The sequence below is a fragment of the Lampris incognitus genome, unplaced genomic scaffold, assembly GCF_029633865.1.
Source record: "Lampris incognitus isolate fLamInc1 unplaced genomic scaffold, fLamInc1.hap2 scaffold_58, whole genome shotgun sequence".
Taxonomy (NCBI): domain Eukaryota; kingdom Metazoa; phylum Chordata; class Actinopteri; order Lampriformes; family Lampridae; genus Lampris; species Lampris incognitus.
Window position 1 is genome coordinate 164,638 of NW_026611546.1, and position 144,179 is coordinate 308,816.

A 144,179-nucleotide genomic window follows, 5' to 3' on the forward strand; every position below is an offset into this window, starting at 1 on the left:
CATGTTATGTGTGCTGATTTCCATTATTTCCATGTTACCTATTACTCTTAGTGTTCAATGATGAAGAAAAGGGGGGAATTGTGGAGTACAAAATGTACTCCATGTGCACTCCGTATGTACTCTTTAGTTTTCCGCTTCTCCATGTGTATGAAACTTCTCACTCAATGCAGACACACATACCCATTGTTCTCATGCGTGCCCCCATGGGGTCACATAGCCACTTTATCATGATTGCTTCCCCTTTGCCACATCCCAGACACTGGGACAGCAAAGATAAGAGTAATGGACATACAGACACTCACCAGGCACAGAACATGATTAACTCAGATGGTTTCCTGCATACCTTTGTAAGACGACACCTTAGTTAATGCAGGAAACATAGGGTATGACGCGATGGACTATTCTATAAAATACCACTACCTCCAGCCCAGAGGCAGAGCATATCCACACAGACGAACCTCTGTGTGGCCTTATGTCTCTCCATCTGCAGATGCGTTAAAGATTCTCTGTTTGCTCCAATATTTGTGCGGTGATTATTCTCCCCAGGGGTTGCCGGGACAAGAGCCTGTTTAAGGATAAAGGAAAATCCACAACAGTCTGTGTGCGTGATTTTATGCGTGCATGTCTGTGTGTGCGATTGTGTATGTGCATGTCTGTGTGCGTGTATCTTTGTGTGTGTGCGTGTGTGTGTGCATGTCTGTTTGTATGTGTGTGTGCAAGTCTGTTTTTGTGTGTAAGTGCATGCGTGTGTGTACACTCTCAGAAATAAAGGTACAGTGAGGGTACATTGAAGTTCATTTGGGTACAAATTTAACAAATGTATCATTAAAGGAACAAATATGTTTTCATCGGAGACCAAATGAGTACCTTTATAAGGAAAAGGGTACACATTCGCTTAAGGTACTCATGAGTACCCTTTGAAAAGGTACATGTCATGGATGATAGGTACTAATTCAGTGCTCCAAGGTACAAATTTCACAAATGTACCATCAAAGGTCCTATTGTGGCCCAGGGTAGTATTTCGGTACCCATAGGGTACAAATCCGGTATGGTACCATTATGTGCTTTTTCAAATAAAAGGGTAAATTTCCTGTGGGTACTAAATACGTACCTTTCAAGTAACCTGGGGTACTATTAAGTACCCTTTTCATGTGAAAAGGTACACAATCCACTGGGGTAGGCTCATATGGTACCATTTCTAAGTACTCTCGGGAATAAAGGTACAGTGAGGGTACAATTAAGTTAGTTTTAGGTACAAATTCACAAATGTACCGTTAAAGATACAAACTTGTTCCCAGTGTACAAATGAGTACCTTCTTCAGCGTATGCCGGCCCATACAATTCAAACTTACAGGGAGATACTGGCTACCGTCATCACAAAGGTCCACCCATAATGAGGCTCAGGCAGCCGTTGAGCTACTTTTTGTGTTTGACCGCAGTGTGTTCGTCACTAGTCTGAATTTGGCATAACCTAATCTACACGAGTTTGGCATGTTAATTCAGTAAAAACGTGAAAAATAATTTAGATTTAATTTTGATCGGTGATCATCGTTGCAGTTTAGTAATGAGAGAAAAAGTGCTGATTGGTTAAGAAAAAAAATCACAGACGCATGTAGATTGGCTCTGAACCAGAAAATATGTTATATAGAGCTCAATGGAAAATGTATACACACTATCAGGAAACATGTGGAATGATCCACCACAGCAGTAACGTGTGGTCCACAGCAGTACAGTGCACAATACAGTAAGATACATCACGTACATTCAGTGAGTCCATATCATAAAGAAAAACAAACCAAAAAACATGAAGGATGATCATTCATACAACTTAAGGAGATTCCATTTCTGACATTGTCTAACCCAAAGGAATTGCACTGAGTCCTCCCGTTTCTGTCCCATCCTATAGGGGGCGCTGATTGACGTTGACGCTGTTTTAGTCGATAGATCATTTCCCTCTCAGCTGCCTCTTTATGCATCGTGTCACCAGTCTCCCTCTCATTCTCCGTGAAATGACATTGAGAACTGCCAGTCATGCTTGAACGCAGCAGACCTGCCCTGAGGTGCTGCGTCCTGCAATGGCTCGGTCCCTCGCAACTTTGTCCTCTGATGAGGTAATCCAAAAGGTGATAGAAGGTGGATTAACTATTTCAGACGAAGAAGCGCAAAGATTCAGAGGTGAGTGTTGTTAAACATAGCTAGCTAATGTTAGCTAGCGTGAGCGAATTTGAACGATGGCCCGCTAGCTAACGTTAAGCTAACACTTGTCGTCCGCTAAGCTAGTTAACGTTATTTGGCTACCGGTAGCTAGCTAGCTACCTAGTTAACAAGATAGCTAGTCAGAAAAGCGTTGTCCGGCCTTGGATACAACTATTTAAAGTGCAAAATGCCGGCGCAGTCGTTTATCTGTGTTCACTTGAAGAAAATTACGAGTTTGGATACGTTAGCTAGCTAGCTAACTAAAAGCGACACGCAGCTTGGGCCTAGCTAGCTATAGGCCACCTAGAGGATTGTTAGTTAAGCTAGCTAGTATCTAGCTGTAATATGACAAACATCCACGAAAACCACGCGGGTTAAAATATATTTGATTGAATTGAATGTGCTTTTCTGGCCGTTTTCGCTCATATTTTGTCCGAGCTTTGATACCTGGACGCTAGCTAACTTGAGCTAGCTAGCTTACGTTAGTTAACTGGTTAGCTTACACTAAGGTACTGTGAGGATTCATTATAGCATCTCAGTGTGGGCTAACCACATAATTCTTAAATTCATCTCTTGGTAGTGTTTTCTTAGCTAGCTAGCTAGCTAACTTTACACGTTGTTTTCATTGCAGCTAGTGGGTGCTAGTGCGTGACTCAACAAATTAGTTAGCATGTGCTGATGTTGATGACGTTGATGTCGTGTTCTACGCAGAGCTAAAAAGTTGAGTGAAATTGATGCACACAATTGCCGAAGGTCCACAGATAATAAAACATAGCTAGCGTGAGGTGTAATGTAACGTAAAAAAAAAAACATTTGTATGCTGAAGTTGTTGGACGATGTTCGATTCTATTTGTGCACGTGGGGCTGTGTAAGATTAACGTTATCTAAGATGGCGTCTTTGTCGTGTGGAGTTCCCGCGTTTGGCATGTCGTTCGTGTAGTGCAGGTACAATTCGGATCTCTAAGGTACAAATTTCACAAATGTACCATCAAAGGTCCAACGCTGTTCCCATGGGGTACTCAAAAGTACCTTTTGGGTAGCTACACACCCTGTGAGGTACTGATTATGTACCTTCAAGTAGAAGGGTGCCCATGCCACTGCTTGTGCCTCCTCCCACTGCTCTCTTTGAGCATATTTTAAATGAAAAATCACACCCTGAATATTGTACAGTGCCTCACCTTGATGAGAATAATTAGCTAGCTCACTTTAGGGCCCCATCAGACATGGTGTGTTGTGGGAATTGAACCATTCTGCTCACTACTTTGCATCGCAAGGTGCTTTTCCGTTATCTGTGCGGAGGTGTCAAATTGAGAAACTCAACTTGGGATGTCATGAATACCATATTGTAATTAGTGTATGGTTTAGATGTTGGTCAACCCACCAGGTTATTGGGCGTCTCAAAAGCTGTGTGTGCGTGTGGGAATTTCTGAATTGTAGAGAACAAGTTGTTGTGTATATATAATATTTGTGTGTGAGTAATGATTAAATTCAATATGCTATTTATTCCATAGAAAATGAAGTGGACGGCGAGATGGTGCACCTGGGCTTAACAGACTCCATGCTCAGCCATCTATTTAAAGACTCGTTCAAGAAGCAGGTTAGATTCCTCCAGATACTAAGGCAGTTGCAGGAGCTCGGACATGGAAATGCCTGTCCTACACAACGCAACACAGGAGGTGGGTCTGTTGCACCCACATCTAGCCAGTAGTAGCCACACACAACCAGGTAGCGGGTGTCCTGTAATGGCTACTCACAAGTATAGACAGTGCTAGTGTAAAGTCTGTAGTTGTGTGCTAGCGACTCGATTCAGTGACGACTGCTCAGTAACAATGAAGACATGATACTCATTCTCCTCAGACGTTATATCTACAGTGCCCTCCGAAAGTATGGGACAAAGACGTTCCATTTGAATTGATTGTGTTGACAGAATGAAAACATGTATAGAGCTCTGATAACTCAAAATTGGTTGCTGTCTGACATGATGATTACCCACACACACAGCACTTCAATCATATTGATGGAAGGATGATAGAGAGATTATTTAAGAATGTAATATTATTTAGTCCTACAGAAGAGATTTCCACAGACATCTCCACAAAAGAGATTCCCGCAGAGGAGCTGACCACACTAAAATTCCAAGTGGTGGAATTTGGTGGCGCTACAAGGCAAGCGTTGAGTTTCATTGAACTGTAACATTGCAACACACATGCACTTTTCTTTAGCTCTCACACCTGTTTAACCCAGGCTGAATCCCAGTAAATCCAAGTCTAGCCCAGTCTGATCTAGTTTAAACCAATCTGGTAATGAAATCCAAGAAAATCATTATACTTACAATAATCAACTGACTTTTTTTTTGTAGTTCTTCGGCTGTTGGGAGACTGTCCGATGTCTTTTTCCTCCCCCCATTCCCTAGAGAGCTTCAGAAGAAGCTGGATGCTAAAGAGGAGGTCCAGAGAGTGCCACAATACCGGCACAAAATAATCAGCTCATTGCATGATTGTTTCCATGTACACCATGTAAATACTCCGGGCTGAATTCTTTGTTTTGCGTGTGTGTGTTGTCTTGTTTAACATGATTATAATAATATAATAATAATAATAATTCCATTTATATAGCGCTTTTCCCAATGCTCAAAGCGCTTTACATATGATTAGTCTTAGTCATTCATACACAACCATACCATACTGTGGCGGAAGCGTGGCAACCAAACAGCACCAACTGGCCAGCGGGTCGACCGCAAAGGATTACGGTATATTTTCCTCAGCAGAGCGCACATCATTGCAGACTCGGCCGAAGGGTGCAACAGGGGTGCATACGGAAATGCAGTACCTCCCTGCAACCACGCCTTCTTTTGTAATGTCTTCTCACTTGGTGCTTATTCTATAGTTTATGTATTGTTCCAAGGTTTTTGTGTGGAGAGACAAGGGTCTCTGTATTCTGCATTTCAATTGCTTGTATTCATGATAGCCAACTGCCTCATTAGCGATTCTGCATTTACTTACTTGTTTCTGTTCTGTGATTTATGTATCCAACTCACGCCGAATATGTCAAGGTCGCCCAGGCATTAATCTGGAAATACCCATTCCTGAAGGATGTTCAGGGAAATGGCTATGTAAGTAGCTTTGCTTAACTAACACCACAATATTACATTACTAACCCTAACCCTAAATACCAATAGGTGTGTATTAAAGTGTGAAAAAATAAAAATTCAGCCATTATCTACCTACCCTCATGCCAATTGAAGGCGAGGTAAGATTTTAGAGTCCTCAAAACAGGAATGTAGTTCCAGGTGGATGAAGGTTAGCAAAAAACGCTTCCTAAGGCTAAAAAAAAAAATTAACGGACCGTGAGGTATCGTTGAGGCATGGGGGAGGAGGGGCAAGGGGAGATTGCATGCGTCAAGGACGTTTGTCCATCGAGTTAACCTCAGAAGTTCATGCGACAAACCGGTTATTTTCGACAGAGGGGGCCGGAGCCTCCCTCCCTTTTTGGTGCCAGCCCAGTCCCTCACTTTCAACCGGATGAGAAAATAGGGTCTAGGCTGAAAAATACCGATGTTCCCCTTTTAATATGAGCAATGTGGGCACTCACCTTTTCCTTATACACAGATAAAGGGAGCAAGCCTGGGGCTAGCTTTGTTCATATAAAGTGAGTGCTTTCATGACTAATTTGGATTTTTTTTTGTTTGAATAAGCATACATGGCACATGTCGCTGAAACGCAAGTTCAAGACCGAACGTGCTCCGCTTGTCCAAAGTGATGAAGTGAAACGAATCAAGGAGAAGTGTGGTCATGGAAAGAAGTCCAAGCAACCTGACGCTGCGAGTCCCAACGCCTGTCCGAGAACCAAGCCACGATCGGTTAGTCTCATTCCCACACTTTTCTGCCTTTCATCTCTTTACTTCTGTCCATCCAGCTGGCTCTGTAGAGCTTCCCGCCTCGTCAACTTTTCTCCTGTCTCCCTCTATCTCCTTGTATCCGTGCTTTTCCCCTCTCTCCCATTCATCCACTGTCAGTGACTGTAATTGATCATATTGTCAACTGAGTTTTGTTTTTCTGTTCCATGCTATGTTATGTCATGTTTTGTCAATAGAAACTTGATGTTCTTAGAGAAGATTCAACTTCAATTGCTGGTCATGTGAAGGTTCTACAAACGCAGTACAGCAAGGCACAGCCAGACACAACGATTGTTCACGACCTAATGCAGCGAACCTTCGCGTGGAGGCAAAAGGAGATCGCAGAAGGAATGATCGTTGAGGACACAGTGAAGAAGTATCCCTTCTTAAAGACACCCTCTGGGGTAATTGTTACATGTAATAAGCTAGATGCGCTCCAGTACATCGGTCTGAACAACTAGTCTAAACCTTTTTAAAAACATCAAAAGGGGAAGCTGATTCAACAAACGGTGGAAGAGAGGAGGGCTGGGGATCGACTGAAATTCTATAGAATAGGTGTATGGTTTTAGTTTGCTTCCTTGAAGAAGCTCATGTATGGGTTTCCATTGAAACACATGTAACCAGGTTAAAATTAATGTTTTTATTTTATTTTGTTTGAGTATGAAATATCACCAAATCCTGTCTGTGTGCTGTTATTTGTGTTTACTACATTTTATTTTATGTCATTATTTACTTTTATGTATGTTTTCCAACGACCGTCATATACATGTACTGTCGCTTTAAGAGAGAGGTCTTGTGGGTACACGGAAGAGGGAACGCGGGAGAGGCCATTTTTGTTTTGTGGGAGGAGTCTCAAGCAGCGATCGAGCCGAGCCATGCGTGTTTCTTACCGTAGGACAGTTTTGCTGGTTGAGGAGAACGTAACCTTGAGTATCCCTGTAAGAAGATACTGCAAGCTGTGGGATAAAATACTTGTTTATCCTTTCTTACATCGGAGTCCCGTGGACGGTTTCTCCTTCTAACGCACACGAGTAGAGTCCGGGCAGTGGTTGAACTTCGACCCCCACGTCCGTAAGAAACACCGCTCCCGCTGGAGGACTGGACGTTTGTCGAAGGGTTTGAAACCAAAATAAATGGCAAGGTGAGCCAAATAGAGTCCTGTGTGTCCCCCCTCCTTCCTTGATCATGATGATGATGATGATGATGATGAGAGACTGAGGGCCCCCCACAACACCTGGGACCCCACCGAAAATAGAACACAACGCAGAGCTAATGATGAGAGTGACGGGCGTGCAGCAGGCTGACCAGCAGAGAACAGCATAGGACTGCCCCCGTTACATTGGTGCCGTGACCCTCCTGGATCCTGACAGTGACATCAGTTGCTCGCTGCGGGAGGCTGCTGTCGTCATCAAGCCCCAGACGTCCTCGGGTATTTCTATAGACTGTACGCTCATGTTACAGTGGACTGGAGTTGAGCTGTGTGGACACTGGACAGTCATAGCTGTGGTTACCATGGACTGGGCTTGTGAACAGGACATTTGTATATACTGAAGGAAGAAAAACACACGAAAAAGAAAAAAAAAGGAAAAAAGGTTAATGTTGATGTGATTGAAGGACTCGTGTGAATAATCTATTGATGTAAACTACTGGATATGTGCATATGTGATTAATCTATTGGTGAATTTGTTGATTGTGTGTGATTGTTTCAATCTCTTAGTGATTTCTAGATTCAATTATTTAAATGAATTGAGCTTTTAACTTTTTTATTTTATTTTTTATTTTATCTGAGTGTTAGAGGTAGGAACATGGCAGAGGGTGGTTCGTACATAGGTGGGGGTAACATTGCTGATCAGGATCTTTTGGATCGCCAGTGTGCTATGGAGAGGGGGTACCAGTTAGATGTGGGTGGGGGTTTACGGCTAGGTGTAGGTAGGAGTTTCGGGCAGCTCTTAGAGGGCGGGGAACCAGACACCAGAGCACCAGGACCTAGAGACCTGACCACATTTGGCACTCCTCAGTTCACCTCCACACGTTACGTAGAACGGGCCAGGCCAGGTATCAGCGAAGGGGCTGTGCTAGGTAACAGCGAGCAGCCAGTGGGTGAGTTAGCAATGCTCATTACTCAGTTAGCAGAGAAGATAGGAGAGTCAATCACTGCTAAGCTGCAGGAAACACAAATGCTTAGAAACACACACACAGACAGTGCTAGGTCTGCTGAACAGTGTTCGGAGACAGTGCCTAGTGTTAGAGTAGTAATGCAGACAGATGCTAGGGAGCCTCCTATTTTCAGGGGCGATAGCTCTGATAAGTTTACAGTTCATGAGTGGGAGAGCCTTATGACTTTGTATTTGAGGAAGCGAGCCATTCCAGTTAGTGAGCAGTCACATGAGATTCTAGCTAAGCTTATGGGGAAAGCAAGGGACGTGGTGAGGATAAAGCTGCGCAACACATCTGTCGACCACTTAGCAAACCCCCACATTATTTTTGATGTACTGAAGCAACACTTTAGTGACTTCACATACTCGAGCATGCCCCTGGCGGACTTTTACAGTACGCTGCCCAAGCCAGGTGAGGACGCTATGGAGTATTGGATTAGGCTTAATAAGATAGTGGAGGTGGCTGACGAATGCTTAAAGTGGCAGGGCCGTAGTATTGAAGAGCCAAGCCACGAGGTAAGCATTATGTTTATCAAACACTGTCCAGATCAGTCTCTTGCCAATGTTTTTAAGTTCAAGTCCGCAGGGAAATGGTCTGCTAGCGAGATCCAGGAGAGGCTTGATGAGCACATGCTGGAGAGGAAGTCCCGTGTTGCTGCAGGTGGACAACGTGAAGCAGGCGCGGTAGAGCATAGGTTCCATTCACAGGTTCATGTCCCTGTAGTCGACATGGCTCCCGACTTGAACACGACCGTGCCGGTGGTGCCATCTCCCGTCCCGGCTCATGCGTCATCTCCTATACCATTTTTTGCAAGGTCTCCTACACCGTCTCCCGCACCGTCTCCCGCACCTGTCTCTGGCGGTGATGACTATATGAGGAGTTTGGTGAGCTTGCTAGACCGTTTGGTCACAATGCAGACTCAAGTTCCAGTTAGCGCTGCAGTCCGGACACCGACGCTGACTCAACCGCCAGCTAACGCCGTAGGGCGGGTGCCAGACGCACCACAGAGGTTGTGCAGGATTTGTAAGTCTCCGGATCACTCCACATTTTCCCACTGCAGCCGGGAGAACCGATGTATAAACTGTTTGTCTCCTGGTCATTGGAAGAGGGACTGTCCTCACTCTCAGCCGCCCAACCAGCTCCGTTCTCAGCCTGGTGGAAGAGCTGGTCGTCAGTCTCGTCCGTTAAACTACTAAACCCACACCTAGAGAGGGATGGTGTGGGTAAAGTAGATGTATCCCTCACTGATGTCTCCGACCTGGCTCTCTTGTATGAAGACAAGTGTGCCAAAGCACCTCAGGGTTCGCATATGGTCATTCAGGCGACACAGAGGATTCAGGCTTTCAGTGACTTGTTCTATGCTCCTGTTCTTGTCAACCAGAGTGTGCAGCTTAATGGCATGTTGGATACTGGCTCTATGTCATGCAGTATCAGTGAAAATGCAGTAGAGAAGCTCCGCTCTGGGGGTGTTTTACCTGAGAAGCAGCAGCCTGAAGAGAACATTGTCTTGATTGGCTGCGGTGGTCTGGAGACTAGGCCTGATGGTTTTTATGACCTCAACATGCAGCTTTATGGTGTTTCCTTTGTCATACCCACTCTGGTCGTGCCCGGTCAGCATGATGATCTGATAGTCGGCACAAACGTCATTAAACATGTGGCCCATGTACTCAAGAGTGGTACTGAGTACTGGGACATCGCGTCCGGACAGGAACATCCGTCTTGTCCTGACGTTGAACAGTTCTTGTCCATGTTCACGAATGTAGAGCGCTGGAGGGGTGGTGCAGTTCCTGATAAGATAGATACTGTTAAGCTCACCCAGGCCGTGACACTCTTACCGAGGCACGAGCACTTAGTCTGGGGCAGACTTCCTGCTAAGGTGCCTATGTCAGCTGGAAGCACTGTTGTTGTGGAGCCGACAGACTCCAAGGCCATGCCACGCAGTGTACTCGTAGGTCGACTTGTCACACCGCTCTGGGGTGATAGGTGGGTACCCATGACTGTTGTCAATCCATCTGACAAAGCCATCACGCTGAAAAGGAACTGCAAGTTGGCTGATGTGTTTCCATGCTTGGCGATTGAGGACTTTAATGTTTTCCAGGGACTGCAATCAGTTGCAGGGAGGCATGAGTCCAACGCCACAGATAGTGCCTGTCCACCTGTCCAGCCGGCTAGGAGTTTGTCAGAGCTCGGACTCAGTGACATTGACCTCAGCTCCTGTCAGGTTAGTGAGGCATGCAAGTCCCAGCTCACTCAGCTGCTCACCGAGTACCATGACATCTTCTCCAGGGACTCTCTGGACTGTGGCGAGGTCACAGGATACACACATCGCATCCATCTGGTGGATGAGCGCCCCTTTCGCTTGCCCTACAGGAGGGTTCCCCCAGCCCACTATCAGAAGTTGAGACAGGTTCTCACTGATATGGAGGAGAAAGGGATATCCGGAAGTCCTCGAGCGCATACGCTTCACCGCTGGTTATGGTGTGGAAGAAGGATGGCGGGCTTCGGATCTGCACTGATTTCAGATGGCTGAATGCTCAGACCTTGAAAGACGCTCATCCCTTGCCACTCCAGTCGGACTGTCTTGCCGCGCTGGGTGGTAACTGCCTCTTTAGTACGATGGACCTCACCTCTGGCTTCTTCAACATCCCAATGCATAAAGATGACAAGAAGTACACTGCTTTCACGACTCCCCTTGGGTTGCATGAATACAATCGCATGCCACAGGGCCTTTGTAATAGCCCTGCAGCCTTCATGAGAATGATGATTGGGATCTTTGGGGATCTGAACTTCACGAAGCTTTTGTGCTATCTTGATGATCTTCTTGTCTTCGCGCCGTCAGAGGTTGAGGCTCTGTCGAGGCTCCGCACTGTGTTTCAGAGGTTGAGGGAGAACAACTTGAAACTGGCTCCGAAAAAGTGTCATCTGCTGCAGAAGCGGGTGCGGTTTTTGGGCCACGTGGTTGATGGCGGAGGTGTGTCTGTCGATCCCTCCAAAGTAGAGGTCATCTCCAACATGACAGTGCAGGATCTCATGGAAGGTGATGGGTGCACGCCTTCTGTTCGTAGGATCAAATCTTTCCTTGGTATGGTATTTTACTACCAGCATTTCCTCTCGAACTGCTCCTCCGTGGCTAAGCCCCTGTTGGCCCTTACAGCTGGACAAAAGAGGAGGGGGAGGTCAGCTAAGGATAAGAAGCCCCATGGCAGCTTCCGTAAGCTTACCTCCGCAGACTGGACGGTGGAATGTGGGGAAGCATTTGATCTGTTGAAGACGATGTTACTGGAGTTTGTGGTGCTTGCCCATCCAGACTTTGAGGTGCCTTTCATTTTGTCGGTCGATGCGTCTTTGGACGGACTCGGCGCGGTGCTGTCTCAAGTGCCCCGAGGAGAGTCCAAGGCCAGACCTGTTGGTTTTGCAAGCAAGTCCCTCAGTGCCTCACAGCGGAAGTATCCAGCTCACAGACTGGAGTTCATGGCGCTGAAGTGGAGTGTTTGTGAAAAGTTCAACCACTGGCTGAAGGGTCAAAGCTTCACCGTTTGGACAGATAATAATCCGCTGACTTATCTCCTAACGAAGCCGAAGCTTGACGCGTGTGAGATCCGCTGGGTGTCTAAGTTGGCGTCTTACACTTTCGATCTCAAACACCTGCCAGGGAAGAAAAACGTGGTGGCGGATGCCTTGAGTCGCGACCCTTTTTCCAAGCCCGTCAGTCAGAGGCTACTTAGGGAGCCCTACCCGGCCCTTGTTCAGGAAGCCGACGGGGTTGAGGGGGACTCTGTGCAGGATGTTTTCAGACTCAGTTGCCAGTCCCAAACAGTGAGTAGTGCGCAATCTGGGTTTGCTTGTGATGCAGCTGAGGTCAGGGCTTTTTGTCAAGCCAAATGTGACTGGCCTGATGCATCAGTATTCACAGCACTCAGTTTGGTCCAGCACGTTCAGCATCTGTCGGGTGGTCAGGAGACACTGCCAATGTTATCCACCGAGGAGCTCAGGTTGAGTCAGGAGCAGGACCCCTGCATCTCCAAGGTGTTGCCCTTTGTCGCTGTTCGGAAGCGGCCATCGAGACGTGAGAGGCATGGTGCTGACCAGAAGGTCCTCAGGCTGTTGAAACAGTGGGAGAAGTTGGAAGTCAATGATGGTGTCTTGTACAGGGTGACAAAGGACCCAGTGTCCAAGCAGAGGAGGTCTCAGTATGTTTTACCTCTGAGTCTGAAAGACAAGGCATCCACGATCACGCTGGTCATCAGGGCCAGGACCGTACTCTCTCTCTTGCAAGGCAGCGTTTTTATTGGCCTGACATGGAGAGGGATATCAGAGCATATGTCAGATGCTGTCGGAGATGTGTGTTTGGGAAGACCCCAGAGCCAGCTGCTTGCGCGCCCCTGGAGAGCATTAAAACCTCCGCACCGATGCAGCTTGTGTGTATGGATTTCTGGTCCGCTGAGGACAGTAAGCAGCGGTCGGTCGATGCCCTAGTGGTTACTGACCACTTCACTAAGCTTGCTCACGCGTTCCCCTGCGCCAATCAGACAGCGAAGCAGGTCGCCAAGAAACTCTGGGATCATGTATTCTGTGTTTCCGGGTTTCCGGAGAGAATACATTCTGACCAGGGCACAAACTTTGAGAGCAACCTGATTGCAGAGCTTCTCAGGTTGGCGGGTGTAGCGAAGTCCCACACGACGGCCTACCATCCTATGGGTAATGGCGGGACAGAGCGGTTTAATCGCACGATGGGGAATATGCTCCGTTACCTTCCGCTTCAGCAGAAGCAACAGTGGCCTCAGCAGATCCATTCTCTCATGCTCGCGTACAATGCCACTGTTCACGAGACCACGGGTTATGCACCTTTCTTCCTGATGTATGGGCGTGTCCCAAGACTGCCGGTGGATGTTATGTTCAGGCAGGTTTTGCATGATCCTCACGTTGTTGACTATGACTCTTATGCTCAGTCTCTGCTTTCCTGTCTAAGGAGTGCAATGGAGATCGCTCAGAAGCACTCCACGGCTGAGCAGCAGCATCAGGTGCGACAGTACAACAGACATGCCAAGGGCACTGTCCTGTCTGTCGGGGATCGTGTTTTGGTTGCGAACCAGAGTGAGCGAGGGAAGAGAAAGTTGGCTGACAAATGGGAGAACGGAGTGTACACGGTTGTCGGTGTCAACCCCAATATCCACATCTACAAGATTCAGGATGCAGAGGGGCACACCAGAGTGGTGCACAGGAACCGTTTGATGGAGGTCAACTTCTTGCCCCTTCCTGAGTTAGATCAGGGTGAGGAGTCCAGTACAACCAGTCAGTTGCTTGACTGCGCAGAGTCCGATGAGGAGGACAGTGCAGATGGCCTGACGGTTTCAGGGGATGCAGTGGGGCTAGCAGTCTCATCACTTGGAGACTCGCCTAGACCTGAGTGGGCAGATGCGGAAGAGTTCATTCCGTCTAGTCTGGTAGTCAGTCCTGTGGGGGCCACTGCTCAGACTCCACCCAACACACACGCACCACACAACACACATGCACCACACATAGAGGCATCACACTCACTCGATGTTGGTGTTATGTCTCACACTGATTTGCACACAGAAGCACCACACTCACTCGATACAGATGTTGCAGCTCGCACTGTCTCACGCACACAAGTAGAGAGCGATGGTCGGGTTAGGACACGCACAGGGAAGGTGGTGAGGTCAGTGAACAGGTTAATAGAATCTATGGCTCAGATGCCATTTCTACGGAGTGTGAGGGTTTGAACTTTGATGGAGGTTGGAGTCATTCAAACTAGTTTAATGTGAGTTATTAGGTGTCTATCAGACAGGGATGTTTTGGGCCAAGTGCATGGTGTGGCATATCAGGCGTCACATTGATCTAGGGGAATACTGAGACTTGATCAACCTCATTATTTCCTGAACCTCGTAACCGAGGTAGCTCCTAAGTTGACTGGAGGACTAGGTCCTTCTTTTCACTTGTGCCAGTAGTCAGTGATGGGCTTTTCCTTTCCTCTTTCTCTTTTTATCCTGCTGTCAGGATGTTGGTGAATTTCAGGAGGGGTGAATGTAACCAGGTTAAAATTAATGTTTTTATTTTATTTTGTTTGAGTATGAAATATCACCAAATCCTGTCTGTGTGCTGTTATTTGTGTTTACTACATTTTATTTTATGTCATTATTTACTTTTATGTATGTTTTCCAACGACCGTCATATACATGTACTGTCGCTTTAAGAGAGAGGTCTTGTGGGTACACGGAAGAGGGAACGCGGGAGAGGCCATTTTTGTTTTGTGGGAGGAGTCTCAAGCAGCGATCGAGCCGAGCCACGCGTATTTCTTACCGTAGGACAGTTTTGCTGGTTGAGGAGAACGTAACCTTGAGTATCCCTGTAAGAAGATACTGCAAGCTGTGGGATAAAATACTTGTTTATCCTTTCTTACATCGGAGTCCCGTGGACGGTTTCTCCTTCTAACGCACACGAGTGAAGTCCGGGCAGTGGTTGAACTTCGACCCCCACGTCCGTAAGAAACACCGCTCCCGCTGGAGGACTGGACGTTTGTCGAAGGGTTTGAAACCAAAATAAATGGCAAGGTGAGCCAAATAGAGTCCTGTGTGTCCCCCCTCCTTCCTTGATCTTGATGATGATGATGGTGATGAGAGACTGGGGGCCCCCCACAACACCTGGGACCCCACCGAAAATAGAACACAACGCAGAGCTAATGATGAGAGTTGACGGGCGTGCAGCAGGCTGACCAGCAGAGAACAGCATAGGACTGCCCCCGTTACACACAATTGGATGAAGGGATTAATCAGCTGTGCAGCTTCTCAACTGGATACTCATGCATAAGCTTCCTAAGTAATGGATATGAAATACAACTGTGCACCTAGTCTATTGACAGCTCTGCACATACAGAAGAGAAAGGAGGGCATGAGACACCCTGTTCTCTGTATTATTTCCCTATCCTTGATCCACGTCTTCCATCCCTCTTCTTCTCTCAGCCAACTGCTTATTTGTTGTTCTCTGTCTTTCTGCAGCTGTTGGAGGAAGTGGGTCGTATCCACCCCACAGCAACCTTTAACTTCACCAATGGCTTTGAACAGATCGTTCCCAAAGTGCTTACCCTGGCTCAAGGAAAGTCTCCTCTAGCCAAACAGTACTTGGAGGCCAGAGAAGAAGCCCTCAGCGAGGAACTACCAAATACTTGAAAAGCTTATGAGTGTACTCACACTTTTTCAGCACACGCATGGAAAATCTGTTGACAACAGTCCTTTCTGAGATGATGAGCCAATTTTGATTCTCTAGGAATGGACTTCAGAGCTGCACTCATCCTGCCATCTATTTTCAAGGAGAGTATGGATGTTCACATCACCATGGGAGAGGTATGCATCTCTAGAAACTTAAGCCACTTCATGTTAAAAATAACACAATTACACACATGATAAAGATCCTGGTGTAGAACTTGTGCAAAAACAAGGATAATATACACTACCATTCAAAAGTTTGGGATCACCCAAACAATTTCGTGTTTTCCATGAAAAGTCACACTTATTCACCACCATATGTTGTGAAATGAATAGAAAATAGAGTCAAGACATTGACAAGGTTAGAAATAATGATTTGTATTTGAAATAAGATTTTTTTTACATCAAACTTTGCTTTCGTCAAAGAATCCTCCATTTGCAGCAATTACAGCATTGCAGACCTTTGGCATTCTAGCTGTTAATTTGTTGAGGTAATCTGGAGAAATTGCACCCCACGCTTCCAGAAGCAGCTCCCACAAGTTGGATTGGTTGGATGGGCACTTCTTTGAGCAGATTGAGTTTCTGGAGCATCACATTTGTGGGGTCAATTAAACGCTCAAAATGGCCAGAAAAAGAGAACTTTAATCTGAAACTCGACAGTCTATTCTTGTTCTTAGAAATGAAGGCTATTCCATGCGAGAAATTGCTAAGAAATTGAAGATTTCCTACACCGGTGTGTACTACTCCCTTCAGAGGACAGCACAAACAGGCTCTAACAGGTACTATTTAATGAAGATGCCAGTTGGGGACCTGTGAGGCATCTGTTTCTCAAACTAGAGACTCTAATGTACTTATCTTCTTGCTCAGTTGTGCAACGCGGCCTCCCACTTCTTTTTCTACTCTGGTTAGAGCCTGTTTGTGCTGTCCTCTGAAGGGAGTAGTACACACCGGTGTACAGACCTCAACAAATTAACAGCTAGAATGCCAAAGGTCTGCAATGCTGTAATTGCTGCAAATGGAGGATTCTTTGACGAAAGCAAAGTTTGATGTAAAAAAAATCTTATTTCAAATACAAATCATTATTTCTAACCTTGTCAATGTCTTGACTCTATTTTCTATTCATTTCACAACATATGGTGGTGAATAAGTGTGACTTTTCATGGAAAACACAAAATTGTTTGGGTGATCCCAAACTTTTGAACGGTAGTGTATATATAGCCACAACAAAATCTACAAGAGTGACTGATGGCTCGCCCAAAGTTGTCGTTTGTTTTGAAAACATGTGACGTAGTCCTTCATTCTGTCGACAGAAGAGGAAATATTCTGCTCCCAAGTTGGTTGAGTCTCCGGAGGCCGGAGCAGTAGCCACTAGAATCACGCATCAGCATAGAACGATACTGACCCCTAGTGGTAGAACAGGAACGAGGCAGGGGCATATAAGACAACAGTCATGAAAAAAACACATGGGCTATTTCATTTGAAACTGGTTTCTCGCTGGATATGAGTGCAGTGCAGTGCACATTCACACGTGGGATTGGTAATTTAACATTGCGAAATAATGACAATAATACCACACGCCAACAACCACAATGTGTTATTCAGAACTACCGTCCAAAGAAAATACCTTCCGGGTATACCGTATTACTGTTTTACCGAACATGCCTAATTCTAATGTACTTATGTATTTTTCAGGGTGAACCCACCACCCCATACCCAACTGTCCAAGTAACCAGCCAAGAAGACTGGAAGGCCACGTTTGCCGGGGAAAGTTCCTGTGCACTCAAGGTAGAAGGGGTCACAGTTTGTGAAGGCTTGAAGGTAGAGGAAGCGATGATCGCGTCTTTTTATTCATATTTTGTCTTCTACCTTGAGTACCAACCCAAAAACAAAAACACTCTGACCTTTCTTCAGCGATGTATAGCCAACTTGCACGAGAAGGGTGACCATCCTCTGTCGACGAGTGTTACCAGAGTTATCAACCAGATCTACTGAAATGCCTCGTTTACAGTCTCAGGTCCACCAGTGCCCCAGATGTAAAAAAAAAAGACTTTCACTCTCATTAAGTTGATCCAACATGTGGGTCTTGCTCATGCCCACGAGGCTGGCTTCTCAATCACTTGTGGACTCAATGACTGTCAATCCACTTTTTCTAACTACCCATCTTTCAGATGTCATGTTAATAGAAAACATAGAGCTTGCATTTTACCTCCTGCTAGTGATGGGGCTAGTGAGGAGCCTGGTAGTGATAACTTTGCCTCTGAAGATGATGATGATGATGATATGTCTGATTATAATGCAGATGCAGATGTTCAATCCCCCCCCCCCTAGTATGGAACCCCTGTTATCCAACTTCAAAGCAAATCTTTGTAGCTTCATCCTAAAATGCAGGGAAAAAGACAATTTACCTGAATCTGTTCAAGAGATACTGAATGATGTAAACTTTTTATTTTGTTTCTTTAGGAGAATTACGATGCATTTTTATCTTATCATCTAAAAGAAAATGGCTTTGATGTTGAGGGATGTCCTGAACTTAAGCAGGTTTTGGAGTCGAATTATTTTTTTGAGGAAGCGTCAAAAGAGTTCTCTTCTCACTTCAAATTGAAAGAGTACTGCAAGTCAAGATTAGACTTGACTCAACCAGTTCAATACACTTTTGAGAGGTTCCACAGGTCATAAAATAGGTAGCTTCTCCTATGTTCCCATTTCACAATTCTTAAGAAAATATTGTTCCCATGAGGATGTGTGGGATGACATAGTATCTGAAAAGAGAAAAGATGAACAGGTCTTCACAGACTTTACTGATGGAGTGTACTATAAGGAGCATCCTGTCTTTAGAGATTATCCAAATGCATTGAGACTGCATTTTTATGAGGACGAATTTGAGGTAGTAAACCCTTTGGGTTCAAAAAAGACGAAACACAAACTCTGCGCCTTCTACTATACTGTAGGTAATGTACATGGAAGATATAGGTCTCAAGTGAAGCATATTCATTTAGCATTACTGGTGCGCTATAGCTTCATAAAGCAATGTGGTTTAGAAGTTATCCTCAAGCCACTGCTGGATGACCTCAAAGTACTCTCAACGGATGGATTCAGTCTCACCGTTAGTGGGGTTGAACAGAATGTCCATGTGGCTCTAGCTACCTTTTCTGGGGATAATCTTTCAGCTCACATGATTGGTGGGTTCAGTATGTCATTTAGCTCAGGAAGAGTTTGTAGACACTGTATGGGAACATATACAGATATAAAAGAGAAATTTCAGGAAAACAATTATGTTTTAAGAACATCTGAGGTTCACCAGTATCACCTGGAATGTATCCAGCAAAATCCTGCCAGTAAAGCAACTTATGGGGTAGACTCTAGTTGTCCATTTGATGTGCTTCCCTATTTTGATGTTACTAAGTCCTTTCCTCCAGACGTAATGCATGACATGTTGGAAGGTGTCATACCTTTAGTTTTGAAACTAGTTCTGTGCCAGGCTCATAGAGAGAAACATATTAGCATTCAAGAGGTAAACGAAGAGCTGCAGAGAATAACAATAGGTCAAAATGATAGAGTGAATAAGCCGGTACAGTTGTCTGAAAAACTATTCCAAAAAGAAGCATTGTGGGCTCAGCATCTCAAAAATTGTGTCTTTTTAGAATACTTCCTTTTTTGACCGCACACCGTATTCCTCCAGAGAGTCCATATTGGCATGTGTACCTGTTGTGTAGAGAATTTGTAGGTATTGTTCTTGCTCCAACGGTGAGAAGAGAGAACCTTCCTCTCTTGGATATACTTGTCCAAGACTTTTTGACTCAGTTGAAAGCTGTATTTAGTGATGTTATTACTCCGAAGTGCCATTATCTAATACATTATTCTAGATTAATCTCAATGTTTGGGCCTCTTCGTCCTCTCTGGTGCATGAGATATGAAGGCAAGCACCAATATTTTAAGAATATTGCAAGTAGTTGTCGTAATTTTATCAATATAGCTTCCACACTGAGCAACCGTCACCAGTTAAAGCAATGTTGGGAGTTTTCTGCAAGTATTTTTTTGGATGATTTTGAGAAGGTACCAGGACGCAGTACTAGCACTCCATTTTCTTCCTTACCACGTACTCTTCAGTATGCTCTAGAACAATATTTGACTGATGCTTCTTTTAGTGAAGATAAGCGTCTTCAAAGGGTTTCAGAAGTAACCATTAACAATGTAAAGTATGCTACGCAAGAGGTTTTTATTGTCGATCTCTTACATGGCGAGAGAATCCCTCTTTTTTTCTGATAAAATATATATGCAATGTTGACGCTATGTGGGTGTTGTGCGGGAAACTGCTATTTCCTGAGAACTTCAACCAACACTTTTGTGCATTTTCTGTTAAGTTCGACCAGGACTGGACTGTGTTAAAGCCTGGGGACGAGTTTGATTTTAAAGCCCTTGACATGTATACCGTAGATGGGGATGTATTTGTTGCAATGAGATACTGTGTTTGAAATAACGCTATAAATATTTTCATACTGATTTGACGTTATCTTGAGAGCTATGAGATTTTGTTTCATTTTTTGCTTTTTCCCCTCCCAGGGATCAAAATTAGTAGTGTTATAGTTATCATAGAGTTATCACCTCTTACTCTCCTCCCCTCCTACTCTCTCCTCCCCCTCCTACTCTCTCCTCTCCTCCTCCTACTCTCTCCTCCCCTCTACTCTCCTCCCCCTCCTACTCTCTCCTCCCCTCCTACTCTCTCCTCCTACTCTCTCCTCCCCTCCTACTCTTTCCCCTCTCCTCCTACTCTCTCCTCCCCCTCCTACTCTCTCCTCCCCTTCTACTCGCTCCTCTCCTCCTACTCTCTCCTCCCCCTTCTACTCTCCTCCCCCTCCTCTCTTCTCCCCTCCTTCTCTCTCCTCCCCTCCTACTCTTTCCTCCTCCTCTCTCCTCCCACTCTCCCCTTCCTCTCCTACTCTCCTCCCACTCTCTCCTCTCCTCCCCCTCCTCTCTCCTCCCCTCCTACTCTCTCTTCCCCCCTCCTCTCTTCTCCCCTCCTTCTCTCTCCTCCTCTCCTTGTTCTGTACCCAGCTCATAGAGAGAAACAGAATGGTGCTGTGTTTTGATGTGTATATATATACATTTTTTATCCTTTTCGTATTTGGAGCACTGTTAATTCGGTCCATGCAGCCATGAATCTAAAACCGCCATGAATTTTCATTAAAGTTTGTATTGTAAGTTACGATTGTGGTATGGGGAGTTATTTACTTTCAAGTATTTTAATTTGTACAGTTTAACATGTTTGAATGAAGAATGAAAGCAAAAGGCAATGTTTTTAACAATGACATTTTTGCCACATTATAGGTACAATTGCCTCCTCGCTGGGGTGGTACCCCTAAAGAGAACAAAGTCGTACCATCTAAAGGGGTACCACTTTGTACCAGTGGAGTAACTCTTGAAAAGGTACCATTTCTGTACCCCGAGGGTACCACTCCAGCGACGTGCCATTTGTACCCTTGAAGGTACAAACTGAAGGGGTACTACTTTGTACCTATTAATAAGGTACCAAAATGGTACCCCGAGGGTACCACTCCAGCGACGAGCCATTTGTACCCTTGAAGGTACAAACTGAAGGGATACTACTTTGTACCTATTAATACTACTACTTTCACCGTTAGGGGTCGCCACAGCGGATCATCCGTAATTTATGATCCGCATATTTGATTTGGCAAAGATTTTACGCCGGATGCCCTTCCTGACGCAACCCTCCCCATTTGTCCGGGCTTGGGACCGGCACTAAGGATGGCTTGTGCATCCTCAGTGGCTGGGTTACTTTGTACCTATTAATAAGGTACCAAAATGGTACCCCGAGGGTACCACTCCAGCGACGAGCCATTTGTACCCTTAAAGGTACAAACTGACGGGGTACTTCTTTGTACCTATTTATAAGGTACCAAAATGGTACCCGTATAGGGTACTGCTCCAGCGCCGAGCATTTGTACCTTTTTTCTTTAACTTTTTGGCACCTTTATTTCTGAGAGTGTACGTGTCTGTGTGCGTGTCTGTTTGCACGTGTGTGTGCATGTCTGATTATGTTTTTACACTTGTGTGTGTGCATGCGTGTGTGCATGTCTGCTTGTGTGTGCATGTCTGGTAGTGTGTGCATGTCTTTGTGTTTTTGTGTTTTAGCTCCTGGGGCACTGCGCGGCCCAGCACTAGCTGAATCGGCTCCACCAAATGCGCAGGCAGCTGATCAAAGTTGGAGCCGATTGGCTGCCGGCGCGGGGTGGGCGGGCCATGGCGCGGGTTGAGCCAGCCATAACTTGCTGGTTCTTATTGGGATCTTATTCTAGCTGTAGCTGTCTTATTTTATTTACTTACTTGTCTTATTTACTTATTCTAGCTGTAGCTGTTTTTAACCTAGTGTGCCCTTAAATATTTCTTGTTGCCTAGCTGTTTTGACTTAGTTATCCTTTTAGCTTATAAATATCTTCCTTGGTAACTTGCTGTTTGCAGTTTTAATAGTATTGTGTGAGGTTTGATAGAGTTTTACATGAGTGACCAGTTTCTGGGCAATAGGCATCCTTTCAGTGTACCTATTTGGCCATTTGGGTGTTAGGGGGCCAGGGTGTGGCCTGCACTCATGGCAGACAATTAGCAATCAGTGTTCTTTAAATCACTGCTGCTACTTCCAAGCCTCAGGCAAACAAGCCTTGATTGAACGAAGGCTAGAGTAAACAAACGCAAGCGTCATCTGTACTTTGTGGACCTAGTATAGACTGTGTTTCCTTCACATTCTTGTCCTTTCCTCTTCCCGGGGCCTTTCCTCTTCCCGCTCTATCCCACCTCGCTCCCCTCCCCCCGACGAGGTTCTAAACCTCATCACATCCAGTCGCCCCACCACATGCTGCCTTGACCCGGTCCCCTCCCCTCTTTTTCAGTCTATAGCACCTGAACTCCTTCCCTATCTGACCCACCTCACCAACACCTCCCTCCAGGCAGGATGCTTTCCATCTGCCTTCAAGACTGCTAGAGTCACCCCCCTTCTCAAGAAACCATAACTTAACCTCTCTGATGTCAAAAACTACAGACCAGTGTCCCTTCTACCCTTTTTATCCAAAAATTTCGAACGTGCTGTCTTTAACCAACTTTCTTTGTACGTCCACCAGAACAATCTCCTGGACTCCAACCAGTCTGGGTTCAGGGTGGGTCACTCGACAGAGACGGCCCTCCTTGCAGTGACAGAATGCTGCACTCTGCGAGAGCAAACTCTCTCTCCTCTGTCCTGATACTCCTGGACCTGTCAGCTGCCTTTGACACAGTGAACCAGCAGTTCCTCCTCTCTACCCTCAAGGGGCTGGGTGTCACAGGCTCTGCACTCTCAATGTTTGCAACATACCTGACGGGTCGCTCCTACCAGGTGACATGGAGGGGATCTGTGTCGGAGCCTCGCAGACTGACTACAGGCATTCCACAGAGTTCGGTTCTAGGTCCTCTCCTTTTCTCCCTGTACACAACATCCCTGGGTTCTGTTATTCGCCTGCATGACTTCTCTTACCATTGTTATGCCGATGACACCCAGCTGATCCTGTCCTTTCCTCCCTCTGACACACAAGTAGAGACAGGCATTGCTGCGTGCTTGACTGACATCTCGGAGTGGATGGCGACACACCACCTGAAGCTCAATCTGGACAAGACAGAGCTGATGTTCCTCCTGGGGAAAGGTTGCCCACAAGGAGACCTGGCCATCACCATTGACAACACCGTGGTGACGATCGGTGGTAAGTATGTACCCTTGTGAAAGTAACCACCCCGATTGCGTGACAGTTCTCCGTTGTGGGTATCCACCCCAGTGAAGGTGGCTGAGGTTGGGGCTGAATCAAAAACCCATTGAGGTAAGGTCCTGGCATGTGGAGTTGCGCTCTGAATGACCTGGGTACTCGGCTCCTGTGCGCAGTTTGTGCTGTGATACGCTGAAGGACTAGGAGATATGGATGTGACCTGGGTACCCGGGTCCTGTATACGGTCCATGCTGGGAAAAGTTGAGGGAGCAGGCGGTATACCTGTGTGCTTTCTTGCGAGTTGGTGGTTTATAACCAGTGGTGGCAAGGTATACGCATATATATGAAACTGCTCGGGGGGGGAGGGGGGGTTCTGCAAGGCGGAACCTGGACCTGTTATTCTTTAAGATATCGTGTTTGCTGCGAATCTGAGTGCTCTTCGTCCTCGTCGCTAAAACAGAGGTCGGTTTCGGAGAAGCTGTCGTCATCACTGTTGGCTGCAGTGCCTCTCCTCTGACACCAGTTTACGCCTAATTTAGGAGCCCGACGTGCCTCCAGAGCCGCCACCGCCGCAGCTGTATGGTACGTTGGGTCAGGGCTGAAAGGTCTGCCGGCGCGCTGCAGGGCGCTCCCGGGAGCATGAGAGTGAGGCCTTACAGTTTGTGTCATGTACCTCGGGTCTGGGTTATAAGGTTTGTCAATACGCTGTGGGATGCTCCCGGGAGCAGGAGAGGACGGATTTCTAGGTTGTGAGACATGGCTGAGGTTACCTGTAGCAATAACTTGCTCGAGCTTCCGACCATTCCGCTTAGCCTGGATCAGCCGACCGGTTTTGGTCAGCAAACAAGACAGCAGCGTAAGAGTGAAGTCCTGGGTCATGCTCAGGAACTTGGAGAAAGACATACCTGGAAACGAGACGAAACATCAACAAACAAAAGACACCTCAATGTAAAAACAACAAAGGTAGTAGTGTGGCAGGATGAGGAAAAACACAGGAGACGAAGGCGAGTTTGAACTTTATTCCTCAGCTCCAAAACCAAACTGAAAAAGGAACAACCTTGCACCAGAGAGCCCGGGAATGTAAACCACGCCCCAGCTCACAGCCTTGCTTGGTGTGAGGCATAGCCCCCAGTGGCCGCCACACAGCCTCCCCCCGAACACCCAGAAGGGACTCCTGGAAAGAAAATCAGTTTCTCACTGGAGGCTCAAGCAGCCTGCCATAACGGCTGCACCGTCCCTCAGCTGAAACAGTAGGTGAAACACAGTCCAATGCCGGCTGACAAGCAGAATGCTGAACCCGTGAAGACACTGCCGGGGTCCTGGAAGGAGGGCGACCCCGACGGGGAACGTGGGCCGGAAACACAACTTCGTTTGCCACCCTGTGCGCCGGTTTAAGCCTATCAAGCATGACACGCTCCCTACGCCCACCCATATCAGCATTAAAACCTTAGGACCCGTCTCAAGAACCCGAAATGGGCCATCATATGGGCGTTGGAGGGGCGAGTGGTGAGCAGCATGCCGTACAAAAATAAAACGAGCCGACATGAGCTCCGCAGGCACGAACGACCGCGGAAAACAGTGGTGAACGGGGCCTGGAACCCGAGTGCTGTCGGACAAAAAAGGATAAACGGCCGGACGGGGTCGAGCAGCGGAACTCCCAGGCAAAAATTCCCCAGGGACGCGGAGCGGATGACCGAGCACCAGCTCAGCGGGCGAAGCATCAATGTCCTCCTTAGGAGCCGAACGCAACCCGAGCATAACCCAAGGTAAACGGTCCACCCAGTTACCATCCGAGAGCGCAGCGCTGCCTTGAGCGACCGGTGAAAACGTTCACACAAGCCGTTAGCCTGAGAGTGGTACGCGGTAGTGCCATGTACCTGCAGTGCAGGTAAGCCGTATGAGCCATAGATACGGAGTTAGCTAGGCTAATAACGAATTATTACGAATAGGCCAATAAATAAAATATAATTGCTTAGCTTATTGTTTAGCTACAAATATATAAGCCATAGATACGTAGTTAGCTAGGCTAATAGCCGGGGACACTATAAGTCAGGAGAGATCACGACTCCTGCTGGAGAAGGCAGATATGTTGATTTTTCTGCAGAAGAACTGTTAGGATAATGTTCTAGGTTCTTGTTTGTTTGAACTTCCGTTAGCCTTTTGCTGTAAAAATTTATTTTTAATATATTTTTTTTCTTTATCTTTATCTACTTTTATTTTTATCTTATTTGTTGTTGTTGAATGTTGATTATAAAGTCTATAATTCAGACGCATTTAAAACATTGCTGCTGCTGTTGCTGCTGAATAAATAATATTTGTTTATATTTATATAAAGTTATGTAATAGAATAATAAAGCAATGTCGATTCTGTTCTTAATTGTCTTTTTTCTTGCATAATAATAATAAAGAACCGATAAGAGTATCGATAAAGTACCGAACCGATAAGCAGTACCGATAAGAGTAGTAGTATCGATACAATCCTAACGATACCCATCCCTAACCTTCACACCCAAGGATCTCGCAAGTGCCGACCAAAGCTCTGACACGAACTGGGGGCCCCTGTCTGAGGTGATATCTGACGTAGTGCCGAAACGGGCGACCCAGGAGGAAAGAAACGCGCGTGCAACGTCCGAGGATGTTGTGGATGACAGAGGGACAGCCTTTGGCCACCTGGTGGTCCGATCCACCATTGTGAGCAGGTGCGTAAAAGCCCGTGAAGAAGGTAGAGGGCCCACTAGGTCCACATGCACGTGGTCGAAATGCGTGATTATTTTTCGTACCCGTTTTCCGGGAACTCTGCCTCTGATTGACTAGTACTCGTTGCCGCCGTTGGTTAGGTTGGTTAAGGTTAGGGTTAGGGTGGGGTTAGGGATAGGGTTAGCCAATCAGAGATAGAGTAGGGGCGGGTCTTCCCGGAATCCAGGTGGGAAAAATAATAACGCGAGGCGGAGTTCCCGGAAAACAGGTACGAAAAAAATCACGCGGTCGAAACGTCTTGCCGGGATCGGAAACGGTTCGAGGGGCGACTTAGTGTGCTGGTGGACCTTAGCGCGCTGGCACGCCACACATGCAGCCGCCCACCCCTTGACGTCCTTGCAGAGGCCAGGCCAGACGAACTTGGAACCGACCAACTTCACCGACGCCCAAACTCCAGGGTGCGAGAGGAAGTGAATTGATTCGAAAACTCGACGGCGCCAGGCCACTGGAACAACGGGGCGGGGACGGCCGGTGGAGACATCGCAAAGGAGGGCAGGACTGCCTTCCTGCAACACAGCATTCTCTAGCTTGAGGCTGGTATGCGTTGACCTAAGGGTAAGGACGTCCGGGTCGCTGGGCTGGTCGGCAGCCATAGCGGAGAAATCCACACAGAGGTGCACAATGACAATAAATTGAATTGAATTGAAAAAATTGAATTGAATTGAAGTCACCGACTTCTCTGCACTGAACTTGAAGTAGGTAACGACATAACAGGAGCGAAGCGGACTTTCATCGTGCTGGGATCTGACTTTACTCCAGAGAGAGAGAGAGAGTCACAAGAAGATCTTCGCTAACAAAGGCAGAGGGTTCATCTAGACTTATTTATAATGCCCCAGCAACGGATGTACCCAAGGATTACTGGAATAAAATACACAAACTTTTATTTAATGTTATTTGGGAGAAGAAAGCTCACCTAATGAAACAGAGTGTGTTGATGAATAAACAATGGTCTGGTGGTATCAATGCATTAGATTTCTCTCCTTTAAATGTGACCTTTAAGATAAACTGGATCAAAGCCTATCTCAAATCCATCCTCCATCTTGAATTTTATGCCCTCCTATGTTTTTAATTCTGTTGGTGGTCTACCCTTTTTGTTAAGATGCGACTATGATATTTCCAAGATTCCACTGAAACTTCCAACTTTGCTCTTAATGTATAAGCATAACTTTTCTCCTCATAAATATTTTATATGGAACAATTCGATTTAAGAATAAGACTCTATTCAATAAGAGGTGGTTTGACAGAGGAATATTGTTAGTTAGTCAACTATTCAACTCAGCAGGCCAGCTACTCACATATGAAGGATTCCTTTACATGTATAATGTTCCTGTCAGTCCAAAGGATTATGCTGCTGTGTTTGATGCAATCCCTTCTGCAGCCAACATGTTATTATCATCTGCGCCCAGAGGAGATGTTTATGTGATTCCTTCCTTAGACCCTCGTTAACGTTTATATTGATGCGGAATGTCCTTTACTGAGTGTCAAAGCTACTAACCAGCGCATAAGGAATATTAGAGAAGCAGTAACTACTCCCTCTGCTGTTTTCTTTTGGAATAACATTTGACAACATTCAGTGGAAATGTTCATGGCTTCTCTCAAAAAAAATACTTGTTAACTAACAAAGTTAAGGAAGTGTCGTTCAAAATAATGCACCGTTGCTACCCTGTTAAGACCTGCTTTTCTAGATATATGATGGATACTGGTGTTAGCTGTAGCTTTTGTAGAAATGAGGATGAATCCTTAACTCATCTTTTCTGGGAATGTACATATAGCGGTGTCTCTGGACTGATGTTAATAACTTTATGCACAGGAAAATCACTAACTCCAATATGAAAATGGAGCATGTCTTACTCGGAGTAACTAAAGATGACCTTGATAATGTCCAGTTTTCACATAGGATTAATCTTCTTTTAATGTTTGGTAAATATCATATCCATACCAGCAAATTCTCTGCCCGTAAACCCAACTTCTTTATCTTCAAAGCCATTTTTGACCAATATTTAGATACTCTCAAATGTAGTAAACACAGTAAAGCCATCAAAACTAGAAACATCTGTGAAACTATTTTGTCTTCCTGAAAATACTGTACTAAGCCCCCCAGTTTATACTATTTCATTTTACACAACCTTTGCTTTTTGTTTCTTTCCTTTTTGAGTATGCTTTGTTTTCTTTGTATCCTGCTGTGCATTGTATTATTGTACATATGTTCATTGTACATTGTATTATTTTAGTTGTACTTATTTTGATTAATAAGTACTACTACTACTACTACTTTCGGCTGCTCCCGTTAGGGGTCGCCACAGCGGATCATCCGTTTCCATTTCTTCCTGTCTTCTGCGTCTTCCTCTATCACACCAGCCACCTGCATGTCTTCCCTCACCACATCCATAAACCTCCTCTTTGGCCTTCCTCTTCTCCTCTTCCCTGGCAGCTCCATATTCAGCATCCTTCTCCCAATATACTCAGCATCTCTCCCCCACACATGTCCAAGCCATCTCAATCTTGCCTCTCTTGCTTTGTCTCCAAACCGTCCAACCTGAGCGGTCCCTCTAATATAATCGTGCCTAATCCTGTGCTTCTTCGTCACTCCCAGTGAAAACCTTAGCGTCTTCAACTCTGCCACCTCCAGCTCCGCCTCCTGCTGTCTTTTCGTCAGTGCCACTGTCTCCAAACCATACAACGTAGCTGGTCTCACAACCATCTTGTAAACCTTCCCTTTAACTCTTGCTGGCACCCTTCTGTCGCAAATCACTCCTGACACTCTTCTCTGCCCTACCTGCACTCTCTTCTTCACCTCTCTCCTGCACTCCCCGTTACTTTGGACTGTTGACCCCAAGTATTTAAAGTCATATGCCTTCGTCACCTCCACTCCTGACCATTCCACTGTCTTCCCTCTCTTTCACACACAGGTATTCCGTCTTGCTCCTACTGACTTTCATTCCTCTTCTCTCCAGTGCATACCTCCACATCTCCAGGCTCTCCTCCACCTGCACCCTACTCTCGCTACAGATCACAATGTCATCCGCGAACATCATCGTCCATGGAGACTCCTGCCTGATCTTGTCCGTCAACCTGTCCATCACCATTGCAAACAAGAAAGGGCTCAGAGCCGATCCTTGATGTAATCCCACCTCCACCTTGAACCCATCTGTCATTCCAAGCACGCACCTCACCATTGTCACACTTCCCTCATACGTATCCTGCACCACTCCTACATACTTCTCTGCAACTCCTGACTTCCTCATACAATACCACACCTCCTCTCTCGGCACTCTGTCATAATCTTTCTCTAAATCTACAAAGACACAATGCAACTCTTTCTGGCCTTCTCTATACTTCTCAATCAACATTCTCAAAGCAAACATCGCATCTGTGGTGCTCTTTCGTGGCATGAAACCATACTGCCGCTCGCTGATCATCACCTCTCCTCTTAACCTAGCTTCTATTACTCTTTCCCAAATCTTCATGCTGTGGCTGATCAACTTTATACCTCTGTAGTTGTTACAGTTCTGCACATCGCCCTTGTTCTTGAAAATCGGTACCAGTATGCTTCTTCTCCACTCCTCAGGCATCCTCTCACTTTCCAGGATTGTGTTAAACAATCTAGTTAAAAACTCCACTGCCATCTCCCCTAAACATCTCCATGCCTCCACAGGTATGTCATCAGGACCAACTGCCTTTCCACTCTTCATCCTCTTCATAGCTACCCTCACTTCCTCCTTGTTAATCCACTGAACTTCCTGATTCACTATCCCTACATCATCCAACCTTCTCTCTCTCTCATTTTCTTCATTCATCAGCCCCTCAAAGTATTCCTTCCACCTTCTTAGCACACTCTCCTCGCTTGTCAGCACATTTCCATCTCTATCCTTGATCGCCCTAACTTGCTGCACATCCTTTGCAGCTCGGTCCCTCTGTCTAGCCAATCGGTACAAGTCCTTTTCTCCTTCCTTAGTGTCTAACCTGTCATACAACTCACCATACGCCTTTTCCTTTGCCTTTGCCACCTCTCTCTTTGCTTTACGCTGCATCTCCTTGTACTCCTGTCTACTTTCTTTATCTCTCTTACTATCCCACTTCTTCTTTGCCAACCTTTTCCTCTGTATAATTTGCTGTACTTCCTCATTCCACCACCAAGTCTCCTTGTCTTCCTTCCTCTGTCCTGATGACACACCAAGTACCTTCCTAGCTGTCTCCCTCACTATTTCTGCAGTGGTTGTCCAGCCATCTGGCAACTCTTCATTACCACCCAGTGCCTGTCTTAACTCCTGCCTGAACTCCACACAACAGTCTTCCTTCTTCAACTTCCACCATTTGATCTTCGGCTGTGTCTTCACTCGCTTCCTCTTCTTGGTCTCCAAAGTCATCCTACAGACCACCATCCGATGCTGCCTAGCTACGTTCTCCCCTGTCACCACCTTGCAGTGTCCAATCCCTTTTAGTTGGCGCCTTCTACATTAGATATAGTCCACCTGTGTGCACTTTCCTCCACTCTTGTACGTCACCCTGTGTTCCTCCCTCTTCTTGAAATATGTATTCACCACAGCCATTTCCATCCTTTTCGCAAAATCGACCACCATCTGTCCTTCCACATTTCTCTTCTTGACTCCATACCTTCCCATCACCTCCTCATCACCTCTGTTCCCTTCACCAGCATGTCCATTGAAGTCTGCTCCAATCACCACTCTCTCCTCCTTGGGTACCCTCTCTACCATGTCGTCCAACTCACTCCAGAATTCTTCTTTTTCATCCATCTCACACCCAACTTGCGGGGCATAATGCGCTGATAACATTCAGCAATAAACCTTCAATTTCCAGCTTCATACTCATCACTCTGTCTGACACTCTCTTCACCTCCAGCACGCTCTTGACATACTCTTCCTTCAGAATTACCCCTACCCCATTACTCCTCCCATTCACACCATGGTAGAAGAGTTTGAACCCACCTCCGATACTCCTGGCCTTACTCCCCTTCCACCTGGTCTCTTGCACACACAGTATGCCTACCTTTCTTCTTTCCATCATGTCAGCCAGCTCTCTCCCTTTACCAGTCATAGTGCCAACATTCAAAGTTCCAACTCTCACCTCCACATGCCCACCCTTCCTCCTCTCTAGCTGCCTCTGGACATGCTTTCCCCCTCTCCTTCTCCTTCGCCCAACAGTAGCATAGTTTCCACCGACACCCTGCTGGTTAACAGTACCGGTGGCGGTCGTTGGTAACCCGGGCCTCGACCGATCCGGTATGTAAGTCTTATTTATGATCCGCATATTTGATTTGGCAAAGATTTTACGCCGGATGCCCTTCCTGACGCAACCCTCCCCATTTGTCCGGGCTTGGGACCGGCACTAAGGATGCACTGGCTTGTGCATCCTCAGTGGCTGGGTTACTTATTTTGATTAATAAAAAGTGGAAAAAATAAAAATAAAAATCAGACAACCCGGGAACAGTGATGCCCAATATTTATATACTGGCGCCCTTTAACGGCATCCTATGGGAAGTGTCCAGAGCAGACAAACACAAAATACATCACATCTTCTCCCCACTTATTTAGCTCAGAGTTCCCCGAAAAACCTGGATGCCTATTTATATCTCCTGAATAACACCCGAATATTCCTGCAGAACAACCTGGGATACTGTAAAACAGACAACTTAGCTCAAAACATCCTACTATCCTACTAGCTGTTTACGTTTAGTTTGACATTAGGGACTTATCCTTCAGCAGGGTTGCAGGTGATTAGAGAGCCTGCTAGGTTTAAAGCTAGTGCGGATGTGGAGTCAAGTAGTTTAATTAATATTAGTCAGGGAAGTTATCATAGTTTAGATTATCAGCCTGATAGCTTGGTCTATAACATTGAGACTGTCTCTCTACCCTGCTGTATTGCCCTTAAGCTCTCCTCTCCTAAATGTGTGAATCACAATAATCTAGTAATTATTCCTACCACTGGTAGTGGTGAGATGTGTGACAAAGTACCTAATAATCTACAAAACCAAACAGCTAATGTTATCAAGAATGTGACCACATATCGTCCAAAGCGTTGGTGGCCAAAACTCTCAACAAGGTGTCTAATTCCAATTAATCTTTCACCTATTGGTAGCTCTAAAGCTCTGCCTACTACTGATCACTTCCACAAGATGTTTAAATTTGGTTTCGTAAATATCAGATCACTGTCTACCTAAGCCTTACTAATAAATGATCTGATTCTTGAACATAGTTTTGATATCATTGGGTTATGTGAAACATGGCTTAAACCAAATGTTTTCCTTCCCTTAAATGAAGCTTCCCCACCTGACTATACGTATGCCTATGTAGCTCGGGCAAATAAACAAGGTGGGTGTGTTGCCTTAATAAATAAATCTATTTTCAATCTGACTTCTAGACTTGAATCTAAATTCCAGTCTTTTGAGTCTCTTATTCTTTGTCCATCTCCCTCAGCCATGAACAGACTCGGCTCAGTCCAAATTGTGATACACTATCGGCCTCCTGGCTGTTACTCGTTATTTCTTGAAGAATTTGGAGAATTTGTCTCAGGCCTTGTTACTCACTCTGATGAGATTCTTATTCTAGGTGATTTAAATATTCATCTGAATAAGGCTGCTGATCCTCTAAGTAAAGCCTTTCTTGCACTAGTTGATACTTTTGGGTTCACTCAGTTTGTTCAAGAGTCGACTCATTGCAGTGGTAACAGCCTTGATTTGGTTTTATCTAAAGGAATAGCTGTTTCTGATCTGAATGTCTTACCAACCACATCTGCTGTGTCAGATAATTTTCTCATCAAATTTGAAGCAGTATTGGCCTGTCCAGTTAATGCCAGCACAGATGTAATTGCCACTCGCCATATTGGTCCCTCCAATGTAGCTGCTTTTGGCCAGCAGCTGCATGAAGTCTTGGCTCCTTTCACTGTGGTAAATGACGCTGTTGAAAATTTCACTAGTGACTTCAATGTGGCCCTCTCTAGTCTCCTCGATTCAGTTGCACCTCTCCCTACCAGAGCTAGGCGACTAAAGAGGCCTACACCCTGGTTTAATGATGAGACACGTGCTCTTAAGCGGACCTGCAGGAGACTGGAACGTAAATGGCGAAAATCAAAATTGGAAGTGTTTTACCTATCATGGCACAAGTGTTTATTGAAATACAAGCGTGTTTTATCTACTGCAAAAACATCGTATCTCTCTCACTTAATAAATATTAATAAACATAACCCCAGATTTCTTTTTGACACTGTCTCTAAACTTACTAAAAAGCAGTCATCTATTAGCTGCTCACCATTCACAGCCCATGAATTTTTAGATTTTTTCTGCAATAAGGTTGATGAGATCTTAAACAAAATTAGTTCTTTAACTCCATCTATTCCTGCAGATCCTGTAATACTAAATTCATATCTACACAATGGGTCACTGACAGTTCCAGTTATTACAGTGTTTGAGACTATCTCTCTTGATACTTTGACTAAGTTTGTGTCAGCTTCTAAACCAACTGCTTGCCTACTTGATCCCTTACCAGCAAAACTTTTTAAAGACCTCTGGCCTTTTCTTGGACCTACAATGCTAGACATCGTTAATTTATCTTTTACTACTGGCATTGTTTCCAGCAGTTTTAAGACAGCTGTGGTTAAACCTCTACTTAAAAAACCGCACATTGATCCAGGGTCTCTTAATAATTATCGACTAGTCTCTAATCGTCCATTCTTCTCTAAAGTACTAGAGAGAGTTGTGTATCAACAACTTTCGACCCATATAAAAGAATACCATCTATATGAACCTTTTCAGTCGACTTTCAGGCCCTGTCACTCCACTGAAACTGCTCTGACCAGAGTGGTAAATGATATTTTACTGGCTATCGACTCTGATTCCACTTCTGTGCTTCTACTACTGGACCTCAGTGCAGCCTTTGACACCATTGATCACTGTATACTTTTAGATAGATTAAATTGTAATGTTGGTGTCTCTGGCTTAGCTCTCTCTTGGCTTAAGTTCTACTTATCTGGAAGAACAAATTGTGTCTGCTATAATAAAATTATATCAAAATTTTCTGACGTTAAATATGGTGTGCCTCAGGGCTCAGTTCTTGGCCCTCTACTTTTCTCTCTTTACATTACACCTCTTAGCCAAATTATATGCAGCTATAGAATACATTTCCATTGCTATGCTGGTGATACTCAGTTGTATGTGCCTATAAGGGCTGATGATCATACTCAAATCATTAACTTAGAGGCCTGCTTGGCTACTGTGAAAAACTGGATGTCACTTAACTTTCTGCTTTTAAATTCAGATAAAACCGAGATGCTAGTCATTGGCCCTGCTAGACGCAAACACCAATTTGATCAAGTAACGATAACAATCGACAACTCTGTGGTTTCACAAAATGTGGCAGCCAAAAAGCTTGGTGTTACGTTTGATGCCAGCCTTTCCTTTGATAAGCACATTAAAGAAATCACCAAGACGGCCTTTTTTCACTTACGTAACATAGAGAACATTCGGTCTTTTCTCCATGGCTGACGCAGAGACTCTAATACATGCATTTGTTTGATCCAGACTTGATTACTGTAATGTTCTGTTCTCAGGTCTGCCACATTCTAGTACTAAAAGTCTTCAGATGGTTCAGAATGCTGCTGTTAGAATCCTAACTAAAACTAGGAAATTTGACCATATTACACCAATTCTTGCCTCTCTTCATTGGCTTTCCTATCCATGTTAGATCAGAATACAAGGTGCTTCTGGTGATTTATAAAATCCTAAATGGGCTTGCCCCATCCTACTTGTCTGATCTCTTTAAACCTTACATGCCATCTCGAGCTCTTCGTTCTCAAAATACAGGGCTCCTGTGTGTACCCAAAGTTAAAAAGAAGTCAGCTGGTGGCAGGGCCTTTTCCTATCGGGCTCCATTGTTGTGGACTAACCTGCTGGCTGCCATCAGACAATCAGAGTCTGTTGAGTCCTTTAAATCCAAACTTAAAACTCGTCTTTTTGCCTTAGCTTACAATTAGTTGCCTTTAAGTTGAGTGCTTCACAGCCTGTACTGCATGGCTGTCTCAGTGAATTTACCAACCACTGTTCTGCCGACGAGATTATCGAGTATAGATTACAGAGTATAGATTATGACTAATTGATGACTTAATTGATTATGGCTAATGACTATTGCAAACTGTTCTCTTCTCGAACATGTCTTTTCGCTCTCTCTGAATGATGTCTTCTCCTTTCTCCTCTTCTGTGTTTGAATGGTGTCATGTGAGTCTCTCTTGCGTGCATGTGCAATCGGTTCTCCTCCCAGGTCTCCGTGGTGATGGTGGTCGCCATTTGGATGCTGCCTGCCCTTCCTCTCCTCACATAAGGTTTTCTTTTTTTTACATGATGATGCTGGTCGCGTGGCTTGGGTCCTGTACGGTTCCGTTGGCATGTGGGCACTGCTTGGCATCCTGTGCATCATGTTCTTCATACATTTTATGTCCATTATAATTCTCTTTGTTGTGCATCGGAAAGGAACCAGTGCAGGGGTCCGGCAGGGTCAAGCCCGTAGGCACGTGTATTTATATTCAGGGAAGGGAAAATGCAGGATGTGTATGGTGCAACTAGAGTCCTGGATGTGGGGTGTGTAAAAGATTATGTATTTGGGTGCAGGGCGAGTGTGGCGCGTGTGTGCAGGAATGTAAATGACTGGAGGGTATTTGTGCGTGTGCGTGCTGGTGAAGCGCAAGTCCAGGAGTAGGGGTTCTGCGGGAGGCAGCGTGGGAGCACCAGGGAGGGGTCCGAGGAACACAAGCGACGCGAGGTAGACGGAGCCCGAGAAGCACCGGGGGTTCTGGGAGGACGGAGGAGAAAGACACGGAATTAGACTCAGGAATCACAACGCAGGAATTGCAGGAGAAAAACACAGCCAAAGTGTCTAGCGATCTACTTGGTAACTACCGTACTAGATGGCACAATCAGGCACAGATTGCACGTCAGCGTGTTCTCTTATAGCTGGCTGTATATTGGCTTCAGGTGCGCTGATTTCCGATGAGCCTCTGGTGCGTGGCTGCGCTCTCAACGAGCGCGCTGTTTGAACCCTGCCGGTAGACTCAGGCGGAGACGCGCCTTGCGTCTGGACCACAACACTGTTATCCTCTTTCAATGTTGCATTATGTAAATTGCGTGAACACAACATCCATTGCACGCTGTCCGTCTTGGGAGAGAGATCCCTCCGCTGTTGCGTTCCCTGAGGTTTCTTCCTATTTTTTCTCCCTGTTAAAGTTTTTTTTAGGGAGTTGTTCCTTATCCGATGAGAGGGTCTAAGGACAGGATGTTGTGTTGCTGTTAAGCCCATTGAGGCAAATTGGTAATTTGTGATATTGGGCATTACAAATAAAATTGATTTGATTTGATTTGATCCCTTGCATTAAAAAAACAGGACTTGCGCATGGTACACGCGACCACACTCGCCCTGCACACAAACACATAGTCTTTACACACCCCACATCCAGGACTCTAGTTGCACAATACACATCCCGCATTTCCCTTCCCTGAATATAAATAAACGTGCCTACGGGCTTGACCCTGCCGGATCCCTGCACTGGTTCCTTTCCGACGCACAACAATTTCATCAGAAACGTCAAAAATACATATTGTATGTAAATGGACAGCCTTCTCCAAATTTGTTATGTCCTATTCATGGGGCGGGGTTGGCGCGCCCCGGAAGAGGGTAAACGAAAATTTAAATAGTGACGTCACACGCCAGTTTGCTACAAGTCGCTTGCTAGTCATGCACCGAGCATGTTAGGAAGAGAGCAGAGAAATTCAAAGTAAGTAATTGTTTCTTGTGCTGTTTTTAAGTAATTGGTGTAAGCACAACCTTTATATGAGCGTGTTTTTATTTGTTATTTGTTTCCAACTGTTACCAAGTGCGGTTTGGCCCGAAGTCGGGTACCTGTCGCCGTTGCTTGAGTGAGGCCTGTAAACGTCCAGTCCGTAACGTCCAGTTTGCACCCTTGGTAGGCGGAGAGAGGTATGTGGCATTGTATTAGTGGCGTGTTTTCTTTGTTTTCTTTTGTATTGAATTGCTTTGTGTAACGTGTCGGCCCAGTCGTTGTAACGGTGTGTATGGTTTTAAGCTAATGTGACAAATGTGTGAATCTTTGTGCTTATTTGATGTTATCGTGATACTGTGTTATGTCTTTTATAGTTTCACGGTACTCTGGAAGAAATAAAATCGTACCAGTCGAACTCAACGCTGTGTTTCTTGATGCCAAGGGCCGCTACAGTGAAACTCTACGCTGCATGGGAGTCATTGGCAGCGGCTTCAGCATGATACAACGGCAGTGAGAGACTTTGTAGCTGCGGGGTAAAGTCACTCACAGATACACTGAACTGTTTGAAGTAAATATAAAAAGTTATCTGCTCGCTTTTTCATCACACACAAGACAATGGACATTTATAGATTGAGGGTTGCCATACCTGGGCGGGTGGTTTGATGATTGCCTGCACGGGTGTTTGAAATGCTTGTTGAGGGTTGAACGAGTTCTAAACTCAACATCATAATCATTTTTATTGTTGAAATCGACGGTATTTAATGTTGGGATTTTCCTGAAGGGTAATTTATGAAGATTTATTTTGACTGTGATACCGTTTATTAACTTTGGGAAAAAATGTGTAAATGTCTGATATGAGCGGTGGTTTAAAGTAGTTGCAAAAGTTAAAGGCCACACGTATTTTGAGTTAAGACAAAATACTCAAAGTTTTTCTATAAACAGTCACAAAAAATGTTAACCCCTTCTGAAGAAGAAAAGAATCCCACCGACGTTCAACAAGTGAGATCTAGCTCTTGTGATCGAACCTTAACAGAAAAAGGCAAAGAGCTGCAAGCCCAGGAACTAAAGAAAAGGGAGAAAGCATTCAACAAGACATATGAGACTTGGAAACTAGCGGCTAAAGAAATAAGAGCTAAACTAAAGACTTTCTGTTAACCGGAGGAGCTTGATGAAATTCAAAGGAACATTAAAGCTAAACACGACAAGTTGTGCCAGCATTATGAACCTATTCGACTAAACCATACAAGTGCTCCAGATGTTGTGAAGAAAATGGATGCATGTAGCACCATATCATCTGGGATTTGTGACATTGTTAATAAACGAATGGAGAATACTGATAAAGCTTTCAATGATTGCCTTGAAAAGGAGAGAGTAAGGATGCAGCTAAGTAAAGAGGAGTATGGATCTGTCTTTGGGAGGACCAACACAGAAACAGCTGTTTCACAGTCTCTTAGAGCAGTGTTTCTCAACCGGGGGTCTGCGGACCCCTAGAGGTCCGTGGTGTAATTGCAAGGGGTCCGTGAAAATAAATCTTTTAAAAAAAAAGATCCTATGACATTTATAGAAATAGGATTATTTTACTCAAATGTGACTGAGACCTTTATCTACCTAAACTATAAAGGGTAACAGGACTTTTTTCTCTAATTACATCTGTTTCACAAGTGTAATTTATTGTATTCTTAATAAGAGATCTCACTTCCGTTTGCATTGTTAAAAGTTACTGCATAAAAATTCTGTTGTTACATATATCTGAAAGTTACTGAATACATATTCTGTTTTGTTACATATATCTGAAAGTTACTGCATAAGAATTCTGTTTTGTTAACTATATCTAAATTACAACTGAAAGCTCTTATTTTTGCCCCAAAGAGTGAATAAATGCTATAATGCAACTTAAAATGCAGTTTCTACTGTTTCTATCAAATTGCAACCCCCAAGATCAGGTGGAGGGGTCCTCAGGGTAGATCAAAAATACGCAGGGGGTCCAGGACCCCAAAAAGGTTGAGAACCACTGTCTTAGAGGATCTGATGATCATGTTAGCAGCATCTCCATGGCTTCCAGTAAACGGGCCGATGCAGAGGCAGAGCTTGCAGCCAAGCTAGAGCAAGCAAAGACTGTTCAGATGGTACAAATTCAACAAGCAAAGTTTGAAAAACTGGAGACTGAATGGAAAGTAAAGGACACTCAAATGCTGGCAGAAATTAAAGAAAGGGAGGCTGAAGTAAAATTAAAGCTGGAGGAGGAAAAATAAAGGCTACCACAGCTGAAGGCAGACAGCGAAGTAAAGGTTGCAGAGGCTCGTGTGAGAGCATACAACAACTTCGATATAGACACTGAAAAAACTCCTCTGGACAGCCCAAATGCAGAGTACAAACCTTTCCTTGATCCTCAAGCTACACCTTTTGTGCCATGACACATAGCACCTCAGAATTCAACTCAAGCAGATAGAAGTTTTACTCAGGAAACCACTTTGACTCAAGCAATTGCCAGTTCATTTGCCCTAGGCCGCTTACCCGTCCCAGAACTAACAACCTTCACAGGTGACCCTTTAACGTTCATCGATTGGAAAGTTTTCTTTATGGCCTTGATTGATCAGAAGCCCCTCCCAGTAAGTGAGAAAATGCTGTTATGTATCAGGGGAGGCACGCAGGGCCGTGGAAGGGTTCTTTTACCGGAATTCAGAGGAAGCTTATAAGGGTGCCTGGGCTGTTTTGGAGGACAGATATGGAAGTCCATTTATAGTCCAAAAGGCTTTCCGAGAGAGACTAATGAAATGGCCAAAGATAGCTGCTAATGATCCCAGGTCACTGCGAGAGTTTGCTGATTTTCTGCTAGGGTGTGCTGAAACTATGCCCCATGTTAAAGGCCTGTCCATCCTCAATGACTGTGAAGAAAATCACAAGCTTCTACAGAAACTGCCTGAGTGGTTGGTGTGCAGATGGAATCGAATTGCTGTCAAAGAGTTGGATCGAACTGGTGATTATCCAAGCTTCCAACGTTTCTCAGAGTTCATGCAAAAGGAAGCCCGAATTGCTTGTAATCCCATCGCCTCACCCTTAATGATGAATTTGAAAACAACAGACGAAAGGTTATCAAAGAGAGCGAAGAATTCAACAGAAGCACTCAGTTAAAGGACTCCAACTCAACAACATTAAGAAGCTCAAAGCCAAAGCCACCTTGTTTAGCCTGTGGAGATGAAGCACATGGTGTTGCTAAATGCTCAGCCTTTGTAGCCAAAACTATGGACGAAAAAAGAGCCTTTATTCATGAACATCATTTATGCTTTGGATGCTTGGGAAAGGGCCACTCTGCCAAAGACTGTAAAAGGCGACATACCTGCAACACCTGCGGTGGACGTCATCCCACCCGCTTGCACCAAGAGAATGTAAGACCTGCAGAAATGCCAAGTAATGCTGCCACAGGAGACCGTGTAAACGACAAAGTTCACAAAGTCATGTCCCATGCTTTAACTCAACATGCTTCTGCCACATCCAGCATCGTTCCAGTCCTCGTGTCTTCAACAACAGAGCCCCGGAGGGAAATACTCACCTATGCTCTTCTTGACACTCAGAGTGACTCCACATTTATGCTAGAAGATTTGGCGATGGAGTTAAACGTGAAAACTCGGCCGGTACAGCTTAAAGTAAGCAGCACAATGACAGCCGTGAATACAGTCCTAGCAAGTAAAACTGCCAGCGGTCTTCAGGTGCGGGGGCTTAACTCCGAGGCACATATTCAAATACAGCAGGCTTATGCACGACTTCACACCAGTTGATAAGTCCCATACCCCAACAAAGAATACAGCTCTTAAGTGGCCTCACCTCAACCATCTAACCAACAAGTTGCCTCCACGTCAAGACTGTGAAGTGGGACTCCTCATCGGCTACGACTGCCCTTCAGCTCTAGCTCCCCTAGAGGTCATCATGGGTAGCGAGAATGAACCTTTTGCTCAACGAACTGCACTCGGCTGGAGCATTATAGGGTCGGCCAACCCTCACTTGGATAGGCAGAGCAGCCATAGTTTTGTGCATCGTGTTGCAGTTAGAGTTACCTGTGCCTGCTGCTACAGATGTGTTGAAGGTTTTGGAGTCAGATTTCAATGAAAGGAACTACGAAGGCAAGTATGTGTCTCAGGATGATGTACGCTTTATACAGTTTCTGAGTGATAATATCAAACAAGAAGAAGATGGACACTATCCGATGCCCCTCCCCTTTAAAAATGACACCCCACCATCACTGCCAAACAACAAAAGGCTAGCTACTGTTCGGCTGCAACACCTGAAAAGGAAGTTATCTGCAAATAAACAATATCATGACCAATATACCGCCTTCATGGAAGAGATGATCAGCAAAGGTGATGCAGAGCGAGCCCCTGCAGCTTCAGAGGGAGAAAGTGTCTGGTATATCCCTCACCACGGGTTGTATCACCCAAGGAAGCCAAACAAGCTAAGAGTTGTTTTTGATTGTTCGGCAAGGTTTAATGGTATCTCACTGAATGATACCTTACTTACTGGTCCTGATTTAATTAATTCAATGGTGGGAGTGTTGTGTTGCTTCAGAAGAGAGGAGGTGGCCGTGATCTGTGACATAGAAAAATGCTTTCATCAATTCCGTGTTTCTGTGGGAGGTGTTAAATTAGAAAATGTAAGTATATCAAATGACAGTTCATCTCTTCGGGGCCGCATCCTCACCCGGATGCGCTAACTTTGGTCTGAAGTATCTGGCACAGCAATACAAAGCTATCCATCCCGCAGCATCAGCTTTTGTTGAAAGGAACTTCTATGTCGATGATGGGTTAATCAGTGTGCCAACTGTCCAAGAGGCCAAAGAACTGATTGTTGAGGCACAGGAGCTGTGTGATCGTGCAGGCCTAAGATTACACAAATTCAATTCAAACAACAAAGATGTTCTCTCCTGTGTAGCCCTTTCAGAAAGAGCGGAATCGACGGACCCTTTAAAACTGAATTCTGAGGCAGCATCAGAAGGACACGTACTTGGCATTCAGTGGTCAATGGTGAGCGACTCCTTTAGCTTCAACATCAATGCAAAAGAGCATCGTCCAACTCGTCGTGGTCTCTTGTCTGTTGTGGCCTCTTTGTATGATCCACTTGGGTTCGTGGCTCCTTTCACCCTGAGTGGAAAATGCATTCTACAGGAGCTGTGTCACAAAGGCATCGGATGGGATGATCCAATCCCTGAGCACCTGAGTTCACGGTGGGAGGAATGGAAAAACGGCTTTAAATCACTAAAGGACATTATCATACCCAGATATTGTCACCCTCCAAACTTTGGTAACATTGTAAGCACTGAATTACACCATTTTTCAGATGCCAGTTGTACAGGATATGGTTCGTGCTCCTACCTGCGATACAAAAATGACAGGAATGAGATTCATTGTTGTCTAGTCATGGCCAAAGCAAGGGTCGCACCCTCAAAGATCACAAGCATCCCGAGATTGGAACTCTCAGCTGCAGTAACATCAGCCAGGATGAGCGCCATGTTAAAGGAAGAAATTCAGGTGAAAATAGACAAAGAATGGTTCTGGACTGACTCACAAGTTGTGTTGGCTTACATAAATAATGAGGCACGAAGGTTCCATGTGTTTGTGGCAAATCGAGTTCAACTTATCAGAGAAAAAACTGATCCAAATAACTGGCACTATGTTGACACAACACAAAACTCCGCTGATCTTGCCTCTAGGGGTCTTCGTGCTGCAGACATCCCTTCAGCTGGCTGGTAATCTGGTCCTAAGTTTCTATGGGAACTGGAAGTGCTCCCAACGCCCAAACCCCCTATTGAGCTGCTTGTTGGTGACCCTGAGTTAAAGTCAGTTCATGTGTCTGCAATCAACGTCAGTGAACATGCAGACATTCTGAGTCGACTGGAGAGGTTCTCTACCTGGACTACACTCATTAAGGTGATCGCAAGAATAAAGAGACTCGGGTCAAAGCTCAAGTATGTCGACCTTGTGAATGCAGTGGAACGTAACAGAGCTGCTGAGGACGTTTTTGAGCTACTGCAGCAGCAGGCCTTTCCAAATGAGCTAAAGGTTCTTCAAGGAAAGCCCCAGGGAGCCAGTCTTCCAAAGTCAAGTCCTCTTTTTACTCTCGATCCCGTCCTGGAGGGAGGGCTCCTTCGTGTTGGTGGAAGGCTTAAAGGATCAACCATCCGTGAAGAGCAAAAGCACCCCATTATTCTCCCTAAAGACAGCCACATCACCAAGTTGATCTTGTCCCACTTCCACAGTCAAGTCGGCCACCAAGGTCGAAATCAAACCCTGATGGAGCTCAGAGTCAACGGGTTATGGGTAATGGGTGGGAGCAAAACAGTTGCCAAGTTGATCTACAAGTGTGTGCAGTGCCGTAAGCAAAGGAGACCAGCGGAAGAACAAAAAATGTCCAGTCTCACCGAAGAACGCTGTGAAATCTCAGCTCCATTTACATTCTGTGGAATGGATTGTTTTGGTCCTTTTGTTGTGAAGAATGGTCGTAAGGAGATCAAGAGATACGGGCTGATCATCACATGTCTGTCTTCCCGAGCTGTCCATATCGAGATGCTCGATGACTTGTCCACTGATGCCTTTATCAACGCCTTAAGGTGCTTTATTAGCCTGAGAGGAGCAGTATCTCAACTTCGTTGTGATCAAGGCACGAACTTTGTTGGCGCCAGCAATGAGTTCAAAGAGGCTCTTAACCAATGTGACATCAGAGCACTTGAGGCCTTCCTGGCAGACAAGCCGTGTGAGTTTAAGTTTAATGCTCCTTCAGCCAGTCATGCAGATGGCATTTGGGAGTGGCAAATACGCACCATTCGCAATGTCCTGAATGTTACTATTGCCCAGTGTCCAGGAAGACTTTGTGACGCATCGCTCAGAACCTTGTTTTATGAATCAATGTCTATTGTAAACAGCCGACCTCTCAATGTTGACGGAATCAATGATCCAAAGTCACTCGAGCCTTTAACCCCAAATCATCTCATCTTGATGAAGTCCAAGATCGCTTCTCCACCTCCTGGAAACTTCGTAAAGGAAGATCTGTACGCCAGGAAAAGATGGCGTCGAGTACAGTACTTAACCTAACAATTCTGGAGCAGATGGAAGAAGGAATACCTTCTGAACCTCGCCTTAAGACAAAAGTGACATGTGCCTCGGCGCAACGTGAAGGTGAATGACATTGTCATTATCAAGGAGGATACTCTTCCAAGAAGTCAGTGGCACTTGGGACGAGTGGTTGAAACCATAGAAGGGCCTGATAGATTGGTTCGCCGGGTCAAGGTTCAAGTTGGAGAGCGCAAGGCGGCAACAAATAACTGTCCTTCAAAACCCTTAATTATCGAACGACCCATTCAAAACCTAGTCCTTTTACTTGAAAGTGATTAATCTATCTAATGTGTTTGAAAAGAACCACTCAGATCAGACATGATATAATGATTTAACTGGTTATGTTGATGACCAGCAGAGTTGTGGCCAATTTTAAAATCACGTGTGTAATTTTTGTTTTGTTTGGTTTAAGTTGTTAATTGCAACATGATTTGGTGGGAGTGTAAATGGACAGCTTTCTCCAAATTTGTTATGTCCTGTTCATGGTGCGGGGTTTGGCGCACCCCGGAAAGGGGTAAACGAAAATTTAAATGGTGACGTCACACGCCAGTTTGCTACAAGTCGCTTGCTAGTCATGCACCGAGCATGTTAGGAAGAGAGTAGAGAAATTCAAAGTAAGTAATTGTTTCTTGTGCTGTTTTTAAGTCATTGGTGTAAGCACAACCTTTATATGAGCGTGTTTTTATTTGTTATTTGTTTCCAACTGTTACCAAGTGCGGTTTGGCCCGAAGTCGGGTACCTGTTGCCGTTGCTTGAGTGAGGCCTGTAAACGTCCAGTCCGTAACGTCCAGTTTGCACCCTTGGTAGGCGGAGAGAGGTATGTGGCATTGTATTAGTGGCGTGTTTTCTTTTGTACTGAATTGCTTTGTGTAACATGTTGGCCCAGTCATTTTAACGGTGTGTATGGTTTTAAGCTAATGTGACAAATGTGTGAATCTTTGTGCTTATTTGATGTTATCGTGATACTGTGTTATGTGTTTTATAGTTTCACGGTACTCTGGAAGAAATAAAATCGTACCAGTCGAACTCAACGCTGTGTTTCTTGATGCCAAAGGGCCGTTACATTGTACGTGTCTGAAAACGCACAGAACCTGGAAATAGAGGGTTTCTCACCAAAAAAGACATGGGTGAAATACCTATTTTAAGACTCTTAAGTGTTTGCAGACATGTACAACGAATATTTTTAAACTATAACGTTTTTAATGAAATCATGTTTCTCTTGAGGAGAAAATGCGTTTAAAGCAATAAAACGATTCACTGTGTCTGGCATTTTGACCAAGCTACCAGCAAGCTAAACAATGATCAGAACTAGTGAAATTACACATTGAAATTGGGTGAAAACACGTAAATCTTAAGGATGTGTTTGCAGACTTGTTGAATAGATTCATTTGTGTTTGTTTGTTTGTTTGTTTGAAATTGTGGTTTTCTTGTCGAGAAAATGCGTTTAACGCGATAAAACGATTTAGCGCTTTATGCATATGGACTAGGTTACCAAATGTAAAAAAATTGAAATAATGAAGCCGGGAGTAGTTTTTACTGTGTAAAACACTTTCTCTGCCAGAATATGCGTTTTTTAAAAAAGCCATTTTGACATGGCGAGAGATTCATTTTCTGTGAGAAAATGCATTTAAAAGGAGGGATTTCATCAGAAACGCTAAAAATACATATTGCACGTGTCTGAAAACGCACAGAACCTTGAAATAGAAGGTTTCTCATCAAAAAACACATGGGTAAAGAAACCTATTTTAAGGCTCTGAGTGTTTGCAGACATGTATGTAATATTCTCTAGAATATAATAGCCCGTTTGGCTATAAGGTTGATGTGATACAAGCACTCCTATTGGCTGTTAAGTTAGTTGCAAGCTGATTGGTCCATCTGACGCATGAGGACGCAGGGGAACCACATAATCGTCAGTCTATGTTTAGCACTCAGACGAGTCAGTACTGCTGAGCTAGCTACTGTATGATTGTAACCGTCACCGTTGAAATAAAGACACTGAGCTATAAAGTCGTCGTCGGATCCGTCCGTATAGACAGAAAGTCAGACATGGTGTCAAAGTAAAAGCGTGAAAAGGAGAAGAAAGAAGAAACAGAAAAGTCAGAATGGACGTCCCTGGAGTTCCTGCACCCCGCATGGACTGGGAAGCTAGCAGTCTGCCCGAAGCATGGCGCAAGTTTCAACTGCACGTCGAATTGATGTTTTCTGGACCTTTAAAGAGGAAATCGGAGGAAGAAAAATGCAGCTACCTACTGATTTGGGTAGGAGAAAATGGACGGGACATTTGGAATACATGGACGCTCTCAGAAGCGGAAGGGAAGCTGTTGGAAACATACTACGGTCGTTTTGAACGGTATGTAAAACCCAAAGCAAATGTGATCTTCGCGCGCTATAAGTTCAATGGAAGGGCACAGGCAGCTAGCGAGCCTTTCGAACAGTTTGTGACTGATTTGAGACTGCTTGTGAAGGACTGTAATTATAGAGAGAGTGAAGAGATCAGAGACCGTATCGTTTTCGGAGTTCATTCACCGAGAGTGAGAGAGAGAAACTACTGAACATCGGTTCCGAGCTAACATTGGAAAACGCAATAGACGTTGCTAGGTCTCATGAACTATCACAAGCACAGCTCAAAACCATTGCTAGCACCAGCACGGGCACGCGCGAACAGGCTGTGCATGCAATCGGTCGGGATGCAACAAAGAAGAAGCATTGGAAAAGGCGCGAGGACGACACAAAATGGCGCGCAGCGTCAGACAATGCCTCATGGAGAGGGGGAGACAGCAACCGCAGTAAAGGATGCAAATACTGTGGGAACAAGACTCACAGTGGAAACGAAACCTGCCCAGCAAAAGGCAAGCAATGCAACAGCTGCAGCAAATGGAACCATTTCGCTAAAGTGTGTCTCTCCAGACCAGGACAAGGCGTACACACTGTGGAGGAAAATGAGTCTGACAGATGCTCAGACAATGAAGAACTGTTCATCGACGCATTGACACAAGGTAAAGACAGTAAAAATATGGATCAAGTTTTCGCTGATATGCAAGTAGGTCCAAACAAAAACACAGTCAGTTTTAAAGTAGACACTGGGTCCTCAGCTAATGTCATTCCCACACAAGCTTTCAGAAGACTGGGAATACAGAGTGCATTGCAGCCCTCCACTCGCCCGCTATATGGCTATGGTGGTGAGCGGCTCGTCGTTCAAGGTAAATGTGATCTGAAATGCCAGTACAAAGGCACTCAGTCAATGTTGAAGTTCTACGTTGTTGACACACAGGCACCACCTGTGCTAGGATTAAAAGCATCCCTAGACTTTGGACTGATCAAGCTCATACTGTCTGTATCCAACACGTCCGAGGTATCACTCATTGAGGAATACTCAGATGTTTTCAAAGGAATAGGACTGTTTCCTGGTGAATGCATAATCCACGTTGACCCAAATGTAACACCTGTGGTCCACCCACCGAGGCGCGTTCCAGTAGCCTTACACGGCCGTCTCAAAGAGGAGCTACAGAACATGGAGAAGCAGGGCTCGAGAGTGCGCCCAAAATTTTTAAGAGTGCGACTGAAAAAAATTCTAGGTCGCACTGGTGCACCCGATGCTGCTCGGGTGAACACTGAAATCTCTTTCGCAAGCGCAGCATCTCTCTGTGTTCTCCTGATGGTATCTTGGTCTAAACCAATAAGAGACAGAGCTCGGGCGGGTCCTTGTCTCTGATTGGCTGTGGTCCTTTTCACTGCTCTAAGTAGTGTCAGTTCAAAAAATGCGAGCGACCTGAGCAGGCTGAGCGCCAGAGAACTTGAACGGGAAAATAATAGCCTATAGGTCTACGCGACAAAACGAGTGAAAATGAAGAGAGGTAGAGCCATTGAAAGTTTTTTCATTAAAAAACGAAACCTGAGTCTGCGGTGGTGTAGCGGTCTAAGCATCGGCTTTGTGTCGATGCAGTTGCCCACTGGGGACTAGGGTTCGCGCCCCATTCTAGTCAGATCCGACTATGGCCGGACTCGATGAAGCAGCAATCATTGGCAACGCTGTCTTCGGGAGGGGGGAGGAGTCGGCTTGTGTTCGTCACGTGAATGCGTCTCTGTGTGTGTCAGAAAAAACAGTGATTCGGCCTGGAGTCGTCTTGTCACGAAAATGGGGAGGCGGTCTCCTTCGAGACTGCCGGCCGGAGAGATGCAGTTGGCGAACGCATGCAGTACGAGGGTGGGTGTTTGAATTAAAACAGGGATCGATTGGCCACTAAATTGGGAGAAAAAACGGAAAAATCAGAAATTTTTTTTAAAAAACGAAACCTACTCCTTTAACCAGCCCTACTGTCACTCCACCCATCTCATCTACCGAGAGTGGGCCTACATCCAGCCAAGACACGGAGCCCTCGGCCTTGGGTGACGGTCCCTGGGAGAATGCCAAGCCCCGGTCCTTCTGTGATAACATCAGACTCGGAACCAGAGGAGACAATCGAGTCTGAGATAGAGCCCGGCCCCGAGAGTCAAATCAAAAAGCCCAAAATATATTCTTTCAGGCGTGACTGGTTAAAATAATTTCCCTGGCTGAGGTATGACAAAGAACGGAACGCAATGCACTGCGTTTACTGTCGGGAGTGTGGTCAGAGTATGGCCGGTAATAGTGCATTCGTCGGAGAGTCGACAACGTTTCGGATCGAGAGATTAAAAAAGCATAACTTGTCCAAAAAGCATACTACATGCCGTGACAAGTGTATAAATACAGTGGCCCCTCTCCCAGCTGCATTTCAGCGTCAGGCTGTATTGATCAGGTCCTCGGAGGAATCAGAAATGATCATAAAATTCAATGTCGCACACAACATCGCGAAGGAGGAAATGCCGTTCACAAAATTTAAGTCAGAGATTATTCTAATGAAGAAAAACTGCTTAAATGTCAACCCAACCTACAGCAATGACAAGGCATGCGCGCAATTTATTGGTGTAATAGCCGACACATTGAAAAATAAGACAGCTGCGGACGTTGGAAACGCCACGTATACGTCATTTATGATTGACGGCGACACAGACGTCTCTACAAAGGAGTGCGTGATTATCTACAGCCGCATTTTGCGGAAAGGGAGGCCGGTCAACATATTAATTGGACATGTCGAGGTGGCGCACGGACATGCACAAGGTAAGTTTGAAGGCCCAGAGCCACATTACAGCATGAGACATAACGAAATAGAAATCTTAAGAAAATTGTATAGTATTCCTAAATATTATTAAAAATGTACAGACAGAAGTAGGCTAAGATCACAAAGTTTTCCATTTGCAGTCTATAGGCTAGTGACCAAAATGATCTTTTTATTCTTTCGGAATAAATGCTGCCACAAAGCAAGCATTTGCTGCGCTTGGGCATCAGTGTGCAGATTGGCTGGGGAAAACGGTTGCTCTGGGTGCTGATGGTGCTGCAGTTAACCTAGGCCACAAGGGGGGCGTCATAGCCCTTTTACAAAGAGATGCTGGAGATTTAATTGTGCCCTTTCACTGTATGCCTCACAGGTAGGCCTAATTACGTATATAGGCTTTTGTGCATGTTCTCATATCAATGTATCTATTGATATCTACACTCACTGGCCACTTTATTAGGTACACCTTGCTAGTACCGGGTTAGACCCCCTTTTGCCTTCAGAACTGCCTTAATCCTTCGTGGCATAGATTCAACAAGGTACTGGAAACATTCCTCAGAGAGTTTGGTCCATATTGACATAATAGCATCACGCAGTTGCTGCAGATTTGTCGGCTGCACATCCATGATGCGAATCTCCCGGTCCACCACATCCCAAAGGTGCTCTATTGGATTGAGATCTGGTGACTGTGGAGGCCATTTGAGTACAGTGAACTCATTGTCATGTTCAAGAAACCAGTCTGAGATGACTCGAGCTTTATGACATGGCGCGTTATCCTGCTGGAAGTAGCCATCAGAAGATGGGAACACTGTGGTCATAAAGGGATGGACATGGTCAGCAACAATACTCAGGTAGGCTGTAGCGTTGACACGATGCTCAATTGGTACTAAGGGGCCCAAAGTGTGCCAAGAAAATATCCCCCACACCAATTACACCACCACCACCAGCCTGAAGCGTTGATACAAGGCAGGATGGATCCATGCTTTCATGTTGTTGACGCCAAATTCTGACCCTACCATCCGAATGTCGCAGCAGAAATTGAGACTCATCAGACCAGGCAACGTTTTTCCAATCTTCTATTGACCAATTTTGGTGAGCCTGTGCGAATTGTAGCCTCAGTTTCCTGTTCTTAGCTGACAGGAGTGGCACCCGGTGTGTGTGGTGTATTGGATCGAGCACTCGGTGCTCGATTGTGTTGGACTGTCACCACTACTGAGTTCTGTAATACACTGGTCGAGCCTAGTAGTGTGTGATGTCTCCGTCAGTAAAGATCAGACTTGTGCCGCATCCTCGTCTCTGTGTACTTATATATATTAGTGATTAAGTTAATAACCCACGGATAGTAACACTACAATAGTGTACATAAGAGAAGTCACAACATGGTGTCAGAAGACGGAGTTACGGTATAATTCGAGGGCGGTACTTCGAGTTCGCTGGTAGCTGAGGCAGCTAGCTAACAAGTGCTAGCCTGCGCACAAATATGGAACAGTTCAAGCCGCCACCACCGCTGATACTTACCGGGAATGTCGCAGAAAACTGGAGAAGATGGGAACAGCGTTTCCAGCTGTACATGACCGCTTCAGGTGCGTTGGATAAGGAAGAGACGGTTAAAATAGCCATTCTGCTTCACACCATCGGCGAGGAGGCGCTAGAAGTGTATGACACACTCACCATCATCCCAGAAGGAGACGACGAATCGATGGAGGACGTTCTGAAAGCCTTCAAGGACTACTGCAGCCCTCTGAAGAACGTCGTGTTCGAACGCCATCAATTCTGGTCGCACACGATGTCAGCAGGAATATCGGTGGACAGATTCATCACAGAGCTGCGCCAGAAGAGCAAAGACTGTGAGTTTGGCAGACATGAAGATGACATGATAAGGGATAAATTAGTGTTCAGCATAAATGATGCCCGTTTGAAAGAAAGACTGTTACGTGATAATGAGCTTACTTTGCGCAGGGCCGTAGCGATCTGTAGATCAGCCGAGCTCGCTAAGTCACAAATACAAGCGATGCAGACGTCACATGTTGTCCAAGACGCCTCAGTGGAGGCATTGAAAAAAGCAACAGGGCAAACGCGCACGGGCAGCTGGAACAAGAACAAAACGAGCAGCAAGAGGCATGTAGCAACAACTCTCTGCCACAAGTGTGGAAATAAACATGAGCCCCGTCAATGCTCAGTTTATGGTGCAGTGTGCCACAAATGTGGTAAGAACAATTATTTTTCCAAAGTGTGTAAATCAAGCACTGAAAAAAGCGGCAATTACAAGACAAAGACAGTGCATAATCTAGAAAGTGAAATTGATTCCTTATATATAGGCATGATTGGAAAATACAAAAACAAAGCAGCCCACCAAGCTAAAGGCACTGTATGGCGTGAAACAGCCACGGTCAGAGGCATAGCAATTAACTTCAAGTTGGACACAGGCGCCGATGCAAATGTGCTTCCTATGCGCGTATTCCGGCAGCTACCAGGTCCCGTTCAGTTACGGCCCACAAAGACTGTGCTGATTGCTTTTGGTGGTGCACGACTACCCTCAGATGGTGTTGCATCTCTAGATTGCCGCACGTCTAAGCATACGGCTATATTGGACTTCCATGTGTCTAGCCGAGCTGGCAAGCCAATCCTGGGTGGAGATGCGTGTGAAGAGCTGCAGCTGGTGAGAAGAGTCGAGGCGCTTGCAGTGGAGTCCCCACAACCAGCAAAACCTCCGGCCACCAAAGAGGAGCTGCTGCAGAGGTATGCGGAGGTCTTCACAGGATTAGGCGAATTTCCTGGAGTTCATCACATACACATTGACCCCAGCGTCACGCCTGTGATTCACGCGTGCAGGAACGTACCACTCTCCATCATGGACTCACTAAGAGAAACACTCACAGACTTGCAGAACAGGAAAGTCATAACTCCTGTCAATGAACCTACAGAATGGGTGAACAGTCTTGTTGCCACAAAGAAAAAAAATGGTGCGTTAAGGGTATGTTTGGATCCTTGCAACCTGAATGAGGCAGTCAAGCGTCAACACTACTCCATTCCTACACCGGAAGACGTGCGCAGCAGGCTAACAGGAAAATCCATCTTCTCCGTCCTAGATGAAAAGGATGGATACTGGCAGATCAAGCTAGATGAGCCGTCGTCTAAGCTATGCACCTTCAACACGCCGTGGGGCCGATTCTGCTTCCTCAAACTCCCATTCGGGATCAAATCGGCCAGCGAAGTGTTTCAACAAAAGAACTGCGAGACCTTCGGCGATATCCCAGGTGTGTACATTATAGCAGACGACATGATCATCGCAGCGTCATCAGAGCGGGAACACGATGAAATCCTGCAAAAAGTAATGGAGAGAGCCAAGACCGCACATGTGAAATTTAACAGGGACAAGATCCAGTTTAAAGTTGATGCTGTAAAGTGCATGGGACACGTCATCACGGCAGCAGGACAGAGAGCTGACGACACAAAGATCAAAGCGATTGTCGACATGCCAACCCCGGAAGACAAACAAAGTCTCCAACGTCTGCTGGGAATGACAAAATTCCTAGCGCAATACATACCAAACGAAGCCTCACTCACGGCACCCCTCCGACAGCTGCTCAAGAAGGATGTAGCGTGGCAATGGTGCCCGCACCACAGCTCAGCGCTAAAGGCACTAAAGACCACCCTCACACAAGCTCCTGTGCTGAGATACTACGATCACAAGCAGCCTCTCACTCTACAAGCAGACTCCTCAAAGGATGGACTGGGAGCCTGTCTGATGCAGGACGACCGCCCAGTGTGCTATGCCTCACGAGTGCTCACCGACACAGAAAAGAGGTACGCACAGATAGAGTTGCTCGCTATAGTGTTTGCTGCTAAGAGATTCCACCAGTATGTCTACGGCAGACCAGTAACTGTCCAGTCCGATCATAAGCCTCTGGAGGTCATCATGCGCAAGCCACTGAGCAAAGCACCTGCGCGGCTGCAAGGTATGCTTTTACAACTGCAGAGGTATGATCTGAGTGTAACATACACACCAGGCAAGCACATGTACATTGCCGACACACTCTCGCGCTACAGCTAGCAGAGAAGGTGACCATATTGATGAAAACCCTTGTGATGAGAGAGTTGTGTATGCCTTGGATGCCACAGATGCCTTGAGCGAGGAAACACTCGGCCAATTAAAGAAAGCAACGGCAGCAGATAGCGTGCTGCAAGCTGTGTGTGAGAAACACAAGAAAGGCTGGCCCATGAAAAAGAAAAGTTTGGACAGAAAACTACACGCCTATTGGGCAGTAAAGGACATTATAAGCATGGAAGATGACATTGTCTTGGTCGGAGACAAAATCATCATACCCCAGAGCTTCAGGAGCACGATTTTGGAGAAGCTGCATCTTGCACACCAAGGAGTGCAGCGCACAAAAGCCAGAGCAAGAAAGTCTCTCTACTGGCCTGGCATAGCACGAGATATAGAGGCAATGGTGGAAAAGTGCGTGCAATGCCAGCAGCTACACCCCAAACAGCAGGCTGAGCCACTTATGCCGCATCAGGTCCCAGAACTGCCATGGATGAAAGTCGGAGCGGACATCTTCGAGCTACATGGTCAGTCATACCTGTTGTTAGTTGATTACCTAACCAAATATCCTGAAGTGCTCAACATATCTGACAAAACAGCATACACAGTAATCCAGAAGATGAAGTCTGTGTTTGCCAGACACGGGATTCCTAGGGAGATAGTGAGTGACCATGTCCCATTTGCCAGCTATGAGATGAAGTCATTTGAAGCTTCATGGGAGTTCAAGCTCACACACTCCAGCCCAGGTTTTCCCTCTTCAAATGGCATGGCTGAGAGAGCCATAAAGACAGTGAAACATGCACTGAAGAAGGCAATGCAGACCGGCACTGACCCACATCTGGTGCTGCTGTCACTGAGGAACACACCGGTGACAGGACTGGACGTATCACCTGCACAAATGTTGATGGGGAGAGTTCTACGAAGCACACTTCTGTGCTCCAGTGCTGTGCTGACACAATCAGTCCCACAGCACATTCGCAGCAAGATCCGGAACCTGCAGTTCCGCCAAAAACAACATTACGACCAGTGTGCAAAGCCCCTGCCAGTGTTGACCCCAGGAGACACCGTACACATGCAAACACGGCACGGCTGGGAGCCTGCCATTGTCATCTGACAGCGAGATGAACCACGGTCCTACACTGTGCAGACACCAGCTGGGAGGATGCAAAGAAGGAACAGGCGACATCTGAGGAAGATACATCCGAGCCTATTCAGAGACACGGACAGTGATGAACATTTTGACTCAGAGGTACAACCCTCACAAGCGCCTGTGCCAGTCGACTCACCACCACATGACCTGCCACCACACGACCCTCCTCCGGTGACTACAGGCAGTACACCCACATGCTACACAAAGTGCGGCAGAGCAGTTAGGTGCCCTGCCAGATACAATGACTAACCTCAGGGTTCTTTTGTGTGATCATTCAAGTGTTTAGTAAGAAAAAAAAAAAGAAAAAAAGGTGAAACAAAGAGTACAAGGTGTGTTTAACCTGAAATGTTGCAAGATTGCTGAATGATCAAAATGTTTACATGCTAACCACCAGAATGTGAAAAGGAAATGGTTTATGTTGTTTAATGAGAGTCATCTGTCATTTAAAAAAAACTTGCTGTATTAATCATTGAAGTATGCAAGTAGAAAAGACTTGTTCAGTGTTAATGCCATAGTGTTAATGGTTCGGTAACGGGTCTACTGTTGAAGCAACTGATGAGTAGGCCACATCTCAGTTGGAAAAGAGGGATGTGGTGTATTGGATCGAGCACTCGGTGCTCGATTGTGTTGGACTGTCACCACTACTGAGTTCTGTAATACACTGGTCGAGCCTAGTAGTGTGTGATGTCTCCGTCAGTAAAGATCAGACTTGTGCCACATCCTCGTCTCTGTGTACTTATATATATTGGTGATTAAGTTAGTAACCCATGAATAGTAACACTACAATAGTGTACATAAGAGAAGTCACAACAGTGTGGTTTTCTGCTGCTGTAGCCCATCTGCCTCAAGGTTCGACGTGTTGTGCGTTCAGAGATGCTCTTCTGCATACCTCGGTTGTAATGAGTGGTTATTTGAGTTACTGTTGCCTTTCTATCAGCTCGAACCAATCTGGCCATTCTCCTCTGATCTCTGGCATCAACAAGGCAGTGTATTTGGACAGTGAGTGTATTTGTTAATTGTGATGTATCTTTACAGATTGGAATTGGCTATGTTGTCAGTTCAGAGGGACAGTGCTATGATTGGTCAAGTATATGATCTGCTACATTTGGTATGGAAGACCTACCATTTTAGTCCAAAATCAACAAGGGAGCTGAAGGCCATTGCAGCAGACCTGGGAGTGAATGCCCTAGTCCCCGGAGGGGTTAAAGGAACACGATGGCTTCCACATGTCTCCAGGGCCCTGGAGACATTCCTCAGACCTGGACAGAATGGCCATGGCTAGTTCACTGCAGTCTACTGTCATATGGACCATTTGGCAGGGTCCTTTGCCAATGCAGATATTGCAGGCCGAGCCAGAAAGGTCAGTGGATTTCCACTGGAAATGTACTAAATTAGTGCCATTTTAACTTCAGTAATTTTCCCTGCCCAGAAGGTTGTATATTCATGTTGAAGACTATATGAATATACAGTATGCTCTGTATGATACAGGTCAATAAATCAATGGAAGATGGCACTTTTGTGGCTTTTTGTCACTTTCTGGCTGATGTTTTTGCTGGAATAACCAAGTTTTTAGTCTCCTACTTCAGAAAAATGAGACCATCCTACCACAGGTAAGGGAGATGAAATGGGATTTAATTTTTGATTATGTTTGTTAATAGCTTCAGCTGTATTTATTAAAGTGCTTGATATGTCTATACAGGCTGTTTGTGCTCTTGAAAATCTGCTGGTGACCACAGAGGTGATGGCTACAAGACCTGAGCCTGGGGGCAGACTGTCACAGTTCAATGGCTGACTTTAGGCTTCAGAGGGGGCAGCAGGAGGATATGCCACTCTACAAATTCCAGGTACATTTGTGGGTTTGTTTCTTATATAAGAATATATATATATATATATATATATATATATATATATATATATTTAAAATATCTAACTCACAATTTGTGTTTATGCTTTACGTCCCACACAGACAGTTGCACTCAGTGGGGAAGTCTCTAAGCTGGCAGGGGATGGTGGTGCTGCTATCACCAAATTACAAAGAGCAATGGAGGCAACAATCAAATCTAAAGTCAAACACTTGAAAGCAAAAATTCTGTAGCCTCCTAGGCAAGTGTACTCCCGTGTCTTATGAACACATTGATAGATTAGAAATGTATGTTAATCATTTTTATTAAAATGTATTTATCATTCCAATAGGAGAGGATGCTACCCAATCTGCTGCAAGCAAGGCTGTCAAATGCTTCAATATATTTAATCACGATAGCTGGCCAGAAGACCAAGAGGAGTTAGTGGACCATGGTGCTGATGACCTTGAATTCCTCTTGGATCACTTCTCCCCTGTTCTCACAAGGTAGCATAATGGACCACTACCCAAGGGTATGTAGTAGTGCTGATAGCAATCATGTTAATTTAAACACTGATTGGCTGTTTATTCCATATCAGTTTAAGAAATGGTGTTAACACTGAGTTGGCAATGAGGAGTTTGTGGGCCTGAAGCTGTTGATTGCCAGGATGTCCAAGGACAAGACCTACCTCAGCCTTTGGGAGCTAATGTTAACTAGAGAGCCATACTGTTCAGAGTACAAGGTTTTACTCTTTTTCTTTTTAATAACATTTTGATATCAATATGTTAACTTTGACATCAAAACCAAATTTAACAGCTTGTACAGCCCTATGAGAATGTTTGAATGTGTTTTGTATATTTTTCAGAATATACTGAACCTCGTCCACATTCTGCTCGTCCTCCCAGTGTCATCTGCTGTGTGTGAGAGAGGATTCTCTTCACAGAAGAGAATCAAATCAGATGTTAGAGCATCACTCCACATAGACACAGTGGAAGACCTGATACGAATCAGTTTAGAGGGGCCCAGTTTGGAGGATTTTGATGCTAGGGAGAGTGTGGCTAGTTGGTTTAGCCAAGGACAAAGGGCTAGAAGGCCAAATTACAGGTGTTGGCCATCTGAGGGACACGTGGCAGCAAGCGGAGACCTTCTATAAGACTTTGGAGGACTTGAGCACTTTTTATTTTAACATGTTTTATTTTACTTGAAATGTTTAAATCTAACGTTCAATTTCAGTTCATTGAAGCACTTTAAGCACAAACACTTTTATTTGGAAATGTTTAAATGTTTTAAATGTTCAATTTAAGCTCAGTGTAGCACTTTAAACACTTTATTTTCTTTATATATTCTTCATATATATATATGTATATTCTTTATAGTGTTTAAAATAAAGACAAGCTTTTTCTACACCTTATCGTTTTAAAAAATTATTCACATTATATGACAGAAGAGTGATAAAAAGGAGACATTTTGGTGTTAAAGGCGACGCAATGAAAAATGTGGGTGCACCTAAATTTTGTGCTGGTGCGCCTAAAAAAAAAAGTTAGGCGCACCAGTGCAACCAGTGCAAAAAGTTAGTGTAGAGCCCTGAGAAGCAACAGATTATTGTGAAAGTCACCGAACCGACTGAATGGGTCAACTCAATGGTGGCAGCAGAAAAGCCACGCACAGGAAAGTTCAGAGTGTGCCTCGACCCGAAGGACCTGAACAAGGCTGTGAAACGACCTCATTATCCTCTACCTACCCTTGACGACATCACCTCCAAACTGGCAGGGGCCTGCTATTTCAGTGTCACGGATGCTCGCTCAGGGTACTGGGCGATAAAACTCGCAGAAGAGTCGTCCAAGTTGACAACATTCAACACGGTTTTCGGAAGATACCGTTTCCTTCGTCTACCTTTTGGGTTGATCTCCGCCCAGGACGAGTTTCAACGGAAGGTTGATGAGACCTATGAAGGTCTACAAGAAGTCACAGCCATAGTGGATGATGTCCTCGTATATGGAAAGAGCAAGGAGGAGCACGACAGCAACCTCCGAGCCATGTTGCAGCGCTCCAGAGAGCGAGGAGTGAAACTCAACCCGGAGAAGAGCACAATCTGCACCACCGAGGTCAGCTATTTCGGGCATCGCATCACAAAGGATGGAGTCAAGCCTGACCCAGCCAAGATTGCAGCTGTGAGAGACATGGAGTCACCCAAGGACAAGGGTGAGTTGGAGACAATCTTCGGTATGGTTAACTATCTGTCCAAGTTTGCCCCGATACTCTCAGACATCAACGCACCCATGCGTCACCTGCTGAAGGAGTCAAGTGAATTCAGATGGGATGCGCAACATGACGAAGCTTTCAGGAAGATGAAAGAAGTGATCACATGCGAACCAGGACCAGTCTTAGCCTACTATGACCCTGGTAAAGAGCTCAGACTACAAGTCGACGCATCGAAGCCCATCGGATATGCATCCAAATCGCTAAATGACAGTGAAGTCAATTACGCACAAATAGAGAAAGAGCTATATGCTATTCCGTTCGGATGCAAGCATTTTCACCAATGCATCTATGGTCGTCATGTCATCGTGGAGAGTGACCACAAACCGCTTGACTCCATTATGAGAAAACCACTCGCAGCAGCGCCTCCGAGACTACAGCGGATGATCCTTCAGCTACAGCGGTATGACTTCACCATCCTGCACAGACCAGGCAAGGAGATCCCCGTGGCAGACACGCTGTCCCGCAAGTCGCTCACAGACCAGGATGACAGCCTCAGAGAAGGCATGGACATGCAGGTACATACAGTGTACAGTGGCCTGCCGGTCAGTGACACGAAACTGACAGAAATCAGAGCTGCGACTGCCGCAGACACACAGCTCAAAATGCAAGCAGAGAGCCTGTGACAGTGTTCTGGCCTGGGATGAACAAGCGGATCGAGGAGATGGTTGGACAGTGCCCCACCTGTCTCACCTACAGACCGTCAAACACTAAAGAGCCCATGATCAGCCACAAGATCCCGGACAGGCCATGGCAAGTAGTCGCTACTGACTTGTTCACCTGGAATCAGGACAATTACATCGTCACAGTGGACTATTACAGCAGATACTTCGAACTCGACAAGCTACACAGCACAACATCCTCAGCTGTGATACGCAAGCTGAAGGCAACCTTCGCCAGACACAGCGTACCTGAGACTGTTATTTTGGATAATGGACCTCAGTACTCAAGTATGGAGTTTGAGACCTTCGCGAAGACTTGGGAGTTCACCCACACGACTACCAGTCCGCATTATCCCCAAAGCAACGGCCTCGCCGAAAAAGCTGTACACATCGCCAAGTTGCTGATGGAAAAGGCCAAGGCGGACCAGAGAGACCCCTACCTGAGTCTGCTTGAGTATCGGAACACACCTGTCGACAGCTTCAGATCACCAGCCCAGCTGCTCATGAGTCGTCGTCTACGCTCAATTCTACCCAACACACACCAGCAGCTTCAGCCCAAGGTCGTCAGTCACAGAGACACGCACGCCAGGAGAGTCCAACGTCAGCTGCAGCAGAAAAGGTACTACGACAGGTCAGCGAAGTCGATGTCACAGCTGCACGAAGGACAACATATCAGATTCCAGGAGCACGGCTGTTGGAAACCAGCAGTTGTCATCCAGCCAGCGGATACCAACAGATCCTACCACGTCCGCACAGCTGAAGGACAGGAGTACAGAAGAAACAGACGTCCCCTCCTGGACACAAAAGAAACACACACTGACACTCACACCAACACAGGAACTGACGAGAACCACGGTCAACTCACAATTCACAACACACCACACGTCTCACATGCAGTGGCTGAGACAGCCTCAGAGACTGTCCCCTACCAGACAAGGTATGGACGAGCAGTGAAGCCCAGAGAGGTTCTGGACATGTAATGTACAAGGGTGTAGGCGGATTGCTGCCCTTATCTAAAAAAAAAAATATTGTAAAATGTTCTTGTGATTTGTAGTACCTCTTAAGTGTTTGATTACTTACCGTAGTTTAATATGCATACAGTAATATTGAATGAATATTACCTGTTTTATTAAGAGTATTGACTCTCAGTGATTACTATAAAATGTGTTTTCTTTCGTCCTGATTGTTCATATGTTTGATATAGGACATGTGCTACTAATGTTGGGAGTCTAATGTTTGATTTCAATTTCTTAAGAAGGGGGATGTAATATTCTCTAGAATATAATAGCCCGTTTGGCTATAAGGTTGATGTGATACAAGCACTCCTATTGGCTGTTAAGTTAACTGCAAGCTGATTGGTCCATCTGACGCATGAGGACGCAGGGGAACCACATAATCGTCAGTCAATGTTTAGCACTCAGACGAGTCACTACTGCAGAGCTAGCTACTATATGATTGTGACCGTCACCGTTGAAATAAAGACACTGAACTACAAAGTCGTCGTCGGATCCCTCCATATAGACAGAAAGTCAGACAATGTACATCAGGTATTTTTAAACTATAACGTTTTTAATGAAATCATGATTCTCTTGAGGAGAAAATGCGTTTAAAGCAATAAAAAGGATTCACTGTGTCTGGCATTTTGACCAAGCTACCAACAAGCTAAACAATGATCAGAACTGGTGAAATTACACATTGAAATTGGGTGAAAACACGTAACTCTTAAGGATGTGTTGCTGACTTGTTGAATAGATTCATTTTTGTTTGTTTGTTTGTTTTTTGATGAAATTGTGGTTTTCTTGTCGAGAAAATGCGTTTAACGCCATAAAACGATTTAGTGTTTTACGCATATGGACTAGGTTATCAAATGTAAATAATAAAGCCTGTGTATTGACGAGGCTTGCACACCGGAGTCTTGATTTAGTGTTTTTATTCGTCACTCTTTCCACATATAAAACTAGGATGGCACGACAACCTTACGCTACTGCCACCTACTGGTGCAGCGGTATAACATCATGAACTGATACTGCATATACTTGTCATATCAATACATCTTCCCTTTTTTTAAAGAAAATAAAAACATAACATGCTATGAACCATAGCGCTGTCTTTTTTAATTAACCCAAAACTTCTGCTTTTACACTGCAAAAGTATAACATGAATTCCTTGAGCAACTCACTCAATTATAAACAAAACATTTTACTGTAGGCCCATGTATACACATTTCTCATTTCTTTGTCAAGCTCTTTACAATCTTTTTTTTCCACATTTTTTCAATCAGTCTTTTTGGTTTCTCTATCGGCCTCTTAGGGCGTTCTCTCAGTGTAGTATCACTGCTCTTGGTTTCTTTCATTCCTGTTTCCTAAGGCAGGATTGTCACATCCGGTTGTTTTGTCACATTCGGTTGTTTTGTCACATTTGGTTGTTTTGTCATGTTCGGTTGTTCGCGTTGTCCTTGAGCTGCCATGTCCTTGGTGTTATTATCCATAATGAAATTGTGCTTTTCTCGTCTAGAAAAGGCGTTTAACGCGATAAAAAGGTTTAGTGCGTTATGAATACGGGCTAGCTTACCAAAAGTACAAATGTGAACTAAATAAGGCCGGGAGTCGTTTTTATTGTTTAAAACACGATTTCTCGACCAGAATATGCTTTTTCAAAAAAGCCATGTTCCCATGGCGAGAGACTCGTTTTCTGTGAGAAAATGCATTAAAAGGAGGGATTTCATCAGAAACACTATAAATACATATTGTACTTGTCTGAAAACGCACAGAACCTTGAAATAGAAGGTTTCTCACCAAAAAACACATTGGTGAAACCCCTATCTTAAGGCTCTGAGTGTTTGCGCACATGTACAACAGGCATGTTTAAACTATAACGTTTTTAGTGAAATCATGTTTCTCTCGAGGAGAAAACGCGTTTAAAGCCATAAAAAGATTTCACTGTGTTTTGACATTGGACCAAGCTACCAACAACCTAAAAAATGATCAGAACTGGAGAAATTACACATTGACATTGGGTGAAATCATGTACCTCTTAAGGACGTGTTGTAGACTTGTTGAATAGATTCATTTTTCTTGTTTTGTTTGTTTTTGATGAAATTGTGCTTTTCTCGTCGAGAAAAGGCGTTTAACGTGATAAAAAGGTTTAGTGCGCTATGAATACGGGCTAGCTTACCAAAAGTACAAATGTGAACTAAATAAGGCCGGGAGTCGTTTTTATTGTTTAAAACACGATTTCTCGACCAGAATATGCTTTTTCAAAAAAGCCATGTTCCCATGGCGAGAGACTCGTTTCCTGTGAGAAAATGCATTAAAAGGAGGGATTTCATCAGAAACACTATAAATACATATTGCACTTGTCTGAAAACGCACAGAACCTTGAAATAGAAGGTTTCTCACCAAAAAACACATTGGTGAAACCCCTATCTTAAGGCTCTGAGTGTTTGCGCACATGTACAACAGGCATGTTTAAACTATAACGTTTTTAGTGAAATCATGTTTCTCTCGAGGAGAAAACGCGTTTAAAGCCATAAAAAGATTTCACTGTGTTTTGACATTGGACCAAGCTACCAACAACCTAAAAAATGATCAGAACTGGAGAAATTACACATTGACATTGGGTGAAATCATGTAACTCTTAAGGACGTGTTGTAGATGTAGCACACTTGATAAGAATGACACTTACAAGGGCTGGTGTTTTTGTTGTTTTACTCCATCTGTCAAATAGACATTACAGAGGACACGTTTTCAGAGCATGGCTCACTATACGAACGGCCACACTCATCTCCAATTTATACACAATAAGAGCACCAAATATATTCTTCCATAAATTCACATTAGTCTAGCCTACCGCGAGCAAAGCTAAACAGTATATAACGTTACGGAACATGGGGGGATCAAAATAGCAACACACATAGGCCTACCTTCATATTTACACAGTGTGGAGACACTAAACATAGTAAAGGGACAGACTAATCACACCTACAGACAATGTCAAAGCCAAGCTACAGAACAATGGGTTCAGACCGCGGGAGCTATGGCTATGCTAACGTTAGCAACTCGCTAGCAATCTAGCTAACGTTAGCCAGTGATATGACGTTATCAAAATAAATATGAAAGTCCCTTCGTGGGTATTTCTAATAGGCATCCATATCCCACCTACACATCATATTTAATCACCATCCTAATTCCATATGTCTAACTAGTCTGCTTACCTGTCAAATAGACATTACAGAGGACACGTTTTCAGAGCATGGCTCACTATACGAACGGCCACACTCATCTGACGACTCTATGTCCCAGAGTGCACGGCGAGAGCCAGCACTACGTCACACAGGCTAGAAGCAATTAACCTGCAGTGCCCTCCTGTGGCGAGAACCGGCTATCACAACAACACAGCAGACAATTCTCCTCTTTACTATTAGTGAGTGGTCAATGAAGGTAAGTATATAAAATAAAAAATAGATGGGGGGCTACTAAATCCCAAGTACCCCACACTCTCCCCTCAAAAAGATAATGGCGTCCCGACATAACAAATCTACCAGTCCACATTGCATAACTTTTCATTGAAAAGATAGGTTATTACTAAGCAGGAGTCAATCTGGATACTGTACTGTAATCAGTCATAACATATAACACACATCTCCTATTAATGGTATATGTTTGCAGTAAATAATGTGCACTTGAATCCACTGCTTCGTCCGTCTTGAGGCCGGGGAGCTATAGTATCTGACTAAAAGCAAATAACTTTGTAATAGTAATATCCCTGGTGGTAACAGGTGTGTTCTAAAACCCCAATGCTACAGTAACTCTGTGTCTGGTGATCACAGGACAACTAAAATCACATAGCTATAACAATTGTAACATGTCAAAAGTTTTTTTGTTTTTTTTGTTTTTTTGTTTTTTTGTTTTTTTTTGTTTTTTTTTCATTTATTTATTTATACTGAGTTGTCTGATTTGCTTATCTACCAGACACACTAGGCTGCCCTAGTCTGTGATAAGTAAACACTGGTGTAGGTTTTCTATTTCTCAAAGGATATGCTTTTTCTCTGGCAGGCTGCACAGCTTCCCCTGGAGGAGGCTGCAAGGCATCTTCTGGTGGAGGCTGCAAGGCATCTTCCAGGCTCTTGTCGTCATCGGGCTCATCCTCTTCTTCAGCTCCAGATGTCTCGCCATTCTCTGACACTGTCCCATTGTCCTCTATTGTTGCAGGCTGCTCCGCAAAATCCTCTTCATCTTGACCGTCTCTTTCCTCCGGATAGAACTCCAAGGCATCTGGGCTCAGCTGACTCTGGATCCGCTCACTGGCTCTGACTGTTGGTCGTCCCACGATGCATCTCCAGTTATCCTCATCATCTGAGTCACTGTCCTGTTCCTGGTTCCACTGCATTTGTCTGTCTGTCTTCTTTCTCTCCCGTCTAGGTTTCACAGGTAAGTCCTCTTCTCTTGGTTCCACCGGCAGGAAGTCGCATGGCAGAAGAAGGTTCCTATGCATGATTCTGGTTCGTCCTTTTCCATTCTCCGGCTTCAGCTCATACACAGGGCTGTCGGCGTGCTTCCTCTGTGTTACTACATGCACCTGGTCCTCCCAGAATGGTCTTAATTTCCCCGGTCCTCCTTTCTCGTTCAGGTTGCGGATGAGAACCCTGCATCCGGGATACAGCTCTGTCCCGTGGGCCTTTTTGTCGTATAGTGTTTTGTTTCTGGCCCCCTCCTTCCGTGCTGTCTCTGATGCTAGGCGATAGGCGTCATTCATGCGGGCCTTCCACTTCTCTGCATATTCTTGAGGGGATAGTGCCTGGTCCTTTGCTCTAAGGCCAAACATCAGGTCAATGGGAAGTCTTGGATTTCTGCCGAACAACAGATAGTAAGGTGCAAATCCGGTCGCTTCATTTCGGGTGCAGTTGTATGCATGTATCACCTTTGGGAGTGACGCTTTCCAATCCGTTTTCGCAACCGCTGGCAGGTTTCTCAGCATCGCCAGAACCGTTCTGTTGAAACGCTCGACCTGACCATTTCCTTGCGGGTGATACGGTGTTGTGTGAGAACCCCTGACTCCACTGTACTCCTGCAGCTGGGCGAAGAGCTTATTGTCAAACTCCTTCCCTTGGTCATGGTGCAGCGTCGCCGGGAAACCAAATCTCAGCACAAAGTCCCCGAATACCTTCTCTGCGGCGGTCTTGGCAGCTTTGTTTCTGCATGCATAGGCTTGAACAAAACGGGTAAAGTGGTCCATAACCACCAGTATATACTCGTACCCTCCCTTACACTTCTCTAAGTGTAAGAAGTCAATGGAGACCATCTCAAATGGGTGTGTGGTCACGATGTTGGTGAGAGGGGCTCTGGTTGGTTTGTTGGGGCGCTTGGTCTTCAGGCAGCTACACACCTGTGTGATGTAATGTTCCACATCTTTCTGCATGTGAGGCCAATAGAAACGGTCCCTCAACAGGTGCAACACCCTCTCCACGCCTAGATGGCCCAGGTCTCTGTGCAGTTCTTTATATACCAGCTCATGGAACTTTTTCGGCAGGACTAGCTGAGTTCGGGTAGCTGTTTTCCGGCGCAGGATGCCATCATCATCAAGGCACAGCCGATGCTTCTCTCTCATGAGTGTCGCAACACCCCTGCTCGCACACTGTGTTTTTCCCCGAGGCCACTGATTGGAGGTTATGTACTTCAGCACCTCTCCAATGACAGCATCCTCCCTCTGGGCGTCTCTCACCGTCTGACTGGGTATCTCTGCCACAGGTGATGTATGTTCCTTCTCAAACTCGGCTAGTGCTGTGGCTATGGTTACCGGACACATCCAAGGCTCAGCTCTCTCCAGCTGTACTGAGAGCGCCTGGGTCACACTGTTCATGACCTCGGGGTGTACTTCTTGTGAACAGGTCTGCATGTACTGCTCCATCGGCATGCGTGAGAGGCCATCTGCGTCCCCATTGGCTCGTCCAGGCCGGTACTTGATAGAGAACTGGAAATCGGCTAACTCTGCTACCCACCTGTGGGTGGTCGCATTCAGTTTGGCTGTCGTGAGCACATAGGTGAGGGGATTATTGTCTGTGTAGACAGTGAATGATGGAGCGTGGTAGAGGTAATCTCTAAATCTCTCACATATGGCCCATTTCATCGCGAGGAACTCCAACTTCCCTGAGTGGAGATGGTAGTTCTTCTCAGGAGTTGTCAGTGTCCTAGACCCATACGCGATGACTGCCAGCCCACCCTGTGACTGTCTTTGATACAATACTGCCCCGAGGCCCTCTCGTGACGCGTCGCAGTGAAGGATAAAGGGCTGTTCAAAGTCTGGGTAGCCCAACACTGGTGGCTGGATGAGGAATTCAATCAACTGACAGAGGACCTGTTGGTGTTCAGCTGTCCACTTAACTGGGTGAGAGGAGGGCAGATGGTCTCGGGAGCCCTTCCTCCCCTTGTCCTTTCTCTTTTGTTTGAGCTTCCCCGCTGCTGTCTTCTCTGGGGTGAGGAGGTCATAGAGAGGCCTTGCGATTCGGGAGAAGTTAGGTATGTAGGGCCGGTAATACGAGATGAATCCCAGCATCTTCCTGAGCTCTCCGATGGTCGTAGGTTCTCTCTCCTTCAGTGCCTGGACCGGGGCCACATCAGCGGGGTCCATTGTGTATCCATCCTTGGTCACAAGCCTTCCCAGGAACCTTACTTGGTTTTTGAAGAGTTCACATTTTCTTGCCGTCAGCTTGATTCCATGGCTTCTGTAGCGGTGCAGTACTCTTCTCAGGTGCTGGAGGTGTTCGTCGAATGTGGTTGAGTGGACCAGGTTGTCATCTAAATACGGCTGACAAATGTTGTCCCTCAGCCCAATCAAACATTCCTCCATGGACCTCTGGAACTCTGCTGGTGCTGAGGACAGTCCGAAGGGAATTCTCACCCATTCATATAATCCCCACGGGGTGATGAATGCAGTCAGTGGACGGCTGGACTCCTCAAGAAACCCCTGGTGATATGCCTTCCCCTGATCCAAGACAGAAAACCAGGCACTCCCCTTCAGGCTGTCGAGCATATCCTGGATGCGTGGTATTGGATGGCGGTCTGGGATGGACCTCTTGTTCAACTCACGGTAGTCACAGCAGAGGCGGAGGCTCCCATCCTTTTTCCGCACACACACGATTGGGCTTGAGTAGGGTGATTTTGACTTAGTTATCCAGCCTCTGTTCAGTAAATCCTCGAGGTATTCCTTCACTTCTTTATGAAGAGGCTTTGGGACTGATGTGTATGTCCGCTTCACCGGTGTGGTGTCACTCAGGCGGATCTTGAGCTGGAGTGATGGAATAGTCCCCACATCATGGTCATCGCGTGCGAACACACTACTCTCCTCCCGCAGTAGCTCTCTCACCTGCAGTTGTTGTTCAGGTGTCAGGTGGTTCAGAGGGACAGGCGGGTCCCATAGATCTTCCTCCTGGTGTTCCGTCTTGACATCACCTGGCCCTTTCAGCTTTGTTGTGTCTCTAATCACAGGTCTTCGTTCTGTACCTGTTGTGGAGGTCCCTGGGATGACTGGGTTCACTGTACTAGTCCCATCCACATCCAACGGCTTCACGGCGGCAGGGTAGATGGCTCTAGTTCTTTGGGTCTGCCCCAGGGGAGTCCGTGGCGGCAGTGTGATGTCATGAGCTGTGACGTTAGTCACTGGGACAGCGATGCGTGACCAGGTTCCCTTCTGTAAACATACAATGTTTTCATCCACCTTCAGGCCCTCTGGCCACTTTGGGTTCACATTAGGCTCAAAGAGGACGTTCTGGTCTGCTTGGAGGGGCCCTGCTCTAACACCACACTTAACAATCTTTGTCTGGCCCGCCGGAATAGTCATGCTTTCTCGGCCCACTTTAACCATCCCCTCACCTTCCATATCATCTTGGCTGTTTATCAGCTTCACGAGGACTTCAGCCTTCTTGTAGTCAACCGCGAACGCAATGCTTAGTGCCTTTGTGATTACACTTGATGGCTGTCCAGCTCCAGACTCTAACAGGTGTTCAATTACATTGTAACCGATGATCGGTTCTTCTGCGGTGCCCTGGTGTGTGGTTACTAGTATTGGCACAGTGAGTTCCATTGGTGGAGTCTGAGTGGTGCTATTCGGTGCTAACTGGACAGTCACTTCCACCCATCCAGAGAAAGGAATGGTTGTCTGGTTTGCTGCTTTACCAGTCAGGGTGCCAGGGCCAAGGATCTCTTCTGTGCTTCTCACCTTGGTGTGTGGGAGATGTTTTCTCCTCCATTCTTCACTGATTAGGCAGACCTGCGACCCGGTATCCCACAATGCCTGTGTGGCTACACCATCAATGTAACAGTTTATCATGTATTTCTTTCCAATTAGGTTCAGCAGCTGTGACTGGCGTTTTGAGGAGATATGACTCACTGTGGGTGCTTGCTGTTCCCGCCCTGCCTCGTCTCGCTGTCGGGCAGACACTCTGGCTTCTAGTAGCTGAATACTGTCGTCGATGAGCTTGCTGGTGACAGTACAGCTAGACGTGTCTACCTGCTCCGATTTTTCAGGCCTCTGAGCTCTACACCCTCTTGAAAGATGGCCACTCTGTCCGCATTTGAAACAGTGGTTGCACTGGTCGCCCCTTTCACTGTCTTGACAGGCTTTGCATCCGCGCTTCCTCACAGGCTGCTGCTGACGAGAAGGTCTTTGGCCAGAGGAGTGGTTCATGGCTTTTCTCATCTGTTCCATTTCTCCTTTCAGCTGTTGGATTATCTCGTAGAACGCAGACTCCTTTTGGTTCCCTGCCTGTGTCTTAAGGGCATTCACACTCGCGGATGTTGATGGCGACGACTCCTGACCCCCGACCACTGCAGCTTCCGCTCCTCGATACTGATGTGCCTCAGCTCGCACTTCCCGCACTCTGGTTTCCTTACTGTGGGAGCTCTTCTTGAATTTCCGCTGTCTCTCTGACTCGAAACTTGCGGCCTCTATCATCTTAACAATGAGAACATCATCAGTAGTTGCTTGATCATCGAGATAGCTCTTGAGCTGATATTTTACCTGGTCACTCACTAGCCCAGTTCCCACAGCTCTTAGGAACTTCTTCTGTATCAGTTCAGGGCTGTATTGTTCATCAGAGCCAGGCTCTCTCGCTGCTGCTAAGAGTCTCTCTTTACATGCTATGGCTCGGAACAGGAAGTTCTGTGGTGACTCCTGACTGTCCTGTGTGATGTTGATTAGTCGGTGATATAGGTCCACAGAGCTATCCTCTTTGAAATGGCCGTTCAGAATGGTCCTCAGCTGAGGGAGGGTGAGTTCGGTTTTGATCTCTAACAAGTCACGGAGAGTCAGCCCAGGGCTGATGGCTCGGATTACAGCCTCTATTATCTCCAACTCGCTGTGGCCTTTTCTCACCCCCATATCAATCTGATGCGTAAGATTTATATAAGACAACTTGTCTATCTGCCCCCGTTCTCCTATTTGGCCATTTATCTTAAAGTCTCTGCGTATGGTCACTTCAGGGGGTTGGATTACTGACGGGATTGGGTTTGAAGGTTGACTAGGTCTACTGGGTTCTTTAAGACTTAGTTTCTCACTGAGGCGTGATATCTCTTCCTCAAGCGCTTTTGTGGATGCAGTAAAGCTGGACTGTAAGGCCTGATATTGTTCATGTAAGCTTGCCAATTCAGCAGCATCCTTGTTAGTACTGTCTGCACCTGCACCAGTATGTGACTCCGCCCCTCTCTGCTTCATTTCACTAGAGAGGTCCACTAGTCTGGACAGAAACTGACGTGCTACCTCTTCATCCTCCTTCTCAATTGCTTCATCCACAGTTTCACTAATAAGTCTGATCAGCGCATGCCTCTTTGTCTGGTTTTCAGTGGGGACTTTAGCAATAACACACACCTCTTTTAACTGGTCCAGCCCTAACTGCAGGAGGGTCTCACTCAGCCTGTCTTGCAGTTGCTCAAGCTCCAGTTCCATTGTTGGTCACGTGTTCTCACTCCGCTCCCCACTTCTTCTCCTGACAATGGTGGCAATGGCGCTGATCCCGGGTTTCGGCACCAATATTTGTAGCACACTTGATAAGAATGACACTTACAAGGGCTGGTGTTTTTGTTGTTTTACTCCATCTGTCAAATAGACATTACAGAGGACACGTTTTCAGAGCATGGCTCACTATACGAACGGCCACACTCATCTGACGACTCTATGTCCCAGAGTGCACGGCGAGAGCCAGCACTACGTCACACAGGCTAGAAGCAATTAACCTGCAGTGCCCTCCTGTGGCGAGAACCGGCTATCACAACAACACAGCAGACAATTCTCCTCTTTACTATTAGTGAGTGGTCAATGAAGGTAAGTATATAAAATAAAAAATAGATGGGGGGCTACTAAATCCCAAGTACCCCACATAGACTTGTTGAATACATTCATTTTTCTTGTTTTGTTTGTTTTTGATGAAATTGTGCTTTTCTCGTCGAGAAAAGGCGTTTAACGCGATAAAAAGGTTTAGTGCGTTATGAATACGGGCTAGCTTACCAAAAGTACAAATGTGAACTAAATAAGGCCGGGAGTCGTTTTTATTGTTTAAAACACGATTTCTCGACGAGAATAATGCTTTTTTTAAAAAGCCATGTTCCCATGGCGAGAGACTCGTTTTCTGTGAGAAAATGCATTAAAAGGAGGGATTTCATCAGAAACACTATAAATACATATTGTACTTTTCTGAAAACGCACAGAACCTTGAAATAGAAGGTTTCTCACCAAAAAACACATTGGTGAAACCCCTATCTTAAGGCTCTGAGTGTTTGCGCACATGTACAACAGGCATGTTTAAACTATAACGTTTTTAGTGAAATCATGTTTCTCTCGAGGAGAAAACGCGTTTAAAGCCATAAAAAGATCTCACTGTGTTTTGGCATTGACCAAGCTACCAACAACCTAAAAAATGATCAGAACTGGAGAAATTACACATTGACATTGGGTGAAATCATGTAACTCTTAAGGACGTGTTGTAGACTTGTTGAATACATTCATTTTTCTTGTTTTGTTTGTTTTTGATGAAATTGTGCTTTTCTCGTCGATAAAAGGCGTTTAACGCGATAAAAAGCTTTAGTGCGTTATGAATACGGGCTAGCTTACCAAAAGTACAAACGTGAACTAAATAAGGCCGGGAGTCGTTTTTATTGTTTAAAACCCGATTTCTTGACCAGAATATGCTTTTTCAAAAAAGCCATGTTCGCATGGCGAGAGACTCGTTTAATGTGAGAAAATGCATTAAAAGGAGGGATTTCATCAGAAACACTATAAATACATATTGTACTTGTCATAAAAAGGCACAGAACCTTGAAATAGAAGGTTTCTCACCAAAAAACACATTGGTGAAACCCCTATCTTAAGGCTCTGAGTGTTTGCGCACATGTACAACAGGCATGTTTAAACTATAACGTTTTTAGTGAAATCATGTTTCTCTCGAGGAGAAAACGCGTTTAAAGCCATAAAAAGATTTCACTGTGTTTTGACATTGGACCAAGCTACCAACAACCTAAAAAATGATCAGAACTGGAGAAATTACACATTGACATTGGGTGAAATCATGTAACTCTTAAGGACGTGTTGTAGACTTGTTGAATACATTCATTTTTCTTGTTTTGTTTGTTTTTGATAAAATTGTGCTTTTCTCGTCGAGAAAAGGCGTTTAACGCGATAAAAAGGTTTAGTGCGTTATGAATACGGGTTAGCTTACCAAAAGTACAAATGTGAACTAAATAAGGCCGGGAGTCGTTTTTATTGTTTAAAACACGATTTCTCGACGAGAATATGCTTTTTCAAAAAAGCCATGTTCCCATGGCGAGAGACTCGTTTTCTGTGAGAAAATGCATTAAAAGGAGGGATTTCATCAGAACCACTATAAATACATATTGTACTTGTCTGAAAACGCACAGAACCTTGAAATAGAAGGTGTCTCACCAAAAAACACATTGGTGAAACCCCTATCTTAAGGCTCTGAGTGTTTGCGCACATGTACAACAGGCATGTTTAAACTATAACGTTTTTAGTGAAATCATGTTTCTCTCGAGGAGAAAACGCGTTTAAAGCCATAAAAAGATTTCACTGTGTTTTGACATTGGACCAAGCTACCAACAACCTAAAAAATGATCAGAACTGGAGAAATTACACATTGACATTGGGTGAAATCATGTAACTCTTAAGGACGTGTTGTAGACTTGTTGAATACATTTATTTTTCTTGTTTTGTTTGTTTTTGATGAAATTGTGCTTTTCTCGTCGAGAAAAGGCGTTTAACGTGATAAAAAGGTTTAGTGCGCTATGAATACGGGCTAGCTTGCCAAAAGTACAAATGTGAACTAAATAAGGCCGGGAGTCGTTTTTATTGTTTAAAACACGATTTCTCGACCAGAATATGCTTTTTCAAAAAAGCCATGTTCCCATGGCGAGAGACTCGTTTTCTGTGAGAAAATGCATTAAAAGGAGGGATTTCATCAGAACCACTATAAATACATATTGTACTTGTCTGAAAACGCACAGAACCTTGAAATAGGTGTCTCACCAAAAAACACATTGGTGAAACCCCTATCTTAAGGCTCTGAGTGTTTGCGCACATGTACAACAGGCATGTTTAAACTATAACGTTTTTAGTGAAATCATGTTTCTCTCGAGGAGAAAACGCGTTTAAAGCCATAAAAAGATTTCACTGTGTTTTGACATTGGACCAAGCTACCAACAACCTAAAAAATGATCAGAACTGGAGAAATTACACATTGACATTGGGTGAAATCATCTAACTCTTAAGGACGTGTTGTAGACTTGTTGAATAGATTCATTTTTCTTGTTTTGTTTGTTTTTGATGAAATTGTGCTTTTCTCGTCGAGAAAAGGCGTTTAACGCGATAAAAAGGTTTAGTGCGTTATGAATACGGGCTAGCTTACCAAAAGTACAAATGTGAACTAAATAAGGCCGGGAGTCGTTTTTATTGTTTAAAACACGATTTCTCGACGAGAATATGCTTTTTCAAAAAAGCCATGTTCCCATGGCGAGAGACTCGTTTTCTGTGAGAAAATGCATTAAAAGGAGGGATTTCATCAGAAACACTATAAATACATATTGTACTTGTCTGAAAACGCACAGAACCTTGAAATAGAAGGTTTCTCACCAAAAAACACATTGGTGAAACCCCTATCTTAAGGCTCTGAGTGTTTGCGCACATGTACAACAGGCATGTTTAAACTATAACGTTTTTAGTGAAATCATGTTTCTCTCGAGGAGAAAACGCGTTTAAAGCCATAAAAAGATTTCACTGTGTTTTGACATTGGACCAAGCTACCAACAACCTAAAAAAATGATCAGAACTGGAGAAATTACACATTGACATTGGGTGAAATCATGTAACTCTTAAGGACGTGTTGTAGACTTGTTGAATACATTCATTTTTCTTGTTTTGTTTGTTTTTGATGAAATTGTGCTTTTCTCGTCGAGAAAAGGCGTTTAACGCGATAAAAAGGTTTAGTGCGCTATGAATACGGGCTAGCTTACCAAAAGTACAAATATGAACTAAATAAGGCCGGGAGTCGTTTTTATTGTTTAAAACACGATTTCTCGACGAGAATATGCTTTTTCAAAAAAGCCATGTTCCCATGGCTAGAGACTCGTTTTCTGTGAGAAAATGCATTAAAAGGAGGGATTTAATCAGAAACACTATAAATACATATTGTACTTGTCTGAAAACGCACAGAACCTTGAAATAGAAGGTTTCTCACCAAAAAACACATTGGTGAAACCCCTATCTTAAGGCTCTGAGTGTTTGCGCACATGTACAACAGGCATGTTTAAACTATAACGTTTTTAGTGAAATCATGTTTCTCTCGAGGAGAAAACGCGTTTAAAGCCATAAAAAGATTTCACTGTGTTTTGACATTGGACCAAGCTACCAACAACCTAAAAAATGATCAGAACTGGAGAAATTACACATTGACATTGGGTGAAATCATGTAACTCTTAAGGACGTGTTGTAGACTTGTTGAATACATTCATTTTTCTTGTTTTGTTTGTTTTTGATGAAATTGTGCTTTTCTCGTCGAGAAAAGGCGTTTAACGTGATAAAAAGGTTTAGTGCGCTATGAATACGGGCTAGCTTGCCAAAAGTACAAATGTGAACTAAATAAGGCCGGGAGTCGTTTTTATTGTTTAAAACACGATTTCTCGACCAGAATATGCTTTTTCAAAAAAGCCATGTTCCCATGGCGAGAGACTCGTTTTCTGTGAGAAAATGCATTAAAAGGAGGGATTTCATCAGAAACACTATAAATACATATTGTACTTGTCTGAAAACGCACAGAACCTTGAAATAGAAGGTGTCTCACCAAAAAACACATTGGTGAAACCCCTATCTTAAGGCTCTGAGTGTTTGCGCACATGTACAACAGGCATGTTTAAACTATAACGTTTTTAGTGAAATCATGTTTCTCTCGAGGAGAAAACGCGTTTAAAGCCATAAAAAGATTTCACTGTGTTTTGACATTGGACCAAGCTACCAACAACCTAAAAAATGATCAGAACTGGAGAAATTACACATTGACATTGGGTGAAATCATCTAACTCTTAAGGACGTGTTGTAGACTTGTTGAATAGATTCATTTTTCTTGTTTTGTTTGTTTTTGATGAAAATGTGCTTTTCTCGTCGAGAAAAGGCGTTTAACGCGATAAAAAGGTTTAGTGCGTTATGAATACGGGCTAGCTTACCAAAAGTACAAATGTGAACTAAATAAGGCCGGGAGTCGTTTTTATTGTTTAAAACACGATTTCTCGACGAGAATATGCTTTTTCAAAAAAGCCATGTTCCCATGGCGAGAGACTCGTTTTCTGTGAGAAAATGCATTAAAAGGAGGGATTTCATCAGAAACACTATAAATACATATTGTACTTGTCTGAAAACGCACAGAACCTTGAAATAGAAGGTTTCTCACCAAAAAACACATTGGTGAAACCCCTATCTTAAGGCTCTGAGTGTTTGCGCACATGTACAACAGGCATGTTTAAACTATAACGTTTTTAGTGAAATCATGTTTCTCTCGAGGAGAAAACGCGTTTAAAGCCATAAAAAGATTTCACTGTGTTTTGACATTGGACCAAGCTACCAACAACCTAAAAAATGATCAGAACTGGACAATTACACATTGACATTGGGTGAAATCATGTAACTCTTAAGGACGTGTTGTAGACTTGTTGAATACATTCATTTTTCTTGTTTTGTTTGTTTTTGATGAAATTGTGCTTTTCTCGTCGAGAAAAGGCGTTTAACGTGATAAAAAGGTTTAGTGCGCTATGAATACGGGCTAGCTTGCCAAAAGTACAAATGTGAACTAAATAAGGCCGGGAGTCGTTTTTATTGTTTAAAACACGATTTCTCGACCAGAATATGCTTTTTCAAAAAAGCCATGTTCCCATGGCGAGAGACTCGTTTTCTGTGAGAAAATGCATTAAAAGGAGGGATTTCATCAGAAACACTATAAATACATATTGTACTTGTCTGAAAACGCACAGAACCTTGAAATAGAAGGTGTCTCACCAAAAAACACATTGGTGAAACCCCTATCTTAAGGCTCTGAGTGTTTGCGCACATGTACAACAGGCATGTTTAAACTATAACGTTTTTAGTGAAATCATGTTTCTCTCGAGGAGAAAACGCGTTTAAAGCCATAAAAAGATTTCACTGTGTTTTGACATTGGACCAAGCTACCAACAACCTAAAAAATGATCAGAACTGGAGAAATTACACATTGACATTGGGTGAAATCATGTAACTCTTAAGGACGTGTTGTAGACTTGTTGAATACATTTATTTTTCTTGTTTTGTTTGTTTTTGATGAAATTGTGCTTTTCTCGTCGAGAAAAGGCGTTTAACGTGATAAAAAGGTTTAGTGCGCTATGAATACGGGCTAGCTTGCCAAAAGTACAAATGTGAACTAAATAAGGCCGGGAGTCGTTTTTATTGTTTAAAACACGATTTCTCGACCAGAATATGCTTTTTCAAAAAAGCCATGTTCCCATGGCGAGAGACTCGTTTTCTGTGAGAAAATGCATTAAAAGGAGGGATTTCATCAGAACCACTATAAATACATATTGTACTTGTCTGAAAACGCACAGAACCTTGAAATAGGTGTCTCACCAAAAAACACATTGGTGAAACCCCTATCTTAAGGCTCTGAGTGTTTGCGCACATGTACAACAGGCATGTTTAAACTATAACGTTTTTAGTGAAATCATGTTTCTCTCGAGGAGAAAACGCGTTTAAAGCCATAAAAAGATTTCACTGTGTTTTGACATTGGACCAAGCTACCAACAACCTAAAAAATGATCAGAACTGGAGAAATTACACATTGACATTGGGTGAAATCATCTAACTCTTAAGGACGTGTTGTAGACTTGTTGAATAGATTCATTTTTCTTGTTTTGTTTGTTTTTGATGAAATTGTGCTTTTCTCGTCGAGAAAAGGCGTTTAACGCGATAAAAAGGTTTAGTGCGTTATGAATACGGGCTAGCTTACCAAAAGTACAAATTTGAACTAAATAAGGCCGGGAGTCGTTTTTATTGTTTAAAACACGATTTCTCGACGAGAATATGCTTTTTCAAAAAAGCCATGTTCCCATGGCGAGAGACTCGTTTTCTGTGAGAAAATGCATTAAAAGGAGGGATTTCATCAGAAACACTATAAATACATATTGTACTTGTCTGAAAACGCACAGAACCTTGAAATAGAAGGTTTCTCACCAAAAAACACATTGGTGAAACCCCTATCTTAAGGCTCTGAGTGTTTGCGCACATGTACAACAGGCATGTTTAAACTATAACGTTTTTAGTGAAATCATGTTTCTCTCGAGGAGAAAACGCGTTTAAAGCCATAAAAAGATTTCACTGTGTTTTGACATTGGACCAAGCTACCAACAACCTAAAAAAATGATCAGAACTGGAGAAATTACACATTGACATTGGGTGAAATCATGTAACTCTTAAGGACGTGTTGTAGACTTGTTGAATACATTCATTTTTCTTGTTTTGTTTGTTTTTGATGAAATTGTGCTTTTCTCGTCGAGAAAAGGCGTTTAACGCGATAAAAAGGTTTAGTGCGCTATGAATACGGGCTAGCTTGCCAAAAGTACAAATGTGAACTAAATAAGGCCGGGAGTCGTTTTTATTGTTTAAAACACGATTTCTCGACCAGAATATGCTTTTTCAAAAAAGCCATGTTCCCATGGCGAGAGACTCGTTTTCTGTGAGAAAATGCATTAAAAGGAGGGATTTCATCAGAAACACTATAAATACATATTGTACTTGTCTGAAAACGCACAGAACCTTGAAATAGAAGGTGTCTCACCAAAAAACACATTGGTGAAACCCCTATCTTAAGGCTCTGAGTGTTTGCGCACATGTACAACAGGCATGTTTAAACTATAACGTTTTTAGTGAAATCATGTTTCTCTCGAGGAGAAAACGCGTTTAAAGCCATAAAAAGATTTCACTGTGTTTTGACATTGGACCAAGCTACCAACAACCTAAAAAATGATCAGAACTGGAGAAATTACACATTGACATTGGGTGAAATCATGTAACTCTTAAGGACGTGTTGTAGACTTGTTGAATACATTTATTTTTCTTGTTTTGTTTGTTTTTGATGAAATTGTGCTTTTCTCGTCGAGAAAAGGCGTTTAACGTGATAAAAAGGTTTAGTGCGCTATGAATACGGGCTAGCTTGCCAAAAGTACAAATGTGAACTAAATAAGGCCGGGAGTCGTTTTTATTGTTTAAAACACGATTTCTCGACCAGAATATGCTTTTTCAAAAAAGCCATGTTCCCATGGCGAGAGACTCGTTTTCTGTGAGAAAATGCATTAAAAGGAGGGATTTCATCAGAACCACTATAAATACATATTGTACTTGTCTGAAAACGCACAGAACCTTGAAATAGGTGTCTCACCAAAAAACACATTGGTGAAACCCCTATCTTAAGGCTCTGAGTTTTTGCGCACATGTACAACAGGCATGTTTAAACTATAACGTTTTTAGTGAAATCATGTTTCTCTCGAGGAGAAAACGCGTTTAAAGCCATAAAAAGATTTCACTGTGTTTTGACATTGGACCAAGCTACCAACAACCTAAAAAATGATCAGAACTGGAGAAATTACACATTGACATTGGGTGAAATCATCTAACTCTTAAGGACGTGTTGTAGACTTGTTGAATAGATTCATTTTTCTTGTTTTGTTTGTTTTTGATGAAATTGTGCTTTTCTCGTCGAGAAAAGGCGTTTAACGCGATAAAAAGCTTTAGTGCGTTATGAATACGGGCTAGCTTACCAAAAGTACAAATGTGAACTAAATAAGGCCGGGAGTCGTTTTTATTGCTTAAAACACGATTTCTCGACGAGAATATGCTTTTTCAAAAAAGCCATGTTCCCATGGCGAGAGACTCGTTTTCTGTGAGAAAATGCATTAAAAGGAGGGATTTCATCAGAAACACTATAAATACATATTGTACTTGTCGGAAAACGCACAGAACCTTGAAATAGAAGGTTTCTCACCAAAAAACACATTGGTGAAACCCCTATCTTAAGGCTCTGAGTGTTTGCGCACATGTACAACAGGCATGTTTAAACTATAACGTTTTTAGTGAAATCATGTTTCTCTCGAGGAGAAAACGCGTTTAAAGCCATAAAAAGATTTCACTGTGTTTTGACATTGGACCAAGCTACCAACAACCTAAAAAATGATCAGAACTGGAGAAATTACACATTGACATTGGGTGAAATCATCTAACTCTTAAGGACGTGTTGTAGACTTGTTGAATACATTCATTTTTCTTGTTTTGTTTGTGTTTGATGAAATTGTGCTTTTCTCGTCGAGAAAAGGCGTTAACGTGATAAAAAGGTTTAGTGCGTTATGAATACGGGCTAGCTTACCAAAAGTACAAATGTGAACTAAATAAGGCCGGGAATCGTTTTTATTGTTTAAAACACGATTTCTCGACGAGAATATGCTTTTTCAAAAAAGCCATGTTCCCATGGCGAGAGACTCGTTTTCTGTGAGAAAATGCATTAAAAGGAGGGATTTCATCAGAAACACTATAAATACATATTGTACTTGTCTGAAAACGCACAGAACCTTGAAATAGAAGGTTTCTCACCAAAAAACACATTGGTGAAACCCCTATCTTAAGGCTCTGAGTGTTTGCGCACATGTACAACAGGCATGTTTAAACTATAACGTTTTTAGTGAAATCATGTTTCTCTCGAGGAGAAAACGCGTTTAAAGCCATAAAAAGATTTCACTGTGTTTTGACATTGGACCAAGCTACCAACAACCTAAAAAATGATCAGAACTGGAGAAATTACACATTGACATTGGGTGAAATCATGTAACTCTTAAGGACGTGTTGTAGACTTGTTGAATACATTCATTTTTCTTGTTTTGTTTGTTTTTGATGAAATTGTGCTTTTCTCGTCGAGAAAAGGCGTTTAACGTGATAAAAAGGTTTAGTGCGCTATGAATACGGGCTAGCTTGCCAAAAGTACAAATGTGAACTAAATAAGGCCGGGAGTCGTTTTTATTGTTTAAAACACGATTTCTCGACCAGAATATGCTTTTTCAAAAAAGCCATGTTCCCATGGCGAGAGACTCGTTTTCTGTGAGAAAATGCATTAAAAGGAGGGATTTCATCAGAAACACTATAAATACATATTGTACTTGTCTGAAAACGCACAGAACCTTGAAATAGAAGGTGTCTCACCAAAAAACACATTGGTGAAACCCCTATCTTAAGGCTCTGAGTGTTTGCGCACATGTACAACAGGCATGTTTAAACTATAACGTTTTTAGTGAAATCATGTTTCTCTCGAGGAGAAAACGCGTTTAAAGCCATAAAAAGATTTCACTGTGTTTTGACATTGGACCAAGCTACCAACAACCTAAAAAATGATCAGAACTGGAGAAATTACACATTGACATTGGGTGAAATCATCTAACTCTTAAGGACGTGTTGTAGACTTGTTGAATAGATTCATTTTTCTTGTTTTGTTTGTTTTTGATGAAATTGTGCTTTTCTCGTCGAGAAAAGGCGTTTAACGCGATAAAAAGCTTTAGTGCGTTATGAATACGGGCTAGCTTACCAAAAGTACAAATGTGAACTAAATAAGGCCGGGAGTCGTTTTTATTGCTTAAAACACGATTTCTCGACGAGAATATGCTTTTTCAAAAAAGCCATGTTCCCATGGCGAGAGACTCGTTTTCTGTGAGAAAATGCATTAAAAGGAGGGATTTCATCAGAAACACTATAAATACATATTGTACTTGTCGGAAAACGCACAGAACCTTGAAATAGAAGGTTTCTCACCAAAAAACACATTGGTGAAACCCCTATCTTAAGGCTCTGAGTGTTTGCGCACATGTACAACAGGCATGTTTAAACTATAACGTTTTTAGTGAAATCATGTTTCTCTCGAGGAGAAAACGCGTTTAAAGCCATAAAAAGATTTCACTGTGTTTTGACATTGGACCAAGCTACCAACAACCTAAAAAATGATCAGAACTGGAGAAATTACACATTGACATTGGGTGAAATCATCTAACTCTTAAGGACGTGTTGTAGACTTGTTGAATACATTCATTTTTCTTGTTTTGTTTGTGTTTGATGAAATTGTGCTTTTCTCGTCGAGAAAAGGCGTTAACGTGATAAAAAGGTTTAGTGCGTTATGAATACGGGCTAGCTTACCAAAAGTACAAATGTGAACTAAATAAGGCCGGGAATCGTTTTTATTGTTTAAAACACGATTTCTCGACGAGAATATGCTTTTTCAAAAAAGCCATGTTCCCATGGCGAGAGACTCGTTTTCTGTGAGAAAATGCATTAAAAGGAGGGATTTCATCAGAAACACTATAAATACATATTGTACTTGTCTGAAAACGCACAGAACCTTGAAATAGAAGGTTTCTCACCAAAAACACATTGGTGAAACCCCTATCTTAAGGCTCTGAGTGTTTGCGCACATGTACAACAGGCATGTTTAAACTATAACGTTTTTAGTGAAATCATGTTTCTCTCGAGGAGAAAACGCGTTTAAAGCCATAAAAAGATTTCACTGTGTTTTGACATTGGACCAAGCTACCAACAACCTAAAAAATGATCAGAACTGGAGAAATTACACATTGACATTGGGTGAAATCATGTAACTCTTAAGGACGTGTTGTAGACTTGTTGAATACATTCATTTTTCTTGTTTTGTTTGTTTTTGATGAAATTGTGCTTTTCTCGTCGAGAAAAGGCGTTTAACGTGATAAAAAGGTTTAGTGCGCTATGAATACGGGCTAGCTTGCCAAAAGTACAAATGTGAACTAAATAAGGCCGGGAGTCGTTTTTATTGTTTAAAACACGATTTCTCGACCAGAATATGCTTTTTCAAAAAAGCCATGTTCCCATGGCGAGAGACTCGTTTTCTGTGAGAAAATGCATTAAAAGGAGGGATTTCATCAGAAACACTATAAATACATATTGTACTTGTCTGAAAACGCACAGAACCTTGAAATAGAAGGTGTCTCACCAAAAAACACATTGGTGAAACCCCTATCTTAAGGCTCTGAGTGTTTGCGCACATGTACAACAGGCATGTTTAAACTATAACGTTTTTAGTGAAATCATGTTTCTCTCGAGGAGAAAACGCGTTTAAAGCCATAAAAAGATTTCACTGTGTTTTGACATTGGACCAAGCTACCAACAACCTAAAAAATGATCAGAACTGGAGAAATTACACATTGACATTGGGTGAAATCATCTAACTCTTAAGGACGTGTTGTAGACTTGTTGAATAGATTCATTTTTCTTGTTTTGTTTGTTTTTGATGAAAATGTGCTTTTCTCGTCGAGAAAAGGCGTTTAACGCGATAAAAAGGTTTAGTGCGTTATGAATACGGGCTAGCTTACCAAAAGTACAAATGTGAACTAAATAAGGCCGGGAGTCGTTTTTATTGTTTAAAACACGATTTCTCGACGAGAATATGCTTTTTCAAAAAAGCCATGTTCCCATGGCGAGAGACTCGTTTTCTGTGAGAAAATGCATTAAAAGGAGGGATTTCATCAGAAACACTATAAATACATATTGTACTTGTCTGAAAACGCACAGAACCTTGAAATAGAAGGTTTCTCACCAAAAAACACATTGGTGAAACCCCTATCTTAAGGCTCTGAGTGTTTGCGCACATGTACAACAGGCATGTTTAAACTATAACGTTTTTAGTGAAATCATGTTTCTCTCGAGGAGAAAACGCGTTTAAAGCCATAAAAAGATTTCACTGTGTTTTGACATTGGACCAAGCTACCAACAACCTAAAAAATGATCAGAACTGGACAATTACACATTGACATTGGGTGAAATCATGTAACTCTTAAGGACGTGTTGTAGACTTGTTGAATACATTCATTTTTCTTGTTTTGTTTGTTTTTGATGAAATTGTGCTTTTCTCGTCGAGAAAAGGCGTTTAACGTGATAAAAAGGTTTAGTGCGCTATGAATACGGGCTAGCTTGCCAAAAGTACAAATGTGAACTAAATAAGGCCGGGAGTCGTTTTTATTGTTTAAAACACGATTTCTCGACCAGAATATGCTTTTTCAAAAAAGCCATGTTCCCATGGCGAGAGACTCGTTTTCTGTGAGAAAATGCATTAAAAGGAGGGATTTCATCAGAAACACTATAAATACATATTGTACTTGTCTGAAAACGCACAGAACCTTGAAATAGAAGGTGTCTCACCAAAAAACACATTGGTGAAACCCCTATCTTAAGGCTCTGAGTGTTTGCGCACATGTACAACAGGCATGTTTAAACTATAACGTTTTTAGTGAAATCATGTTTCTCTCGAGGAGAAAACGCGTTTAAAGCCATAAAAAGATTTCACTGTGTTTTGACATTGGACCAAGCTACCAACAACCTAAAAAATGATCAGAACTGGAGAAATTACACATTGACATTGGGTGAAATCATGTAACTCTTAAGGACGTGTTGTAGACTTGTTGAATACATTTATTTTTCTTGTTTTGTTTGTTTTTGATGAAATTGTGCTTTTGTCGTCGAGAAAAGGCGTTTAACGTGATAAAAAGGTTTAGTGCGCTATGAATACGGGCTAGCTTGCCAAAAGTACAAATGTGAACTAAATAAGGCCGGGAGTCGTTTTTATTGTTTAAAACACGATTTCTCGACCAGAATATGCTTTTTCAAAAAAGCCATGTTCCCATGGCGAGAGACTCGTTTTCTGTGAGAAAATGCATTAAAAGGAGGGATTTCATCAGAACCACTATAAATACATATTGTACTTGTCTGAAAACGCACAGAACCTTGAAATAGGTGTCTCACCAAAAAACACATTGGTGAAACCCCTATCTTAAGGCTCTGAGTTTTTGCGCACATGTACAACAGGCATGTTTAAACTATAACGTTTTTAGTGAAATCATGTTTCTCTCGAGGAGAAAACGCGTTTAAAGCCATAAAAAGATTTCACTGTGTTTTGACATTGGACCAAGCTACCAACAACCTAAAAAATGATCAGAACTGGAGAAATTACACATTGACATTGGGTGAAATCATCTAACTCTTAAGGACGTGTTGTAGACTTGTTGAATAGATTCATTTTTCTTGTTTTGTTTGTTTTTGATGAAATTGTGCTTTTCTCGTCGAGAAAAGGCGTTTAACGCGATAAAAAGCTTTAGTGCGTTATGAATACGGGCTAGCTTACCAAAAGTACAAATGTGAACTAAATAAGGCCGGGAGTCGTTTTTATTGCTTAAAACACGATTTCTCGACGAGAATATGCTTTTTCAAAAAAGCCATGTTCCCATGGCGAGAGACTCGTTTTCTGTGAGAAAATGCATTAAAAGGAGGGATTTCATCAGAAACACTATAAATACATATTGTACTTGTCGGAAAACGCACAGAACCTTGAAATAGAAGGTTTCTCACCAAAAAACACATTGGTGAAACCCCTATCTTAAGGCTCTGAGTGTTTGCGCACATGTACAACAGGCATGTTTAAACTATAACGTTTTTAGTGAAATCATGTTTCTCTCGAGGAGAAAACGCGTTTAAAGCCATAAAAAGATTTCACTGTGTTTTGACATTGGACCAAGCTACCAACAACCTAAAAAATGATCAGAACTGGAGAAATTACACATTGACATTGGGTGAAATCATCTAACTCTTAAGGACGTGTTGTAGACTTGTTGAATACATTCATTTTTCTTGTTTTGTTTGTGTTTGATGAAATTGTGCTTTTCTCGTCGAGAAAAGGCGTTAACGTGATAAAAAGGTTTAGTGCGTTATGAATACGGGCTAGCTTACCAAAAGTACAAATGTGAACTAAATAAGGCCGGGAATCGTTTTTATTGTTTAAAACACGATTTCTCGACGAGAATATGCTTTTTCAAAAAAGCCATGTTCCCATGGCGAGAGACTCGTTTTCTGTGAGAAAATGCATTAAAAGGAGGGATTTCATCAGAAACACTATAAATACATATTGTACTTGTCTGAAAACGCACAGAACCTTGAAATAGAAGGTTTCTCACCAAAAAACACATTGGTGAAAGCCCTATCTTAAGGCTCTGAGTGTTTGCGCACATGTACAACAGGCATGTTTAAACTATAACGTTTTTAGTGAAATCATGTTTCTCTCGAGGAGAAAACGCGTTTAAAGCCATAAAAAGATTTCACTGTGTTTTGACATTGGACCAAGCTACCAACAACCTAAAAAATGATCAGAACTGGAGAAATTACACATTGACATTGGGTGAAATCATGTAACTCTTAAGGACGTGTTGTAGACTTGTTGAATACATTCATTTTTCTTGTTTTGTTTGTTTTTGATGAAATTGTGCTTTTCTCGTCGAGAAAAGGCGTTTAACGTGATAAAAAGGTTTAGTGCGCTATGAATACGGGCTAGCTTGCCAAAAGTACAAATGTGAACTAAATAAGGCCGGGAGTCGTTTTTATTGTTTAAAACACGATTTCTCGACCAGAATATGCTTTTTCAAAAAAGCCATGTTCCCATGGCGAGAGACTCGTTTTCTGTGAGAAAATGCATTAAAAGGAGGGATTTCATCAGAAACACTATAAATACATATTGTACTTGTCTGAAAACGCACAGAACCTTGAAATAGAAGGTGTCTCACCAAAAAACACATTGGTGAAACCCCTATCTTAAGGCTCCGAGTGTTTGCGCACATGTACAACAGGCATGTTTAAACTATAACGTTTTTAGTGAAATCATGTTTCTCTCGAGGAGAAAACGCGTTTAAAGCCATAAAAAGATTTCACTGTGTTTTGACATTGGACCAAGCTACCAACAACCTAAAAAATGATCAGAACTGGAGAAATTACACATTGACATTGGGTGAAATCATCTAACTCTTAAGGACGTGTTGTAGACTTGTTGAATAGATTCATTTTTCTTGTTTTGTTTGTTTTTGATGAAATTGTGCTTTTCTCGTCGAGAAAAGGCGTTTAACGCGATAAAAAGGTTTAGTGCGTTATGAATACGGGCTAGCTTACCAAAAGTACAAATGTGAACTAAATAAGGCCGGGAGTCGTTTTTATTGTTTAAAACACGATTTCTCGACGAGAATATGCTTTTTCAAAAAAGCCATGTTCCCATGGCGAGAGACTCGTTTTCTGTGAGAAAATGCATTAAAAGGAGGGATTTCATCAGAAACACTATAAATACATATTGTACTTGTCTGAAAACGCACAGAACCTTGAAATAGAAGGTTTCTCACCAAAAAACACATTGGTGAAACCCCTATCTTAAGGCTCTGAGTGTTTGCGCACATGTACAACAGGCATGTTTAAACTATAACGTTTTTAGTGAAATCATGTTTCTCTCGAGGAGAAAACGCGTTTAAAGCCATAAAAAGATTTCACTGTGTTTTGACATTGGACCAAGCTACCAACAACCTAAAAAATGATCAGAACTGGACAATTACACATTGACATTGGGTGAAATCATGTAACTCTTAAGGACGTGTTGTAGACTTGTTGAATACATTCATTTTTCTTGTTTTGTTTGTTTTTGATGAAATTGTGCTTTTCTCGTCGAGAAAAGGCGTTTAACGTGATAAAAAGGTTTAGTGCGCTATGAATACGGGCTAGCTTGCCAAAAGTACAAATGTGAACTAAATAAGGCCGGGAGTCGTCTTTATTGTTTAAAACACGATTTCTCGACCAGAATATGCTTTTTCAAAAAAGCCATGTTCCCATGGCGAGAGACTCGTTTTCTGTGAGAAAATGCATTAAAAGGAGGGATTTCATCAGAAACACTATAAATACATATTGTACTTGTCTGAAAACGCACAGAACCTTGAAATAGAAGGTGTCTCACCAAAAAACACATTGGTGAAACCCCTATCTTAAGGCTCTGAGTGTTTGCGCACATGTACAACAGGCATGTTTAAACTATAACGTTTTTAGTGAAATCATGTTTCTCTCGAGGAGAAAACGCGTTTAAAGCCATAAAAAGATTTCACTGTGTTTTGACATTGGACCAAGCTACCAACAACCTAAAAAATGATCAGAACTGGAGAAATTACACATTGACATTGGGTGAAATCATCTAACTCTTAAGGACGTGTTGTAGACTTGTTGAATAGATTCATTTTTCTTGTTTTGTTTGTTTTTGATGAAATTGTGCTTTTCTCGTCGAGAAAAGGCGTTTAACGCGATAAAAAGGTTTAGTGCGTTATGAATACGGGCTAGCTTACCAAAAGTACAAATGTGAACTAAATAAGGCCGGGAGTCGTTTTTATTGTTTAAAACACGATTTCTCGACGAGAATATGCTTTTTCAAAAAAGCCATGTTCCCATGGCGAGAGACTCGTTTTCTGTGAGAAAATGCATTAAAAGGAGGGATTTCATCAGAAACACTATAAATACATATTGTACTTGTCTGAAAACGCACAGAACCTTGAAATAGAAGGTTTCTCACCAAAAAACACATTGGTGAAACCCCTATCTTAAGGCTCTGAGTGTTTGCGCACATGTACAACAGGCATGTTTAAACTATAACGTTTTTAGTGAAATCATGTTTCTCTCGAGGAGAAAACGCGTTTAAAGCCATAAAAAGATTTCACTGTGTTTTGACATTGGACCAAGCTACCAACAACCTAAAAAATGATCAGAACTGGACAATTACACATTGACATTGGGTGAAATCATGTAACTCTTAAGGACGTGTTGTAGACTTGTTGAATACATTCATTTTTCTTGTTTTGTTTGTTTTTGATGAAATTGTGCTTTTCTCGTCGAGAAAAGGCGTTTAACGTGATAAAAAGGTTTAGTGCGCTATGAATACGGGCTAGCTTGCCAAAAGTACAAATGTGAACTAAATAAGGCCGGGAGTCGTTTTTATTGTTTAAAACACGATTTCTCGACCAGAATATGCTTTTTCAAAAAAGCCATGTTCCCATGGCGAGAGATTCGTTTTCTGTGAGAAAATGCATTAAAAGGAGGGATTTCATCAGAAACACTATAAATACATATTGTACTTGTCTGAAAACGCACAGAACCTTGAAATAGAAGGTTTCTCACCAAAAAACACATTGGTGAAAGCCCTATCTTAAGGCTCTGAGTGTTTGCGCACATGTACAACAGGCATGTTTAAACTATAACGTTTTTAGTGAAATCATGTTTCTCTCGAGGAGAAAACGCGTTTAAAGCCATAAAAAGATTTCACTGTGTTTTGACATTGGACCAAGCTACCAACAACCTAAAAAATGATCAGAACTGGAGAAATTACACATTGACATTGGGTGAAATCGTGTAACTCTTAAGGACGTGTTGTAGACTTGTTGAATAGATTCATTTTTCTTGTTTTGTTTGTTTTTGATGAAATTGTGCTTTTCTCGTCGAGAAAAGGCGTTTAACGCGATAAAAAGGTTTAGTGCGTTATGAATACGGGCTAGCTTACCAAAAGTACAAATGTGAACTAAATAATGCCGGGAGTCGTTTTTATTGTTTAAAAGACGATTTCTCGACGAGAATATGCTTTTTCAAAAAAGCCATGTTCCCATGGCGAGAGACTCGTTTTCTGAGAAAATGCATTAAAAGGAGGGATTTCATCAGAAACACTATAAATACATATTGTACTTGTCTGAAAACGCACAGAACCTTGAAATAGAAGGTTTCTCACCAAAAAACACATTGGTGAAAGCCCTATCTTAAGGCTCCGAGTGTTTGCGCACATGTACAACAGGCATGTTTAAACTATAACGTTTTTAGTGAAATCATGTTTCTCTCGAGGAGAAAACGCGTTTAAAGCCATAAAAAGATTTCACTGTGTTTTGACATTGGACCAAGCTACCAACAACCTAAAAAATGATCAGAACTGGAGAAATTACACATTGACATTGGGTGAAATCATGTAACTCTTAAGGACGTGTTGTAGACTTGTTGAATACATTCATTTTTCTTGTTTTGTTTGTTTTTGATGAAATTGTGCTTTTCTCGTCGAGAAAAGGCGTTTAACGCGATAAAAAGGTTTAGTGCGTTATGAATACGGGCTAGTTTACCAAAAGTACAAATATGAACTAAATAAGGCCGGGAGTCGTTTTTATTGTTTAAAACACGATTTCTCGACGAGAATATGCTTTTTCAAAAAAGCCATGTTCCCATGGCGAGAGACTCGTTTTCTGTGAGAAAATGCATTAAAAGGAGGGATTTCATCAGAAACACTATAAATACATATTGTACTTGTCTGAAAACGCACAGAACCTTGAAATAGAAGGTTTCTCACCAAAAAACACATTGGTGAAACCCCTATCTTAAGGCTCTGAGTGTTTGAGCACATGTACAACAGGCATGTTTAAACTATAACGTTTTTAGTGAAATCATGTTTCTCTCGAGGAGAAAACGCGTTTAAAGCCATAAAAAGATTTCACTGTGTTTTGACATTGGACCAAGCTACCAACAACCTAAAAAATGATCAGAACTGGACAAATTACACATTGACATTGGGTGAAATCATGTAACTCTTAAGGACGTGTTGTAGACTTGTTGAATACATTCATTTTTCTTGTTTTGTTTGTTTTTGATGAAATTGTGCTTTTCTCGTCGAGAAAAGGCGTTTAACGCGATAAAAAGGTTTAGTGCGTTATGAATACGGGCTAGCTTACCAAAAGTACAAATGTGAACTAAATAAGGCCGGGAGTCGTTTTTATTGTTTAAAACACGATTTCTCGACGAGAATATGCTTTTTTTAAAAAGCCATGTTCCCATGGCGAGAGACTCGTTTTCTGTGAGAAAATGCATTAAAAGGAGGGATTTCATCAGAAACACTATAAATACATATTGTACTTGTCGGAAAACGCACAGAACCTTGAAATAGAAGGTTTCTCACCAAAAAACACATTGGTGAAACCCCTATCTTAAGGCTCTGAGTGTTTGAGCACATGTACAACAGGCATGTTTAAACTATAACGTTTTTAGTGAAATCATGTTTCTCTCGAGGAGAAAACGCGTTTAAAGCCATAAAACGATTTCACTGTGTTTTGACATTGGACCAAGCTACCAACAACCTAAAAAACGATCAGAACTGGAGAAATTACACATTGACATTGGGTGAAATCATGTAACTCTTAAGGACGTGTTGTAGACTTGTTGAATACATTCATTTTTCTTGTTTTGTTTGTTTTTGATAAAATTGTGCTTTTCTCGTCGAGAAAAGGCGTTTAACGCGATAAAAAGATTTAGTGCGTTATGAATACGGGTTAGCTTACCAAAAGCACAAATGTGAACTAAATAAGGCCGGGAGTCGTTTTTATTGTTTAAGACACGATTTCTCGACGAGAATATGCTTTTTCAAAAAAGCCATGTTCCCATGGCGAGAGACTCGTTTTCTGTGAGAAAATGCATTAAAAGGAGGGATTTCATCAGAAACACTATAAATACATATTGTACTTGTCTGAAAACGCACAGAACCTTGAAATAGAAGGTTTCTCACCAAAAAACACATTGGTGAAAGCCCTATCTTAAGGCTCTGAGTGTTTGCGCACATGTACAACAGGCATGTTTAAACTATAACGTTTTTAGTGAAATCATGTTTCTCTCGAGGAGAAAACGCGTTTAAAGCCATAAAAAGATTTCACTGTGTTTTGACATTGGACCAAGCTACCAACAACCTAAAAAATGATCAGAACTGGACAAATTACACATTGACATTGGGTGAAATCATCTAACTCTTAAGGACGTGTTGTAGACTTGTTGAATACATTCATTTTTCTTGTTTTGTTTGTTTTTGATGAAATTGTGCTTTTCTCGTCGAGAAAAGGCGTTTAACGCGATAAAAAGGTTTAGTGCGCTATGAATACGGGCTAGCTTACCAAAAGTACAAATATGAACTAAATAAGGCCGGGAGTCGTTTTTATTGTTTAAAACACGATTTCTCGACGAGAATATGCTTTTTCAAAAAAGCCATGTTCCCATGGCGAGAGACTCGTTTTCTGTGAGAAAATGCATTAAAAGGAGGGATTTCATCAGAACCACTATAAATACATATTGTACTTGTCTGAAAACGCACAGAACCTTGAAATAGAAGGTGTCTCACCAAAAAACACATTGGTGAAACCCCTATCTTAAGGCTCTGAGTGTTTGCGCACATGTACAACAGGCATGTTTAAACTATAACGTTTTTAGTGAAATCATGTTTCTCTCGAGGAGAAAACGCGTTTAAAGCCATAAAAAGATTTCACTGTGTTTTGACATTGGACCAAGCTACCAACAACCTAAAAAATGATCAGAACTGGAGAAATTACACATTGACATTGGGTGAAATCATGTAACTCTTAAGGACGTGTTGTAGACTTGTTGAATACATTTATTTTTCGTGTTTTGTTTGTTTTTGATGAAATTGTGCTTTTCTCGTCGAGAAAAGGCGTTTAACGTGATAAAAAGGTTTAGTGCGCTATGAATACGGGCTAGCTTGCCAAAAGTACAAATGTGAACTAAATAAGGCCGGGAGTCGTTTTTATTGTTTAAAACACGATTTCTCGACGAGAATATGCTTTTTTTAAAAAGCCATGTTCCCATGGCGAGAGACTCGTTTTCTGTGAGAAAATGCATTAAAAGGAGGGATTTCATCAGAAACACTATAAATACATATTGTACTTGTCGGAAAACGCACAGAACCTTGAAATAGAAGGTTTCTCACCAAAAAACACATTGGTGAAACCCCTATCTTAAGGCTCTGAGTGTTTGAGCACATGTACAACAGGCATGTTTAAACTATAACGTTTTTAGTGAAATCATGTTTCTCTCGAGGAGAAAACGCGTTTAAAGCCATAAAACGATTTCACTGTGTTTTGACATTGGACCAAGCTACCAACAACCTAAAAAACGATCAGAACTGGAGAAATTACACATTGACATTGGGTGAAATCATGTAACTCTTAAGGACGTGTTGTAGACTTGTTGAATACATTCATTTTTCTTGTTTTGTTTGTTTTTGATAAAATTGTGCTTTTCTCGTCGAGAAAAGGCGTTTAACGCGATAAAAAGATTTAGTGCGTTATGAATACGGGTTAGCTTACCAAAAGCACAAATGTGAACTAAATAAGGCCGGGAGTCGTTTTTATTGTTTAAGACACGATTTCTCGACGAGAATATGCTTTTTCAAAAAAGCCATGTTCCCATGGCGAGAGACTCGTTTTCTGTGAGAAAATGCATTAAAAGGAGGGATTTCATCAGAAACACTATAAATACATATTGTACTTGTCTGAAAACGCACAGAACCTTGAAATAGAAGGTTTCTCACCAAAAAACACATTGGTGAAAGCCCTATCTTAAGGCTCTGAGTGTTTGCGCACATGTACAACAGGCATGTTTAAACTATAACGTTTTTAGTGAAATCATGTTTCTCTCGAGGAGAAAACGCGTTTAAAGCCATAAAAAGATTTCACTGTGTTTTGACATTGGACCAAGCTACCAACAACCTAAAAAATGATCAGAACTGGACAAATTACACATTGACATTGGGTGAAATCATCTAACTCTTAAGGACGTGTTGTAGACTTGTTGAATAGATTCATTTTTCTTGTTTTGTTTGTTTTTGATGAAATTGTGCTTTTCTCGTCGAGAAAAGGCGTTTAACGCGATAAAAAGGTTTAGTGCGTTATGAATACGGGCTAGCTTACCAAAAGTACAAATGTGAACTAAATAAGGCCGGGAGTCGTTTTTATTGTTTAAAACACGATTTCTCGACGAGAATATGCTTTTTCAAAAAAGCCATGTTCCCATGGCGAGAGACTCGTTTTCTGTGAGAAAATGCATTAAAAGGAGGGATTTCATCAGAAACACTATAAATACATATTGTACTTGTCTGAAAACGCACAGAACCTTGAAATAGAAGGTTTCTCACCAAAAAACACATTGGTGAAACCCCTATCTTAAGGCTCTGAGTGTTTGCGCACATGTACAACAGGCATGTTTAAACTATAACGTTTTTAGTGAAATCATGTTTCTCTCGAGGAGAAAACGCGTTTAAAGCCATAAAAAGATTTCACTGTGTTTTGACATTGGACCAAGCTACCAACAACCTAAAAAATGATCAGAACTGGAGAAATTACACATTGACATTGGGTGAAATCATGTAACTCTTAAGGACGTGTTGTAGACTTGTTGAATACATTCATTTTTCTTGTTTTGTTTGTTTTTGATGAAATTGTGCTTTTCTCGTCGAGAAAAGGCGTTTAACGCGATAAAAAGGTTTAGTGCGCTATGAATACGGGCTAGCTTACCAAAAGTACAAATATGAACTAAATAAGGCCGGGAGTCGTTTTTATTGTTTAAAACACGATTTCTCGACGAGAATATGCTTTTTCAAAAAAGCCATGTTCCCATGGCGAGAGACTCGTTTTCTGTGAGAAAATGCATTAAAAGGAGGGATTTCATCAGAAACACTATAAATACATATTGTACTTGTCGGAAAACGCACAGAACCTTGAAATAGAAGGTGTCTCACCAAAAAACACATTGGTGAAACCCCTATCTTAAGGCTCTGAGTGTTTGCGCACATGTACAACAGGCATGTTTAAACTATAACGTTTTTAGTGAAATCATGTTTCTCTCGAGGAGAAAACGCGTTTAAAGCCATAAAAAGATTTCACTGTGTTTTGACATTGGACCAAGCTACCAACAACCTAAAAAATGATCAGAACTGGACAAATTACACATTGACATTGGGTGAAATCATGTAACTCTTAAGGACGTGTTGTAGACTTGTTGAATACATTCATTTTTCTTGTTTTGTTTGTTTTTGATGAAATTGTGCTTTTCTCGTCGAGAAAAGGCGTTTAACGCGATAAAAAGGTTTAGTGCGTTATGAATACGGGCTAGCTTACCAAAAGTACAAATGTGAACTAAATAAGGCCGGGAGTCGTTTTTATTGTTTAAAACACGATTTCTCGACGAGAATATGCTTTTTTTAAAAAGCCATGTTCCCATGGCGAGAGACTCGTTTTCTGTGAGAAAATGCATTAAAAGGAGGGATTTCATCAGAAACACTATAAATACATATTGTACTTGTCGGAAAACGCACAGAACCTTGAAATAGAAGGTTTCTCACCAAAAAACACATTGGTGAAACCCCTATCTTAAGGCTCTGAGTGTTTGAGCACATGTACAACAGGCATGTTTAAACTATAACGTTTTTAGTGAAATCATGTTTCTCTCGAGGAGAAAACGCGTTTAAAGCCATAAAACGATTTCACTGTGTTTTGACATTGGACCAAGCTACCAACAACCTAAAAAACGATCAGAACTGGAGAAATTACACATTGACATTGGGTGAAATCGTGTAACTCTTAAGGACGTGTTGTAGACTTGTTGAATACATTCATTTTTCTTGTTTTGTTTGTTTTTGATAAAATTGTGCTTTTCTCGTCGAGAAAAGGCGTATAACGCGATAAAAAGGTTTAGTGCGTTATGAATACGGGTTAGCTTACCAAAAGCACAAATGTGAACTAAATAAGGCCGGGAGTCGTTTTTATTGTTTAAGACACGATTTCTCGACGAGAATATGCTTTTTCAAAAAAGCCATGTTCCCATGGCGAGAGACTCGTTTTCTGTGAGAAAATGCATTAAAAGGAGGGATTTCATCAGAAACACTATAAATACATATTGTACTTGTCTGAAAACGCACAGAACCTTGAAATAGAAGGTTTCTCACCAAAAAACACATTGGTGAAAGCCCTATCTTAAGGCTCTGAGTGTTTGCGCACATGTACAACAGGCATGTTTAAACTATAACGTTTTTAGTGAAATCATGTTTCTCTCGAGGAGAAAACGCGTTTAAAGCCATAAAAAGATTTCACTGTGTTTTGACATTGGACCAAGCTACCAACAACCTAAAAAATGATCAGAACTGGACAAATTACACATTGACATTGGGTGAAATCATCTAACTCTTAAGGACGTGTTGTAGACTTGTTGAATAGATTCATTTTTCTTGTTTTGTTTGTTTTTGATGAAATTGTGCTTTTCTCGTCGAGAAAAGGCGTTTAACGCGATAAAAAGGTTTAGTGCGTTATGAATACGGGCTAGCTTACCAAAAGTACAAATGTGAACTAAATAAGGCCGGGAGTCGTTTTTATTGTTTAAAACACGATTTCTCGACGAGAATATGCTTTTTCAAAAAAGCCATGTTCCCATGGCGAGAGACTCGTTTTCTGTGAGAAAATGCATTAAAAGGAGGGATTTCATCAGAAACACTATAAATACATATTGTACTTGTCTGAAAACGCACAGAACCTTGAAATAGAAGGTTTCTCACCAAAAAACACATTGGTGAAAGCCCTATCTTAAGGCTCTGAGTGTTTGCGCACATGTACAACAGGCATGTTTAAACTATAACGTTTTTAGTGAAATCATGTTTCTCTCGAGGAGAAAACGCGTTTAAAGCCATAAAAAGATTTCACTGTGTTTTGACATTGGACCAAGCTACCAACAACCTAAAAAATGATCAGAACTGGAGAAATTACACATTGACATTGGGTGAAATCATGTAACTCTTAAGGACGTGTTGTAGACTTGTTGAATACATTCATTTTTCTTGTTTTGTTTGTTTTTGATAAAATTGTGCTTTTCTCGTCGAGAAAAGGCGTTTAACGCGATAAAAAGATTTAGTGCGTTATGAATACGGGTTAGCTTACCAAAAGCACAAATGTGAACTAAATAAGGCCGGGAGTCGTTTTTATTGTTTAAGACACGATTTCTCGACGAGAATATGCTTTTTCAAAAAAGCCATGTTCCCATGGCGAGAGACTCGTTTTCTGTGAGAAAATGCATTAAAAGGAGGGATTTCATCAGAAACACTATAAATACATATTGTACTTGTCTGAAAACGCACAGAACCTTGAAATAGAAGGTTTCTCACCAAAAAACACATTGGTGAAAGCCCTATCTTAAGGCTCTGAGTGTTTGCGCACATGTACAACAGGCATGTTTAAACTATAACGTTTTTAGTGAAATCATGTTTCTCTCGAGGAGAAAACGCGTTTAAAGCCATAAAAAGATTTCACTGTGTTTTGACATTGGACCAAGCTACCAACAACCTAAAAAATGATCAGAACTGGACAAATTACACATTGACATTGGGTGAAATCATCTAACTCTTAAGGACGTGTTGTAGACTTGTTGAATAGATTCATTTTTCTTGTTTTGTTTGTTTTTGATGAAATTGTGCTTTTCTCGTCGAGAAAAGGCGTTTAACGCGATAAAAAGGTTTAGCGCGTTATGAATACGGGCTAGCTTACCAAAAGTACAAATGTGAACTAAATAAGGCCGGGAGTCGTTTTTATTGTTTAAAACACGATTTCTCGACGAGAATATGCTTTTTCAAAAAAGCCATGTTCCCATGGCGAGAGACTCGTTTTCTGTGAGAAAATGCATTAAAAGGAGGGATTTCATCAGAAACACTATAAATACATATTGTACTTGTCGGAAAACGCACAGAACCTTGAAATAGAAGGTGTCTCACCAAAAAACACATTGGTGAAACCCCTATCTTAAGGCTCTGAGTGTTTGCGCACATGTACAACAGGCATGTTTAAACTATAACGTTTTTAGTGAAATCATGTTTCTCTCGAGGAGAAAACGCGTTTAAAGCCATAAAAAGATTTCACTGTGTTTTGACATTGGACCAAGCTACCAACAACCTAAAAAATGATCAGAACTGGACAAATTACACATTGACATTGGGTGAAATCATGTAACTCTTAAGGACGTGTTGTAGACTTGTTGAATACATTCATTTTTCTTGTTTTGTTTGTTTTTGATGAAATTGTGCTTTTCTCGTCGAGAAAAGGCGTTTAACGCGATAAAAAGGTTTAGTGCGTTATGAATACGGGCTAGCTTACCAAAAGTACAAATGTGAACTAAATAAGGCCGGGAGTCGTTTTTATTGTTTAAAACACGATTTCTCGACGAGAATATGCTTTTTTTAAAAAGCCATGTTCCCATGGCGAGAGACTCGTTTTCTGTGAGAAAATGCATTAAAAGGAGGGATTTCATCAGAAACACTATAAATACATATTGTACTTGTCGGAAAACGCACAGAACCTTGAAATAGAAGGTTTCTCACCAAAAAACACATTGGTGAAACCCCTATCTTAAGGCTCTGAGTGTTTGAGCACATGTACAACAGGCATGTTTAAACTATAACGTTTTTAGTGAAATCATGTTTCTCTCGAGGAGAAAACGCGTTTAAAGCCATAAAACGATTTCACTGTGTTTTGACATTGGACCAAGCTACCAACAACCTAAAAAACGATCAGAACTGGAGAAATTACACATTGACATTGGGTGAAATCGTGTAACTCTTAAGGACGTGTTGTAGACTTGTTGAATACATTCATTTTTCTTGTTTTGTTTGTTTTTGATAAAATTGTGCTTTTCTCGTCGAGAAAAGGCGTATAACGCGATAAAAAGGTTTAGTGCGTTATGAATACGGGTTAGCTTACCAAAAGCACAAATGTGAACTAAATAAGGCCGGGAGTCGTTTTTATTGTTTAAGACACGATTTCTCGACGAGAATATGCTTTTTCAAAAAAGCCATGTTCCCATGGCGAGAGACTCGTTTTCTGTGAGAAAATGCATTAAAAGGAGGGATTTCATCAGAAACACTATAAATACATATTGTACTTGTCTGAAAACGCACAGAACCTTGAAATAGAAGGTTTCTCACCAAAAAACACATTGGTGAAAGCCCTATCTTAAGGCTCTGAGTGTTTGCGCACATGTACAACAGGCATGTTTAAACTATAACGTTTTTAGTGAAATCATGTTTCTCTCGAGGAGAAAACGCGTTTAAAGCCATAAAAAGATTTCACTGTGTTTTGACATTGGACCAAGCTACCAACAACCTAAAAAATGATCAGAACTGGACAAATTACACATTGACATTGGGTGAAATCATCTAACTCTTAAGGACGTGTTGTAGACTTGTTGAATAGATTCATTTTTCTTGTTTTGTTTGTTTTTGATGAAATTGTGCTTTTCTCGTCGAGAAAAGGCGTTTAACGCGATAAAAAGGTTTAGTGCGTTATGAATACGGGCTAGCTTACCAAAAGTACAAATGTGAACTAAATAAGGCCGGGAGTCGTTTTTATTGTTTAAAACACGATTTCTCGACGAGAATATGCTTTTTCAAAAAAGCCATGTTCCCATGGCGAGAGACTCGTTTTCTGTGAGAAAATGCATTAAAAGGAGGGATTTCATCAGAAACACTATAAATACATATTGTACTTGTCTGAAAACGCACAGAACCTTGAAATAGAAGGTTTCTCACCAAAAAACACATTGGTGAAAGCCCTATCTTAAGGCTCTGAGTGTTTGCGCACATGTACAACAGGCATGTTTAAACTATAACGTTTTTAGTGAAATCATGTTTCTCTCGAGGAGAAAACGCGTTTAAAGCCATAAAAAGATTTCACTGTGTTTTGACATTGGACCAAGCTACCAACAACCTAAAAAATGATCAGAACTGGAGAAATTACACATTGACATTGGGTGAAATCATGTAACTCTTAAGGACGTGTTGTAGACTTGTTGAATACATTCATTTTTCTTGTTTTGTTTGTTTTTGATAAAATTGTGCTTTTCTCGTCGAGAAAAGGCGTTTAACGCGATAAAAAGATTTAGTGCGTTATGAATACGGGTTAGCTTACCAAAAGCACAAATGTGAACTAAATAAGGCCGGGAGTCGTTTTTATTGTTTAAGACACGATTTCTCGACGAGAATATGCTTTTTCAAAAAAGCCATGTTCCCATGGCGAGAGACTCGTTTTCTGTGAGAAAATGCATTAAAAGGAGGGATTTCATCAGAAACACTATAAATACATATTGTACTTGTCTGAAAACGCACAGAACCTTGAAATAGAAGGTTTCTCACCAAAAAACACATTGGTGAAAGCCCTATCTTAAGGCTCTGAGTGTTTGCGCACATGTACAACAGGCATGTTTAAACTATAACGTTTTTAGTGAAATCATGTTTCTCTCGAGGAGAAAACGCGTTTAAAGCCATAAAAAGATTTCACTGTGTTTTGACATTGGACCAAGCTACCAACAACCTAAAAAATGATCAGAACTGGACAAATTACACATTGACATTGGGTGAAATCATCTAACTCTTAAGGACGTGTTGTAGACTTGTTGAATAGATTCATTTTTCTTGTTTTGTTTGTTTTTGATGAAATTGTGCTTTTCTCGTCGAGAAAAGGCGTTTAACGCGATAAAAAGGTTTAGTGCGTTATGAATACGGGCTAGCTTACCAAAAGTACAAATGTGAACTAAATAAGGCCGGGAGTCGTTTTTATTGTTTAAAACACGATTTCTCGACGAGAATATGCTTTTTCAAAAAAGCCATGTTCCCATGGCGAGAGACTCGTTTTCTGTGAGAAAATGCATTAAAAGGAGGGATTTCATCAGAAACACTATAAATACATATTGTACTTGTCTGAAAACGCACAGAACCTTGAAATAGAAGGTTTCTCACCAAAAAACACATTGGTGAAAGCCCTATCTTAAGGCTCTGAGTGTTTGCGCACATGTACAACAGGCATGTTTAAACTATAACGTTTTTAGTGAAATCATGTTTCTCTCGAGGAGAAAACGCGTTTAAAGCCATAAAAAGATTTCACTGTGTTTTGACATTGGACCAAGCTACCAACAACCTAAAAAATGATCAGAACTGGAGAAATTACACATTGACATTGGGTGAAATCATGTAACTCTTAAGGACGTGTTGTAGACTTGTTGAATACATTCATTTTTCTTGTTTTGTTTGTTTTTGATAAAATTGTGCTTTTCTCGTCGAGAAAAGGCGTTTAACGCGATAAAAAGATTTAGTGCGTTATGAATACGGGTTAGCTTACCAAAAGCACAAATGTGAACTAAATAAGGCCGGGAGTCGTTTTTATTGTTTAAGACACGATTTCTCGACGAGAATATGCTTTTTCAAAAAAGCCATGTTCCCATGGCGAGAGACTCGTTTTCTGTGAGAAAATGCATTAAAAGGAGGGATTTCATCAGAAACACTATAAATACATATTGTACTTGTCTGAAAACGCACAGAACCTTGAAATAGAAGGTTTCTCACCAAAAAACACATTGGTGAAAGCCCTATCTTAAGGCTCTGAGTGTTTGCGCACATGTACAACAGGCATGTTTAAACTATAACGTTTTTAGTGAAATCATGTTTCTCTCGAGGAGAAAACGCGTTTAAAGCCATAAAAAGATTTCACTGTGTTTTGACATTGGACCAAGCTACCAACAACCTAAAAAATGATCAGAACTGGACAAATTACACATTGACATTGGGTGAAATCATCTAACTCTTAAGGACGTGTTGTAGACTTGTTGAATAGATTCATTTTTCTTGTTTTGTTTGTTTTTGATGAAATTGTGCTTTTCTCGTCGAGAAAAGGCGTTTAACGCGATAAAAAGGTTTAGTGCGTTATGAATACGGGCTAGCTTACCAAAAGTACAAATGTGAACTAAATAAGGCCGGGAGTCGTTTTTATTGTTTAAAACACGATTTCTCGACGAGAATATGCTTTTTCAAAAAAGCCATGTTCCCATGGCGAGAGACTCGTTTTCTGTGAGAAAATGCATTAAAAGGAGGGATTTCATCAGAAACACTATAAATACATATTGTACTTGTCTGAAAACGCACAGAACCTTGAAATAGAAGGTTTCTCACCAAAAAACACATTGGTGAAACCCCTATCTTAAGGCTCTGAGTGTTTGCGCACATGTACAACAGGCATGTTTAAACTATAACGTTTTTAGTGAAATCATGTTTCTCTCGAGGAGAAAACGCGTTTAAAGCCATAAAAAGATTTCACTGTGTTTTGACATTGGACCAAGCTACCAACAACCTAAAAAATGATCAGAACTGGAGAAATTACACATTGACATTGGGTGAAATCATGTAACTCTTAAGGACGTGTTGTAGACTTGTTGAATACATTCATTTTTCTTGTTTTGTTTGTTTTTGATGAAATTGTGCTTTTCTCGTCGAGAAAAGGCGTTTAACGCGATAAAAAGGTTTAGTGCGCTATGAATACGGGCTAGCTTACCAAAAGTACAAATATGAACTAAATAAGGCCGGGAGTCGTTTTTATTGTTTAAAACACGATTTCTCGACGAGAATATGCTTTTTCAAAAAAGCCATGTTCCCATGGCGAGAGACTCGTTTTCTGTGAGAAAATGCATTAAAAGGAGGGATTTCATCAGAAACACTATAAATACATATTGTACTTGTCGGAAAACGCACAGAACCTTGAAATAGAAGGTGTCTCACCAAAAAACACATTGGTGAAACCCCTATCTTAAGGCTCTGAGTGTTTGCGCACATGTACAACAGGCATGTTTAAACTATAACGTTTTTAGTGAAATCATGTTTCTCTCGAGGAGAAAACGCGTTTAAAGCCATAAAAAGATTTCACTGTGTTTTGACATTGGACCAAGCTACCAACAACCTAAAAAATGATCAGAACTGGACAAATTACACATTGACATTGGGTGAAATCATGTAACTCTTAAGGACGTGTTGTAGACTTGTTGAATACATTCATTTTTCTTGTTTTGTTTGTTTTTGATGAAATTGTGCTTTTCTCGTCGAGAAAAGGCGTTTAACGCGATAAAAAGGTTTAGTGCGTTATGAATACGGGCTAGCTTACCAAAAGTACAAATGTGAACTAAATAAGGCCGGGAGTCGTTTTTATTGTTTAAAACACGATTTCTCGACGAGAATATGCTTTTTTTAAAAAGCCATGTTCCCATGGCGAGAGACTCGTTTTCTGTGAGAAAATGCATTAAAAGGAGGGATTTCATCAGAAACACTATAAATACATATTGTACTTGTCGGAAAACGCACAGAACCTTGAAATAGAAGGTTTCTCACCAAAAAACACATTGGTGAAACCCCTATCTTAAGGCTCTGAGTGTTTGAGCACATGTACAACAGGCATGTTCAAACTATAACGTTTTTAGTGAAATCATGTTTCTCTCGAGGAGAAAACGCGTTTAAAGCCATAAAACGATTTCACTGTGTTTTGACATTGGACCAAGCTACCAACAACCTAAAAAACGATCAGAACTGGAGAAATTACACATTGACATTGGGTGAAATCATGTAACTCTTAAGGACGTGTTGTAGACTTGTTGAATACATTCATTTTTCTTGTTTTGTTTGTTTTTGATAAAATTGTGCTTTTCTCGTCGAGAAAAGGCGTTTAACGCGATAAAAAGATTTAGTGCGTTATGAATACGGGTTAGCTTACCAAAAGCACAAATGTGAACTAAATAAGGCCGGGAGTCGTTTTTATTGTTTAAGACACGATTTCTCGACGAGAATATGCTTTTTCAAAAAAGCCATGTTCCCATGGCGAGAGACTCGTTTTCTGTGAGAAAATGCATTAAAAGGAGGGATTTCATCAGAAACACTATAAATACATATTGTACTTGTCTGAAAACGCACAGAACCTTGAAATAGAAGGTTTCTCACCAAAAAACACATTGGTGAAAGCCCTATCTTAAGGCTCTGAGTGTTTGCGCACATGTACAACAGGCATGTTTAAACTATAACGTTTTTAGTGAAATCATGTTTCTCTCGAGGAGAAAACGCGTTTAAAGCCATAAAAAGATTTCACTGTGTTTTGACATTGGACCAAGCTACCAACAACCTAAAAAATGATCAGAACTGGACAAATTACACATTGACATTGGGTGAAATCATCTAACTCTTAAGGACGTGTTGTAGACTTGTTGAATAGATTCATTTTTCTTGTTTTGTTTGTTTTTGATGAAATTGTGCTTTTCTCGTCGAGAAAAGGCGTTTAACGCGATAAAAAGGTTTAGTGCGTTATGAATACGGGCTAGCTTACCAAAAGTACAAATGTGAACTAAATAAGGCCGGGAGTCGTTTTTATTGTTTAAAACACGATTTCTCGACGAGAATATGCTTTTTCAAAAAAGCCATGTTCCCATGGCGAGAGACTCGTTTTCTGTGAGAAAATGCATTAAAAGGAGGGATTTCATCAGAAACACTATAAATACATATTGTACTTGTCTGAAAACGCACAGAACCTTGAAATAGAAGGTTTCTCACCAAAAAACACATTGGTGAAACCCCTATCTTAAGGCTCTGAGTGTTTGCGCACATGTACAACAGGCATGTTTAAACTATAACGTTTTTAGTGAAATCATGTTTCTCTCGAGGAGAAAACGCGTTTAAAGCCATAAAAAGATTTCACTGTGTTTTGACATTGGACCAAGCTACCAACAACCTAAAAAATGATCAGAACTGGAGAAATTACACATTGACATTGGGTGAAATCATGTAACTCTTAAGGACGTGTTGTAGACTTGTTGAATACATTCATTTTTCTTGTTTTGTTTGTTTTTGATGAAATTGTGCTTTTCTCGTCGAGAAAAGGCGTTTAACGCGATAAAAAGGTTTAGTGCGCTATGAATACGGGCTAGCTTACCAAAAGTACAAATATGAACTAAATAAGGCCGGGAGTCGTTTTTATTGTTTAAAACACGATTTCTCGACGAGAATATGCTTTTTCAAAAAAGCCATGTTCCCATGGCGAGAGACTCGTTTTCTGTGAGAAAATGCATTAAAAGGAGGGATTTCATCAGAAACACTATAAATACATATTGTACTTGTCGGAAAACGCACAGAACCTTGAAATAGAAGGTGTCTCACCAAAAAACACATTGGTGAAACCCCTATCTTAAGGCTCTGAGTGTTTGCGCACATGTACAACAGGCATGTTTAAACTATAACGTTTTTAGTGAAATCATGTTTCTCTCGAGGAGAAAACGCGTTTAAAGCCATAAAAAGATTTCACTGTGTTTTGACATTGGACCAAGCTACCAACAACCTAAAAAATGATCAGAACTGGACAAATTACACATTGACATTGGGTGAAATCATCTAACTCTTAAGGACGTGTTGTAGACTTGTTGAATAGATTCATTTTTCTTGTTTTGTTTGTTTTTGATGAAATTGTGCTTTTCTCGTCGAGAAAAGGCGTTTAACGCGATAAAAAGGTTTAGTGCGTTATGAATACGGGCTAGCTTACCAAAAGTACAAATGTGAACTAAATAAGGCCGGGAGTCGTTTTTATTGTTTAAAACACGATTTCTCGACGAGAATATGCTTTTTCAAAAAAGCCATGTTCCCATGGCGAGAGACTCGTTTTCTGTGAGAAAATGCATTAAAAGGAGGGATTTCATCAGAAACACTATAAATACATATTGTACTTGTCTGAAAACGCACAGAACCTTGAAATAGAAGGTTTCTCACCAAAAAACACATTGGTGAAAGCCCTATCTTAAGGCTCTGAGTGTTTGCGCACATGTACAACAGGCATGTTTAAACTATAACGTTTTTAGTGAAATCATGTTTCTCTCGAGGAGAAAACGCGTTTAAAGCCATAAAAAGATTTCACTGTGTTTTGACATTGGACCAAGCTACCAACAACCTAAAAAATGATCAGAACTGGAGAAATTACACATTGACATTGGGTGAAATCATGTAACTCTTAAGGACGTGTTGTAGACTTGTTGAATACATTCATTTTTCTTGTTTTGTTTGTTTTTGATAAAATTGTGCTTTTCTCGTCGAGAAAAGGCGTTTAACGCGATAAAAAGATTTAGTGCGTTATGAATACGGGTTAGCTTACCAAAAGCACAAATGTGAACTAAATAAGGCCGGGAGTCGTTTTTATTGTTTAAGACACGATTTCTCGACGAGAATATGCTTTTTCAAAAAAGCCATGTTCCCATGGCGAGAGACTCGTTTTCTGTGAGAAAATGCATTAAAAGGAGGGATTTCATCAGAAACACTATAAATACATATTGTACTTGTCTGAAAACGCACAGAACCTTGAAATAGAAGGTTTCTCACCAAAAAACACATTGGTGAAAGCCCTATCTTAAGGCTCTGAGTGTTTGCGCACATGTACAACAGGCATGTTTAAACTATAACGTTTTTAGTGAAATCATGTTTCTCTCGAGGAGAAAACGCGTTTAAAGCCATAAAAAGATTTCACTGTGTTTTGACATTGGACCAAGCTACCAACAACCTAAAAAATGATCAGAACTGGACAAATTACACATTGACATTGGGTGAAATCATCTAACTCTTAAGGACGTGTTGTAGACTTGTTGAATAGATTCATTTTTCTTGTTTTGTTTGTTTTTGATGAAATTGTGCTTTTCTCGTCGAGAAAAGGCGTTTAACGCGATAAAAAGGTTTAGTGCGTTATGAATACGGGCTAGCTTACCAAAAGTACAAATGTGAACTAAATAAGGCCGGGAGTCGTTTTTATTGTTTAAAACACGATTTCTCGACGAGAATATGCTTTTTCAAAAAAGCCATGTTCCCATGGCGAGAGACTCGTTTTCTGTGAGAAAATGCATTAAAAGGAGGGATTTCATCAGAAACACTATAAATACATATTGTACTTGTCTGAAAACGCACAGAACCTTGAAATAGAAGGTTTCTCACCAAAAAACACATTGGTGAAACCCCTATCTTAAGGCTCTGAGTGTTTGCGCACATGTACAACAGGCATGTTTAAACTATAACGTTTTTAGTGAAATCATGTTTCTCTCGAGGAGAAAACGCGTTTAAAGCCATAAAAAGATTTCACTGTGTTTTGACATTGGACCAAGCTACCAACAACCTAAAAAATGATCAGAACTGGAGAAATTACACATTGACATTGGGTGAAATCATGTAACTCTTAAGGACGTGTTGTAGACTTGTTGAATACATTCATTTTTCTTGTTTTGTTTGTTTTTGATGAAATTGTGCTTTTCTCGTCGAGAAAAGGCGTTTAACGCGATAAAAAGGTTTAGTGCGCTATGAATACGGGCTAGCTTACCAAAAGTACAAATATGAACTAAATAAGGCCGGGAGTCGTTTTTATTGTTTAAAACACGATTTCTCGACGAGAATATGCTTTTTCAAAAAAGCCATGTTCCCATGGCGAGAGACTCGTTTTCTGTGAGAAAATGCATTAAAAGGAGGGATTTCATCAGAAACACTATAAATACATATTGTACTTGTCGGAAAACGCACAGAACCTTGAAATAGAAGGTGTCTCACCAAAAAACACATTGGTGAAACCCCTATCTTAAGGCTCTGAGTGTTTGCGCACATGTACAACAGGCATGTTTAAACTATAACGTTTTTAGTGAAATCATGTTTCTCTCGAGGAGAAAACGCGTTTAAAGCCATAAAAAGATTTCACTGTGTTTTGACATTGGACCAAGCTACCAACAACCTAAAAAATGATCAGAACTGGACAAATTACACATTGACATTGGGTGAAATCATGTAACTCTTAAGGACGTGTTGTAGACTTGTTGAATACATTCATTTTTCTTGTTTTGTTTGTTTTTGATGAAATTGTGCTTTTCTCGTCGAGAAAAGGCGTTTAACGCGATAAAAAGGTTTAGTGCGTTATGAATACGGGCTAGCTTACCAAAAGTACAAATGTGAACTAAATAAGGCCGGGAGTCGTTTTTATTGTTTAAAACACGATTTCTCGACGAGAATATGCTTTTTTTAAAAAGCCATGTTCCCATGGCGAGAGACTCGTTTTCTGTGAGAAAATGCATTAAAAGGAGGGATTTCATCAGAAACACTATAAATACATATTGTACTTGTCGGAAAACGCACAGAACCTTGAAATAGAAGGTTTCTCACCAAAAAACACATTGGTGAAACCCCTATCTTAAGGCTCTGAGTGTTTGAGCACATGTACAACAGGCATGTTCAAACTATAACGTTTTTAGTGAAATCATGTTTCTCTCGAGGAGAAAACGCGTTTAAAGCCATAAAACGATTTCACTGTGTTTTGACATTGGACCAAGCTACCAACAACCTAAAAAACGATCAGAACTGGAGAAATTACACATTGACATTGGGTGAAATCATGTAACTCTTAAGGACGTGTTGTAGACTTGTTGAATACATTCATTTTTCTTGTTTTGTTTGTTTTTGATAAAATTGTGCTTTTCTCGTCGAGAAAAGGCGTTTAACGCGATAAAAAGATTTAGTGCGTTATGAATACGGGTTAGCTTACCAAAAGCACAAATGTGAACTAAATAAGGCCGGGAGTCGTTTTTATTGTTTAAGACACGATTTCTCGACGAGAATATGCTTTTTCAAAAAAGCCATGTTCCCATGGCGAGAGACTCGTTTTCTGTGAGAAAATGCATTAAAAGGAGGGATTTCATCAGAAACACTATAAATACATATTGTACTTGTCTGAAAACGCACAGAACCTTGAAATAGAAGGTTTCTCACCAAAAAACACATTGGTGAAAGCCCTATCTTAAGGCTCTGAGTGTTTGCGCACATGTACAACAGGCATGTTTAAACTATAACGTTTTTAGTGAAATCATGTTTCTCTCGAGGAGAAAACGCGTTTAAAGCCATAAAAAGATTTCACTGTGTTTTGACATTGGACCAAGCTACCAACAACCTAAAAAATGATCAGAACTGGACAAATTACACATTGACATTGGGTGAAATCATCTAACTCTTAAGGACGTGTTGTAGACTTGTTGAATAGATTCATTTTTCTTGTTTTGTTTGTTTTTGATGAAATTGTGCTTTTCTCGTCGAGAAAAGGCGTTTAACGCGATAAAAAGGTTTAGTGCGTTATGAATACGGGCTAGCTTACCAAAAGTACAAATGTGAACTAAATAAGGCCGGGAGTCGTTTTTATTGTTTAAAACACGATTTCTCGACGAGAATATGCTTTTTCAAAAAAGCCATGTTCCCATGGCGAGAGACTCGTTTTCTGTGAGAAAATGCATTAAAAGGAGGGATTTCATCAGAAACACTATAAATACATATTGTACTTGTCTGAAAACGCACAGAACCTTGAAATAGAAGGTTTCTCACCAAAAAACACATTGGTGAAACCCCTATCTTAAGGCTCTGAGTGTTTGCGCACATGTACAACAGGCATGTTTAAACTATAACGTTTTTAGTGAAATCATGTTTCTCTCGAGGAGAAAACGCGTTTAAAGCCATAAAAAGATTTCACTGTGTTTTGACATTGGACCAAGCTACCAACAACCTAAAAAATGATCAGAACTGGAGAAATTACACATTGACATTGGGTGAAATCATGTAACTCTTAAGGACGTGTTGTAGACTTGTTGAATACATTCATTTTTCTTGTTTTGTTTGTTTTTGATGAAATTGTGCTTTTCTCGTCGAGAAAAGGCGTTTAACGCGATAAAAAGGTTTAGTGCGCTATGAATACGGGCTAGCTTACCAAAAGTACAAATATGAACTAAATAAGGCCGGGAGTCGTTTTTATTGTTTAAAACACGATTTCTCGACGAGAATATGCTTTTTCAAAAAAGCCATGTTCCCATGGCGAGAGACTCGTTTTCTGTGAGAAAATGCATTAAAAGGAGGGATTTCATCAGAAACACTATAAATACATATTGTACTTGTCGGAAAACGCACAGAACCTTGAAATAGAAGGTGTCTCACCAAAAAACACATTGGTGAAACCCCTATCTTAAGGCTCTGAGTGTTTGCGCACATGTACAACAGGCATGTTTAAACTATAACGTTTTTAGTGAAATCATGTTTCTCTCGAGGAGAAAACGCGTTTAAAGCCATAAAAAGATTTCACTGTGTTTTGACATTGGACCAAGCTACCAACAACCTAAAAAATGATCAGAACTGGAGAAATTACACATTGACATTGGGTGAAATCATGTAACTCTTAAGGACGTGTTGTAGACTTGTTGAATACATTCATTTTTCTTGTTTTGTTTGTTTTTGATAAAATTGTGCTTTTCTCGTCGAGAAAAGGCGTTTAACGCGATAAAAAGGTTTAGTGCGTTATGAATACGGGCTAGCTTACCAAAAGTACAAATGTGAACTAAATAAGGCCGGGAGTCGTTTTTATTGTTTAAAACACGATTTCTCGACGAGAATATGCTTTTTCAAAAAAGCCATGTTCCCATGGCGAGAGACTCGTTTTCTGTGAGAAAATGCATTAAAAGGAGGGATTTCATCAGAAACACTATAAATACATATTGTACTTGTCTGAAAACGCACAGAACCTTGAAATAGAAGGTTTCTCACCAAAAAACACATTGGTGAAACCCCTATCTTAAGGCTCTGAGTGTTTGCGCACATGTACAACAGGCATGTTTAAACTATAACGTTTTTAGTGAAATCATGTTTCTCTCGAGGAGAAAACGCGTTTAAAGCCATAAAAAGATTTCACTGTGTTTTGACATTGGACCAAGCTACCAACAACCTAAAAAATGATCAGAACTGGAGAAATTACACATTGACATTGGGTGAAATCATGTAACTCTTAAGGACGTGTTGTAGACTTGTTGAATACATTCATTTTTCTTGTTTTGTTTGTTTTTGATAAAATTGTGCTTTTCTCGTCGAGAAAAGGCGTTTAACGCGATAAAAAGATTTAGTGCGTTATGAATACGGGTTAGCTTACCAAAAGCACAAATGTGAACTAAATAAGGCCGGGAGTCGTTTTTATTGTTTAAGACACGATTTCTCGACGAGAATATGCTTTTTCAAAAAAGCCATGTTCCCATGGCGAGAGACTCGTTTTCTGTGAGAAAATGCATTAAAAGGAGGGATTTCATCAGAAACACTATAAATACATATTGTACTTGTCTGAAAACGCACAGAACCTTGAAATAGAAGGTTTCTCACCAAAAAACACATTGGTGAAAGCCCTATCTTAAGGCTCTGAGTGTTTGCGCACATGTACAACAGGCATGTTTAAACTATAACGTTTTTAGTGAAATCATGTTTCTCTCGAGGAGAAAACGCGTTTAAAGCCATAAAAAGATTTCACTGTGTTTTGACATTGGACCAAGCTACCAACAACCTAAAAAATGATCAGAACTGGACAAATTACACATTGACATTGGGTGAAATCATCTAACTCTTAAGGACGTGTTGTAGACTTGTTGAATAGATTCATTTTTCTTGTTTTGTTTGTTTTTGATGAAATTGTGCTTTTCTCGTCGAGAAAAGGCGTTTAACGCGATAAAAAGGTTTAGTGCGTTATGAATACGGGCTAGCTTACCAAAAGTACAAATGTGAACTAAATAAGGCCGGGAGTCGTTTTTATTGTTTAAAACACGATTTCTCGACGAGAATATGCTTTTTCAAAAAAGCCATGTTCCCATGGCGAGAGACTCGTTTTCTGTGAGAAAATGCATTAAAAGGAGGGATTTCATCAGAAACACTATAAATACATATTGTACTTGTCTGAAAACGCACAGAACCTTGAAATAGAAGGTTTCTCACCAAAAAACACATTGGTGAAACCCCTATCTTAAGGCTCTGAGTGTTTGCGCACATGTACAACAGGCATGTTTAAACTATAACGTTTTTAGTGAAATCATGTTTCTCTCGAGGAGAAAACGCGTTTAAAGCCATAAAAAGATTTCACTGTGTTTTGACATTGGACCAAGCTACCAACAACCTAAAAAATGATCAGAACTGGAGAAATTACACATTGACATTGGGTGAAATCATGTAACTCTTAAGGACGTGTTGTAGACTTGTTGAATACATTCATTTTTCTTGTTTTGTTTGTTTTTGATGAAATTGTGCTTTTCTCGTCGAGAAAAGGCGTTTAACGCGATAAAAAGGTTTAGTGCGCTATGAATACGGGCTAGCTTACCAAAAGTACAAATATGAACTAAATAAGGCCGGGAGTCGTTTTTATTGTTTAAAACACGATTTCTCGACGAGAATATGCTTTTTCAAAAAAGCCATGTTCCCATGGCGAGAGACTCGTTTTCTGTGAGAAAATGCATTAAAAGGAGGGATTTCATCAGAAACACTATAAATACATATTGTACTTGTCGGAAAACGCACAGAACCTTGAAATAGAAGGTGTCTCACCAAAAAACACATTGGTGAAACCCCTATCTTAAGGCTCTGAGTGTTTGCGCACATGTACAACAGGCATGTTTAAACTATAACGTTTTTAGTGAAATCATGTTTCTCTCGAGGAGAAAACGCGTTTAAAGCCATAAAAAGATTTCACTGTGTTTTGACATTGGACCAAGCTACCAACAACCTAAAAAATGATCAGAACTGGACAAATTACACATTGACATTGGGTGAAATCATGTAACTCTTAAGGACGTGTTGTAGACTTGTTGAATACATTCATTTTTCTTGTTTTGTTTGTTTTTGATGAAATTGTGCTTTTCTCGTCGAGAAAAGGCGTTTAACGCGATAAAAAGGTTTAGTGCGTTATGAATACGGGCTAGCTTACCAAAAGTACAAATGTGAACTAAATAAGGCCGGGAGTCGTTTTTATTGTTTAAAACACGATTTCTCGACGAGAATATGCTTTTTTTAAAAAGCCATGTTCCCATGGCGAGAGACTCGTTTTCTGTGAGAAAATGCATTAAAAGGAGGGATTTCATCAGAAACACTATAAATACATATTGTACTTGTCGGAAAACGCACAGAACCTTGAAATAGAAGGTTTCTCACCAAAAAACACATTGGTGAAACCCCTATCTTAAGGCTCTGAGTGTTTGAGCACATGTACAACAGGCATGTTCAAACTATAACGTTTTTAGTGAAATCATGTTTCTCTCGAGGAGAAAACGCGTTTAAAGCCATAAAACGATTTCACTGTGTTTTGACATTGGACCAAACTACCAACAACCTAAAAAACGATCAGAACTGGAGAAATTACACATTGACATTGGGTGAAATCATGTAACTCTTAAGGACGTGTTGTAGACTTGTTGAATACATTCATTTTTCTTGTTTTGTTTGTTTTTGATAAAATTGTGCTTTTCTCGTCGAGAAAAGGCGTTTAACGCGATAAAAAGATTTAGTGCGTTATGAATACGGGTTAGCTTACCAAAAGCACAAATGTGAACTAAATAAGGCCGGGAGTCGTTTTTATTGTTTAAGACACGATTTCTCGACGAGAATATGCTTTTTCAAAAAAGCCATGTTCCCATGGCGAGAGACTCGTTTTCTGTGAGAAAATGCATTAAAAGGAGGGATTTCATCAGAAACACTATAAATACATATTGTACTTGTCTGAAAACGCACAGAACCTTGAAATAGAAGGTTTCTCACCAAAAAACACATTGGTGAAAGCCCTATCTTAAGGCTCTGAGTGTTTGCGCACATGTACAACAGGCATGTTTAAACTATAACGTTTTTAGTGAAATCATGTTTCTCTCGAGGAGAAAACGCGTTTAAAGCCATAAAAAGATTTCACTGTGTTTTGACATTGGACCAAGCTACCAACAACCTAAAAAATGATCAGAACTGGACAAATTACACATTGACATTGGGTGAAATCATCTAACTCTTAAGGACGTGTTGTAGACTTGTTGAATAGATTCATTTTTCTTGTTTTGTTTGTTTTTGATGAAATTGTGCTTTTCTCGTCGAGAAAAGGCGTTTAACGCGATAAAAAGGTTTAGTGCGTTATGAATACGGGCTAGCTTACCAAAAGTACAAATGTGAACTAAATAAGGCCGGGAGTCGTTTTTATTGTTTAAAACACGATTTCTCGACGAGAATATGCTTTTTCAAAAAAGCCATGTTCCCATGGCGAGAGACTCGTTTTCTGTGAGAAAATGCATTAAAAGGAGGGATTTCATCAGAAACACTATAAATACATATTGTACTTGTCTGAAAACGCACAGAACCTTGAAATAGAAGGTTTCTCACCAAAAAACACATTGGTGAAACCCCTATCTTAAGGCTCTGAGTGTTTGCGCACATGTACAACAGGCATGTTTAAACTATAACGTTTTTAGTGAAATCATGTTTCTCTCGAGGAGAAAACGCGTTTAAAGCCATAAAAAGATTTCACTGTGTTTTGACATTGGACCAAGCTACCAACAACCTAAAAAATGATCAGAACTGGAGAAATTACACATTGACATTGGGTGAAATCATGTAACTCTTAAGGACGTGTTGTAGACTTGTTGAATACATTCATTTTTCTTGTTTTGTTTGTTTTTGATGAAATTGTGCTTTTCTCGTCGAGAAAAGGCGTTTAACGCGATAAAAAGGTTTAGTGCGCTATGAATACGGGCTAGCTTACCAAAAGTACAAATATGAACTAAATAAGGCCGGGAGTCGTTTTTATTGTTTAAAACACGATTTCTCGACGAGAATATGCTTTTTCAAAAAAGCCATGTTCCCATGGCGAGAGACTCGTTTTCTGTGAGAAAATGCATTAAAAGGAGGGATTTCATCAGAAACACTATAAATACATATTGTACTTGTCGGAAAACGCACAGAACCTTGAAATAGAAGGTGTCTCACCAAAAAACACATTGGTGAAACCCCTATCTTAAGGCTCTGAGTGTTTGCGCACATGTACAACAGGCATGTTTAAACTATAACGTTTTTAGTGAAATCATGTTTCTCTCGAGGAGAAAACGCGTTTAAAGCCATAAAAAGATTTCACTGTGTTTTGACATTGGACCAAGCTACCAACAACCTAAAAAATGATCAGAACTGGACAAATTACACATTGACATTGGGTGAAATCATCTAACTCTTAAGGACGTGTTGTAGACTTGTTGAATACATTCATTTTTCTTGTTTTGTTTGTTTTTGATGAAATTGTGCTTTTCTCGTCGAGAAAAGGCGTTTAACGCGATAAAAAGGTTTAGTGCGTTATGAATACGGGCTAGCTTACCAAAAGTACAAATGTGAACTAAATAAGGCCGGGAGTCGTTTTTATTGTTTAAAACACGATTTCTCGACGAGAATATGCTTTTTCAAAAAAGCCATGTTCCCATGGCGAGAGACTCGTTTTCTGTGAGAAAATGCATTAAAAGGAGGGATTTCATCAGAAACACTATAAATACATATTGTACTTGTCTGAAAACGCACAGAACCTTGAAATAGAAGGTTTCTCACCAAAAAACACATTGGTGAAAGCCCTATCTTAAGGCTCTGAGTGTTTGCGCACATGTACAACAGGCATGTTTAAACTATAACGTTTTTAGTGAAATCATGTTTCTCTCGAGGAGAAAACGCGTTTAAAGCCATAAAAAGATTTCACTGTGTTTTGACATTGGACCAAGCTACCAACAACCTAAAAAATGATCAGAACTGGAGAAATTACACATTGACATTGGGTGAAATCATGTAACTCTTAAGGACGTGTTGTAGACTTGTTGAATACATTCATTTTTCTTGTTTTGTTTGTTTTTGATAAAATTGTGCTTTTCTCGTCGAGAAAAGGCGTTTAACGCGATAAAAAGATTTAGTGCGTTATGAATACGGGTTAGCTTACCAAAAGCACAAATGTGAACTAAATAAGGCCGGGAGTCGTTTTTATTGTTTAAGACACGATTTCTCGACGAGAATATGCTTTTTCAAAAAAGCCATGTTCCCATGGCGAGAGACTCGTTTTCTGTGAGAAAATGCATTAAAAGGAGGGATTTCATCAGAAACACTATAAATACATATTGTACTTGTCTGAAAACGCACAGAACCTTGAAATAGAAGGTTTCTCACCAAAAAACACATTGGTGAAAGCCCTATCTTAAGGCTCTGAGTGTTTGCGCACATGTACAACAGGCATGTTTAAACTATAACGTTTTTAGTGAAATCATGTTTCTCTCGAGGAGAAAACGCGTTTAAAGCCATAAAAAGATTTCACTGTGTTTTGACATTGGACCAAGCTACCAACAACCTAAAAAATGATCAGAACTGGACAAATTACACATTGACATTGGGTGAAATCATCTAACTCTTAAGGACGTGTTGTAGACTTGTTGAATAGATTCATTTTTCTTGTTTTGTTTGTTTTTGATGAAATTGTGCTTTTCTCGTCGAGAAAAGGCGTTTAACGCGATAAAAAGGTTTAGTGCGTTATGAATACGGGCTAGCTTACCAAAAGTACAAATGTGAACTAAATAAGGCCGGGAGTCGTTTTTATTGTTTAAAACACGATTTCTCGACGAGAATATGCTTTTTCAAAAAAGCCATGTTCCCATGGCGAGAGACTCGTTTTCTGTGAGAAAATGCATTAAAAGGAGGGATTTCATCAGAAACACTATAAATACATATTGTACTTGTCTGAAAACGCACAGAACCTTGAAATAGAAGGTTTCTCACCAAAAAACACATTGGTGAAACCCCTATCTTAAGGCTCTGAGTGTTTGCGCACATGTACAACAGGCATGTTTAAACTATCACGTTTTTAGTGAAATCATGTTTCTCTCGAGGAGAAAACGCGTTTAAAGCCATAAAAAGATTTCACTGTGTTTTGACATTGGACCAAGCTACCAACAACCTAAAAAATGATCAGAACTGGAGAAATTACACATTGACATTGGGTGAAATCATGTAACTCTTAAGGACGTGTTGTAGACTTGTTGAATACATTCATTTTTCTTGTTTTGTTTGTTTTTGATGAAATTGTGCTTTTCTCGTCGAGAAAAGGCGTTTAACGCGATAAAAAGGTTTAGTGCGCTATGAATACGGGCTAGCTTACCAAAAGTACAAATATGAACTAAATAAGGCCGGGAGTCGTTTTTATTGTTTAAAACACGATTTCTCGACGAGAATATGCTTTTTCAAAAAAGCCATGTTCCCATGGCGAGAGACTCGTTTTCTGTGAGAAAATGCATTAAAAGGAGGGATTTCATCAGAAACACTATAAATACATATTGTACTTGTCGGAAAACGCACAGAACCTTGAAATAGAAGGTGTCTCACCAAAAAACACATTGGTGAAACCCCTATCTTAAGGCTCTGAGTGTTTGCGCACATGTACAACAGGCATGTTTAAACTATAACGTTTTTAGTGAAATCATGTTTCTCTCGAGGAGAAAACGCGTTTAAAGCCATAAAAAGATTTCACTGTGTTTTGACATTGGACCAAGCTACCAACAACCTAAAAAATGATCAGAACTGGACAAATTACACATTGACATTGGGTGAAATCATGTAACTCTTAAGGACGTGTTGTAGACTTGTTGAATACATTCATTTTTCTTGTTTTGTTTGTTTTTGATGAAATTGTGCTTTTCTCGTCGAGAAAAGGCGTTTAACGCGATAAAAAGGTTTAGTGCGTTATGAATACGGGCTAGCTTACCAAAAGTACAAATGTGAACTAAATAAGGCCGGGAGTCGTTTTTATTGTTTAAAACACGATTTCTCGACGAGAATATGCTTTTTTTAAAAAGCCATGTTCCCATGGCGAGAGACTCGTTTTCTGTGAGAAAATGCATTAAAAGGAGGGATTTCATCAGAAACACTATAAATACATATTGTACTTGTCGGAAAACGCACAGAACCTTGAAATAGAAGGTTTCTCACCAAAAAACACATTGGTGAAACCCCTATCTTAAGGCTCTGAGTGTTTGAGCACATGTACAACAGGCATGTTCAAACTATAACGTTTTTAGTGAAATCATGTTTCTCTCGAGGAGAAAACGCGTTTAAAGCCATAAAACGATTTCACTGTGTTTTGACATTGGACCAAGCTACCAACAACCTAAAAAACGATCAGAACTGGAGAAATTACACATTGACATTGGGTGAAATCATGTAACTCTTAAGGACGTGTTGTAGACTTGTTGAATACATTCATTTTTCTTGTTTTGTTTGTTTTTGATAAAATTGTGCTTTTCTCGTCGAGAAAAGGCGTTTAACGCGATAAAAAGATTTAGTGCGTTATGAATACGGGTTAGCTTACCAAAAGCACAAATGTGAACTAAATAAGGCCGGGAGTCGTTTTTATTGTTTAAGACACGATTTCTCGACGAGAATATGCTTTTTCAAAAAAGCCATGTTCCCATGGCGAGAGACTCGTTTTCTGTGAGAAAATGCATTAAAAGGAGGGATTTCATCAGAAACACTATAAATACATATTGTACTTGTCTGAAAACGCACAGAACCTTGAAATAGAAGGTTTCTCACCAAAAAACACATTGGTGAAAGCCCTATCTTAAGGCTCTGAGTGTTTGCGCACATGTACAACAGGCATGTTTAAACTATAACGTTTTTAGTGAAATCATGTTTCTCTCGAGGAGAAAACGCGTTTAAAGCCATAAAAAGATTTCACTGTGTTTTGACATTGGACCAAGCTACCAACAACCTAAAAAATGATCAGAACTGGACAAATTACACATTGACATTGGGTGAAATCATCTAACTCTTAAGGACGTGTTGTAGACTTGTTGAATAGATTCATTTTTCTTGTTTTGTTTGTTTTTGATGAAATTGTGCTTTTCTCGTCGAGAAAAGGCGTTTAACGCGATAAAAAGGTTTAGTGCGTTATGAATACGGGCTAGCTTACCAAAAGTACAAATGTGAACTAAATAAGGCCGGGAGTCGTTTTTATTGTTTAAAACACGATTTCTCGACGAGAATATGCTTTTTCAAAAAAGCCATGTTCCCATGGCGAGAGACTCGTTTTCTGTGAGAAAATGCATTAAAAGGAGGGATTTCATCAGAAACACTATAAATACATATTGTACTTGTCTGAAAACGCACAGAACCTTGAAATAGAAGGTTTCTCACCAAAAAACACATTGGTGAAACCCCTATCTTAAGGCTCTGAGTGTTTGCGCACATGTACAACAGGCATGTTTAAACTATAACGTTTTTAGTGAAATCATGTTTCTCTCGAGGAGAAAACGCGTTTAAAGCCATAAAAAGATTTCACTGTGTTTTGACATTGGACCAAGCTACCAACAACCTAAAAAATGATCAGAACTGGAGAAATTACACATTGACATTGGGTGAAATCATGTAACTCTTAAGGACGTGTTGTAGACTTGTTGAATACATTCATTTTTCTTGTTTTGTTTGTTTTTGATGAAATTGTGCTTTTCTCGTCGAGAAAAGGCGTTTAACGCGATAAAAAGGTTTAGTGCGCTATGAATACGGGCTAGCTTACCAAAAGTACAAATATGAACTAAATAAGGCCGGGAGTCGTTTTTATTGTTTAAAACACGATTTCTCGACGAGAATATGCTTTTTCAAAAAAGCCATGTTCCCATGGCGAGAGACTCGTTTTCTGTGAGAAAATGCATTAAAAGGAGGGATTTCATCAGAAACACTATAAATACATATTGTACTTGTCGGAAAACGCACAGAACCTTGAAATAGAAGGTGTCTCACCAAAAAACACATTGGTGAAACCCCTATCTTAAGGCTCTGAGTGTTTGCGCACATGTACAACAGGCATGTTTAAACTATAACGTTTTTAGTGAAATCATGTTTCTCTCGAGGAGAAAACGCGTTTAAAGCCATAAAAAGATTTCACTGTGTTTTGACATTGGACCAAGCTACCAACAACCTAAAAAATGATCAGAACTGGACAAATTACACATTGACATTGGGTGAAATCATCTAACTCTTAAGGACGTGTTGTAGACTTGTTGAATAGATTCATTTTTCTTGTTTTGTTTGTTTTTGATGAAATTGTGCTTTTCTCGTCGAGAAAAGGCGTTTAACGCGATAAAAAGGTTTAGTGCGTTATGAATACGGGCTAGCTTACCAAAAGTACAAATGTGAACTAAATAAGGCCGGGAGTCGTTTTTATTGTTTAAAACACGATTTCTCGACGAGAATATGCTTTTTCAAAAAAGCCATGTTCCCATGGCGAGAGACTCGTTTTCTGTGAGAAAATGCATTAAAAGGAGGGATTTCATCAGAAACACTATAAATACATATTGTACTTGTCTGAAAACGCACAGAACCTTGAAATAGAAGGTTTCTCACCAAAAAACACATTGGTGAAAGCCCTATCTTAAGGCTCTGAGTGTTTGCGCACATGTACAACAGGCATGTTTAAACTATAACGTTTTTAGTGAAATCATGTTTCTCTCGAGGAGAAAACGCGTTTAAAGCCATAAAAAGATTTCACTGTGTTTTGACATTGGACCAAGCTACCAACAACCTAAAAAATGATCAGAACTGGAGAAATTACACATTGACATTGGGTGAAATCATGTAACTCTTAAGGACGTGTTGTAGACTTGTTGAATACATTCATTTTTCTTGTTTTGTTTGTTTTTGATAAAATTGTGCTTTTCTCGTCGAGAAAAGGCGTTTAACGCGATAAAAAGATTTAGTGCGTTATGAATACGGGTTAGCTTACCAAAAGCACAAATGTGAACTAAATAAGGCCGGGAGTCGTTTTTATTGTTTAAGACACGATTTCTCGACGAGAATATGCTTTTTCAAAAAAGCCATGTTCCCATGGCGAGAGACTCGTTTTCTGTGAGAAAATGCATTAAAAGGAGGGATTTCATCAGAAACACTATAAATACATATTGTACTTGTCTGAAAACGCACAGAACCTTGAAATAGAAGGTTTCTCACCAAAAAACACATTGGTGAAAGCCCTATCTTAAGGCTCTGAGTGTTTGCGCACATGTACAACAGGCATGTTTAAACTATAACGTTTTTAGTGAAATCATGTTTCTCTCGAGGAGAAAACGCGTTTAAAGCCATAAAAAGATTTCACTGTGTTTTGACATTGGACCAAGCTACCAACAACCTAAAAAATGATCAGAACTGGACAAATTACACATTGACATTGGGTGAAATCATCTAACTCTTAAGGACGTGTTGTAGACTTGTTGAATAGATTCATTTTTCTTGTTTTGTTTGTTTTTGATGAAATTGTGCTTTTCTCGTCGAGAAAAGGCGTTTAACGCGATAAAAAGGTTTAGTGCGTTATGAATACGGGCTAGCTTACCAAAAGTACAAATGTGAACTAAATAAGGCCGGGAGTCGTTTTTATTGTTTAAAACACGATTTCTCGACGAGAATATGCTTTTTCAAAAAAGCCATGTTCCCATGGCGAGAGACTCGTTTTCTGTGAGAAAATGCATTAAAAGGAGGGATTTCATCAGAAACACTATAAATACATATTGTACTTGTCTGAAAACGCACAGAACCTTGAAATAGAAGGTTTCTCACCAAAAAACACATTGGTGAAACCCCTATCTTAAGGCTCTGAGTGTTTGCGCACATGTACAACAGGCATGTTTAAACTATAACGTTTTTAGTGAAATCATGTTTCTCTCGAGGAGAAAACGCGTTTAAAGCCATAAAAAGATTTCACTGTGTTTTGACATTGGACCAAGCTACCAACAACCTAAAAAATGATCAGAACTGGAGAAATTACACATTGACATTGGGTGAAATCATGTAACTCTTAAGGACGTGTTGTAGACTTGTTGAATACATTCATTTTTCTTGTTTTGTTTGTTTTTGATGAAATTGTGCTTTTCTCGTCGAGAAAAGGCGTTTAACGCGATAAAAAGGTTTAGTGCGCTATGAATACGGGCTAGCTTACCAAAAGTACAAATATGAACTAAATAAGGCCGGGAGTCGTTTTTATTGTTTAAAACACGATTTCTCGACGAGAATATGCTTTTTCAAAAAAGCCATGTTCCCATGGCGAGAGACTCGTTTTCTGTGAGAAAATGCATTAAAAGGAGGGATTTCATCAGAAACACTATAAATACATATTGTACTTGTCGGAAAACGCACAGAACCTTGAAATAGAAGGTGTCTCACCAAAAAACACATTGGTGAAACCCCTATCTTAAGGCTCTGAGTGTTTGCGCACATGTACAACAGGCATGTTTAAACTATAACGTTTTTAGTGAAATCATGTTTCTCTCGAGGAGAAAACGCGTTTAAAGCCATAAAAAGATTTCACTGTGTTTTGACATTGGACCAAGCTACCAACAACCTAAAAAATGATCAGAACTGGACAAATTACACATTGACATTGGGTGAAATCATGTAACTCTTAAGGACGTGTTGTAGACTTGTTGAATACATTCATTTTTCTTGTTTTGTTTGTTTTTGATGAAATTGTGCTTTTCTCGTCGAGAAAAGGCGTTTAACGCGATAAAAAGGTTTAGTGCGTTATGAATACGGGCTAGCTTACCAAAAGTACAAATGTGAACTAAATAAGGCCGGGAGTCGTTTTTATTGTTTAAAACACGATTTCTCGACGAGAATATGCTTTTTTTAAAAAGCCATGTTCCCATGGCGAGAGACTCGTTTTCTGTGAGAAAATGCATTAAAAGGAGGGATTTCATCAGAAACACTATAAATACATATTGTACTTGTCGGAAAACGCACAGAACCTTGAAATAGAAGGTTTCTCACCAAAAAACACATTGGTGAAACCCCTATCTTAAGGCTCTGAGTGTTTGAGCACATGTACAACAGGCATGTTCAAACTATAACGTTTTTAGTGAAATCATGTTTCTCTCGAGGAGAAAACGCGTTTAAAGCCATAAAACGATTTCACTGTGTTTTGACATTGGACCAAGCTACCAACAACCTAAAAAACGATCAGAACTGGAGAAATTACACATTGACATTGGGTGAAATCATGTAACTCTTAAGGACGTGTTGTAGACTTGTTGAATACATTCATTTTTCTTGTTTTGTTTGTTTTTGATAAAATTGTGCTTTTCTCGTCGAGAAAAGGCGTTTAACGCGATAAAAAGATTTAGTGCGTTATGAATACGGGTTAGCTTACCAAAAGCACAAATGTGAACTAAATAAGGCCGGGAGTCGTTTTTATTGTTTAAGACACGATTTCTCGACGAGAATATGCTTTTTCAAAAAAGCCATGTTCCCATGGCGAGAGACTCGTTTTCTGTGAGAAAATGCATTAAAAGGAGGGATTTCATCAGAAACACTATAAATACATATTGTACTTGTCTGAAAACGCACAGAACCTTGAAATAGAAGGTTTCTCACCAAAAAACACATTGGTGAAAGCCCTATCTTAAGGCTCTGAGTGTTTGCGCACATGTACAACAGGCATGTTTAAACTATAACGTTTTTAGTGAAATCATGTTTCTCTCGAGGAGAAAACGCGTTTAAAGCCATAAAAAGATTTCACTGTGTTTTGACATTGGACCAAGCTACCAACAACCTAAAAAATGATCAGAACTGGACAAATTACACATTGACATTGGGTGAAATCATCTAACTCTTAAGGACGTGTTGTAGACTTGTTGAATAGATTCATTTTTCTTGTTTTGTTTGTTTTTGATGAAATTGTGCTTTTCTCGTCGAGAAAAGGCGTTTAACGCGATAAAAAGGTTTAGTGCGTTATGAATACGGGCTAGCTTACCAAAAGTACAAATGTGAACTAAATAAGGCCGGGAGTCGTTTTTATTGTTTAAAACACGATTTCTCGACGAGAATATGCTTTTTCAAAAAAGCCATGTTCCCATGGCGAGAGACTCGTTTTCTGTGAGAAAATGCATTAAAAGGAGGGATTTCATCAGAAACACTATAAATACATATTGTACTTGTCTGAAAACGCACAGAACCTTGAAATAGAAGGTTTCTCACCAAAAAACACATTGGTGAAACCCCTATCTTAAGGCTCTGAGTGTTTGCGCACATGTACAACAGGCATGTTTAAACTATAACGTTTTTAGTGAAATCATGTTTCTCTCGAGGAGAAAACGCGTTTAAAGCCATAAAAAGATTTCACTGTGTTTTGACATTGGACCAAGCTACCAACAACCTAAAAAATGATCAGAACTGGAGAAATTACACATTGACATTGGGTGAAATCATGTAACTCTTAAGGACGTGTTGTAGACTTGTTGAATACATTCATTTTTCTTGTTTTGTTTGTTTTTGATGAAATTGTGCTTTTCTCGTCGAGAAAAGGCGTTTAACGCGATAAAAAGGTTTAGTGCGCTATGAATACGGGCTAGCTTACCAAAAGTACAAATATGAACTAAATAAGGCCGGGAGTCGTTTTTATTGTTTAAAACACGATTTCTCGACGAGAATATGCTTTTTCAAAAAAGCCATGTTCCCATGGCGAGAGACTCGTTTTCTGTGAGAAAATGCATTAAAAGGAGGGATTTCATCAGAAACACTATAAATACATATTGTACTTGTCGGAAAACGCACAGAACCTTGAAATAGAAGGTGTCTCACCAAAAAACACATTGGTGAAACCCCTATCTTAAGGCTCTGAGTGTTTGCGCACATGTACAACAGGCATGTTTAAACTATAACGTTTTTAGTGAAATCATGTTTCTCTCGAGGAGAAAACGCGTTTAAAGCCATAAAAAGATTTCACTGTGTTTTGACATTGGACCAAGCTACCAACAACCTAAAAAATGATCAGAACTGGACAAATTACACATTGACATTGGGTGAAATCATCTAACTCTTAAGGACGTGTTGTAGACTTGTTGAATAGATTCATTTTTCTTGTTTTGTTTGTTTTTGATGAAATTGTGCTTTTCTCGTCGAGAAAAGGCGTTTAACGCGATAAAAAGGTTTAGTGCGTTATGAATACGGGCTAGCTTACCAAAAGTACAAATGTGAACTAAATAAGGCCGGGAGTCGTTTTTATTGTTTAAAACACGATTTCTCGACGAGAATATGCTTTTTCAAAAAAGCCATGTTCCCATGGCGAGAGACTCGTTTTCTGTGAGAAAATGCATTAAAAGGAGGGATTTCATCAGAAACACTATAAATACATATTGTACTTGTCTGAAAACGCACAGAACCTTGAAATAGAAGGTTTCTCACCAAAAAACACATTGGTGAAAGCCCTATCTTAAGGCTCTGAGTGTTTGCGCACATGTACAACAGGCATGTTTAAACTATAACGTTTTTAGTGAAATCATGTTTCTCTCGAGGAGAAAACGCGTTTAAAGCCATAAAAAGATTTCACTGTGTTTTGACATTGGACCAAGCTACCAACAACCTAAAAAATGATCAGAACTGGAGAAATTACACATTGACATTGGGTGAAATCATGTAACTCTTAAGGACGTGTTGTAGACTTGTTGAATACATTCATTTTTCTTGTTTTGTTTGTTTTTGATAAAATTGTGCTTTTCTCGTCGAGAAAAGGCGTTTAACGCGATAAAAAGATTTAGTGCGTTATGAATACGGGTTAGCTTACCAAAAGCACAAATGTGAACTAAATAAGGCCGGGAGTCGTTTTTATTGTTTAAGACACGATTTCTCGACGAGAATATGCTTTTTCAAAAAAGCCATGTTCCCATGGCGAGAGACTCGTTTTCTGTGAGAAAATGCATTAAAAGGAGGGATTTCATCAGAAACACTATAAATACATATTGTACTTGTCTGAAAACGCACAGAACCTTGAAATAGAAGGTTTCTCACCAAAAAACACATTGGTGAAAGCCCTATCTTAAGGCTCTGAGTGTTTGCGCACATGTACAACAGGCATGTTTAAACTATAACGTTTTTAGTGAAATCATGTTTCTCTCGAGGAGAAAACGCGTTTAAAGCCATAAAAAGATTTCACTGTGTTTTGACATTGGACCAAGCTACCAACAACCTAAAAAATGATCAGAACTGGACAAATTACACATTGACATTGGGTGAAATCATCTAACTCTTAAGGACGTGTTGTAGACTTGTTGAATAGATTCATTTTTCTTGTTTTGTTTGTTTTTGATGAAATTGTGCTTTTCTCGTCGAGAAAAGGCGTTTAACGCGATAAAAAGGTTTAGTGCGTTATGAATACGGGCTAGCTTACCAAAAGTACAAATGTGAACTAAATAAGGCCGGGAGTCGTTTTTATTGTTTAAAACACGATTTCTCGACGAGAATATGCTTTTTCAAAAAAGCCATGTTCCCATGGCGAGAGACTCGTTTTCTGTGAGAAAATGCATTAAAAGGAGGGATTTCATCAGAAACACTATAAATACATATTGTACTTGTCTGAAAACGCACAGAACCTTGAAATAGAAGGTTTCTCACCAAAAAACACATTGGTGAAACCCCTATCTTAAGGCTCTGAGTGTTTGCGCACATGTACAACAGGCATGTTTAAACTATAACGTTTTTAGTGAAATCATGTTTCTCTCGAGGAGAAAACGCGTTTAAAGCCATAAAAAGATTTCACTGTGTTTTGACATTGGACCAAGCTACCAACAACCTAAAAAATGATCAGAACTGGACAAATTACACATTGACATTGGGTGAAATCATCTAACTCTTAAGGACGTGTTGTAGACTTGTTGAATACATTCATTTTTCTTGTTTTGTTTGTTTTTGATGAAATTGTGCTTTTCTCGTCGAGAAAAGGCGTTTAACGCGATAAAAAGGTTTAGTGCGCTATGAATACGGGCTAGCTTACCAAAAGTACAAATATGAACTAAATAAGGCCGGGAGTCGTTTTTATTGTTTAAAACACGATTTCTCGACGAGAATATGCTTTTTCAAAAAAGCCATGTTCCCATGGCGAGAGACTCGTTTTCTGTGAGAAAATGCATTAAAAGGAGGGATTTCATCAGAAACACTATAAATACATATTGTACTTGTCGGAAAACGCACAGAACCTTGAAATAGAAGGTGTCTCACCAAAAAACACATTGGTGAAACCCCTATCTTAAGGCTCTGAGTGTTTGCGCACATGTACAACAGGCATGTTTAAACTATAACGTTTTTAGTGAAATCATGTTTCTCTCGAGGAGAAAACGCGTTTAAAGCCATAAAAAGATTTCACTGTGTTTTGACATTGGACCAAGCTACCAACAACCTAAAAAATGATCAGAACTGGACAAATTACACATTGACATTGGGTGAAATCATGTAACTCTTAAGGACGTGTTGTAGACTTGTTGAATACATTCATTTTTCTTGTTTTGTTTGTTTTTGATGAAATTGTGCTTTTCTCGTCGAGAAAAGGCGTTTAACGCGATAAAAAGGTTTAGTGCGTTATGAATACGGGCTAGCTTACCAAAAGTACAAATGTGAACTAAATAAGGCCGGGAGTCGTTTTTATTGTTTAAAACACGATTTCTCGACGAGAATATGCTTTTTTTAAAAAGCCATGTTCCCATGGCGAGAGACTCGTTTTCTGTGAGAAAATGCATTAAAAGGAGGGATTTCATCAGAAACACTATAAATACATATTGTACTTGTCGGAAAACGCACAGAACCTTGAAATAGAAGGTTTCTCACCAAAAAACACATTGGTGAAACCCCTATCTTAAGGCTCTGAGTGTTTGAGCACATGTACAACAGGCATGTTCAAACTATAACGTTTTTAGTGAAATCATGTTTCTCTCGAGGAGAAAACGCGTTTAAAGCCATAAAACGATTTCACTGTGTTTTGACATTGGACCAAGCTACCAACAACCTAAAAAACGATCAGAACTGGAGAAATTACACATTGACATTGGGTGAAATCATGTAACTCTTAAGGACGTGTTGTAGACTTGTTGAATACATTCATTTTTCTTGTTTTGTTTGTTTTTGATAAAATTGTGCTTTTCTCGTCGAGAAAAGGCGTTTAACGCGATAAAAAGATTTAGTGCGTTATGAATACGGGTTAGCTTACCAAAAGCACAAATGTGAACTAAATAAGGCCGGGAGTCGTTTTTATTGTTTAAGACACGATTTCTCGACGAGAATATGCTTTTTCAAAAAAGCCATGTTCCCATGGCGAGAGACTCGTTTTCTGTGAGAAAATGCATTAAAAGGAGGGATTTCATCAGAAACACTATAAATACATATTGTACTTGTCTGAAAACGCACAGAACCTTGAAATAGAAGGTTTCTCACCAAAAAACACATTGGTGAAAGCCCTATCTTAAGGCTCTGAGTGTTTGCGCACATGTACAACAGGCATGTTTAAACTATAACGTTTTTAGTGAAATCATGTTTCTCTCGAGGAGAAAACGCGTTTAAAGCCATAAAAAGATTTCACTGTGTTTTGACATTGGACCAAGCTACCAACAACCTAAAAAATGATCAGAACTGGACAAATTACACATTGACATTGGGTGAAATCATGTAACTCTTAAGGACGTGTTGTAGACTTGTTGAATACATTCGTTTTTCTTGTTTTGTTTGTTTTTGATGAAATTGTGCTTTTCTCGTCGAGAAAAGGCGTTTAACGCGATAAAAAGGTTTAGTGCGTTATGAATACGGGCTAGCTTACCAAAAGTACAAATGTGAACTAAATAAGGCCGGGAGTCGTTTTTATTGCTTAAAACACGATTTCTCGACGACAATATGCTTTTTCAAAAAAGCCATGTTCCCATGGCGAGAGACTCGTTTTCTGTGAGAAAATGCATTAAAAGGAGGGATTTCATCAGAAACACTATAAATACATATTGTACTTGTCTGAAAACGCACAGAACCTTGAAATAGAAGGTTTCTCACCAAAAAACACATTGGTGAAACCCCTATCTTAAGGCTCTGAGTGTTTGCGCACATGTACAACAGGCATGTTTAAACTATAACGTTTTTAGTGAAATCATGTTTCTCTCGAGGAGAAAACGCGTTTAAAGCCATAAAAAGATTTCACTGTGTTTTGACATTGGACCAAGCTACCAACAACCTAAAAAATGATCAGAACTGGAGAAATTACACATTGACATTGGGTGAAATCATGTAACTCTTAAGGACGTGTTGTAGACTTGTTGAATACATTCATTTTTCTTGTTTTGTTTGTGTTTGATGAAATTGTGCTTTTCTCGTCGAGAAAAGGCGTTAACGTGATAAAAAGGTTTAGTGCGTTATGAATACGGGCTAGCTTACCAAAAGTACAAATGTGAACTAAATAAGGCCGGGAGTCGTTTTTATTGTTTACAACACGATTTCTCGACGAGAATATGCTTTTTCAAAAAAGCCATGTTCCCATGGCGAGAGACTCGTTTTCTGTGAGAAAATGCATTAAAAGGAGGGATTTCATCAGAAACACTATAAATACATATTGTACTTGTCTGAAAACGCACAGAACCTTGAAATAGAAGGTTTCTCACCAAAAAACACATTGGTGAAAGCCCTATCTTAAGGCTCTGAGTGTTTGCGCACATGTACAACAGGCATGTTTAAACTATAACGTTTTTAGTGAAATCATGTTTCTCTCGAGGAGAAAACGCGTTTAAAGCCATAAAAAGATTTCACTGTGTTTTGACATTGGACCAAGCTACCAACAACCTAAAAAACGATCAGAACTGGAGAAATTACACATTGACATTGGGTGAAATCGTGTAACTCTTAAGGACGTGTTGTAGACTTGTTGAATACATTCGTTTTTCTTGTTTTGTTTGTTTTTGATGAAATTGTGCTTTTCTCGTCGAGAAAAGGCGTTTAACGCGATAAAAAGGTTTAGTGCGTTATGAATACGGGCTAGCTTACCAAAAGTACAAATGTGAACTAAATAAGGCCGGGAGTCGTTTTTATTGCTTAAAACACGATTTCTCGACGACAATATGCTTTTTCAAAAAAGCCATGTTCCCATGGCGAGAGACTCGTTTTCTGTGAGAAAATGCATTAAAAGGAGGGATTTCATCAGAAACACTATAAATACATATTGTACTTGTCTGAAAACGCACAGAACCTTGAAATAGAAGGTTTCTCACCAAAAAACACATTGGTGAAACCCCTATCTTAAGGCTCTGAGTGTTTGCGCACATGTACAACAGGCATGTTTAAACTATAACGTTTTTAGTGAAATCATGTTTCTCTCGAGGAGAAAACGCGTTTAAAGCCATAAAAAGATTTCACTGTGTTTTGACATTGGACCAAGCTACCAACAACCTAAAAAATGATCAGAACTGGAGAAATTACACATTGACATTGGGTGAAATCATGTAACTCTTAAGGACGTGTTGTAGACTTGTTGAATACATTCATTTTTCTTGTTTTGTTTGTGTTTGATGAAATTGTGCTTTTCTCGTCGAGAAAAGGCGTTAACGTGATAAAAAGGTTTAGTGCGTTATGAATACGGGCTAGCTTACCAAAAGTACAAATGTGAACTAAATAAGGCCGGGAGTCGTTTTTATTGTTTACAACACGATTTCTCGACGAGAATATGCTTTTTCAAAAAAGCCATGTTCCCATGGCGAGAGACTCGTTTTCTGTGAGAAAATGCATTAAAAGGAGGGATTTCATCAGAAACACTATAAATACATATTGTACTTGTCTGAAAACGCACAGAACCTTGAAATAGAAGGTTTCTCACCAAAAAACACATTGGTGAAACCCCTATCTTAAGGCTCTGAGTGTTTGAGCACATGTACAACAGGCATGTTTAAACTATAACGTTTTTAGTGAAATCATGTTTCTCTCGAGGAGAAAACGCGTTTAAAGCCATAAAAAGATTTCACTGTGTTTTGACATTGGACCAAGCTACCAACAACCTAAAAAATGATCAGAACTGGAGAAATTACACATTGACATTGGGTGAAATCGTGTAACTCTTAAGGACGTGTTGTAGACTTGTTGAATACATTCATTTTTCTTGTTTTGTTTGTTTTTGATAAAATTGTGCTTTTCTCGTCGAGAAAAGGCGTTTAACGCGATAAAAAGGTTTAGTGCGTTATGAATACGGGCTAGCTTACCAAAAGTACAAATGTGAACTAAATAATGCCGGGAGTCGTTTTTATTGTTTAAAAGACGATTTCTCGACGAGAATATGCTTTTTCAAAAAAGCCATGTTCCCATGGCGAGAGACTCGTTTTCTGAGAAAATGCATTAAAAGGAGGGATTTCATCAGAAACACTATAAATACATATTGTACTTGTCTGAAAACGCACAGAACCTTGAAATAGAAGGTTTCTCACCAAAAAACACATTGGTGAAAGCCCTATCTTAAGGCTCCGAGTGTTTGCGCACATGTACAACAGGCATGTTTAAACTATAACGTTTTTAGTGAAATCTTGTTTCTCTCGAGGAGAAAACGCGTTTAAAGCCATAAAAAGATTTCTCTGTGTTTTGACATTGGACCAAGCTACCAACAACCTAAAAAATGATCAGAACTGGAGAAATTACACATTGACATTGGGTGAAATCATGTAACTCTTAAGGACGTGTTGTAGACTTGTTGAATACATTCATTTTTCTTGTTTTGTTTGTTTTTGATAAAATTGTGCTTTTCTCGTCGAGAAAAGGCGTTTAACGCGATAAAAAGGTTTAGTGCGTTATGAATACGGGTTAGCTTACCAAAAGTACAAATGTGAACTAAATAAGGCCGGGAGTCGTTTTTATTGTTTAAGACACGATTTCTCGACCAGAATATGCTTTTTCAAAAAAGCCATGTTCCCATGGCGAGAGACTCGTTTTCTGTGAGAAAATGCATTAAAAGGAGGGATTTCATCAGAAACACTATAAATACATATTGTACTTGTCTGAAAACGCACAGAACCTTGAAATAGAAGGTTTCTCACCAAAAAACACATTGGTGAAACCCCTATCTTAAGGCTCTGAGTGTTTGAGCACATGTACAACAGGCATGTTTAAACTATAACGTTTTTAGTGAAATCATGTTTCTCTCGAGGAGAAAACGCGTTTAAAGCCATAAAAAGATTTCACTGTGTTTTGACATTGGACCAAGCTACCAACAACCTAAAAAATGATCAGAACTGGAGAAATTACACATTGACATTGGGTGAAATCATGTAACTCTTAAGGACGTGTTGTAGACTTGTTGAATACATTCATTTTTCTTGTTTTGTTTGTTTTTGATAAAATTGTGCTTTTCTCGTCGAGAAAAGGCGTTTAACGCGATAAAAAGGTTTAGTGCGTTATGAATACGGGCTAGCTTACCAAAAGTACAAATGTGAACTAAATAAGGCCGCGAGTCGTTTTTATTGTTTAAGACACGATTTCTCGACCAGAATATGCTTTTTCAAAAAAGCCATGTTCCCATGGCGAGAGACTCGTTTTCTGTGAGAAAATGCATTAAAAGGAGGGATTTCATCAGAACCACTATAAATACATATTGTACTTGTCTGAAAACGCACAGAACCTTGAAATAGAAGGTTTCTCACCAAAAAACACATTGGTGAAACCCCTATCTTAAGGCTCTGAGTGTTTGCGCACATGTACAACAGGCATGTTTAAACTATAACGTTTTTAGTGAAATCATGTTTCTCTCGAGGAGAAAACGCGTTTAAAGCCATAAAAAGATTTCACTGTGTTTTGACATTGGACCAAGCTACCAACAACCTAAAAAAATGATCAGAACTGGAGAAATTACACATTGACATTGGGTGAAATCATGTAACTCTTAAGGACGTGTTGTAGACTTGTTGAATACATTCATTTTTCTTGTTTTGTTTGTTTTTGATAAAATTGTGCTTTTCTCGTCGAGAAAAGGCGTTTAACGCGATAAAAAAGGTTTAGTGCGCTATGAATACGGGCTAGCTTACCAAAAGTACAAATGTGAACTAAATAAGGCCGGGAGTCGTTTTTATTGTTTAAAACACGATTTCTCGACCAGAATATGCTTTTTCAAAAAAGCCATGTTCCCATGGCGAGAGACTCGTTTTCTGTGAGAAAATGCATTAAAAGGAGGGATTTCATCAGAACCACTATAAATACATATTGTACTTGTCTGAAAACGCACAGAACCTTGAAATAGAAGGTTTCTCACCAAAAAACACATTGGTGAAACCCCTATCTTAAGGCTCTGAGTGTTTGCGCACATGTACAACAGGCATGTTTAAACTATAACGTTTTTAGTGAAATCATGTTTCTCTCGAGGAGAAAACGCGTTTAAAGCCATAAAAAGATTTCACTGTGTTTTGACATTGGACCAAGCTACCAACAACCTAAAAAAATGATCAGAACTGGAGAAATTACACATTGACATTGGGTGAAATCATGTAACTCTTAAGGACGTGTTGTAGACTTGTTGAATACATTCATTTTTCTTGTTTTGTTTGTTTTTGATAAAATTGTGCTTTTCTCGTCGAGAAAAGGCGTTTAACGCGATAAAAAAGGTTTAGTGCGTTATGAATACGGGCTAGCTTACCAAAAGTACAAATGTGAACTAAATAATGCCGGGAGTCGTTTTTATTGTTTAAAAGACGATTTCTCGACGAGAATATGCTTTTTCAAAAAAGCCATGTTCCCATGGCGAGAGACTCGTTTTCTGTGAGAAAATGCATTAAAAGGAGGGATTTCATCAGAAACACTATAAATACATATTGTACTTGTCTGAAAACGCACAGAACCTTGAAATAGAAGGTTTCTCACCAAAAAACACATTGGTGAAACCCCTATCTTAAGGCTCCGAGTGTTTGCGCACATGTACAACAGGCATGTTTAAACTATAACGTTTTTAGTGAAATCATGTTTCTCTCGAGGAGAAAACGCGTTTAAAGCCATAAAAAGATTTCACTGTGTTTTGACATTGGACCAAGCTACCAACAACCTAAAAAATGATCAGAACTGGAGAAATTACACATTGACATTGGGTGAAATCATGTAACTCTTAAGGACGTGTTGTAGACTTGTTGAATACATTCATTTTTCTTGTTTTGTTTGTTTTTGATAAAATTGTGCTTTTCTAGTCGAGAAAAGGCGTTTAACGCGATAAAAAGGTTTAGTGCGTTATGAATACGGGTTAGCTTACCAAAAGTACAAATGTGAACTAAATAAGGCCGGGAGTCGTTTTTATTGTTTAAGACACGATTTCTCGACCAGAATATGCTTTTTCAAAAAAGCCATATTCCCATGGCGAGAGACTCGTTTTCTGTGAGAAAATGCATTAAAAGGAGGGATTTCATCAGAAACACTATAAATACATATTGTACTTGTCGGAAAACGCACAGAACCTTGAAATAGAAGGTTTCTCACCAAAAAACACATTGGTGAAACCCCTATCTTAAGGCTCTGAGTGTTTGAGCACATGTACAACAGGCATGTTTAAACTATAACGTTTTTAGTGAAATCATGTTTCTCTCGAGGAGAAAACGCGTTTAAAGCCATAAAAAGATTTCACTGTGTTTTGACATTGGACCAAGCTACCAACAACCTAAAAAATGATCAGAACTGGAGAAATTACACATTGACATTGGGTGAAATCATGTAACTCTTAAGGACGTGTTGTAGACTTGTTGAATACATTCATTTTTCTTGTTTTGTTTGTTTTTGATAAAATTGTGCTTTTCTCGTCGAGAAAAGGCGTTTAACGCGATAAAAAGGTTTAGTGCGTTATGAATACGGGTTAGCTTACCAAAAGTACAAATGTGAACTAAATAAGGCCGGGAGTCGTTTTTATTGTTTAAGACACGATTTCTCGACCAGAATATGCTTTTTCAAAAAAGCCATGTTCCCATGGCGAGAGACTCGTTTTCTGTGAGAAAATGCATTAAAAGGAGGGATTTCATCAGAAACACTATAAATACATATTGTACTTGTCTGAAAACGCACAGAACCTTGAAATAGAAGGTTTCTCACCAAAAAACACATTGGTGAAACCCCTATCTTAAGGCTCTGAGTGTTTGCGCACATGTACAACAGGCATGTTTAAACTATAACGTTTTTAGTGAAATCATGTTTCTCTCGAGGAGAAAACGCGTTTAAAGCCATAAAAAGATTTCACTGTGTTTTGACATTGGACCAAGCTACCAACAACCTAAAAAAATGATCAGAACTGGAGAAATTACACATTGACATTGGGTGAAATCATGTAACTCTTATGGACGTGTTGTAGACTTGTTGAATACATTCATTTTTCTTGTTTTGTTTGTTTTTGATGAAATTGTGCTTTTCTCGTCGAGAAAAGGCGTTTAACGCGATAAAAAGATTTAGTGCGTTATGAATACGGGCTAGCTTACCAATAGTAAAAATGTGAACTAAATAAGGCCGGGAGTCGTTTTTATTGTTTAAAACACGATTTCTCGACGAGAATATGCTTTTTAAAAAAAGCCATGTTCCCATGGCGAGAGACTCGTTTTCTGTGAGAAAATGCATTAAAAGGAGGGATTTCATCAGAAACACTATAAATACATATTGTACTTGTCTGAAAACGCACAGAACCTTGAAATAGAAGGTTTCTCACCAAAAAACACATTGGTGAAAGCCCTATCTTAAGGCTCTGAGTGTTTGCGCACATGTACAACAGGCATGTTTAAACTATAACGTTTTTAGTGAAATCATGTTTCTCTCGAGGAGAAAACGCGTTTAAAGCCATAAAAAGATTTCACTGTGTTTTGACATTGGACCAAGCTACCAACAACCTAAAAAATGATCAGAACTGGAGAAATTACACATTGACATTGGGTGAAATCGTGTAACTCTTAAGGACGTGTTGTAGACTTGTTGAATACATTCATTTTTCTTGTTTTGTTTGTTTTTGATAAAATTGTGCTTTTCTCGTCGAGAAAAGGCGTTTAACGCGATAAAAAAGGTTTAATGCGTTATGAATACGGGCTAGCTTACCAAAAGTACAAATGTGAACTAAATAATGCCGGGAGTCGTTTTTATTGTTTAAAAGACGATTTCTCGACGAGAATATGCTTTTTCAAAAAAGCCATGTTCCCATGGCGAGAGACTCGTTTTCTGTGAGAAAATGCATTAAAAGGAGGGATTTCATCAGAAACACTATAAATACATATTGTACTTGTCTGAAAACGCACAGAACCTTGAAATAGAAGGTTTCTCACCAAAAAACACATTGGTGAAAGCCCTATCTTAAGGCTCCGAGTGTTTGCGCACATGTACAACAGGCATGTTTAAACTATAACGTTTTTAGTGAAATCATGTTTCTCTCGAGGAGAAAACGCGTTTAAAGCCATAAAAAGATTTCACTGTGTTTTGACATTGGACCAAGCTACCAACAACCTAAAAAATGATCAGAACTGGAGAAATTACACATTGACATTGGGTGAAATCATGTAACTCTTAAGGACGTGTTGTAGACTTGTTGAATACATTCATTTTTCTTGTTTTGTTTGTTTTTGATAAAATTGTGCTTTTCTAGTCGAGAAAAGGCGTTTAACGCGATAAAAAGGTTTAGTGCGTTATGAATACGGGTTAGCTTACCAAAAGTACAAATGTGAACTAAATAAGGCCGGGAGTCGTTTTTATTGTTTAAGACACGATTTCTCGACCAGAATATGCTTTTTCAAAAAAGCCATGTTCCCATGGCGAGAGACTCGTTTTCTGTGAGAAAATGCATTAAAAGGAGGGATTTCATCAGAAACACTATAAATACATATTGTACTTGTCGGAAAACGCACAGAACCTTGAAATAGAAGGTTTCTCACCAAAAAACACATTGGTGAAACCCCTATCTTAAGGCTCTGAGTGTTTGCGCACATGTACAACAGGCATGTTTAAACTATAACGTTTTTAGTGAAATCATGTTTCTCTCGAGGAGAAAACGCGTTTAAAGCCATAAAAAGATTTCACTGTGTTTTGACATTGGACCAAGCTACCAACAACCTAAAAAAATGATCAGAACTGGAGAAATTACACATTGACATTGGGTGAAATCATGTAACTCTTAAGGACGTGTTGTAGACTTGTTGAATACATTCATTTTTCTTGTTTTGTTTGTTTTTGATGAAATTGTGCTTTTCTCGTCGAGAAAAGGCGTTTAACGCGATAAAAAGGTTTAGTGCGTTATGAATACGGGCTAGTTTACCAAAAGTACAAATGTGAACTAAATAAGGCCGGGAGTCGTTTTTATTGTTTAAAACACGATTTCTCGACGAGAATATGCTTTTTCAAAAAAGCCATGTTCCCATGGCGAGAGACTCGTTTTCTGTGAGAAAATGCATTAAAAGGAGGGATTTCATCAGAAACACTATAAATACATATTGTACTTGTCGGAAAACGCACAGAACCTTGAAATAGAAGGTTTCTCACCAAAAAACACATTGGTGAAACCCCTATCTTAAGGCTCTGAGTGTTTGAGCACATGTACAACAGGCATGTTTAAACTATAACGTTTTTAGTGAAATCATGTTTCTCTCGAGGAGAAAACGCGTTTAAAGCCATAAAAAGTTTTCACTGTGTTTTGACATTGGACCAAGCTACCAACAACCTAAAAAATGATCAGAACTGGAGAAATTACACATTGACACTGGGTGAAATCATGTAACTCTTAAGGACGTGTTGTAGACTTGTTGAATACATTCATTTTTCTTGTTTTGTTTGTTTTTGATAAAATTGTGCTTTTCTCGTCGAGAAAAGGCGTTTAACGCGATAAAAAGGTTTAGTGCGTTATGAATACGGGTTAGCTTACCAAAAGTACAAATGTGAACTAAATAAGGCCGGGAGTCGTTTTTATTGTTTAAGACACGATTTCTCGACCAGAATATGCTTTTTCAAAAAAGCCATGTTCCCATGGCGAGAGACTCGTTTTCTGTGAGAAAATGCATTAAAAGGAGGGATTTCATCAGAAACACTATAAATACATATTGTACTTGTCTGAAAACGCACAGAACCTTGAAATAGAAGGTTTCTCACCAAAAAACACATTGGTGAAACCCCTATCTTAAGGCTCTGAGTGTTTGCGCACATGTACAACAGGCATGTTTAAACTATAACGTTTTTAGTGAAATCATGTTTCTCTCGAGGAGAAAACGCGTTTAAAGCCATAAAAAGATTTCACTGTGTTTTGACATTGGACCAAGCTACCAACAACCTAAAAAAATGATCAGAACTGGAGAAATTACACATTGACATTGGGTGAAATCATGTAACTCTTAAGGACGTGTTGTAGACTTGTTGAATACATTCATTTTTCTTGTTTTGTTTGTTTTTGATGAAATTGTGCTTTTCTCGTCGAGAAAAGGCGTTTAACGCGATAAAAAGGTTTAGTGCGTTATGAATACGGGCTAGTTTACCAAAAGTACAAATGTGAACTAAATAAGGCCGGGAGTCGTTTTTATTGTTTAAAACACGATTTCTCGACGAGAATATGCTTTTTCAAAAAAGCCATGTTCCCATGGCGAGAGACTCGTTTTCTGTGAGAAAATGCATTAAAAGGAGGGATTTCATCAGAAACACTATAAATACATATTGTACTTGTCGGAAAACGCACAGAACCTTGAAATAGAAGGTTTCTCACCAAAAAACACATTGGTGAAAGCCCTATCTTAAGGCTCTGAGTGTTTGCGCACATGTACAACAGGCATGTTTAAACTATAACGTTTTTAGTGAAATCATGTTTCTCCCGAGGAGAAAACGCGTTTAAAGCCATAAAAAGATTTCACTGTGTTTTGACATTGGACCAAGCTACCAACAACCTAAAAAATGATCAGAACTGGAGAAATTACACATTGACATTGGGTGAAATCGTGTAACTCTTAAGGACGTGTTGTAGACTTGTTGAATACATTCATTTTTCTTGTTTTGTTTGTTTTTGATAAAATTGTGCTTTTCTCGTCGAGAAAAGGCGTTTAACGCGATAAAAAAGGTTTAATGCGTTATGAATACGGGCTAGCTTACCAAAAGTACAAATGTGAACTAAATAATGCCGGGAGTCGTTTTTATTGTTTAAAAGACGATTTCTCGACGAGAATATGCTTTTTCAAAAAAGCCATGTTCCCATGGCGAGAGACTCGTTTTCTGTGAGAAAATGCATTAAAAGGAGGGATTTCATCAGAAACACTATAAATACATATTGTACTTGTCTGAAAACGCACAGAACCTTGAAATAGAAGGTTTCTCACCAAAAAACACATTGGTGAAAGCCCTATCTTAAGGCTCTGAGTGTTTGCGCACATGTACAACAGGCATGTTTAAACTATAACGTTTTTAGTGAAATCATGTTTCTCTCGAGGAGAAAACGCGTTTAAAGCCATAAAAAGATTTCACTGTGTTTTGACATTGGACCAAGCTACCAACAACCTAAAAAAATGATCAGAACTGGAGAAATTACACATTGACATTGGGTGAAATCATGTAACTCTTAAGGACGTGTTGTAGACTTGTTGAATACATTCATTTTTCTTGTTTTGTTTGTTTTTGATGAAATTGTGCTTTTCTCGTCGAGAAAAGGCGTTTAACGCGATAAAAAGGTTTAGTGCGTTATGAATACGGGCTAGTTTACCAAAAGTACAAATGTGAACTAAATAAGGCCGGGAGTCGTTTTTATTGTTTAAAACACGATTTCTCGACGAGAATATGCTTTTTCAAAAAAGCCATGTTCCCATGGCGAGAGACTCGTTTTCTGTGAGAAAATGCATTAAAAGGAGGGATTTCATCAGAAACACTATAAATACATATTGTACTTGTCGGAAAACGCACAGAACCTTGAAATAGAAGGTTTCTCACCAAAAAACACATTGGTGAAACCCCTATCTTAAGGCTCTGAGTGTTTGAGCACATGTACAACAGGCATGTTTAAACTATAACGTTTTTAGTGAAATCATGTTTCTCTCGAGGAGAAAACGCGTTTAAAGCCATAAAAAGTTTTCACTGTGTTTTGACATTGGACCAAGCTACCAACAACCTAAAAAATGATCAGAACTGGAGAAATTACACATTGACATTGGGTGAAATCATGTAACTCTTAAGGACGTGTTGTAGACTTGTTGAATACATTCATTTTTCTTGTTTTGTTTGTTTTTGATAAAATTGTGCTTTTCTCGTCGAGAAAAGGCGTTTAACGCGATAAAAAGGTTTAGTGCGTTATGAATACGGGTTAGCTTACCAAAAGTACAAATGTGAACTAAATAAGGCCGGGAGTCGTTTTTATTGTTTAAGACACGATTTCTCGACCAGAATATGCTTTTTCAAAAAAGCCATGTTCCCATGGCGAGAGACTCGTTTTCTGTGAGAAAATGCATTAAAAGGAGGGATTTCATCAGAAACACTATAAATACATATTGTACTTGTCTGAAAACGCACAGAACCTTGAAATAGAAGGTTTCTCACCAAAAAACACATTGGTGAAACCCCTATCTTAAGGCTCTGAGTGTTTGCGCACATGTACAACAGGCATGTTTAAACTATAACGTTTTTAGTGAAATCATGTTTCTCTCGAGGAGAAAACGCGTTTAAAGCCATAAAAAGATTTCACTGTGTTTTGACATTGGACCAAGCTACCAACAACCTAAAAAAATGATCAGAACTGGAGAAATTACACATTGACATTGGGTGAAATCATGTAACTCTTAAGGACGTGTTGTAGACTTGTTGAATACATTCATTTTTCTTGTTTTGTTTGTTTTTGATGAAATTGTGCTTTTCTCGTCGAGAAAAGGCGTTTAACGCGATAAAAAGGTTTAGTGCGTTATGAATACGGGCTAGTTTACCAAAAGTACAAATGTGAACTAAATAAGGCCGGGAGTCGTTTTTATTGTTTAAAACACGATTTCTCGACGAGAATATGCTTTTTCAAAAAAGCCATGTTCCCATGGCGAGAGACTCGTTTTCTGTGAGAAAATGCATTAAAAGGAGGGATTTCATCAGAAACACTATAAATACATATTGTACTTGTCGGAAAACGCACAGAACCTTGAAATAGAAGGTTTCTCACCAAAAAACACATTGGTGAAACCCCTATCTTAAGGCTCTGAGTGTTTGAGCACATGTACAACAGGCATGTTTAAACTATAACGTTTTTAGTGAAATCATGTTTCTCTCGAGGAGAAAACGCGTTTAAAGCCATAAAAAGATTTCACTGTGTTTTGACATTGGACCAAGCTACCAACAACCTAAAAAACGATCAGAACTGGAGAAATTACACATTGACATTGGGTGAAATCGTGTAACTCTTAAGGACGTGTTGTAGACTTGTTGAATACATTCATTTTTCTTGTTTTGTTTGTTTTTGATAAAATTGTGCTTTTCTCGTCGAGAAAAGGCGTTTAACGCGATAAAAAGATTTAGTGCGTTATGAATACGGGTTAGCTTACCAAAAGCACAAATGTGAACTAAATAAGGCCGGGAGTCGTTTTTATTGTTTAAGACACGATTTCTCGACCAGAATATGCTTTTTCAAAAAAGCCATGTTCCCATGGCGAGAGACTCGTTTTCTGTGAGAACATGCATTAAAAGGAGGGATTTCATCAGAAACACTATAAATACATATTGTACTTGTCTGAAAACGCACAGAACCTTGAAATAGAAGGTTTCTCACCAAAAAACACATTGGTGAAACCCCTATCTTAAGGCTCCGAGTGTTTGCGCACATGTACAACAGGCATGTTTAAACTATAACGTTTTTAGTGAAATCATGTTTCTCTCGAGGAGAAAACGCGTTTAAAGCCATAAAAAGATTTCACTGTGTTTTGACATTGGACCAAGCTACCAACAACCTAAAAAATGATCAGAACTGGAGAAATTACACATTGACATTGGGTGAAATCATGTAACTCTTAAGGACGTGTTGTAGACTTGTTGAATACATTCATTTTTCTTGTTTTGTTTGTTTTTGATGAAATTGTGCTTTTCTCGTCGAGAAAAGGCGTTTAACGCGATAAAAAGGTTTAGTGCGTTATGAATACGGGTTAGCTTACCAAAAGTACAAATGTGAACTAAATAAGGCCGGGAGTCGTTTTTATTGTTTAAGACACGATTTCTCGACCAGAATATGCTTTTTCAAAAAAGCCATGTTCCCATGGCGAGAGACTCGTTTTCTGTGAGAAAATGCATTAAAAGGAGGGATTTCATCAGAAACACTATAAATACATATTGTACTTGTCGGAAAACGCACAGAACCTTGAAATAGAAGGTTTCTCACCAAAAAACACATTGGTGAAACCCCTATCTTAAGGCTCTGAGTGTTTGAGCACATGTACAACAGGCATGTTTAAACTATAACGTTTTTAGTGAAATCATGTTTCTCTCGAGGAGAAAACGCGTTTAAAGCCATAAAAAGATTTCACTGTGTTTTGACATTGGACCAAGCTACCAACAACCTAAAAAATGATCAGAACTGGAGAAATTACACATTGACATTGGGTGAAATCATGTAACTCTTAAGGACGTGTTGTAGACTTGTTGAATACATTCATTTTTCTTGTTTTGTTTGTTTTTGATAAAATTGTGCTTTTCTCGTCGAGAAAAGGCGTTTAACGCGATAAAAAGGTTTAGTGCGTTATGAATACGGGCTAGCTTACCAAAAGTACAAATGTGAACTAAATAAGGCCGGGAGTCGTTTTTATTGTTTAAGACACGATTTCTCGACCAGAATATGCTTTTTCAAAAAAGCCATGTTCCCATGGCGAGAGACTCGTTTTCTGTTAGAAAATGCATTAAAAGGAGGGATTTCATCAGAAACACTATAAATACATATTGTACTTGTCTGAAAACGCACAGAACCTTGAAATAGAAGGTTTCTCACCAAAAAACACATTGGTGAAACCCCTATCTTAAGGCTCTGAGTGTTTGCGCACATGTACAACAGGCATGTTTAAACTATAACGTTTTTAGTGAAATCATGTTTCTCTCGAGGAGAAAACGCGTTTAAAGCCATAAAAAGATTTCACTGTGTTTTGACATTGGACCAAGCTACCAACAACCTAAAAAATGATCAGAACTGGAGAAATTACACATTGACATTGGGTGAAATCATGTAACTCTTAAGGACGTGTTGTAGACTTGTTGAATACATTCATTTTTCTTGTTTTGTTTGTTTTTGATGAAATTGTGCTTTTCTCGTCGAGAAAAGGCGTTTAAGGCGATAAAAAGGTTTAGTGCGTTATGAATACGGGCTAGCTTACCAAAAGTACAAATGTGAACTAAATAAGGCCGGGAGTCGTTTTTATTGTTTAAAACACGATTTCTCGACGAGAATATGCTTTTTTTAAAAAGCCATGTTCCCATGGCGAGAGACTCGTTTTCTGTGAGAAAATGCATTAAAAGGAGGGATTTCATCAGAAACACTATAAATACATATTGTACTTGTCGGAAAACGCACAGAACCTTGAAATAGAAGGTTTCTCACCAAAAAACACATTGGTGAAACCCCTATCTTAAGGCTCTGAGTGTTTGAGCACATGTACAACAGGCATGTTTAAACTATAACGTTTTTAGTGAAATCATGTTTCTCTCGAGGAGAAAACGCGTTTAAAGCCATAAAACGATTTCACTGTGTTTTGACATTGGACCAAGCTACCAACAACCTAAAAAACGATCAGAACTGGAGAAATTACACATTGACATTGGGTGAAATCATGTAACTCTTAAGGACGTGTTGTAGACTTGTTGAATACATTCATTTTTCTTGTTTTGTTTGTTTTTGATGAAATTGTGCTTTTCTCGTCGAGAAAAGGCGTTTAACGCGATAAAAAGGTTTAGTGCGTTATGAATACGGGCTAGCTTACCAAAAGTACAAATGTGAACTAAATAAGGCCGGGAGTCGTTTTTATTGTTTAAAACACGATTTCTCGACGAGAATATGCTTTTTTTAAAAAGCCATGTTCCCATGGCGAGAGACTCGTTTTCTGTGAGAAAATGCATTAAAAGGAGGGATTTCATCAGAAACACTATAAATACATATTGTACTTGTCTGAAAACGCACAGAACCTTGAAATAGAAGGTTTCTCACCAAAAAACACATTGGTGAAACCCCTATCTTAAGGCTCTGAGTGTTTGCGCACATGTACAACAGGCATGTTTAAACTATAACGTTTTTAGTGAAATCATGTTTCTCTCGAGGAGAAAACGCGTTTAAAGCCATAAAAAGATTTCACTGTGTTTTGACATTGGACCAAGCTACCAACAACCTAAAAAATGATCAGAACTGGAGAAATTACACATTGACATTGGGTGAAATCATGTAACTCTTAAGGACGTGTTGTAGACTTGTTGAATACATTCATTTTTCTTGTTTTGTTTGTGTTTGATGAAATTGTGCTTATCTCGTCGAGAAAAGGCGTTAACGTGATAAAAAGGTTTAGTGCGTTATGAATACGGGCTAGCTTACCAAAAGTACAAATGTGAACTAAATAAGGCCGGGAATCGTTTTATTGTTTAAAACACGATTTCTCGACCAGAATATGCTTTTTTAAAAAAGCCATGTTCCCATGGCGAGAGACTCGTTTTCTGTGAGAAAATGCATTAAAAGGAGGGATTTCATCAGAAACACTATAAATACATATTGTACTTGTCTGAAAACGCACAGAACCTTGAAATAGAAGGTTTCTCACCAAAAAACACATTGGTGAAACCCCTATCTTAAGGCTCTGAGTGTTTGCGCACATGTACAACAGGCATGTTTAAACTATAACTTTTTTAGTGAAATCATGTTTCTCTCGAGGAGAAAACGCGTTTAAAGCCATAAAAAGATTTCACTTTGTTTTGACATTGGACCAAGCTACCAACAACCTAAAAAACGATCAGAACTGGAGAAATTACACATTGACATTGGGTGAAATCATGTAACTCTTAAGGACGTGTTGTAGACTTGTTGAATACATTCATTTTTCTTGTTTTGTTTGTTTTTGATGAAATTGTGCTTTTCTCGTCGAGAAAAGGCGTTTAACGCGATAAAAAGGTTTAGTGCGTTATGAATACGGGCTAGCTTACCAAAAGTACAAATGTGAACTAAATAAGGCCGGGAGTCGTTTTTATTGTTTAAAACACGATTTCTCGACGAGAATATGCTTTTTCAAAAAAGCCATGTTCCCATGGCGAGAGACTCGTTTTCTGTGAGAAAATGCATTAAAAGGAGGGATTTCATCAGAAACACTATAAATACATATTGTACTTGTCTGAAAACGCACAGAACCTTGAAATAGAAGGTTTCTCACCAAAAAACACATTGGTGAAACCCCTATCTTAAGGCTCTGAGTGTTTGCGCACATGTACAACAGGCATGTTTAAACTATAACGTTTTTAGTGAAATCATGTTTCTCTCGAGGAGAAAACGCGTTTAAAGCCATAAAAAGATTTCACTGTGTTTTGACATTGGACCAAGCTACCAACAACCTAAAAAATGATCAGAACTGGACAATTACACATTGACATTGGGTGAAATCATGTAACTCTTAAGGACGTGTTGTAGACTTGTTGAATACATTCATTTTTCTTGTTTTGTTTGTTTTTGATGAAATTGTGCTTTTCTCGTCGAGAAAAGGCGTTTAACGTGATAAAAAGGTTTAGTGCGCTATGAATACGGGCTAGCTTGCCAAAAGTACAAATGTGAACTAAATAAGGCCGGGAGTCGTTTTTATTGTTTAAAACACGATTTCTCGACCAGAATATGCTTTTTCAAAAAAGCCATGTTCCCATGGCGAGAGACTCGTTTTCTGTGAGAAAATGCATTAAAAGGAGGGATTTCATCAGAAACACTATAAATACATATTGTACTTGTCTGAAAACGCACAGAACCTTGAAATAGAAGGTGTCTCACCAAAAAACACATTGGTGAAACCCCTATCTTAAGGCTCTGAGTGTTTGCGCACATGTACAACAGGCATGTTTAAACTATAACGTTTTTAGTGAAATCATGTTTCTCTCGAGGAGAAAACGCGTTTAAAGCCATAAAAAGATTTCACTGTGTTTTGACATTGGACCAAGCTACCAACAACCTAAAAAATGATCAGAACTGGAGAAATTACACATTGACATTGGGTGAAATCATCTAACTCTTAAGGACGTGTTGTAGACTTGTTGAATAGATTCATTTTTCTTGTTTTGTTTGTTTTTGATGAAATTGTGCTTTTTTCGTCGAGAAAAGGCGTTTAACGCGATAAAAAGGTTTAGTGCGTTATGAATACGGGCTAGCTTACCAAAAGTACAAATGTGAACTAAATAAGGCCGGGAGTCGTTTTTATTGTTTAAAACACGATTTCTCGACGAGAATATGCTTTTTCAAAAAAGCCATGTTCCCATGGCGAGAGACTCGTTTTCTGTGAGAAAATGCATTAAAAGGAGGGATTTCATCAGAAACACTATAAATACATATTGTACTTGTCTGAAA